This window comes from Nyctereutes procyonoides, unplaced genomic scaffold (assembly GCF_905146905.1).
Source record: "Nyctereutes procyonoides isolate TBG_1078 unplaced genomic scaffold, NYPRO_anot_genome, whole genome shotgun sequence".
Lineage (NCBI taxonomy): Eukaryota > Metazoa > Chordata > Mammalia > Carnivora > Canidae > Nyctereutes > Nyctereutes procyonoides.
The window spans coordinates 43,403,860-43,548,038 of NW_026575020.1; the positions used below are offsets into that span (position 1 = coordinate 43,403,860).

A 144,179-nucleotide genomic window follows, 5' to 3' on the forward strand; every position below is an offset into this window, starting at 1 on the left:
AGGACCCATCTATTTGCTGTCTACAAGAGACTCATTTTAGACAGAAGGACACCTACAACCTGAAAATAAAAGGTTGGAGAACCATTTACCATTCAAATGGTTCTCAAAATATACCCTAAAAACTACAGAACACTTCTGAAAGAAATTGAGGAAGACACAAAGAGATGGAAAAATATTCCATGCTCATGGATTGGCAGAATTAATATTGTGAAAATGTCAATGTTACCCAGGGCAATTTACACGTATAATGCAATCCCTATCAAAATACCATGGACTTTCTTCAGAGACTTAGAACAAATTATTTTAAGATTTGTGTGGAATCAGAAAAGACCCCAAACAGCCAGGGGAATTTTAAAAAAAGAAAACCATATCTGGGGGCATCACAATGCCAGATTTCAGGTTGTACTACAAAGCTGTGTTCATCAAGACAGTGTGGTACTGGCACAAAAACAGACATATAGATCAATGGAACAGAACAGAGAACCCAGAATGGACCCTGAACTTTATGCTCAACTAATATACGATAAAGGAGGAAAGACGATCCACTAGAAGAAAGACAGTCTCTTCAATAAATGGTGCTGGGAAAATTGGACATCCACATGCAGAAGAATGAAACTGGACCACTCTCATGCACCATACACAAAGATAAACTCAAAATGGATGAAAGATCTAAATGTGAGACAAGATTCCATCAAAATCCCAGAGAAGAACTCAGGCAACACCCTTTTTGAACTTGGCCACAGTAACCGGAGAAGGACAAACAGTGTATGTTCTCATTCATTTGGGGAATATGAATAATAGCGAAAGGGAATATAAGGGAAGGGAGAAGAAATGTGTGAGAAATATCAGAAAGGGAGACAGAACATAAAGACTTCTAACTCTGGGAAATGAACTAGGGGTGGTGGAGGGGGAGGAGGGTGGGGGTGGGGGTGAATGGGTGACGGGCACTGAGGGGTACACTTGACGGGATGAGCACTGGGTGTTATTCTGTATGTTGGTAAATTGAACACCAATAAAAATTAATTTATAAAAAAAAATCAATTGAATGACATGCAATCCAAACTAGAAGTCCTAACGACGAGGGTTAACGAGGTGGAAGAATGAGTGAGTGACACAGAAGACATGTTGATGGCAAAGAGGGAAACTGAGGAAAAAAGAGACAGACAATTAAAAGACCATGAAGACAGATTAAGGGAAATAAATGACAGCCTAAGGAAGAAAAACCTATGTTTAATTGGGGTTCCCGAGGGCGCCGAAAGGGACAGAGATCCAGAATATGTATTTGAACAAATCCTAGCTGAAAACTTTCCCAATCTGGGAAGGGAAACAGGCATTCAGATCCAGGAAATAGAGAGATCGCCCCCTAAAATCAATAAAAACTGTTCAACACCTCGACATTTAATAGTGAAGCTTGCATATTCCAAAGATAAAGAGAAGATCCTTAAAGCAGCAAGAGACAAGAAGTCCCTGACTTTCATGGGGAGGAGTATTAGGGTAACAGCAGACCTCTCCACAGAGACCTGGCAGACCAGAAAGGGCTGGCAGGATATATTCAGGGTCCTAAATGAGAAGAACATGCAACCAAGAATACTCTATCCAGCAAGGCTCTCATTCAAAATGGAAGGAGAGATGAAGAGCTTCCAAGACAGGCAGGAACTGAAAGAGTATGTGACCTCCAAACCAGCTCTGCAAGAAATTTTAAGGGGGACTCTTAAAATTCCCCTTTAAGAAGAAGTTCAGTGGAACAATCCACAAAAACAAACACTGAATAGATATCATGAACACAAAACTCGTATCTGTCAATAGTAACTCTGAACGTGAACGGGCTTAATGACCCCATCAAAAGGCGCAGGGTGGGATCCCTGGGTGGCGCAGCGGTTTGGCGCCTGCCTTTGGCTCAGGGCGCGATCCTGGAGACCTGGGATCGAATCCCATATCGGGCTCCTGGTGCATGGAGCCTGCTTCTCCCTCTGCCTGTGTCTCTCTCTCTCTCTCTCTCTCTCTCTGTGACTATCATAAATAAATAAATTTTTTTAAAAAAGGAAAAAAAAAGGTGCAGGGTTTGAGACTGGATAAAAAAGCAGGACCCATCTATTTGTGGTCTACAAGAGACTCATTTTAGACAAAAGGACAACTACAAACTGAAAATAAAAGGTTGGAGAACCATTTACCATTCAAATGGTTCTCAAAAGAAAGCAGGGGTAGCCATCCTTATATCAGATAAACTAAAATTTACCCCGAAGACTCTCATTGTAGTGAGAGATGAAGAGGGACACTATCTCATACTTAAAGGATCTATCCAGCAAGAGGACTTAACAATCCTCAATATATATGCCCCGAATGTGGGAGCTGCCAAATACTTAAACCAATTATTAAGCAAAGTAAAGAAATACTTAGATAATAATACACTTATATTTGGTGACTTCAATCTAGCTCTTTCTACCCTCAATAGGTCTTCTAAGCACAACATCTCCAAAGAAACGAGAGCTTTAAATGATACACTGGACCAGATGGATTTCACAGATATCTACAGAACTTTACATCCAAAGTCAACTGAATACACATTCTTCTCAAGTGCACATAGAACTTTCTCCAGAATAGACCACATACTGGGTCACAAATCGGGTCTGAACCGATACCAAAAGATTGGGATCGTCCCCTGCATATTCTCAGACCATAACGCCTTGAAATTAGAACTCAATCACAAGAAGAAGTTTGGAAGGACCTCAAACACGTGGAGGTTAAGGACCATCCTGCTAAAAGATAAAAGGGTCAACCAGGAAATTAAGGAAGAATTAAAAAGATTCATGGAAACTAATGAGAATGAAGATACAACCGTTCAAGATCTTTGGGATGCAGCAAAAGCAGTCCTGAGGGGGAAATACATCGCAATACAAGCATCCATTCAAAAACTGGAAAGAACTCAAATACAAAAGCTAACCTTAAAAGAGCTAGAGAAAATACAGGAAATGGAACCGACACCCAGCAGAAGAAGAGAGTTAATTAAAATTCGAGCAGAAGTCAACAAAATTGACACCAGATAACTGTGGAAGAGATCAATAGAACCGGGAGTTGGTTCTTTGAAAGAATTAATAAGACAGATAAACCATTAGCCAACCTTATTAAAAAGAAGAGAGAGAAGACTCAAATTAATAAAATCATGAATGAGAAAGGAGAGATCACTACCAACACCAAGGAAATACAAACGATTTTAAAAACATATTATGAACAGCTCTATGCCAATAAATTAGGCAATCTAGAAGAAATGGACGCATTCCTGGAAAGCCACAAACTACCAAAACTGGAACAGGAAGAAATAGAAAACCTGAACAGGCCAATAACCAGGGAAGAATTTGAAGCAGTCATAAAAAACCTCCCAAGTCACAAGTGTCCAGGGCCAGATGGCTTCCCAGGGGAATTCTATCAAACGTTTAAAGAAGAAATCATACCTATTCTACTAAAGCTGTTTGGAAAGATAGAAAGACATGGAGTACTTCCAAATTCATTCTGTGAGGCCAGCATCACCTTAATTCCAAAACCAGACAAAGACCCCACCAAAAAGGAGAATTACAGACCAATATCCGTGATGAACATGGATGCAAAAATTCTCAACAAGATACTAGCCAATAGGATTCAACAACACATTAAGAAAATTATTCACCATGACCAAGTAAGATTTATCCCCGGGACACAAGGCTGGTTCAACACTCGTAAAACAATCAATGTGATTCATCATATCAGCAAGAGAAAAACCAAGAACCACATGATCCTCTCATTAGATGCAGAGAAAGCATTTGACAAAATACAGCATCCATTCCTGATCAAAACTCTTCAGAGTGTAGGGATAGAGGGAACTTTCCTCGACATCTTAAAAGCCATCTACGGAAAGCCCACAGCAAATATCATTCTCAATGGGGAAGCACTGGGAGCCTTTCCCCTAAGATCAGGAACAAGACAGGGATGTCCACTCTCACCACTGCTATTCAACATAGTATTGGAAGTCCTAGCCTCAGCAATCAGACAACAAAAAGACATTAAAGGCATTCAAATTGGCAAAAAAGAAGTCAAACTCTCCCTCTTCGCCGATGACATGATACTCTACATAGAAAACCCAAAAACCTCCACCCCAAGATTGCTAGAACTCATACAACAATTTGATAGTATGGCAGGATACAAAATCAATGCACAGAAATCAGTGGCATTTCTATACACTCACAATGAGACTGAAGGAAGAGAAATTAAGGAGTCAATCCCATTTACAACTGCACCGAAAAGCATAAGATACCTAGGAATAAACCTAACCAAAGAGGTAAAGGATCTATACCCTAAAAACTATAGAACACTTCTGAAAGAAATTGACGAAGACACAAAGAGATGGAAAAATATTCCATGCTCATGGAGTAGCAGAATTAATATTGTGAGAATCTCAATATTACCCAGGGCAATGTACACGTTTAATGCAATCCCTATCAAAATACCATGGACTTCCTTCAGAGAGTTAGAGCAAATTATTTTAAGATTGGTGTGGAATCAGAAAATAGCCAGGGGAATTTTAATAAAGAAAATCATATCTGGGGGCATCACAATGCCAGATTTCAGGTTGTACTACAAAGTTGTGGTCATCAAGACAGTGTGGTACTGGCACAGAGATCAATGGAACAGAATAGAGAACCCAGAAGAAGACCCTGAACTTTATGGTCAACTAATATTCGATAAAGGAGGAAAGACTATCCACCTGAAGAAAGACAGTCCCTTCAATAAAAGGTGCTGGGAAAATTGGACATCCACATGCAGAAGAATGAATCTAGACCACTCTCTTGCAGCATACACAAAGATAAACTCAAAATGGATCAGAGATCTAAATGTGAGACATGATTCCATCAAAATCCTAGAGGAGAACACAGGCAACACCCTTTTTGAACTTGGCCACATTAACTTCTTGCAAGATACATCCACGAAAGCAAAAGAAACAAAAGCAAAAATGAACTATTGGGACTTCATCAAGATAAGAAGCTTTTGCACAGCAAAGGATACAGTCCACAAAACTCAAAGAAAACCTACAGAATGGGAGAAGATATTTGCAAATAACATATCAGATAAAGGGCTAGTTTCCATAATCTATAAAGAACTTATTAAACTCAACAGCAAAGAACAAACAATCTCCAATCATGAAATGGGCAAAAGACATGAAGAGAAATCTCACAGAGGAAGACATAGACATGGCCAACATGCACATGAGAAAATGCTCTGCATCACTTGCCATCAGGGAAATACAAATCAAAATCACAATGAGATACCACCTCACACCAGTGAGAAATGGGAAAATTAACAAGGCAGGAAACAACAAATGTTGGAGAGGATGTGGAGAAAAGGGAACCCTCTTACACTGTTGGTGGGAATGTGAACTGGTGCAGCCACTCTGGAAAACTGTGTGGAGGTTCCTCAAAGAGTTAAAAATAGACCTGCCCTACGACCCAGCAATTACACTCTTGGGGATTTACCCCAGAGATTCAGATGCAATGAAACGCCGGGACACCTGCACCCCAATGTTTATAGCAGCCATGTCCACAGTAGCCAAACTGTGGAAGGAGCCTCGGTGTCCATCGAAAGATGAATGGATAAAGAAGATGTGGTGTATGTATACAATGGAATATTTCTCAGCCATTAGAAACAACAAATACCCACCATTTGCTTCAACGTGGATGGAACTGGAGGGTATTATGCTGAGTGAAGTAAGTCAATCGGAGAAGGACAAACAGTGTATGTTCTCATTCATTTGGGGAATATGAATAATAGTGAAAGGGAATATAAGGGAAGGGAGAAGAAATGTGTGGGAAATATCAGAAAGGGAGACAGAACATAAATACTCCTAACTCTGGGAAATGAACTAGGGGTGGTGGAAGGGAAGGAGGGAAAATGGGTGACGGGCACTGAGGGGGACACTTGGCGGGATGAGCACTGGGTGTTATTCTGTATGTTGGTAAATTGAACACCAATAAAAATTAATTTATTAAAAAAAAAACTGACCCTCTCCCCAGTACCAGAAAGCTGCTAATCAAATGAGTTGACTTCTACCCTCTCACCTCCAATGGAAAGCTGATGTGAACCTCAGTGGTGCCCACACTATTGTTAAAATGCCATTTTATGCAATAAACTGTTTCTAGCGGTGGGCGCTGGCCCTGAACAGTGCTTTGCAATGTATGGAAGGAACTGCTACAGTGTGCATTTTGTATGATTTTGCAGTAAAGACCTGATCTTTTTCTCTTTTTCAGCTGTGATCTTGCTTCTGAATCCTGATGCTGCCACTGGCTGAGGGAGGCCACCAGCCATCCTGTGGCTGAATGGCCCCCCAGGCCCACCCCTGCTCTCATTAACTCCAGAGGCCTGGAGAGGGAGTGTTGGTAGTAAACATTTGCAAGCAGGGGGCGTGGGCACGCAGGGGAGAAGAGGTGCCACTAGGAGTCCTGGCCAGGGAGCCAGGGGGAGATTTCGGGGCCTTGCTGGAGGTCTCCTCACATACACTCATGCATAACAGCTGAAGCTGCTGCCTAAAATCCCACCACAGTGGCACCTTCGCTGTGCCTGTCAAAGCACAGAGCCCTGACACTGGAACATGAAGAATGTTGGGACTATTTCCCACTGGGTTTTCCAAAGCAAGAGGTGGGGCTTAGAAAAGGCTGAGCAGGGATCCCTGGGTGGCGCAGTGGTTTAGCGCCTGCCTTTGGCCCAGGGCGTGATCCTGGAGACACAGGATCGAGTCCCACATCGGGCTCCCGGTACATGGAGCTTGCTTCTCCCTCTGCCTGTGTCTCTGCCTCTCTCTCTCTCTCTCTCTCTGTGACTATCATAAATGAATAATTAAAAAGAAAAAAAGAAAAAAGAAAAGGCTGAGCAGCGCCGGAATCAGGGACCCCAGTGGCCTAGACTTGGCCACTACTTTCCTCTAAGTGCCAGGAGAAGCCCACCACTGCCCATGGTGAGGCCAGAAGAAGGAAACACACTAGTTCCAGGGAAGGCAGATTGTGGGAAAATGTGTTTGAGACAGTCTGCTCTGTCTGCAGTTCCTTGTCCTCGAAGATGCCTTTCGGCCCCTGGGGGAGTACCTTCTGCACATCCCCTGAGCCCCAGCTTCCCTCAGGGGCCTCAAGTCTCTCCAGGTCAGTAGGAAGTGGGCTCTGAGAAGACAAAAGGAACTGGGTTTGAGGCCTAGGGACAGGGAGGCCAGAGCCAGGCGACCCTGGTGCCTCATCCTCAGCAAGGTGCCTCTGAGGACATTCCTTTCTCCCTTCCCCCTCCTGCCTGAAGGAGAATGGGGGGGTTGGAGACGTCAACCCAACACCAGAGAGGACAGCTCATCTTCTCATAAAAATAATGTTCATAATAACAAATGTGTGCTCCTACAATAATGTGATACTATACTGTGCTTAGTGCATCTCATTCAATCTCGCCAACTATCCTGGGAAGTAGGTGTCACTGTCCCCAGTTTACAGGAGAGAAAATTGCAAGTGCTAGGTAGGAGTCCCTCTCCAGCAGGCTGCTCTGGGCTTACCCTACAGACTGGAGGGTGGCCCTCTTCCAGAGGAGGATCCAGGCAGCAGGGGGACAGAATCTAACAGTGGGAGGCAAATCTGGCCAGAAGTAGTCCAGGAGGCTACACCCCCACGCCCCCCCCCACGCCCCCACCTCACACTACCATCCTCGCCCTCCTGCTCACACCTCCCAGAGACAGCCAGGTGTGGCCCAGGAGGGGCGGGGGGGGGGGGGTGGCGTCTGCGCTCCCTGGGCGCTGGCCCGGCCCAGAGGGGACAGGAAGCGGGACGCCAGGGATTGTCTCTAGCCCCACAGCCCAGCCTGGGCCCCGGCCCCCGGAGGAAGTTCTGCCCAGCGCGCTCCGCTGGTGCCTCCCTCGCTGTATTGTTGAGCAGGAAACCGGGCTGCGCGGGAGCTGGGCGGTGGAGGAGGGAGCGCGGACGCCGAAACCACAGGCGCCTGCCGGGACGAGTGGAGGCGAAGCCAGTGAGCGGACACCCCGAGGGGCCGGGGCCGGGCCGGGCGGGGGGCGCTGAGCCGGGGGCCGGTGCGGGTGCGGTGCTGCAGGTGGCGGGTTCTCTCTCGCTGGCTCCCCTTCCCGGGCGCTGGGGCAGGAGCTGCGGGAGCTGCGGGACCCGCGAGCAGGGCCGCGGGGCTCGGATCCCCCCCCCCCCCGCGAGGAGCGGAGATGAAAAGGGCTGCCCTCCGTCCGGGGACAGGACGGGCCCAGGTGCAGGCCCCCCGCGCCGACCCAGGCTTGGCGCCGCTGTGGCTCTCGTCCCCAGGCCAGTGGACCCAAAGCAACTCCTGGGGACGGGTCAGTCCTGGAGTTTCAGGGATCCTCCCCGCTCCCCTGAGTTTGTTTGGGAAGGAGCCGAGTCCCGGGTCCCCTCCCCACCCAGCACGAGACCCCCGGCTCTGGTGGGCATCCCTGCCTTGGGACCTCCGCCCTGAGTCTTTCCAGGCCCGGCCAAGCTGTGCCGGGAAAGGGCCTGGGGAGGGCGGAGGTGGGCCCGAAGCGAGTAGTGCCAGCAATCGGGCTGGAGAGGGCTCTCGGTTGGCAGTTGGTGATTCAGGGTGCAAATGGCCTCACCCATAAGGGGACGCCTGGAGACGACGATCTGGGTGGAGCAGCCCCGGAACAGCCCATCCAGGCGACACAGAGGCTGGAGGCCAACAAATCCCGCAGCGGGGGCGTTGGTGGAGGGCGCAGGGTGGGAGTGTACCCACCTTGGGCTCTGATGCCAGCAGGCAGCACACCTTCAGTCGCAGCCCTGCCAGCTGCCGCCCCTCCCTCCTGCCTCCTCTTGCCCTGGGCCCGCTCCCAATGTCTCCACTGGCCCAGACACTCCTTCAGGCTCCTCCTCGCCCCTCCAGGATACACCTGCCTCGGGAATTGGGGGCAGCCTGCCGGAGCCTCCCTCTGCCTCTTTGCTCCCCTTGGCAGCCCCTGCTCCCCGAGGTTTCCCGACCCAGCCCTCAGAAGCCCCGCCCAACGAGATGGGGGCCTAACCTGCATCCCTTGCTGGCTGCGAAGGTCTATCTAGCCCATGGGCCCTCAGAGACCTGCCCTGCCAAGGTGAGCGAGTGCCAGGGGTCCAGGAGAAGGTGACGAGAAGGGGTATCCTCCCAGGGTTTGTTGGCTTTGCTCCAGGCAGTTTACTGACTGCGCCTCCAGGGCCCACTGTGCACCCCTTTCCCCATCGAGGAGAGCTTAAGAAAGTAGGGAAGGGGCACTAGGAGCCCCTAGCCCGACCCCTGCCGGCCACACCCTGTTCCTTGTGTTCCTCAGCCTCAGCAAGCCACAGGGGCTCCTACCTGCTGCCCCCGGGGAGACCCAATTGGGCAGGAGATGTGGTCAGTGTAAAGATCTGGAGGGAGCAGCCGCGGAAGAAGTCACTCATTCATCTTGTTGATGGTGAGACCTGGGCAGCTTTCCACTTAGGCTCTGACCAAGGCTGCCCCACCCAGAGCCAAGCTAAGCTGGCATGCAGAGGGGTGGGTTGCGGCCATCACTCCAGGACAGCTTTGGGGAGGACACTGCCTGGGTAGTGCATTCTCTAGCGGCCGCTCTCGTGGGGCAACGTGGAGATCACAGGGCAGGTGGGCAGGCCCTGCAGCCTCTCTCGGGAGGTTGGAGGTGGGATCTGGTTCGGGGGCGGTGCGGGCCGCTCTGGGCGGGCCAGGCTCCGGGTTCACGTTCGCCGCAGAGCAGAGCCGCTGGGGAAGAAAAGAGAAACCAAGAGAACCGGTTCCCCGGCCTTGGCAGTCCTGGTCCCTCATGCCAAGGCCCTTGGTCTACGCGAAGCAGGGACACTCCCGGGGTAGAGCGGCGCCGGGGCAGCTCCTAGAGCCCCGCGCCTCAACTCTGACCCCGAGGGCCCAGGGCCCGGGCCGGGGGCGCAGGATCCTGGAGGGAAGAGGCTCTGTGGACCCGGATATCCTGAGGGCTGGTGGCGTTAGGGCGGGGCGGGAGCGGGCTGGAGCGGGGCGGGAGCGGGGCGGGCGGGCGCGGAAGGAATGAGCTCTTTTTCCCACTTCACAGACAGGGAAACTGAGGTTCAGGCAACTTTTTGGCAAGTGTGGTGTCGACTCATCGCCGCCAGTCAACCCCATCTCTTTGAGTCACGGCTTCCTTGGCTGCAAAGTTGGACCAGTATTACCCACAAGCTGCAGTCACCGGGGAATTGAATGGAGGCTCAAATCTTATCAGCAATGCCACAGAATCAGGGTTGTCATAATCACATCAGCGACTGTGGGCATGGGAACCTTCGAGATTATTTTATCCGAGTGCCCCGTTTTGGAGATACCAAGGCCCTAAGGCACAGGAGGAATGCAGCTTCGGGACTCAACCAAGTCTTTTGTCCCCCTAGCGCGGCGCGCCTCCCGGCTGGGTGGCCCTGACCTCCGCGCCCCTCCTCCTCGTGCCCACAGGGAGACCCCGCGGCCGCGATGGCGGCGGACGTCGAGGGGGACATGTACGTGCTGGTGGAGCATCCCTTCGAGTACACCGGCAAGGACGGGCGGCGCGTCGCCATCCAGCCCAACGAGCGCTACCGCTACCGGCTGCTGCGCCGGAGCACGGAGCACTGGTGGCACGTCCGGCGCGAGCCCGGCGGCCGCCCCTTCCACCTGCCGGCGCAGTACGTGCGCGAGCTGCCGGCGCTCGGGGACCCCGCCCGGGCCCCGCAGCCCCCGAACCGCTCGCCTACGACTACCGCTTCGTGAGCGCGCCGGCGCCCGCGGGCCCCGACGGCACGCCCGCCAAGCCCCGGGGCCGCGTGAGCTCCCTGTGCGGCCCCGCGCCGCGCGGCGCCTCGACCCAGCACGGCAGCCCGGGGCCCCGCCTGCCCACCTGCCTGTGCACGCGGCCCGCGGCGCCCGTGCGGCCCGCGCAGTCCCTGGACGACCTGGCGCGCGCCGCCGCCGCGCCCCCTGCCGGCCTCCTGGGAAGCGCGGGCAGCTTCAAGGCCTGCAGCGTGGCGGGCTCCTGGGTGTGCCCGCGCCCCCTGGCGCGCCGCGACTCGGAGAACGTCTACGAGGCCGTCCTGGACGTGCGCGGCCCGGCGCGGGAGGAGCGCCCGCAGCAGGTATGGGGCGCCCGGGAGCGAGGAGGCGGGCGGGGGGCTGCGCCCGGGCTCCAGGAGCCCCGCCCCGCTCCGCTTAGCGTCCGCGGGCTCTGGACAAGCTGCCTCACGCGGAGCCTCACGTTCCTCAACCACGAAACGAGAGGGGTGCGGGCTCCCAATCACATCTGCGATTCCGAAATGCCAAAGCTCCCCGAAGCGCGAGTGTTTTCCGTAACTCAGTTGGTGGCAAAATTGGACTTGAGCCCGGGTGAAGCCGTTGGCGGTCTTTATTTCTTTATGACACGTAGTTTTCCTGCAGAAATGCAGAGGACCCGGAGTACGGTGTGCCGCCCACCCCGTGCTGGCAGGTGCGCGCCACCTCACCTGCCTAACAGCCGCACCATTCCGAGAGGCGTCGGGATCCTGGGCCTGCAGGATCTCTCCGCCTCGCCTGGCTCATAGACGCTTGGGGATCAGACGAGATAATGGATGTGAGAGTCAGGGATCTGCTTCCCTTTTTGGCTTCTTCCAACATTTCAGTCATTTCAGTTCCCCCTCTGAACACACACACGCACGCACGCACACGCTCGCACGCACACCAATTTTTTGTTTCAGGAAGAGGTCCAGTTACAGCGAGGGTTGGTACTTTTTGTTGTTTTTTGTCCTCGATGTACTTGATGTCAGCGTGGTTGCCTGGCACATGCCAGGACTGAGTCTGGGATGCCCCGCGGAAGGAGGCACCGTCCCGGTCTGGGACTTCCTGGGTCTTCCCACCACCAGGTCTGGTTACAGTGCAAAGAGCTCAGGATTTGAAGCTAGAGAGACTCGAATTTGACCCTGCTGGGTGACCTGCCAGCTGCTGAGGAATCCCTTAATTCCCCAGCCCCAGTGTCCTCCTGTGTAAAGGATTAGTGTTGTGAGCCTTCAAAGAGGTGAGGCATGGAAGCGCTTGGCACGTAGTAGGCGCTGCACGGAGGCCGACCGGGTCGCATTCAGCATCCCCTTCTGCGCCGCCTTCGCTTTGATTTCTGCAAGGAGCAGCCCGCCCCCCTGTGGCCATGGCGGGGAACAGCATTCTGCGGGAGAGGACGCGGACCCAGATTCCGCCCGGAGGGAATGGGGGTTGGGGACTGGGGGATGGATGCTGCGCCCGGCGTCCCTGGGGGCCAGGTGGCCAGCTTCTCCGGGGCAGATGGCTGGATGCCAGCGCTCCTTACCCCGGCGCCCCTCCGTTCCCAGGCAGGCCCTCGGAGGCGCATTCCGGGGCCTTTCCATATTCTCTTTCTCCTTCTTCAGGAGCAGTTACCGGGGAGTGAGGGGGTGGGGGACACGCGTGATGGCGGGGTGGTGCTCGCGCCGGGAGGAACTGGGGCGTCCGCGGAGAGACCTGGGTATTGGTAGAGACGCTCGGCCTGCTCCCCCTTCTGGCCCTAATTCCCCGTGCGATCTCAGCAAGAGGCTTGGTATCTCTGTTCCTGTTCCCCTGTGACCCTGCTTTATTCCAGTGTCGTGTGTGGGTCTCCCTGACCCCCTGTCCCCTACAAACTCCAGGGGTGCGGAGTTGGTTCTCTCCTGGGAAGGATCCCCAGTCTGCTCTTAGTGATTGAAGGCAGCCTTCTTTTTTTTTTCGTTAAGATTATTTATTTATTTATTCATGAGAGACACACAGGGGGAGAGAGAGAGAGAGAGAGAGACCCAGGCAGAGGGAGAAGCAGGCTCCGGGCAGGGAGCCCGATGCAGGACTGGATCCCGGAACTCCAGGAGCATGACCTGGGCGGAAGGCAGGTGCTCAACCGCTGAGCCACCCAGGCGTCCCGAAGGCAGAATTTAGAGAAGGGAATTTCCTGAAAGGTGAGCCTCCCTGTTTCCTTCTTAGAGGAGGCAGGAGAGGCAGCACCTACCCTTCCCCTTCATTCACTCATTGACTAAGCATGAACTGGCCTCCCACCTGCCTGCCAAGCATCTGATGAGGCACAGCGCCAGCCCTGGAGAGCTACCATCTGAGTCAGGAGCCTGGCAAGAGGGCAAATGCCTCAGACCAGCGCGGCACAGGCCATGTGGGATAGAAGGACACCCAGCGTGCCGTGGTGCCTAGGCATGGGTGCAGGTGTGAGATGTGGCACCCTTGAGGCCTTGCAGCTCCACTCCCATCCTGTGCTGCTGGGGCTCTTGTGGGGACTGGGCAGTGCCTGGCCTCATGTACTCTCACCAGCAATGTGGACTTAATCCTGCAGCTGCTGGAAGATTCTCAGCAGAGAAGAGAGTGGGGTTCAGAAATAACCCCCGTGGCTGGGACTATGAGAATAGCAGAGGACGGACCTCCATGGTCTCCCAGGCACACAGTGATGACAAGACATTTGGGAAGTCGATTCCCTGGAATCTAGTGGCCGACGGGCTGAGGAAGGTGGGAGAGAAGTCGGAATGAGTCGCAGTCTCCCAGTCGCACACCCAGCAGACAGTGGTCTGTTTATTCGGTGGCGCCAGGTCCAGACAGCAGCTGGAGAGCGGGCCTGCTGCCCAGGAGAAGGCCTGCAGCATGTGGCGGTGGAGCCGTGGGTGGGCAGGGTGCGTGGACGTGGGGCCGGGAACGCCTGAGACAGTCAGGGCCCACCACTTCCGGGTAACAGACAGAGGGAGGGAAGAGAAGCCCCAGAGGAAGGAATAGGCAACAAGGAGGAAGAACAGCAGAGTGCCTGTCCAGACACCGAGAAACGTCCAGAAGAAAGGAGAAGTGAGATAAAGGCCATTAAACATGTATCGGGAAACGGTGACTGCGAGGTCAGCAGCCACCTTATCAGGAGCTGGTCAAGGGGTTACTGAGGGCTCAAGGCAGGGGCCAGAGGGATGAGGTAAGGACCCCGGCTGAGTGTTTTCACTGTAAGGATGTATCAGAAATTCTTCACCAGTCCGCTGGTGATGGGCCCTTGAATCGTTTCCCATCTTTTGCTATTATGCGCAATCCTATAATAGATAATCTTTCACCCCACGTGCAGATAAATCAAGGATAAATCCCAGAAGTAGGATTGCTGGGTGGAAGGATAAACGATGGATATTTGTTAAATTTTGCCACATTGCTGTCCCTTTCCTGGGGGCTTATACCAATTTACATTCCCACCAACACAAATGTGAGTGTCTGATCCCCCACAGCCTTGCCAACCAAGTTTCAACAAGATGTCGTTTCCTGCTGATCCAATGGTAAAATATATGATCTTCAGATAGCTTGAATTTGCATTTCTCTTTTCAGTGAGAGTGAGCATCTTCTCATAGATTTAAGGACCGTTTGCTTTCCTTTTTCTGTTAACAACCTGGTCAGAGCCAGTGCTCATTTTTCCATTGACTTATTGGTCTTTTACTTATTGGTTATTAGAAGGTTTTGCCATACGAAGGAAAACAGCCCTCTATCTCTTACAGGAGTTGTAACGTAAGTTTCTCTTCTGACTTTGCTAATGTTATTTTCTGGCCACGCAAATTACTTAAGATGCATTTATGTGGTCAAATGCGTGGCTTTTAGAGTTTGAGTCTCTGCTTTTTTGTTTGTTTGGTTTGGTTTTGTTTTAATATTTTATTTATTTATTCATGAGAAACACACAGCGAGAGGCAAAGACAGGCAGAGGGAGAAGCAGGCTCCATGCAGGGAGAGCCCGATACAGGACTCAGTCCCAGGACCCCGGGATCACTGCCTGAGCCAAAGGCAGACGCCCAACCACTGAGCCACCCAGGTGCCCTTCAGCCTTTTTTATTTTTAATATAGAATTTTGCTTATGTTTTTCTCTTTAAGTATTTTTATGGTTTCGCTTTTTATGTCTGAATCTTTGATCTATTTGGGGGTATATCCGAGTGGACAGAGTAAGATGTCAACCACCTTTAATTATTTTTCTGGATGGCCATCCAGCTATCCTGCCACCTTTTACTGACAAACTCCTCTTCCCACCCGGGTTGGTGATTGGACTTTAGCACGTCCTGACCCTGCTGTATTAGGGTCTTGCAGCCCGGGTAGATTTGGTTGTTCTCTTTGCTCCACCTCTCTCCAGCCACTGTCCTGTCAGAGGAGTGGGGTTTATGTGTCTGCTCACTGGGGCTGGGATGAGCTTTTGAAGTATCCCCACTAGGCGGGGCCCTAGAGCAGAGGAATGGGGGTCTCTGCCAGTGGGCCAGCCAGGCTGGGCAGGCCTCTTCTAAGACACCATCAAGAATTCTCCCTGCCTGCTGCCTCCTCGGCATCCCCAGCCTGTTGGGCAGAGAGTGCCGAGCCCACCTGTTTGACTGCCTGTCAGCTCCTAGGGGTCACCCTGCTTTCCCCCTAGGATCCTATGGTGGCCTGGTCTGCCCCAGGGTCTCCTGGGTTCCAGGTTCTATCTCAGGCCCTCTACTCATCCCAACCAGCCCTGCCCAGCAGCTGGCACAGCCCCTTCCTAGAGGGTAGCGTCCAGGAGAAGAGGAGAAGCAGGACATGTTTAAGCTGCCATGTTTCCAGAATTCCTAGCACCAGAGCCGCATCATAAAGGAGAGAAATTACTACCAGGGGTAGGGGAGAGCTGGAAGGGCCTGTCTTTCTGGATAAGAAACAGTGAACACCTTGGGGTAGTAACACTGAGAATGCAGAAGAGTAAACAAGTTTAAAGGAGGTTTTTTCCCCTTTTTATTATGAAAATTTTTTTAAATATTTTATAATTTATTCATGAGAGACACACAGAGAGAGGCAGAGGGAGAAGCAAGCTCCCTATAGGGAGCCTGATGTGGGACTCGATCCCAGGACCCCAGATCATGACCTGAGCCACAAGCAGGTACTCAACCACTGAACCACCCAGGTGTCCCTATTATGAAGATTTTCAAAAATACAAAGAAGTGAATAGAATATTAAAATGAATATAATTATACCTATTACTTAGATTTAACAATTCTTGCTTGTCAAGTTCTGTCTTTTTTTTTTTGCTGATAAATAATAAATTCCAGTCTTTATCCTATCTCATCCCTAAGAAACTCAGCCTGTATGTCTTATTTTAACAAGATTTTATTTATTTATTTATTTATTTATTTATTTATTTATTTATTTATTTAAGAGAGGTTGAGTGAGTGAGAGAGAACATGAGCAAGGGGTAAGAGGCAGAAGGAGAAGTAAGCTCCCCACTGAGCAGGGAGCCCTATGCGCCCAGGGATCCCAGGATCATGACCTGGGCCAAAGGCAGACGCTTAACCAACTGAGCTTCCCAGGTGCCCCAGCCTGTATGTCTTAAAAATGTTTTTCTCGATAATCACAATACTATACCCATTATTATATCTAACAAAATTAACATTAGTTCCTTCATATCAGCTAAGATCCAGGCCATAGTCAAATGTCCCTCATTGTCCTAAAACAGATCTGGCATAGTCAGTTTGTTTGAACCAGAATCAGCTCAAGGACCATGCATCTCATTTGTCTCTTAAATCTCTCTTGCTGTTTCCCTCCCTCTTCTCCTGCCTGGACAGGGACCAGAGTGGTTGCCCCATAGGACATCTATTCTAGATTTGAATTTCTGCTTCCTTGTGGTGGCGTTCCCATGTTCCCCTAGCCCCTGTGTTACCTGGGGACTGATAAGTCTGAAAGGCTTCGGCTGGTCCCCAGGCTAGGGGACTCTAGGTCTCTACTTGAACAACCGAGATGGGGCACCTGGATGGTTCAGTGGTTGAGCGGCTGCGTTTTGCTCCGGTCATGATCCCAGAGTCCTGAGATCAAGTCCCACATTGGGCTCCCTGCAGGGAGCCTACTTCTCCCTCTGTCTCTGTCTCTGCCTCTCTCTGTGTCTCTCGTGAATAAATAAAATCTTAAATAAAAAAAAGAAAAAAACAAAAACAAGATGATGCCAAGATGGAAAGGAGGAGGGGAGGAAGGTGAACTTGGTTTTTGGGATATGCAGCTTGTAGGGTGTACCAAGGACCCCCAGGACTCCACTCAGGTTTTTGCTCCTGGAGATGGTCTTGCAGGTAGTTAAGCTAACAGATCCGGCTGGGCTTCCCCGGGACAGGACAGTGAGAAGCAAATGGGAGACCCAGTATCAAGGAGTTAAGCGGAGGAAGAGGAGCATGGCTCACAGCCCAGGAGGCACCAGAGGGTGAGGAGGGAGAGGCCTGTAAGGACTAAGTCCTGAGGAGAGTCAGACCCTCCAAGGACCACAGCTGTCATCAAAGGAGTTGTAGGACCCCCCCCCCCCGGGCAGTGAGCTGGACGTCAGACGCAGGACGGCAGACACACACACACACACACACCTTCAACAGGTGGGCTCCGGAAAGGAGGCAGGATGAGCTGGGTCCAGGAGCACACATTTTCCTTTTAAGATGGAGAGACCTGGAATTTGTTGCCATGCCAAAGGGCCAACAGCCATCAAGTGGGAGGGTTAGTTAGAGGTTTGTGGAGAGGCAGCTTCTGAGCAAGAGGCAGTGGGATCCTCAGGGGCCCATATTGGGGAGGCCCTCTTGGACGGGGGAACCTGGTCCCTGCACTGGGGAAGTGAGGAGGTGCGGTGGGTACAGGTGCAGACACATTTGGAGGGACAGGCCCCTGTCACATCTCTCTCCCTCGGTTGGCTCACGATGACAGCCTTTGCCAGCCAGCAGTTTCCTTGACAGACGGTTTCTGATTCCTCCTGGGCGTCAGCCAGCCTTATCCAGAGCACAGAGCATGTGAGTGGCAAAGGGGCTCCACCCCCCACCCCACCTACCCTGAGGAGCAGGCCAAGCACACAGTCCCATGAGGTCACCACGAGGCTGAGGGCAGAGTCCAGAGCCGAGGGCACTCAATCGAAACCCAGAACCAAAAAAACGGAAGTGTCACCCCGCTTTCTTTCCCACGTCCCTGAGTGTAGAGTGTAGGGTGTAGGAGCTCAGGGGCGGCTTGACGCCTCCACAGAAGCCAGCCCTGGGAGCGGGGAGAGAATGACAGCACCATTCTATGGATAAAGAAACAGAGGCGCAGAGATTCAAGGGGCTGCCCAGGGAGAAGCTAGGGCACCAGCTACACAAGAAGCCATTTTTCTGAATCCTGCTTCATTCTCCCCCCCCCTTTTAATCAAATGATGATGCCTCTGCTCTAAACCCCACAGAGGAACCTCACCTCGGGCTACTGTGTTCGTCTTCGCAGGCTACAGGCCGAGCAGCAAGGTGACACTGAGCCTCACCTGGGCTTCAGTACAAAACGAGGGGTCTGAGCCCCAGCCCAAACGTGTTACACCAGACTCTCTGGGGACAGCTCCAGCTCCGTTCTGAGGGGACCCCCAGTTCCCCCACTGCACATCAGTGGACTTGTGGCTCAGGGCTAGGGGTGGGTACAATGAGGCCTGGACTCCGTCCTGGAGATGGCGTGCTCAGGGAAGGGAAGGACGCCAGCTCTGCGCACCCTGCAAGGCTCCCTGAGGCAAAGATCACAACCCATCCTCCACTCTCCCTCCGCTCAGCCCTGGAGGCACTGAAGTCAGCAAAGGAGGTCCCGACCCCGTGGCAGCCCCCTGAGCCAGTCTCTGGGCTCCAGTCACTGGTTTGCAGGCATTTCTTTTGCCTCTGGCTTCAGAGAGCTGATAGGATTTTTCTGGTTGTCCCAAGCCTCCTGTGAGGGTTTTGGGGAGAAAGGGTGAGGACAGAGCAGCTGGCTTGTTCTGTCCCCTCCTCCACTTTGTGCCTCTAGAGGCCAGGCCAGGCGTGAAGATGCAGTTGAGGGAGGAGAACACCACTGGGGAGCTGCTGTGGTCACACCTCCTCTTGCTGAGGGGAAGCCTAGACTGGAAGCCTGAGGAACCAAGCTCCTTGACCAAGAAGAGCAGGCCAGAGCTGTGTGGGTTGGGCTCAGTCCCTGTGGTGGGGGGCCAGAGCCCCTGGGAGGACCCCTGGCCTGGGGGGCCCAGCTTCTTACAGGGGAGGAGCAGCACATGGGCTGCCTTTTCGGTGGTCCCAGTCTCCTGTACTGTCACTCTTGGTTCCTGCCACAGGAAGACCCTGCTCCCTAGTTCTCCAGCAGGGCAGTGCTGAGGGCTCAGGTCCCCACACCCATGTCCTCTCTCTCCTTCCCCAGCTCCTCCCTGCTGCCAGCTCAGAGTTCCCAGCTGTTCCCATCTCCTGGGCCTGGCTCCATCTCTCCTGGTGACCTATTTTGCGTGTGGCCCATGTCCCTCAGGGCGGGGGCAGTGGGATGTGTCATGTGTGTGACAAGTGGGAGGACCCCAGGCCTCTCTGCCCCCAGTGTTCCAGGCTTCTGAGTCCCACCTGGGATGGGAGGGGAGCAATAGAGAAGCTTGGAGGGCAGAGCAGGGCATGAATCCCTGGCTCGTTCTGGATGCGGTCTGCCCAAAGGTCCCACACTCCAAATCTATACCACGTCTGGCTCTCCTTGGGTGTCCCTGCGCTGGGCCCACAGTGGGTACAGGGAAGGAGTGGTCTGGGGGGCAAGGGCAGGGGAGGAAGTAAGACCAGGGCTGGGGACAGGAGGGTTACTGGAACGGAAGAGCAGGAGACAATGGGTCTGGGATCCCGGTGGAAGGTGGGGTCAGAGCCTGAAGCAGGAGCTGGGCAGGGAGAGAGAACAGGCCCAGGGGAAGCTCTTGGTTGTGGGGTTGTGGAGAGGCTAGTCCCTGTCCCCTTCACCGGGTCCTTAGAGTGTGGGCGCGCAGGCATACTTGTGCACGTATTAGACACGCAGGCGAGGGTGCATGCGTGCACCTTGGAGAGCGAAACCGGGAGGGGACAGGCTCAGGCAGTCAGGCGAGTGGACTGTGGTGTGGTCAGAATCCCTCCTGTCCTCTGTGAGGCTGCAGAACTCCAGACACTGACTCCGTCTGATGCCACAGCTGCCCAGACCCCTTCCTCTTTGAGACGTTGACCCCCACACCGGCACCCCGCACACAAGCTTCCTCTTCCCCATCGCCCTGGGCACTGAGGTTGTTGAGGGCCACTCCATGTCCTGTCTACGCCAGCCTGGGGCCCCAGCACCCAACTGCCCCCTCGGCCCTCTCCCAGCTGTCTGGCCTCCCCTCCCCCAACCTCGGTTTGGTGCCATCCTGCTCCCTGGCTGTATCTGGCCCTGGGATTCAGACCTTGCCGGTGATCAGAGTATGGAGTAGGAAGGCTGGCGCTTCCCTGGACACATAGAAACACCTAAGACCTAAGACCCCCCCCCACTTCACCCCACCCCACCCCACAGCAGGCAGCCTCTGTCTCAGGCAGCACTTCCGTAGCCCCAACAGGAAATGGGCTGGAGGCTCAGCCCCCCACCATCTCAAAGCCACTTCTTGTTTCCTTGTTGCCTTGTGCCAGCCCTGGGGTTGTGCCCCTTGGCTCCACCCCTAAAGCCTTCCCAGGGTTTCGTCCCAGCAGCTCTGAGGGGACAGGATGGTGGACAGGATTGCCAGGCTGACCAGGAGGCGGAGTCAGGCCCTGCGGGGACAGGTAGGGGGCCGTGGCATTTGGGGGCAAGCTCAGCCTCTGGTGGGGACGGCCAAGGGCCTCTGGATCAAGGTGCCACTAGTGGGCCTCTGTTCTCTGGCCCTCTCAGGAGCTGGCTGAGGGGAGCTTCGGAGCAGGACATCTCTCAGACTTCGGGGACTCCTCCCTGCTTTCCTCTTCCCTTTGCCAAGGCCTTCGCCTGCCTGGGAGGGGCTGCAGGGGGACTCTGAGAGATGATGATCAGCGCAGGGGGACAGGCAGGCCTGCCACCTGCTTGTGGGCAAGGGGAGGGCTGCGGGGCTGGGCAGCTGGATGTGGTGAGAGCCAAAGCCCCTCTTGCCGCTGAGGTAGGAGACCACTTCCCCTTTCCTACTGTTGTCCCCCGTGTCTCTGTTGTGATTGGGATCTGGGCCCCGAGAGCTGTTGGTGCCTAGTCAGGGCCCCACTGATGGGCTGTCACTGGGTGTTGCCTGGACCTCCAGGAGTCATGGGCAGGGTGGCAGGCCCTGCTCTAACCGGCACGAGCTTCCCCTTGAAGGCCAGAGGGCACAGAGGGACTGGCCCTGCCTGACTTCCAGTCTGATCCTGGCTTTCTCCTAGCACTGGAGGGGCTCTAACAGGGAGAAAGTTCTAGAGTTTGAAGGGGCCTCAGGGCCACTGCGTGTGGTCCAGCTCCCACCACAGGGCTGTAGCATCACTGACAGGGGGTTGGACTTTGCCTGCTCACGTCCAGTGAAAGCCCCTTCCTACCTCCTGAAGCAGCCTGTGTCTCTGGGGCAACCCCTCCCAGGGGCCCTGCCCTGCCCCCATTTGGCCTCTGGTCTGCAGCCTGGAGCCCCACAGTGCGATTCTGCATCTCCTCTTCCTCTGACAGCCCCCTCATGCTGAGAGCCTAAACATCCAGCTCCTAGCTCTCACCTCTACCCACTAGGGCTACTTTGTGTGAGATCCCCATCACCCTGGCCAGCCTGGGACTCCCCATGGACTCACAGGCAAGACCAGCAGCCTGCAGGTGGAAATCCGTGCTCCATAGAGCCTGGCTCCTTCCTCAGCTCATCTATGCCCCACATGACCTCCCAGCCCCTGTCCCAAGGAGGGGAGGGCACCTGCCTCAGCAGGTCCAGCTGGGGCAGGTGGGAAATGTGTCTGGTCACCCACCTTCCTCTGTCCACTGCCTCCATCCTGGTCTCCCAAAGAGACTCCTGTGTTGAACCCCCACTCCCAGGAAATCCTTGTCCAAAGCTAACTTGAGTCTCCTGTGGTGTCAGGTGTGTTTGTTTGTTTGCTGCTGAAATGTGGCTTGGAATTGGCTTTTGTCTTCAATCAGTAAGTACTTTTGGTGGATTGGCTGTGTGCTTCAGGGCATTGGGCCAGCAGCTAGAGGGCAACTGGGGTCAAGTACATCATCCTGGGTCCCCCTCTCAAAAAAAAAAAAAAAAAAAAACAGCCTTTGGGATCAGAGGAGGTAGGCAGATGAGTGGACAACTCAAGGCGGAATGCTGCCGGGCCCGAACAGAGGGATGAACTGCATGTCAGTGCGCCAGACGTCTCTCCTGAGGGAGAAGGCCTCTCCTGGAGGCTTGGAGCAGAGCACCAGCAGAGGAGCAGGATTTGGGTAGGCAGGTATGAGAGCAGAGAGTTCCAGGCTGAAGGACCCACTGGAGCAAAGGTGCAGAGATAGGAAGGTGGCTTTGTGTTTGGGGGAGGGTCCATGGGCCGGTGTGGGTGGAATATGGGATGGCTGCGGTGGACAGAGAGAAAGGAGAAGCGGGGTGGGGGGTTCCTGTCTCAGCCACACAAGTGCTTGCGGGGTGAGGGAGAGGAGTGAGGATCTGGTGTATCCAGCTCCTCCTGTTCCCTCCATGCCTGGGACCTGCCCCTGATGATCTAAAACTGTACCACTGCTTTTCTGACACTTTGTCTCCTGCTAGCAGTAACTACCACGGGCAACGTGCTGTGCTGTGCATTTCACTTCTCACCCTGCTCATCTCCCTCCCTGCTCCCTGACCATTTACCCAGGCTGCCCAGTAGGGATGTGGGTCCCTTTGTTCACTGCAGCGTTCCCCAGTGCCTAGAACAGTGCGTGCACCGGACAGGTGAATCTTTGTGGGACAAACGAGTGTGTTTTTAGGCGCCTTCCTAAGGCCCAGGGAGATGCCACCTTGACATGACCGGCTTCCCCTCTTGGGAAGTTTACAGCTTAGTGAAGGCATCACAGGCAGTTCTGTGATTAAAAAAGGCGGGGCAGGGAGGGGTGGTGATTGTACAAAATTTTGAGAAAAGTTTAAAGAAGAAAGAAAGAAAGAAAGAAAGAAAGAAAGAAAGAAAGAAAGAAAGAAAGAAAAGAAAGAAAGAAAGACCCCATCCATATAACTAAACTGCCCAGAGGAGATAACTATCTCTGTTAGCATTTTGGAGGGTTTCTAAAAACACAGATTTGAAACTATATACTGGCTCCCCATGTCGAAGTCTGCATTTCCCTTGTAGCACTAGATCTTCCTAGAAACAGTGTTAATCTTCTGGGGCTCTTCTGCTGCCTGGGGTTTAAGAGTGTCCTTATCTATCCCTCTGGCCAGCTAAGGGTGCTAGGCGGTGGTGGGCAGGCCAGAGGAATCTCAGGAAAGGTCTTGAACCTGACACCTGAGTCCTGAAGAAGGAATTGGAGTGGGCCAGGTGAAAAAAGGGGTGGGGATGGGCCTAGGCAGACTCTGAAGGAGCCAGGCCCATAAAAGATATACAGCAGGGAGGGTGGAGCCTCCAGCAGCCCCAGGCTCCTAGAGCATAAAGTTCAAGGCAGGGGGCCAGGAATGGCAGGACATAAAGAAGACAGAGAGGTGACAGGCCCCTCAGGTGCCCTGTTAAAGGTGAAGACTTTGCCCCGCAGGCCGCAGGGAGCAGTGGGGTGTTGAGCATGACCAGACGTATGTTGTGTGTGGCCGGACCCTCCAGCCCACCTGGCTTTCCTTTGGAGGGCACGAGGGGCTCATCTTTCCTAGCTCCTCCTTCCTTCCTCCCATCTGGCTTGCCTCTGTCCCTTCTCTGCAGTTGATCCTGAGGTCTGCAAAAACCACGTTCAGGAAGTTTCCGTCCCAGATCAGAGGTGGTACTGATTCCAGTCCCAGAGATTTCAGGGACAGGAAGGAAGGAGGGGTGCGGGCTGTAGAGTGCAGCAGGGCCCTGCCCCTCTGTGACCTGAATGGGGAGGAAAAGGAATGGGGCCCATTTCTCTATTCCTGCCCAACCTCTGATTGGCCCCCTGGAGTGCACAGTGAGTGCGCAGCTGGGAGAACTCCAGATATCGATGTTTTATTATTGCTAATAAATAATGTAAGTGCCCTACGCATCTGCGACATTTCATATTTGACAGTGCCCCTTCACGAATATGTCCTCGTTCTCTCTTCACTACAATTTCCAGAGCGGGCAGGGCAGACATTGTGCAGCGGCGGAACTGAAGCAGGGGCTACTCCAACTTGCCGAAGGTCGCCCAGGTGGGAAGTGGCTGGGTCGGGACTGCGTGACCCCGGAGCTGCCCCGACGGTCACGCCTCCTTCCTCCTCCCACAGGTGGTCGACCCCCCGGAGCCCGTGTACGGGAACGTAGAGAGGCAGCCCCTGCCCACTTCACCTGGCACCGCCTCGGTCCCCCGCCCCCCCGCATGGGAGAAGCACCTGGACGCGGGCAGCGGGCGCCCCTACGATTACAACCCAGACACGGGCGTGACCACCTGGGAGTCGCCCTTCGAGGCCTCTGAGGGCGCCGCCAGCCCACCACCTCTCCGGCCTCGGTGGGCAGCCGCGAGAGCCTCGAGACAGACTGGGGCCAGTACTGGGATGAGGAGAGCCGCAGGGTGTTCTTCTACAACCCGCTGACGGGCGAGGCCGTCTGGGAGGACGAGCCCGAGGACGAGCTGGAGGACATGCAGCCAGGCCTGAGCCCACTGGACCCCGGGACTGGAGGGTGAGGGGGCGGGGCCTGGCCGGGGGGCGGGGTGACTGAGGCCTCAGACCCCGCCTCCTGCCCCGCCCCCCGGGAATGAGGGTTAGGGGCGGGGCCTGGCCCGGGTGGGCGTGGTGACTCAGGCTTCAGGCCCCGCATCCTGCACCCCGCAGTCCCCAGGACTGCTACTGAGGGGCGTGGCCTGGTATGAAAGGGCGGGGCCCAGGGTCCCTACTGGCTCAGGGTCAGAGAGCCTCTGACTCCCTCTCCTGCTCCTTGCAGCCCCCTACCCCTGAAACGGACTACCCCGAGTCGCTGACCAGTTACCCCGAGGAGGACTATTCCCCCGTGGGCTCTTTGAGTGACCCTCGGCCCACCTCTCCGTTGGCCGCGCCCCCCGGCTGGTCTTGCCACGTGAGCCCCGAGGGCCAAACACTCTACACCAACCACTACACCCAAGAGCAGGTATGGGCAGCGGGCAGATGTGCCCGGACAGACCCCCGCCCCGTCCCCCCCTCCACTCTTCCACCTCGTCCTCACTAGTAGTTCCCCTTAACACCATAAGCCGCAGCTCCTGGGCCGGTAGCCTGCCCCTGACCCTCCAAACTCCTTGGGGCTGAATTGGGCTCTGGTACAGGGAAACTTTGCCTGCCTCCCATGAGGTGGGCTGAGAGTCCTTCCCACAGTGGGTGCGGTTGGAGGACCAACATGGGCACCCCTACTTCTACAACCCAGAAGACACCTCAGTTCAGTGGGAGCTGCCCCAGGTAACCAGCTGGGATAGGGAGAGCCTTGGGGAGAGAGGAGGGGATTATATATGACGTCGACTCTGTCCTCAGTTCCTGTCCCTGCCCCTCGAAGTTCCTGCAAATCCAACCAGGACAGTGAGACCCCAGCCCAGGCCAGCCCCCCTGAGGAGAAGGTAAGGGAAGGAGCTCATAGGCCCTGGCAGGACCCCTACAGAAGACACAGGGGCTTCCTGAAGGTTGTGCGGGACGGGACAGACTTGGGCATGTCTCCCCCACAGGCCCCAGCGACTAGCCTGGGCCTGGGTCTGGGTCATCCCCCACCCCCCAGGGATGCGTGACGTTGGGAACTGGGAGAAAATCTCTCCTCCGGGGCTGAGAACTGGCACCCCACCTGCACCAGCAGCAAGGAGGGTTCAGTGGTGACTCAGGCCCAGGCTGTAAGGAGTTGCTGGCTGCGGAGGAGACTAGCCTCTGCCCCCTTGTGGCCCAGCCCCTTAACTGCCTCCTCTTTCCCCTTGGCTTTCTGAGATCAAGACTCTGCACAAGGCCGGTGTGCTTCATCGCACCAAGACGGTGGACAAGGCGAAGCGGCTCCGGTAAGAGGCGGCTGCACCCAGACCACGGCAGAGTGGGCCTTAACGATGACATTTACCGAGCGCCTCCCGGCTCTTGTTAATCCTTATAGCAACTTGCTAAGAAGTCCCATGAGGACACCGAGGCACCTGGAGATAGTAACTTGCCCAGGGGCCCTTGGCTACCAAGTGTTAGAATTGAGAGTCCAGCCCTCACCCGTTGGATGGCCCAGGTTGAGCTGTGTTCTTAAGCTCTGTGCCCTGCTCCTGAGGGTGGAAGGGGGCCTCAGCTCAGGGCCAAATGCAAGCCTGGCCACCCCCACTTCCCCACCTCCACCTAGGAAGAAGCACTGGAGTGCCTCCTGGATGGTGCTGGAGGGTGGCGTCCTGACATTCTTCAAGGACTCGAAGGCCTCAGCTGCAGGCGCCCTGGTAAGGCCCAGGCTCCCAGGATAGGGACACTGCCTGCCCCCCACCCCCACCCCCATCTGCTCCTGACTGGTGCAGCTCTTTACTGGATCTGGCTTGTCAGAGGCTAGGTCTGCGATAGTGGATCATGAGTGCCAAGGGAGCCGGGCCTTGGCAGGGGGTGATGACAGTGGATTCAGCCCATGACAAGCATTTCCAGCCACCCTGGGCATGGGGAGTGGTCCTTGAGGGTGGCCACTCCAGCCTGGGAGGCAGGCAGACTGGGGACTGGGGCCCCTGCTCCCCGGGACGAGGGCTGTGCCTTTCCCTTTTCCTCTCCTGGATGGGCAGGCAGCAAAGGACCTGCGAGTCCAGGACCGCTGGGTTCCAGGAACCCTTGGATGCCCCTTCCCCATTCTGGCCCTTGAGCCAAGGGAGCCTGGTGGATTGGAGGCAGGGGCTGTGGCAGGCCTGTCTGAACTGAGGGCTCCCTGTAACTCTGCTTCCCCCAATGCTTCTCCCACAGAGGCAGCCTCCCAAGCTCTGTACCCCTGAGTACACAGTGGAGTTGAGGGGAGCCTCTCTCTCCTGGGCCCCCAACGAGAAATCTAGCAGGAAGAATGTGCTGGAGGTGAGTGGTGGGGGTTGGGAGGAGAGGGGGCTTACTGGTAGCTTGAGATCCTCACTAGGCGAGCCCCAAGAAGGGGAACCTGGGGAAAGCGGGACTGGAATTCTCAGGACTCAAAGCCAAAGTTGTGCCCACCTTGGGGATCTGTCCACAGTGTTTCTGGCATCATGGATTCTGCAGTTCCCTCTCCAGGAACCCAGCTACAATCACCAGAAGATGACCAACAATCCAGGGATGGAGGGGGCGAGACTACAAAAAATAGGAGGTGTTTTGAGTCTGTCACCATATATGCGAGTTCTTTCCTTGTGGCCTATGGGATGTGGGTCTTGTTAGCGAGGCATTTGTTGCCTTTATACTGTCTTCTTCTACTTATATTTGTTGTAATTTATATTTTTTAACCTGTATAGAATCTGTTTTGTTTTTAGGTATGGTTGAGGTAGGGGTTCTAACATTTCCCCCCTACAGAAAGATCCAGTTACTTTAAAATCTTTTATTGATGGTTCATTCTTTCTTAACAGATCTAAAATACTATTCTTTTTTTTTTGTAAGATTTTATTTATTCATGAGAACACACACAGAGAGAGACAGAGACATAGGCAGAGAGAAAGCAGGCTCATCTCAGGGAGCCCAATGTGGGACTTGATCCCCAGACCCCGGTTCACCCTGTGAGTCAAAGGCAGATGCTCTACCACTCAGCCACCCAGGCGTCTCTAAAATACTTTTCTTTTTTTTTTATCTATGATGAGTCACAGAGAGAGAGAGAGAGAGAGAGAGAGAGAGAGAGAGGCAGAGACACAGGCAGAGGGAGAAGCAGGCCCCATGCACCGGGAGCCTGACGTGGGATTCGATCCCGGGTCTCCAGGATCTCCCTGGCCAAAGGCAGGCGCCAAACCGCTGCGCCACCCAGGGATCCCTAAAATACTTTCTTATCTGGACTCTTATCAGTCCAGTTTCCTTTCCCATATCACACTATATACTTAATTCCAATTGCTTTAAAATAACCTATATTGATGTCTGGCAGAGTTAAGCTCCTGCTCTTTGACCTCCTTTTTCATACATTTCATAGCTAGACTTGCATATCCCTTTACCATATGTCAGCTGGCCAGTTTTTATTAAAAAGAAAAAGAAAAACTATCTTGGGATTTGAATAGGATTGCATTGAGTTTGAGGAGAATTGACATCTTTGCAATATTCTAGGAAAATGGTGTCATCATATATTCATTTCTTAATGTCCTTCAGAAGAGTTTTAATGTTTTCATCTGAAAGGTCTTCCCCATTCTTTGATGTAAGTTTATTCCTAGGTACTTTTGCCTTTTATTGATATTTTTAATTTTTTTAAGGGTTTTATTTATTTATTCATGAGACACACAGAGAGAGAGGCAGAGACACAGGCAGAGGGAGAAGCAGGCTCCATGCAGGGAGCCCGATGTTGGAGTCGATCCCGGATCCAGGAACACACCCTGGGCTGAAGGCAGGTGCTAAACCATTGAGCCACCGAGGTGTCCTTCCTTTTATTGATATTATAAATGGGACCATTCTTCCATTTGTTAATTAGTTATTTGTGGAACATAAGAAATGTACTGCATCATTTAGTATGTTGAGCTCTTGATTTTGTATCTAGCCATCTTACTGAATTCTCATATCACTTCCAGTAAAATTTATTTATTAATTTTTTAAATATTTTATTTATTTATTCATGAGACACAGAGAGAAGAAGAGACACAGGCAGAGGGAGCATTAGGGTGCATTCAGGGACCCTGATGTGGGACTTGATCCCAGGACCCTGGGATCATGCCCAGAGCCAGAGGCAGGTGCTCAACTGCTGAGCAACCCAGGCATCCCACTTCCAGTAAATTTAAGTTGATTCTCTTGGGCCTTTTAGGTTGTCCATAATTTCATATGCAAACATGTTTTGTTTCTTCCTTTCCAATACTCAATTTTTTCCTATTGCATTGAGATGCCTGGAATCTTTAAGAGAATTTTTTTCCTATTGCATTGATTAGGACCTCTTCAGTGAACATGATGAATAGTAACAGGAATAATAGGCATTCTACTCTTGTCCTAGACTTTAAAACAATGTTGCTATTTTTAGGTTTCTGGTAGCTACTTTTCTTTTCTTACTTCTAAGAATTTTTTTAGTATTTTATTTATTTATGATAGTCACACACAGAGAGAGAGAGAGGCAGAGGAGGAAGCAAGCTCCATGCACGGGGAGCACGACGTGGGATTTGATCCCGGGTCTCCAGGATCGCGCCCTGGGCCAAAAGCAGGCACTAAACTGCTGTGCCACCCAGGGATCCCACTTCTAAGAATTTTTAATAGGAATTACCTGTTGGATGTCATCTAAAACAGTCAATAAAATGTATTGCCACCTGCACACAAGTTCCCAAGTTGGGACTATGGAAGAGTCAAAGGACTACTAAACAAACAGAATTCCTGCCCTCAAAAACGGCTGAATAAGACTTAAAATACAAAGGAATGACTACGGATTTGGAGGCATGGTCATTGAGATGGGTACCTGTGATATGATTTCTTCCAAAACAGATTTATTCTCATAGAGCAACACCAGTGGAAGATGAAGAAGGAGGCTCAAGGTAACTTGGCAATTATTAAAGCAGAATTTCAGAACTAGATTTTAGAACTCCTATTTCACTCCCCTTGTTTTACACCCAGGAAACTACCAAAGACAGAAAGAATATTGATTTGGTCTAATGCTTTGCCTGGATCCAGCCAAATTAGCTTCCCAGACAAATCTGAGTTAGAATGGAACTGACACAGAGCATCTACTGTCACTACTCCTTTAAAGAAAAAGGGTGGAGAGGGGTGGGGTGCACCTGTTCCTGCTGGTAGTGACCATCAGGCCTGGCTACAGAGTCTTGGGCTAAGACGGCTACTCTTCAAGGCTGATGGAAGGCAGAAAAATACGACTCCTTCCTGTAAAGTGGCAGGAAAACTTCCCTCCTCCTCCTAGTTTTTGATCCACCACTCTCCATTCCCTTTGTCCAGACTCCACAGACTGTTAACTGGGAGAGGCCTTAGGTAATAGTTTGTCTCTTCCTTTTTATAATAAGGAAATGGAGAAGAAAGGGAAGGTAAATTGCCCCATGGGCATACTCCTACTGAGTGTCAGAAGATGGTCCCTTTCCAGAGGGGCACTTCTCCTCTGATTATACTGTTCTTGGGCTGCGAGCTAGATTTTATGTCACAACTCAGTACATATATACTGTCAAGACATAAGCAGGTTTTTAAAAATATTTTTTAATTTATTCATGAGAGACGCAGAGAGAGAAGCAGAGAGATAGAGGATAAGCAGGCTCCTCTCATGGAGCCTAATGTGGAGTCGATCCCACACAGGCTCTGAGCCAAAGGCATTACTCAACTGCTGAGCCACCTGGGCGTCCCAACATAAGCAATTTCTAAGACAAACTTACTATACACTCTGACTTTTTTATATTGTTTGTATTCAAAAATAATATTTTGTGTTTTACTGCTGGCTGTGACCTTTAAGCTGATTTCATGACTCATTCACTAATTAGCCACAGCCTGCAGTGAGAAAGTGAGTTAGGTAACTTTGTTGGTTGGACTCATGCATTTATTTGGTGTGAATAACTTGTAGGATAAAGCAGCTAGGAAAATAGAAACACCTCTCTCTCCTCCTCCCCAGCAAATGATGCCTATGAAACAAAGTCCAAAGGGGACCAAAGTAAACTGCTTCTGGAGAGAGTAAGGTGCTTCTGTGTTATACTTGCACAGTTTGTTCACTGCACGAGGGCACTCGGCCAAGGGCCCAGGTGAGCAGGATGAAAATCTTGCTTATACTCAATGCCAAGCCACATACAAAGGCCTCCCGAGAGAAATTGTGGGGCCATTATGGACAGACATGGGAAAATTCTGGAAGTCTAGCATGCATGGGATTATTTTCAGGATCCCGGGTCTGTAGTGATTTTGCTTCCTGTGATTATGGACTGAGATGTCCTAATAGGACCAGAGATACACATTGTGAGAGGCATGGGAAATGGCGTGCATCACTAACTGTCTCATATGTGTTTCCTCCAAGGCTCTTGTTTCATTCTCTGCTGCATAAGAGATGCTCTATCGAACATGAGAGTCAGGGTAAATGTGAGGAAGTTAAAGTCCCATGGCTGGAGAGAGCAGGGGAAATGCAGAATTAACAATGTCCTTTCTGTTTTCTAGGAGGGCTTTTTCTGGAGAAGGCGGCCACTTTGGCATCGGGACATGTACAGACCTCTCAATGCCACACGGAAGAAAAACATGGCACAGAAGCTACAGGAAAGGGATTCTTCTGATGAGGATGAGGTTTTCAACAAGGGACCAGGGTACCTGATTGGGGACAATTTATACTTCTTTTCTAAAATGAGTTAATTATGAAAAGTTTAATTGTTCCTTTACAGAGTTAAAGGCATTCTTCTTCTTTTTTTTGCAGAGAGAAAGGTGATGCCCCAGCAGAGAAGCCTCAGGCTGCAGATTCAGCTGCTGAACACCTGGGTGAGGAGAGCAACAGTGAACTCCACACTGTCATCGTCCTCAAGTGACCTTGTCCTGCCTCAGGCTGTCTATAAAGCTTATTTTCATTTTCTTTTTATTAATAAATTATTTTTTATTGGTGTTTGCCAACATATAGAATAACACCCAGTGCTCATCCCATCAAGTGCCCCCCTCAGTGCCCATCACCCAGTCACCCCCACCCCCCCGCCCACCTCCCCTTCCACCACCCCTAGTTCGTTTCCCAGAGTTAGGAGTCTCTCATGTTCTGTCTCCCTTTCTGATATTTCCCACTCATTTTTCTCCTTTCCCCTTTATTCCCTTTCACTATTTTTTATATTCCCCAAATGAATGAGACCATATAATGTTTGTCCTTCTCCGATTGACTTATTTCACTCAGCATAATACCCTCCAGTTCCATCCACGTCGAAGCAAATGGTGGGTATTTGTCGTTTCTAATGGCTGAGTAATATTCCATTGTATACATAGACCACATCTTCTTTATCCATTCATCTTTCGATGGACACCGAGGCTCCTTCCACAGTTTGGCTATTGTGGACATTGCTGCTAGAAACATCGGGGTGCAGGTGTCCTGGCGTTTCATTGCATCTGTATCTTTGGGGTAAATCCCAGCAGTGCAATTGCTGGGTCGTAGGGCAGGTCTATTTTTAACTCTTTGAGGAACCTCCACACAGTTTTCCAGAGTGGCTGCACCAGTTCACATTCCCACCAACAGTGCAAGAGGGTTCCCTTTTCTCCACATCCTCTCCAACATTTGTTGTTTCCTGCCTTATTTTTCTTTCCCCATTCTTGGACTGGTGTGAGGTGGGATCTGGTATTTCATTGGTTTTGAAATGCAGAAACATGTATTACAGGTAACTGATGGCAGAGGAACATGCCAGGAAGCTAGAATCCTCATGTGAGACTGTTGGCCACAAGATGCAGTCCACGCAAGATTTCTGAATATGTCTTTTCCCCATTTCCCCAATATTGGATTGTCTGAAGACTGGAAAAGTTATCTCCAGTTGTTTATAGACTATTAAATCAATTGGCAGTTTATTCTGTGCTCTTGCAAATATCTTCACCAAATACAAGTTATTCACAGTTTTGTTTGTACCTGCTGTGCAAAAGCTTCTTATCTTGAAGATCATCAGTTTCTGGCCCCTCTTGTAAGATTTTTAGCGTTACCAGAATATTTGGATCACTGTAGCCTAGCTCCACAGTAGGGCTGTGGCCTCTTTTGTCATTCCAAGCAGCTCAAACTCATGCACATCTTATGTGCAAAGTCTTGGCATAGGGGTTTTCATTTTATTACAAGCTATATGGTGCACATTTTGGTATTTTGTTTCTTTTTTAAAAATGTCAAATGTCCAAGCCTTGGATAGCTAGCAACAGGGGCTGGAGAACTAGTCTTTCTTCTAATATGATAGGGTGTTAATTACCCAAGACTGCCCTCCTTGAGTCCTTTATTTCAGAAAATATATTGGTGGTGCCAATATACCCATTCTCATGGACCACCCCACTGGCCTCTCCTGACTCCACTGAGGGTCAGATGTGTGCTACCAGGCTCTCTCCCAACGCCAAACCTCCACCAAACCTACTACTGCCTTCCTCAACCAACAGAGATAATGAAGCACAGGGATAATGAAGCGCAATCAAGTGGAAGAAGAAGCACAACTCCCTCCACTTCTGGGATGCCAGGGTGGCTCAGATGGTTAAGCATCCATCCCTTGGTATCAGCTTTGGTCATGATGTCTTAAAGGAATGGATGCTCACCACTGTGGGGCTAGCAGTGGTGAAATTGTCAGGTTACTTTACCACAGCTGCTTTTCATACATGCAGCTTGCTGCTGCTGCCACTCAAAAGTCAGTACACTTTTGGGAACCCACTGCTGAACTCACTGCAGCCCTCCATGGTCCCAAGCCTGTGACTGGCAACAAGGAGCCCCAACATGTAGGTTCACATCTGCTACTGCAGAGGAGGAAAGAATGGTTTCCATTCCTCTTCACCTCCTAGATTTCACACAGGTACATTTTATTGGCAGAACTCTGCTGTCAAGGGAATCTGTGAAATGTTAAATAGTGTGGTGGGGGTTTCTAGCACCTGCATTCTAAGGGATAGAATGGGTAGCAAGAGCATAACCAATACTATCTAACAAATGGGTGGGTGTTAAAGTCTTTTCTAAAAGGAGGGTGTTGTCTACATGGAGTAGTAACATGGTGGAGAGTTAGCTAAGTCAGAAACACAAAAGGTGTCATTCTAGCTGGGCAGCAGGTTAAGGTACCAGATACTGGATAAAATCACATGCAGTCATCCCAGAGTTGACTGGAGAAGCACTTGGAGTTGATTCTTCTTTGTTGGTGATTCAGAATGTTCTCACTGGAATGAAAGCTGGATGGACTAATGGCAGTGAGGTATCTGAGAAAACATAGTCCCCATTCAAAAGGGCTGCCAGAGGAAACATCCTTCCCATAGGGAAACAGAGGTTCCAAAAATGTGGCCTTGTGGGGATCCCTTGGTGGCTCAGTGGTTGAGCCAACCTGCCTTGGTCCCAAGGCATGATCCTGGAGTCCTGGGATCGAGTCTCCACATCAGGCTCCCTGCATGAAGCCTGCTTCTCCCTCTGCCTGTGTCTCTACCTGTCTCTGTGTGTGTCTCATGAATAAATAAATAAATCTTTTTAAAAAAAAAATTTTTGGACCTCTAAACTCAAACATCCTTGGGATGCTTATTTAAAAGGCTGATCCTGAAAAATAAGCAAATTAATTTTAAAAGCTGATCCTGCACATCTCCCCTGTCGAAAACAAACCAAACCAGGCACTACTTAAAGTGGTCCAGACAGATTTCCATAGTAATAGAATATTGCAGTGGCACAGGGAAAAGGGTTCATCGTGAACGGAACTCAACTGGGGTAAGTACAGAGGTGACTGAGTATTGCACAGGGACATTGAGGGACTAGGGAAGGGAATGAGTAGGTGCTCAATAGTCAGAAGTGAGAGATTACAACAGGCAGGAAGGGGTTAGCCCATTGGAACCATCTGGATTTGCTAACTGGCCCTTACCAAGGCTAGACTCCTACTCTCTCACAGAAGCTGGGAAACAGGGGCCCTATCTTCAGGTGGTGGCTGGAATAAGCAGCAAATTCTTTATTTTAATTACAGCCTTGAGTTCACGGCAGGCACTTTAAGGGAGACTGGGGTCTTACTAGGGCAGTGGTCAGGAGCTGCTGAAAACTCCATTGGCCTCTGTTCAAGCCTTCACAGGCCTCAGGACCGTTGGCCCCGCCCCGCGGCTCCTCCCGCCCCGCCATTGGCTGCGCGGGCCGGGGGCGGGGCCGAGCGCCCAAGCGCGGGGATGGCGTCAGGCGCCGCCAGCGCAGTTTCCGGGTGTCGGTGGCGGAGAGGCCGGAGCGTCGGGTCAGAGGCGCAGAGGCTGCAGCGGCCAGGAGCGACCCCCGCCCCTCCCCGCTCGCTCTGGTGAGTCCGGGGTCAGGGGAGGGGGGAGAGGGGCGGCGGGGTCGAGATGCGAGCGGGCGGCGGGCGCCTTCCGTGGTCCCACGCCCCTGGTTGCCTTTGCGCTGTCCCGCTTCAGAACCCTTTGCCTTCCCGGTTCTAAGCCCCGCACCCTACCCCCTCGGAGCCGAGCCTTCAGCCCGCACAGCCCCTGCTGACCGCCCCCTCCATCTTCTCCCGACGGGGACCCGGGGACCCGAGCCCAGCACGTACCCCCACCCCTCACCTCTGTGTTGTGTAAATGCAGCCACACTCTTGACCCCCTGCTAAGTCCAGTTCCAACCCTGAGCGCAGACACATCCCTCCTCCGCCCTCTGAAGCGTCACACCCTCACCCCTCAACCCCTGTGGCAATCCCGGTGCTCCACGCCAACCTCCTCTGAGCCCCACCAGCCATGGCTTTCCCTTTTCCGACTCAGCTTTCTTATCCCAGTCCCCGAAGGTCTGCTCAGCCCTACCACCCCACCTCCACCCACCCTTATTCAATGCCTGCCATCCAAGCGGATGCCCTGCTGAGCTCACCCCCTCATCTTGATAGCTCTGATCTCAGCCCTATCCCAAGTCTTCTATGTATCTTCTTGTCCACACCGACTCAACCCCTCACTTCCCAGCCATCCTGAGAACACTTCATCTTTGCTAAACTGCACCAATTTATACTCTGGCTCTGCCGCCCCAGTTCCTACCACCCCAACCCAATCTTCTTAAAATGAGGCCTCCATGCCCCCATCTCTTCCTCTCAGCTCTGTGCCCATTCTTCCCTTAATGCTGTCCCGCCATCTGATCTGAAGACTTAGTGCAGTCTCTTGCCAGCCCCACCTGCTGCCCCCCAACAGCCAATCCAGGTGCTTTTTCAGAGCCGGGTAGTTACTGAGCAGCTCGATTGGTACAGGGCCTCAGATGGTAAGTAAGTGTGGAGGAGTAGAGATCTATGTCCTGTGGTTCAAGAGGTTTTCCTGAATGTCTCCTCTCCTGTACCTGTCCTCAAGGATTGTGTTTCTAGCATTCATATTATGTTACTTGTGTTGGCTGCTGCAGTGGTACCTTGTCATCCAAATACCTGGAAGGTGAGGGATGGCTACTCATTCAGCCTGGGACAGTGGAAGCTTATCACTTCCTTTTGGACGATAATCTGTAGAAACTCAGGGGTTGCACTATGTGGGGTTGGCTGTGGTCACAGACCCATGCCCATGAAGGTTTTCCTGGCATTTAGAGACGACCCTCACCCTGGGGCTCCTCCCAGCCAGAGCTGATTGCAAGTTAGTCCCAGTACTGAACACAGGGAACACAGTACTAGACGTGATGTTACATGTTGTGAAGAGTGTAGGTGAGTGGATCCTGGGGAAGCTGATGGCTAGGTGGCTTTGGAGGTTTTTGAATTGCTTCCTCTTTTTGTAGGTGCTGGATCGTTGAGTTTTGACCATTTTGATTGCCCTTGAACTGAGAGAGCCAAGTTCCTCTAGAGTAGCTAGACATTCTTGAGGCACCCAGGCCCATTTGTTAACATTTATAATTTATAATTTCCTTGGGGTTTTGGATACACATCCCCTGTAAGTTCTGGTGACCAGGCCCCAAGGGATTGGCTGTTTGACATTTGCTGAAATGTAAAGGGCCCCAAAGAGGACCCATTGTCTTTGCTTGCCATTTATAGTCTCACTTTCTTTGAAAATTGAATGCCTGTCTACCTTCACTATCCCTCCGTAAAGGTAAGTCTATCTTCTTCCCTTTCTTCTGCTTCCTGATCTCCCTCTCTGCTCCATCTCCCTCCTCCTTAAGCTCAACCCCCCCAAAAAAAAACCCTTTCTAAAAAAACCTAAAAACCCTAAAACCCTCTTCTTCCTGTTTGAAGGGCTATGTCTGGCTTTTGAAGAAAGCAGATTCAACATATCGAAGGAAAATAAAAATGGAATCGGCAGCTTCGACTACGGCATCTTCCAGATCTACAGGCATTTCTGCTGCAAGGATTACTGGAGTCACTCAGAAAACATTTGCCACGAGGACTGTCAAGGTCTGGCCAGGGCCTCAGGGTGGGAAAGCTCTACTCACAGGACTTCTCTTCCTATTCAAAGTCTGGGAGTGTCCCCAGACGGACTGCCCATGGAGTCCAGAAATGTTTTTGCTGAGCAGAGGACTTGACAAGTGGCTGTAGTGCCCATCCACTTAGCAGATTCTTTGGTGTAAAGGATCTAGAAAAGCTCTGCATAGTTAATAGCAGAGCAGGAGCAACAGCAGCAGCCAACATTTCTTGAGAGTGTGTCCTATACTAAGCACTTTACCTGCAGAGCCCATTCACCCAGCGTTTCATGTGATGGAAACTATTATGATGCCCACTTTACAGATGAGCAAACTGAGGCTCATAGAACCAGTGCCGAATACCAGGCTGGTGGCCCTGAAGGCTCCACTCTAACCATCAAGTAATAATATTTGGCCAATGTCTGATTAAAGGCCAAGTGCAAACTGCCCAATAGTCAGAGAGCCGCTCCAGGAGGCTCCATAGTCCATGACTTGGACCTTCTCTCCTCTTTCATACTCTGATTCACATCCCTAGACTCTTCATCTGAAGAGCTTCCTGATCAGGCAAGATTTACCTTGATCTCTATACTGCCTGTTTTGACATCTCCTTTCCCTAGAAACCCTCAAACGTGGCATGAACTACCATCTACCCTGACTAGGAAGTATGGGGGTAAACAGTTGTCCTGTCCCTCCTGCCCCCACCCCCGGCCACTCCCTGTCACCATTGTGGGGATGTCTAAATAGGCCTCTGGGAGGGAGGCTTTTGCCTAATCTGGAAATACTCAGCCCCTGGGGGGTACATGCCAGCGCAGGGGCAAGCCCAGCGAGCTGGAGCAAGCCTTGTCTGCCTCAGTCTTAGTCCTCTGTTGTCACAGGTTCTCTCTCTCTCTCTCTCTCTCTCTCTCTCTCTCTCTCTCTCTCCTTCCAGACATACTGAGCCCCAATCTTCTCTCAGCCATCAGCTGTGCAAAAAAAATTGTGTCTGGAGCAGGGGGTATGAAGAACTGGTGGGGAGGACACTGTGGGACTAGGGTAGCAGCCAGAGCCCTGGGAAGGTTGTAGTGACAGAGAAAGGCACAGTAGGCAAGGACTAGACCCTTTTATAGCCTAGAAAAATGTGGGAGAGTGGCAGGGCTTGGAACTCTGACTTACAATACCCAGGATCTGGGTCTTTTTCTGATGTACTAAAATGATTTTAGAAGGGGGCGTTTGGGTGGCTCAGTCAGTTGAGGGTCCAACTCTTGATTTCCAGGATCAGGTCATGATCTCACAGTCATGGATCAAGCCCCTGAGTCAGGCTCCACACTCAGCACAGTTGTGCTTGGGATTTCCCCTCTCCCTCTGATCCTCACCCCTTAGGGCTGTGTCATTCTCTCTCTCTCTCTCTCTCTCTCTCTCTCTCTCTCAAAATAAATAAATAAACAAATAAATATTTGGGCGCCTCGGTGGCTCAGTGGTTGATCATCTGCCTTCAGCTCAGGTGGTGATCCCCAGGGCCTGGGATCGAATCCCACATCAGGCAGCCTGCTTGTCCCTCTGCCCATGTCCCTGTCTCTCTCTGTGTGTCTCACATGAATAAATAAAATTTAAAAAAAATAGATCTTTAAAAAAATAAATAAATAAAACTCTTTTGATGCAGTAACAAAGTAACTCGAGTGAGTAGAGGGAGCTGTATCCTGAGGGCACAAGGTGTCTCCCTGAGCTTACACACAGGTGTGGCTAGACCTCAGGAAGGTAGTGGAAGCAGAGCTGGAAAGTGTCAGCCAGCTTTTCCTGGCAAGTTTCTGCCTCCTGGTCCATTTGAGCTTCACTACTTTCTTGGTAGAGAGCAGCATTCTCTCCTCCACATTTCACAGCACAGACTCTGGCTGCCCCAAGTGGATGGGCTAATGTCCTGAGCAGCAACAGAGACTGTCTAGGCTTAGTCCCTGTCCAAGTACCTGGGATAAAGAACCTGATTGGTTCAGTTTGGATGCTGATCCCTGCTTGGTTCCATCAGCTGGAGGCCTGGGAGCAATTGAGCTATACCATCAGGGTTGCCACAGGGTCCCCTCTCGCTAATTGGCAGCAACATTTTCTGTAAATGTAAATGCTCCTGTCAGCATTTGTCCACGATGGTGGACATTAGGATGTTTACTTTACTTTTCTGAGCTTCAAACTGGATATATACAGAATGCAACTGGCTGTATATACAACTGGCCAGTTGACTACAACTGGCCTCCAGGCGTCTGTGAGGATGGAGGGAGTTAAGTGCCTTGCCTACTCTAGAAACACCACGCAGAAGGGACACTGATGGCTATTAGGGCTGACCTGTTCTGAGGGAGAGTCAATGGTTGCACCTGAGATTGATTATTTTTTATTTACCTTTTAATTTATTTAGAAACTCTCAGCCTTCTACAATGGTGCTCTCATACTTCAGAGGAAGAGGAGGTTTTGAAAATGTGGAAGCATATCGGTTGGGGGAAGTAGAGGACAAAGACCACAGATAGGGGAAATTTAAGGGACGAATCAGAGGGCCAGGGGGAACAAAGCAGAGAGCTAGGAATGAAGGGGATTCTGAGCACTGCTCTAAGATCTGGGTCATGTAGGTGCAGAAGGAGCTTACTGAGTAGTAAAAACAAGAGCCAATCTGTTTTCTTTCCACAGGGTAGCATGGAGGTTGCACTGTGCAGGCCGGCCACTCTCCTACTGGATGACAGGATGTTTCTTGGGATGAGACAGGACACAGGGCTGCCGTAGAGTCATTCCAGAGCTCCTCTTCTCACTCAGGAATTCATTTCTCCTTCCTCTTGCCTCCGCTTCACGTTATTTTCTTTCCTTCCCATTTACGAATAAACCTGACCGGATCCCCCAGGAATAAATGGTTGTCTCGGGCTTCCTCCTTGTACCTGTCTGGGCCCAGGCCTCTGGTTCTGACTCTCATTTGCAAACCAAGAGGACCACAATGAAGAAGTTGTTATATTTGGATAATTATTAAAGCATTCCTTGTGCAAAGGATGTGTTGATTTATTCATTTTTAATTCTAGATATATTCCAGTACCTAACCTAAGAGTGTGGCAGGCACTAGAAGAAGGAAAATAAACCACAACTATTGTTCTTGAGGTGTTTATAAGCTACCCAGAGAAGCGGAGACATACTCAACTAATGGGTATAATAATTGAGTTGATACGTACAATGAATACAATGGATAATGAGATGGGTAATAAAATCTACAATTTTTGGTTTAAAACAGTATCAGGATCCCGGTCAAGTCTCTCCAAAGCCAACTATTTTCAAAGTAAAAGAAGATGGGATCCCTGGGTGGCGCAGCGGTTTGGCGCCTGCCTTTGGCCCAGGCGCGATCCTGGAGACCTGGGATCGAATCCCATGTCGGGCTCCCGGTGCATGGAGCCTGCGTCTCCCTCTGCCTGTGTCTCTGCATGCTAGCTGCCTCTCTCTCTCTCTCTTACTGTGTGCCTATCATGAATAATAAAAAAAAAGTAAAAGAAGATTCCGAAGAAGATAATGGGTGGGGCTAAGGGTCTTGTATATTGAGGTGGAGAAAGAAAGTAGTGCTGGCTGGGGTCAAGAGATGGTGCCAGGTGCCAATGATTTGGGGGTGCTTTCAGAGAATGGGCTAAAATCTAGATGTTTAAGAAAATAAACGCATCTTTATTTGGGATCTGAAGGTGCTAATGTGGAGTAAAACATGCATAAGGACAATGCAAAGACAGAAAAGGGGCCCTTGGAGGAATGTCCTGCACATAGCTAACAACAGTGTTTGACTAAACTGTCCCACTTGGGCCACTGATATCCCTACTTCTGGGCCTTCACTTGTTTTCACAGACCAATAAAACATCAACAAAGTTAAGGCGGGGTTAAGATTTCCAACTTTTTATTTTAAAGCTCAAGTAAAAGCACTCATTAAAACTATCCTCTAGGGATCCCTGGTTGGCTCAGTGGTTTGGCGCCTGCCTTTGGCCTGGGGCGTGATCCTGGAGTCCGGGGATCCAGTCCCCTGTTGGGCTCCCTGCATGGGGCCTGCTTCTCGCTTCTCCCTCCTCCTGTGTCTCTGCCTCTCTCTCTCTCTCTCTCTCTCTCTCTCTCTATCATAAATAAATAAATAAATCTTTAAAAATAAATAAATAAATAAATAAATAAAAAACTATCCTCTATCAGCAACGCCTCATAAAACAATTTTTTAGCATGAAAAATGAAGGTCATATTTTTAGGATAATGGGATAGAGTTTGTTTTATATATATATATATAAATTTAGTTTATAAATAAAAATGAATTTTATATATATATATATATATATATAAACCCTGATTATATGGTCCTTTTCTTGTTTTGCCAAGGACTGGTGAAAACTTCATCAATGACCAGCTCCGGTCTGAAAACCACTGTTTAGAAACCCCAGGACATTTTTTTTAAAAAGATTTTAAGAATTTATTTATTCATGAGAGACACACAGAGAGAGGCAGAGAGGTAGGCAGAGGGAGAAGCAGGCTCCCCCAGGGGAGCCCGAGGTGGGACGGATCCTGGCATCCCGGGATCACGCCCCCTAGCCCCCCAACCACTGAGCCAGGACCAGGGAAATCTAAATGTTTAAAGGTCAGTAGGGAACTACTAACTGCTTAGTACTCTAAATCTTCTCTGGCGGTGCCGCTGAAGCCAGTTGCTCTAAAGATGACCGCACCCTGGGATCCTGGAAGCTCACCCTTTGGACTCTACCCTAAAAATACACTGGAAGAGAGGAAGGAAACTCTAGGACTCTGGCGCGGTGGCGCTGCGGGAGGGGAAGTCGAGTTAGAGACCCGCCCAGAGTGGGGGCCAGGGCGGGCGGGGGGGGGCGGTCTCCCCCACTCCCGCCGAGCCGGCCCCGCCCCCCGGGACCGGCCTCTCTCGAAGAAGCGCGGGGGCACCTTGCGAGCAGTGACGCGAGGGTGGCGGAGTCGGTCTCTCGCGGTTCCCACCGAGAGTGATAAAACCTTGCTGGTGTGGGAGCTAAGTTCCGGACCCTCGGCCGAGGCCTTGCCCGCGAGCCGAGCCAGGATGGAGGGGGAGGGAGAAGGCCGCCCCCTCGGTGCCCGGGAGCCCTGGAGACTGGCCCTAGCCCCTCAGGCGCTTTGTAGTCTCCGCTGAGAGGCACCCTGGTTCCAGAGGGGACCTCGGCGGTCTCTCAGCCCCAAGAGATTTTTGAGGGGCAGCGCTCCACAGCCAGCGCCTGTTGCCTTCTATGCTTTTCGAATCTTAGGGTTCCAGAGGAAAACCTGTTCGTGAAGTGAGAAGTGCTCGGGCTGCCTGTGCAGAGGGTTTAGGGAATATGAGGGAACGGGCAGTTTTGGTTTCTGGGCGTGAGATTTCATGTACGTATTTGGTGTGGGACCACCCGCAGCGCTCTCTGTTCACAGCATTCTCCCAGTTCGGCCTTCTGTATTCGTAGGAGTCTTCCCAAACGCGGCAGTGGCCCGCCCTGGCTGCTGTGCCACCGTCAAGTTTTATTCAGCAAGGGATGCTCACAGAGCACAAAAGGCATGTCACGAGAAGCATCTGTTTCAGAATTCTCCAGTGAAGGTGGGTCCAAGTAGGAAATTCCTAACTCCGCTGGTACAAAGTGCTGAATTCTGTGATAACAGACTGGCATTCACGGAGCACTCCTGATTTACAGGATGCTTCCAGGTGCATTGCTACAGCGATCCTCTGGTTTCCTTGGGTGGCTGTGTTGGTTTTCTGTTTTTGTTTCACTTGTTTTCCTTTTTCTTATACGAAGAAACTCGAACTCAGGATAGTTTTTTTTTTTTTAATTTATGATCGTCTCACACACACACACACACACACACACACAGAGAGAGAGAGAGAGAGAGAGAGAGAGAGAGAGAGGCAGAGGGAGAAGCAGGCTGCATGCACTGGGAGCCCGACGTGGGATTTGATCCGGGTCTCCAGGATCGCGCCCTGGGCCAAAGGCAGGCGCTAAACCGCTGAGCCACCCAGGGATCCCGAACTCAGTATAGTTAAGTGCTTTACTTAGGGTTCATGACAACAACTGGAAGCGAGAGATCAAACCCCAATTGATGTTAAATCCCCTGTCGGGGATCCTTGGGTGGCTCAGCGGTTTAGCGCCTGCCTTGGCCCAGGGCATGATCCTGGAGGCCCACATCGGGCTCACTGCATGGAGCCTGCTTCTCCCTCTGCTTGTGTCTGTTTTTCTCTCTTTGTCTCTCTCACGAATAAATAAATAAAATCCCTTTTCTAAAAAAGTAATGAATCCCGTGTCATTTTATGCTACCTCTTAATTTGGGAAATCTTCACAAGAAGAGTGTTGCTTATATTTACTATTATGTGAATTTATTTTTTTTAATTTTATTTATTCATTTGAAAGAGAAGGAGACCACGAGAGGGAGAAGCTGACTCTCTGCTGAGGAGGGAGCCTGATGCAGGCAGGACTTGATCCCAAGACCCTGGGATCACAACCTGAGCCTAAGGCAGGTGCCCAACCATCTGAGCCATCCAGGCGCCCTCTTTATCTCTTTATTTATTTAACACAGAGCCTTGGGTTATTACTCCTGCTTTCCAAAATTGTTATCCAGTTTACTTATGTGTTCTTTAATACTTTGGCAACTACACATAGTTCCTGGTTGGGCTTTTTGTTGTAGTTTTTTGCCTTTTATAAATACAGAAAAAAGAATAATGTCTTAAATCAAATAAATCAAGGAAAGGTCTAAGGCACCTGAGAACGTTTTTCAGTAGCATGAAGAAAATTGGTTGGCAAGCTTATCCAAGGTGACAGCTATCTCTCCAACTGGAGGCTCAGGGCCCTTCTGAAGCTTCCTTGTTGTCCAGAACAGCTCCTCTATGCCTCACTATTAGCCTCCCCTGCAGCTCTCAACATTTAAAAGTTTCTCTTCATTTCTCCTTCCCAGCAGGCAGCTTCAGCTAGAGAAAGTAGTTTCATTTTCTTATCATTCATTCTTTCATTCATTCGCTCAATCAACAGCAGAATGTATTTGGTTCTAGGAATGAGAAAAGAATAAGAAATGGTTCCTTCAAGTACTAAAGGAGCTTATAAACTAGTGATAGAGAAGGATGCAGGAACAAAAAATGAAGAATTAATAGGGCAGCCCCGGTGGCTTAGTGGTTTAGCACCGCCCACGTGAAGCTCCCTGCATGGAGCCTGCTTCTCCTCTCTGTGTCTCTGTCTCTCTCTGTGTCTCTAATAAATAAATAAATAATCTTAAAAAAAAAGAATTAATAGTGCTGGGACACCTAGGTGGCTCAGTGGTTGAGCTCAGGGCATGATCCTTGGGTTGTGGGATCCAGTACTGCATTGGGCTCCCCAAGGGAACCTGCTTCTCCCTCTGCTTATGTCTCTACCTCTCTCTGTGTGTCTCTCATGAATAAATAAAACTTAAAAAAATTAAAAAACAATAGTGCTATGACTTTATTTGCATTATTTAAATATTTATGAATATGTTAATATACTACATCCTGCCTAAAGTTGACATAGGCATTTAAGATGAAACTAGTGGATGTAAGAAATCCACCGCAGAATGTGAGTTATTTAGAGAGTTAACACTGGAGGCGTTTGCCTTCTCAAAGGAGCTATTTAATGCAAATAACCTCTAATTGTTTCGTTGCTTATTAAATTTATAGAAGTATGTATATTCCTTGTTCTAACAGGTTAGTAACTTGGGGAGAGGAGTGTTGCAGATTAAGGTCCTTTGTCCATGTTAGGTCCATCTTGTCTGCTCTTCAGGTTGTGTTCTCAGACAGGAGCTACAGGATGGGACAACAGAAACAATTTACTTCCTTTGCTCACCTACAACCCTATCATTTGCTTCTGGAGGGCTTCCTTGCTTTCATCGTCACTCTCACCACTAGAGGTGAAGGAAATCATCCAATTAATCAGAGGCCCTAGAAATGATGCAGAAAAGTACTGTAGCTTAAAAATGATAAATAACATTCATTTAGGGCTTACTATGAGCTCATTGCTTACAATGTTGTTCCCTATTTAATCTTCACAATCAGTTCATGAAATAGGTATTGATAACTGTCGGGTGTATACAAAACTAGCCTATGTGGCAGGTTGTGATCTTTTTCGGTCTCTCTCTCCTGTCTTTAGGTTCATCTTGGCACCAAACATAAAGCGGTTCAACATCAGGCCCTTGCCCTAAAGAGCTCCCAATGCCAAGAATTGGCAAATTATTATTTGGTTTCAATGGATGATCAAAAAGGATCATCAAGGCAAACTTTATAGATTTTCTTTGACTAATCAGACTCACTTCAACATCGAAGTCTTGGACATTAGAGAAGAGAGAACTGGAAGTGGGGAGATGTGAGAGTCCTCTAAGTGGAAGGACCTGAACATTGGCCTGCCACCTAAAATTAATAATACTCTCAATGATTTGGGTGGCGGTGCCCATAATTTTCACCAATATTTGTAGGGTGTAGAATAAAAAACAATTGTCTATATCTAATAGTTCATTTGCAAGTCTTACTTGATTTTGAAGCTATAGGATACTTCAACTGTTAGCTAGGTTTGCTGGAGTTTAGTTTTTATTTCTAATAACAAGACATCTTGAGATCCTAGGAAGGACCTTTAATTGAAAATCCCAACAGCTTCAGGATCTTTCTGACCTTGAAGAAAGGGAAAATGAAGATACCACGGAACCCCTTCAGAAGCAGAGCCTGAAATTCTTCTGTGCATTAGAGGTGGTGTTGCCATCCTATGAGTGTAAGAGTCTTGGAGTTGGCATGGTCGAGGAGCCTTTGGATAAGCTGGAGGAAGGTCTGTTTACAGTGGAGGTAGAGTGGAGTGGAGGTGGAATCTTTCTAAAACTCATCTTTTCAGATCTTTTCAGATGATGACTTATCATCAAGTCCTTTCCCTTGCTGGGAAAGCCCTGGGTGGAGTTTTTCTGCCCTAAAATACAGGGTTTTTTTTTTTGTTTTGTTTTGTTTTTTTTGTTTTTTATCATAGGCAATGCCTGAAAGAACCTTTAGCTTTAAAATTCAAAAGCTGACTTTCTGCCAAGAAGTTTAGGAAGAGGGAAGTAATATTTTTCCTATTTTTGTTTTTTTTTATTTATGATATCACACACACACAGAGAGGGAGAGAGAGAGAGAGAGAGAGAGAGAGAGAGAGAGAGAGGCAGAAACACAGGCAGAGGGGAAGCAGGCTCCATGCACCGGGAGCCCGACGTGGGATTCGATCCCGGGTCTCCAGGATCGCGCCCTGGGCCAAAGGCGGGCGCCAAACCGCTGCGCCACCCAGGGATCCCTATTTTTCCTATTTTTGGTTAAGAATTTGCCTTGTGCTAAAATAGTCCCAGTCCTTCAAATTCAGATCTCTTGTAGCCTTCAATTATGCCAGCAAAATTATCAACTAAAGATTTAAATAAACTCTTGTGTAAATGTTCAGTCCTTTGCCTCCTATAAAAGGGCTGCTGTGCAAAGAAACAAATATAGATTCCTAGGAAAGGTATTCCGATTGATACTGTTTTTTTCCCGGAGTTCATAGCACTTAAGCTCTGGGTTGTTTGTTTGTTTGTTTTTGAAGATTTTATTTATTTATTCATGAGACACACACACACACAGAGGGCAGAGACATAGGCAGAGGGAGATGCAGTCTTCATGCAAGGAGCCCAATGTGGGAGTAGATCCCGGGGACCCCAGGATCACGCCCTGGGCTGAAGGCAGACACTCAACCCCTTGCCACCCAGGTGTCCCTAGGCTTAGGGCTTTAAGGCAGGGACAGGGCTGTTAGCAAATAGGCTCCTGTGGGTGATGCTTAGGAAGAGACCAGGTCATGTGCACTAACACCAAACGTTTCTTACTGTGTGATTCCAGCCCTTGATGCACAGGAGAGTAGATTGGGTCTGTAGAGGTAGAGTTTCAACTTGTCCATTTGAAATCTGTGATGTGAGATTTGTGCCACCTTTTTGGCTTGCATCTCCCTTCTGGTACTTCAGGAACTTCTGGGAGAGATCAGGGCAGTAAGAATGTGCCCTTCCAGGATACACCTACAGCAGAGCCATTCCACCAAACTCTTGTGTTATGCCTGCCCTTAGTTGCTAAGATAATGATCTAAGAATCATGGATGCACTTTCCTTTTAAACATACAACAATAAAAATCAGTTATCATTCAGCTAGAAATTTTAAGTTCATTTGTTTTGTTTGGATTTAGGGCCATTATCATTTCTGATGAAAAGGAAAACAACCCAGAAGCTTCCTATAAAAAAGGCTATGTCTGATGCATTCCAGAAACTGTTGGTTGCGGTTTTAGGTAAGACTTGCTTGATTGTTCTTTTTTTTTTTTTTGTCCTTAAAGTACTTCATGTTCCTTGAGCAAATAAACTCATTTTGAAAAGTTGGTTGGATGAAAACACTTCATATTCTTTTATTCACCAAATGCTTCCAAAGCGGCAATCTCAAATTTGTTCTTTGTTGTATGTGTGAGACAAATGACAGCAAATATTTTTGTCCCCAGTGTATAGATATACAGTGACTTGCCTCCTCATAGGAAGTGTTTGACCCAATCTTCTTTCTTGATTGCTTGCCCATAACACAAAGTAGTGATATAGTGATTAGAAGCTTTGGGTATCTGTTGTCCATCTCTGTCTCTAGATTTCTTATGCAATTTTAGGTTTTATAGTCAAATTTGTAGGTATTTATTCTCTCTAGGCTGCTATTTCTTTATCTGCAAAGTAAGGTAATTCAATTTACATCATGAGGGATATTGTAAGAGTAAACGAGATGACGAATATAAAAAGGTTAGAACGATCCCTGGAACATGGTAAGCAGACAAAACATGTCAACTTCTTATCATTATTGTTTTCCTCTTGGAGAATTTATTAGGTTATGTTTCTTGAATCAGTTTGGTTTCAGTTTTTGTTTCTGGCACTGACATATTGAGTAAATATGATTCTGATGTAATGATCAACCATGTTTTTGTGAATCTTGAAAGTGGTCATCCTATTGAATAGTGTTGATTGTATTCCCTATTGAGTTCTACAGTGCTGTGAATGTTACAGGCTGTGCTCAAAGGAAATTTTATTTTTTTAAATATTATTTTATTTATTTATTTATTTTCTTAGGGAGGCAGGGGAGGAGTAGAGGGAGAGGAAGAGAGAGCTAATCTTTAGCAGGCTCCAAGTCCAGCATGGACTCCAATGTGGGGCTTAGTCTCACAACCCTGAGATCATGACCTGAGCCAAAATCAAGAATCAGAGACTCAACAGACTAAGCTACTCAGGAGCCCCCTTTTTTTGTTTTTTTTTTTTTGTTTTTTTTGCCAATTTTATAATTAGTAGAGAGTCCCCAAATAGTTGCTCCCCTGCTTCAGAGCCTTGAGTGTTAAAGACTTAGAAATCCGGGCAGCCCTGGTGGCTCAGCGGTTTGGCGCCACCTTCTGCCCAGAGCCTGATCCTGGAGACCTGAGATCCAGTCCCAGGTCGGGCTCCCTGAATGGCGCCTGCTTCTCCCTCTACCTGTGTCGCTGCCTCTCTCTCTCTCTCTCTCTCTCTCTCTCTCTCTCTCTCTCAATCTCTCATGAGTGAATAAATAAAATCTAAAAAAAAACCTAAGAAATCTTAGCTAAGTATTAGAAGCTTTGTTTGCTTGTAAGAGTTGACCCTGACCCTGGATTGGTCACAGGTTTCCAGCTTGGGCAGCTCTTCCAGTGTAGATTGACTTCTGTGGTCATCAGATGGAATCTCCATTAGCTGTCAACTCTGACAACCTTTAAGAACCAAACTAAACGTCTGGGTTGTTGGCCTTGCCCTAATATGCCAACCCTCGCCCTAATATGCTGTGGTATCCATATACACATTCAAAACTCCTTAGGCTAAAAAGTCTTGTAGCTCTAGTTTGCCTTAAGGGAAATTTTATTGCCTATAAGGTACATAGGCCCGTTTCTGCCAATAAAGTGTTCAGATGCATGCCCGCCCCCTCTCCAAAGTATTGTATATTGTATCTGCAAGGAGAGGAAAACTGGACTCCAGCTGGATTGAAAGCAGCAGGGAAGTGATCATCTCAAAAGGCTTCCAGAATAGAAGAATGGTGGTTGCCAGGGGCTGGGCTGTGGGTGGGATGGGGAGTTATTGTCGAATGGATACAGAATCTCAGTTTGGGCACATGAAAAGAAAAATGTTCTGGAAATGGTTGCACAACAATGTGAATGTACTTAATGCCACTGAACTATACCGTTAAAAATAGTTATTAGGAGAGACAGGGTCACGGATTTAGAAAGATACTTAATCCAGCCTCAAGATTGGTGTTGAATTAGGTAACATGTAGAAATCTCTTGAAGATACGTACATTTATGTCTGTATCTGCATATCTATCTGTATCTTTGTAGGTAGATACATTATAGGTAAATAGAGACATGTTTTGGTGGGGGGGGAAGATATGCTTTGGGGAGGAGATCTGGACAAACTGCTTTTAAATGTATTCTGGAAAAAAATCTAAGGATATACAGGAATCTTTAGTATAAAAAAAAGGAAGGGTAATGAGAGAGAATAGAGCTATCAGATATTCAAGCATACGGTGCAGCATAATGATTTTTAAAGTGTGATTGGTTTATCAGTAAATGGGATGGAGGGACTTGTGGGTGGCTAGATGGGTCCAACATTGGACCTCTGATTTTGGCTTAGGTCATGATCTCAGGGTCCTAGGTCAAGCCCTGAATTGGGGGTTCCACACTTAGCAGGGAATCTGCTTGGGATTCTCTCCCTCTCCTTCTGCCCCTCCCCCTACCAGTGCCCTCACATACATTCTCTCTCTCTCTCTCTTCTCTCTCTCTCTCTCTCTCTCTCTCTCACACACACACACACACACACACACACACACATCTTTTTAAAAACTGAGATGGAGGAGTGCCTTGGTGGCTCAGTGAGTTAAGTGTCTGCCTTTGGTTCAGGTCATGATCCCAGGGTCCTGGAATCAAGCCCCAAAATCAGACTCCCTTGTTCAGTGGGGAGTCTGCTTTTATCTCTCCCTCTGCCCCTCCCCCCTGCTTATGTGCTGTCTCTCTCTCTCTCTCTCAAATAAAGTCTTTAAAAAATAGTTATTATAAAAACAGAAGTGTGAGATGAGAAAACTTCTAGGAAAATGCTTTTATTTTCTGCTTTTAAATTTCAAAAGAATGTCTAATGATGGGTTCTATACAGCAAATTTTATTTTTATTTTTTTATATAGCATAACACCCAGTACAGCACATTTTAGAACAAGAAAAACTCTGAATTGATCCTCTTTAACTTTATTACAGAAAGTGATAAAATAGCTGTGGAATACAGACCCTGTGAAGAGATTACAGATGCCAGAACCCAAGAGGAGCTACATGATTTAATTCAAGCACCAGGTTATTAAAGCTCAAGGGTTCCACAGCCACTATAACCATAATTTAAAGCAACTGACAGGATTTGGAAGACTATAGTTAGCTCTGTCATCTTTTGGGAAATGTGAAACTCTGAAACTGCTTTTGAGTGCAGGGAATTTCTGGGGCTTTTCTTGAAGCCTTGGCCCTTGGCTCTGACCCCTTATTTGAAATTTGGATAGCCAATTGCATCAGAGTGCTCCTAGAGTTGTGGACATAGAAGAGGACACAGCCTTTTAGAGCTCCCCTCAAACAGAATCTCAGGGACTTGGGAACAGAGTAACTATGGTCTTAAGTGAGATAATGCTACAGCATTTGAAAACCTTTATGTGCATTGGGACACCTGAGTGACTCAGTGGTTGAGCATCTGCCTTGGGTTTGGGGCCTGATCCCAGGGTCCTGAGATGGAGTCCCACATCAGGCTCCTCTCAGGGCTCTGTGTGGCTCTCATGAATAAATAAAATATATTTTTTTTAAAATTGTCTTTCAAATAAGGTATATTACCCAGATATCAGTATCACATAGACATCTTGTATGAAATATTTGTTGAAGAACTTTTCTGTAACCCTGACCCTAAATTAGGGATTAAGTTGACAAAGTAATTTCTAAAATAAGATGACAATGTTCTATATATTGAATGTTAAAAAAAAATAAATAAAAGGAGCAAAGAATGTGTTTCAAGTCATTAAGAACTTAATTTGGGGCTAGAATTCTGATTATTTAACTAACTCCGAAGTTGCAACATTTGTTTTGAAGGGAAGAGAGTAGAGAAAGAAAAGATGGTTACTTTCTGAAAAAGTATTTGACGTTTTGTTTGTGCAAAAATTCTTCTAATTCAATTTAAATCAAGCCAGTCAAGGAAATTTCAGACTTATCCAAGTTTACACTTTAAGATATCTAGCTTCCTGTGAAATGTGAGAGAAAGAGATTCAGTATTGATGCTATAGATTTCAGAAACCTGACTCTAACAACAGATCCATTCCTAAATAAGACCAGTTTTGGAATTAGTTCCATTTAAAACCATTACTATGTGCTAGACACTGGGAATAGGATAAAATCCGTTCTCTCCCAACAGCCCTGGTGGAGCAGCGGGTTAGTGCAGCCTGCAGCCCAGGGTGTGATCCTGGAGACCCTGGATGGAGTCCTGTGTAGGGCTCCCTGCATGGAGCCTGCTTCTCCCTCAGCCTGTGTCTCTGCCTGTCTCTCTGAATAAATAAATCCTTAAAAACAAAACAAAACAAAACAAAAACCTACGTTCTCCAGAGCTTGTGCCAGACCATAAACACGTACTAAACAGAAAGAGATTATAGAAAGGACAGTGAAGGAAGTAAACGGGGTGGTAGTTACAGTATTTCCAGAAAGTTTAACATGCTGACCTCAACATTTTAAGTGCCTTCTCCATGCGTGCACACGGGGTAGACCTCTGAGAAATGGTGGTTACTTGTTCTAGATTGACAGGTGTGTTGAGTGTAGGTGGGACGGGGAAGTTTTCCATACTAATGTAAACGGAGGGCTAGTCCCTTGGTTTCAGACTCTCATACCCAGAATGAATTGCTCACCTCTCCCCTACCCCCATGCCCCCAAGCCCCTCCCACAGGAATTTGGAGCCATCACTGATTCAGTGGTAGGTAGCCTCCTCCTAACACAGTAGTGAATTAAAAATCAGACATGCGTATTGAGAACTTAGAGGAAATGGCAGCATTTCAGAGTAACTGTAAAGTGTGCTCCCCTCCCCACTGTCCCCGTGCTTATTCTTCACGTCAGCCTCTTTTCTTAGAAGCAGTATAGCCGGGGTGGGGGGTGGGGGGGGTGGAGGAGGAACGTGTCTCGGATTTAAGCTTTGAAGAGGACAAGTTCGGTCCGCCAGAATTGGACTAGCATTTTGAATCCCCCGGGACGCCAGGTCTTCTGCTTCCTTGGGAAACTGCTCCACACCCCGACCCTTACACCTCAGAGCGGCTGGAGTCTGGGTCCATGCAGACTCCAGCAGCCCAAATCCTTCCCTGTAGCTCGGCGGGAGGTAGTGGTGGCCTTTGCAGGGGAAGGGAGGCTTGGCCTGGGGATTCTGGGGAAAAGGCTTGAACGAGGGGCTTCAGGCCCCAGCCGCACCCCAGCTGTGCCAAGCTAATAAAGGTGGCGTAAATAAAGGGTGGGACGTAGGCGGGGCAGGGGCGCGCAGTTGCTAACAATGGGGGCGTCACCGGGCTCCCTGAACATTTCGGTTTCTCTGGTGAGACCAAGCGCCCCACTGGCTTGGGTCTCTGCTCCCCAGAGTCTCCGAGTATGATGCCCCGGCTTTGCTTCTTCATTTTAATACTTCTCTTTACCTGGCAACCATTGTGGTTGTTGGGCCAGGCAGCTCCCCTTCCGGAGTGGGCCCGTCGGACCTCCGGCCTTCGGAGATCCCCGGAACCCAGGTCTTCCCACTCCTCTGACCTCCTGCATGAATCGCTCCAGGCACTTACCCCCCCCGCAGGGCCGGGGGGCTTTAATAACTTGAGGTCCTCTGCTCCAGCCCAGATATCGGCCCCGCCTAAGCAGTTGACTGAGACTTTGGTTCCATTCCTGGGCACGGATTCAATTGGTGAGCTGCCCCCAGAGACAGATCAGTATCTGAATAACAAGCCAACCCTGCACAAAAGGCTCTTACAAGTGGTTCCAAGGTTAGGTGATGAGAATCAGGCCATAGTTCTGCCTCCTCCACTCAAAAATAAGATGAAAACTGGAGATGAGCCAGAAGATCACCAGTCATTGGAAATACTTATTCCACCTCTGGACAGTCAGAGTTTAAACCAAAGAAAGTTTCTTGTTTCATCCCCAAACCTGGACAAAGATCTAGTTCAGCATCGAAGGCTTGCCAAAGTTCTTCTTAGAACTCCAAACCAATTTGCAAATAAAGAGCTCCTAGAACAACTGCAGGACGATTATTCAGATTCTGGTATGGATATCATATATCCTGAGGAAAACCGACCAATGGATTTCCCAGGGGGACCAGATCAACCCCCAAAGCTCCCTGAGGAGCTTGAAATTTCTTCACTCCTGCAGGAGACCCCTGCAGGACCTCTCCAGTCAACTTTAGAAGAACCTGAACCTTTTCTGCTTGGGGTGGAGGCCCAGGCCAAGCATCCAGAGTCCCCTGAAGAGACAGAAACACCTCCACTTCTTCAGGATGCTCAATCTCAGCCTCCAGAGATCCTTAAGGAAGCTGGAAATTCTGTAGGCCCACAAGAGGCCCCAGCTGAACCTTCAAGTACCCCTGAAGTCCAACAGGAAGCCTCAGCTCAACCTACAGAGGCATCTGAGGAAGTAGAACCTTCGACCCCTCAGGAGACCCCAGCTCAGCCACCAGAGGAGGAGGTACCACCTCAGGAGGTAAATGTGCCGTCCCTGAGTCAGAATGAAGCTCAGCGGCCAAAATTACACAATGTCACTGTTAAACCTGTAGATTTGGCACTTACTGTAACTGTAACTCAGCCTCCACAGCACCCCGATAAGGCTGAGCCTTCTCCAGTCCCACAGGAGTTCCCAGCTCAGCCTGTAGAGCTCCCCGAGGGGGCTGGGCCTACTCTAGTCACACAGGAGGCCCCAGAACAGGCTGTAGAGCTCCCTGAGGAGGCTGGGCCTACTCTAGTCACACAGGAGGCCCCAGATGAACCTGCACAGCTCCCTAATGAGGCAGAATCTTCAACCCAGCAAGAGAACCCAGGTCAATCTCCAGGGGAGATAGAATCTTCTGCAACCCTGCAAGAACAAGGATCTCAGCCTCCAGAGCTGTCTCTGGGGGAGGTGGAACCTATTCCAACCCAGCAGGAACACCCAGCTCAACATCTAGAGCATCATGAGGTGAGAGTTGCACCTCCAGGTCACCATCAGGTTCAACATTTAAACCTGCCCAATATCACTGTTAAACCTGCAGACGTGCAGGTTACTGTAACACCAGAACCCACTACAGAGGTGGGACCTTTGCCAGTTCAGCATGAGTCTGTCGCTCAGCCCTCTGTGCCCCTTAATGTGGAACCTTTGGCAACCCAGCATGAAGCCCCAACTCTGCCTCCACAGTCCCCTGAGGAGATTGAACTTTTGCCATTTCAACAGGAGATTCCAACTGAGTCCCCAGAGTCTCCCACACAGGAGAAACCTCCAACACAGCAGGAGACCCCTGTATTGAGTTCTGTCACTTATTAGCTTTTGATTCAATTTCCTTATCTATAAAATGGGATAATAGTTACTGCCTTATGGGATTATTGTGAGATTTGGTGAGTTAATACATATAAAACACGTTTTCAGTGCCTCGCATATATGTGAGTGTTAGCTATTATTTGATTCCTCAGCTATGTTTAGAACTCATCTTTGTCCCTTGGTTTTCTATATACAGCACCTATTTTGTGCCCAGCCCAGGACTCAGTACTGTGGCAGCCATGCAAGTATGGCATTGTCTTTAGAATATGAAATAAGGGGTGGGAAGAAAGGAAATAGGCATAGAAACACAGGTGACCTATAATTAAGTACAGACTATAGGTGCTGTAAGTCACCAGAATCTGTAATCAATGGAGTGTAGGGGTCAGAGAAAGCTGCATGGATAAGCTAAAATTTCGGCTGAGATTTAGAGTGGCTATGATTTGTTAAATACAGCAAGAATAGGGAGTATAGTCTAAGCAAAGGCACAGCTGCAAGAATGATCAGGAATTAAGAATTAGCTTAGAAAAAAAAAAAAGAATTAGCTTAGGAGGGCAGCCCCAGTAGCTCAGCGATTTAACGCCACGTTCAGCCCAAGGCGTGATCCTGGAGACCCGGGATTGAGTCCCACATCAGCTTCCTCCATGGAGCCTGCTTCTCCCTCTGCCTGTGTCTCTGCTGCTCTCTCTCTCTCTCTCTCTCTCTCTCTCTCTCTGTCTGTCTCTGTCTCTCTCTGTCTCTCATGAATAAATAACACCTTAAAAAATGAATAGGTAAGTTGTTGCTGAGGGAAGAAGATAAGTTAAAGGTAAGATTCAGTCATATACGGAATTAGTGATTAAAACTGAACTCAGGCATTTCATAGCTTCTTTGAAATACTTGCAATTCATGGATACATTCTCATTTTTTTTTAATGTCACAAGCATATAGGATAAAATGTGAAAATTCCACCCAAACCCCCCTACCACCCATAAGATAACTCCTGTTAACATTTTGGTGTCTGTCCTTCCCATCACTTTCCTTTGCAATTTTTCCCCTAACCATTAGGTAATACTTTTTATTGCTTGCTCAGTGATTTGTTGCTTTTCCCTATGTAACATGTCTAAGAAATCTCTCCATATTAGTTCCTCTCATTTCTAACTTCTCCTAACAGCTGGAGAGATTTCAAAAGAAGTTACTGGGCCAAAGCTTTGGTGTTCCTGCATAGGATTTCTTTACCTTTGTTTCCTGGCATAGGATTTCTTTACCTTTGTTTTTTTTTTTTTTTTTTACCTTTGTTTGATACTTTTTTTTGCCATTTTTCTGTTGAATTATTTTCTCATTGATTTACAGAAAGAACCATTTTAGACACATAGAGGTGATTTGGAGAAAAATACCCATATTCATAAAGTAATTAACTGGCATTATCTATCCAAGAAATTAGACAAATAGAAAGTTCCAGTTCTAAGGAGATGGCTTGTTGACACCAATGGCCCCACATTTCCTTATTAATTGTGCAAACTGGGATGCTGATAGCTATGGATATTAAGAAGCTGGTATTTTCTGCATTTGCATATTCCCCCAAGGTTGCCAATGATTCTTTTACTTATTCTGTTCATTCTTTTCCTAACTAGTCAAGGATCTGAACTGTGTTTCTCTTCACAGAAATTTCCAAGGAAACTATTTCTTACATTGAGGAAAATGCATGGAAGGCATACCGTTGGACTGAGAAATTGTGAGTATATTTTCTCCAAATACGAATACAAAAAACTGCATCCTAAGATCCTTCTTAGTCAAGAATTTTGAAGTCAGTATCTTGGAGGAAAGGTATTTCCCCCTCCATATCCCAAATCAACCTCTATTGATGCCAATTCTATGTTTATCTTGAAAATTGAATTTGACATGCTCTCTTTAAAATTTAGCGTCAATATAAACTTATTTTCCATTATATAGGAATACATGATTATATCCTCAATATATAAAAATGAAAGAATAGATAAAGTGAACATCTTCTTTGTGTTCTGATCCCCTACCACTGAGATAGCCACTACTCCTCTGGATTTAGTATATATCCTTGCAGATCTTTTTCCATGCATTTGTCTACATACATATTTATAGACAACAAAATAGGTTTGTTGTGGGATTTTCTTACCTTGTTTTTGTTTTTACATAAATGATAACTTCCTACAACTTGATTCTTTTGCTTATGCTTATGCTTATAAATTAAGCTTTTGATTCTTTTATCTTATGTCTTAGATTTCTTTTCTTTTAGTACATAGATAGGGGGTTACCCCATTCATGTATATGCCTGTGTAATATATTCCAAAGTATGAATGTATATAGTAATTCTCCTATTGATGAATGTTTAGACTGTGTCCCATATTCTTGTCACATGCGCTGCTGTAGTGAACTGCCTCAACCATGCATCTTTGTGTATGTGCGCAGATATTTCTGTAGAATAGATATCTAGAAATGGAATTGTTTGAATAAAGACTATGTAGATGTAAAATTTTAATTGCCCTCAAAAAAGTTGTGCCAACTTAAACTCCAACCCATAGATCATGACAGCATTCACATCCTCATACCACCCACTACTGGATATTCTCCATTTCTTGACTGATCTGATGGGTGAATAAAAGGGGTCCCATGTGAATTTGAGGTTTTCTGATTACTTGTAAATTTAAATACCTATGTTTACTGAACATTTGTATTTCTTGAGTGAATTTTCTGTCCTTTGCCAATTTTCTGTTATCTTTTTAAAAAAAATGATCTGTAGAAAAAGTCAATGTAGACACAAGTGTTTTTAGAAAAAAAATATTACAATCAAAGCAATTAACTGGTGTTTTATGAGAGTTTTGTGTCATATCATTAGTGAAACTTGAGCAGAGAAGTCATAAATGACTCCTGAATTAACAATAATGACATAGTAATCATAGCAATCTAAAAATAGGGATTATGATCCCTCTAAAGTAGATTTCACCCCTCAGTCTGATATCTTATTGGTAAGGGAGAAATGCTAGAACTAGGCATTTGTTTTTTATTTTGTGAATTTCTTAAATACTATGTGTAGTTTATATTTCTCCATGATAGTGTCTGACTGGGAGATTTTATTTCCCAAACTTATAAGAAAACTGAAAATAATTGTCACAAGAAATAAATAACGTTAGTTTTCTTTAGGGAATGGAGGGGGATAGGTGGGCTGAGGACAAGGGTAGGAGAAAAACTTGGCGTTGTGTACTATATACCTTTGGAATTTGGGCCATGTGAATATATATTACATATTTTTTAAAAGTGCATTGAAATTAAAAAATTAATTTTTAAAAAGCATGTGTTTGGGAATTTATACACTAGAACATGAATGCGGTAAGTCCTGCAGATGTCTGGTTCAGCTTGAGGGTTATACCTTGTAAGCAGAGGTTCCTAACTATGGACCACTGCTCTCCTGGGGCAGGATTTTAACCTGTTTTTCTATATATATCTATTGGATGACATCTGCCAACAGTAGAATGAATAAAGTGTGGTATAGTCATAAAATGGAACACTATTTGTTTGAACCATAAAGCCACATAAGTAATCTCAAATTTTCTGATAGCCGCTTAAAAATTAAAAGTAAAAAGAGAATTTGCAAGCTTCACTATTAGATGTCGAGGTGTTGAACCGTTTTTATTGATTTTAGGGGGGGATCTCTCTATTTCCTGGATCTGAATGCCTGTTTCCCTTCCCAGATTGGGAAAGTTTTCAGCTAGGATTTGTTCAAATACATATTCTGGCCCTCTGTCCCTTTCGGCGCCCTCGGGAACCCCAATTAAACATCCACATGCAGAAGAATGAAACTGGACCACTCTCTTGCACCATACACAAAGATAAACTCAAAATAGATGAAAGATCTAAATGTGAGACAAGATTCCATCAAAATCCCAGAGGAGAACTCAGGCAACACCCTTTTTGAACTTGGCCACAGTAACCGGAGAAGGACAAACAGTGTATGTTCTCATTCATTTGGGGAATATGAATAATAGCGAAAGGGAATATAAGGGAAGGGAGAAGAAATGTGTGAGAAATATCAGAAAGGGAGACAGAACATAAAGACTTCTAACTCTGGGAAATGAACTAGGGGTGGTGGAGGGGGAGGAGGGTGGGGGTGGGGGTGAATGGGTGACGGGCACTGAGGGGTACACTTGACGGGATGAGCACTGGGTGTTATTCTGTATGTTGGTAAATTGAACACAAATAAAAATTAATTTATAAAATAAAAAAAAATAAAAAATAAATAAAATAAAATAAAATAAAATAAAAAAATAAAAAATAAAATGTGTGTCACTGAAAAAAAAAAAGTAAAAAGAGAGAGATGACATAAATGTTAATATATTTTGTTTAGCTCTTATAGCCAAAATATTATTTTGACATATAATTATTATACCCATTATTAGTAAGATAGTCTATGTTGTATACTGTCTTCAAAATGCCTGTGCCTGTGTCGATATCATTTCTACATGTAATCAGTATAAAAATTATTGAGAGTTTATGTTCTTTTTTCCATAGTAACTCTGAAATCACAATTTGATTGCTAGTCTTTTATCAAGAATACTTGATCTGTATTTAGATTTCATAAAAATTACAGTTAAAAAAGTAATATCACATACCTACATTGTTGCAAACATATTTACACATTTTCTAATAACTGTTGAGTATCAGTTTTTTCATTTGTATTTTAAAGTAAATAAAATTAATTAAATTAAAAATTCAGCTCCTCAGTCACACTAGCCACTCCCAAGTATTCAGTAGCCACATGCAGCTAGACATGCAATACTAGGTATTGAAATGAACCAACCTCAGCTACATGCAACAATATAATGAATTTATAAGAAATATTGAGTGAAAGAAGCAACATAGAAAATAATACCTGTGATTCCATTTATATAAAGTTCAAGAAGCGACAAAACTAAATTATGTTGTTTATGGCTGACATATGATAGGCAAAACTACATTTAAAAAAGCAAGGAAAAAATAAAAAAGCAAGGAAATTAGAGGTCCCTGGGTGGTTCAGTCAGTTAAGTGTCCAACTCTTGACTGGGCTCAGGTCATGATCTCAGGGTCATGGGATAGGGCTCCACACTCAGCCAGGAGTCTGCTGGAGATTCTTTCTCTCCCTCTGCCCCTCTCCCATCAATTAATCTTTTTTAAAAATTAAAAAAGGCAAAGAAATTATTAAAGTCAGGATAATGGTTACTTCTGGGGAATCAGAGAGGGTTGTGATTGGAAGGGGCACACTGAAGCCTTCTGGGATGCTGGCAGGGGTTTTTCTTGATACAAGTGGTATTTCATGGGTATTTGCTTTATAATTATTAAACTGAATATGTTATGTACACTTGATATGCATTTTTTTAGTTCTCAAAAACTTTTTTTTTTTGGTTGGGGAAAAAAAAATCAAATGACTTTACCTATAGTGCTGTATGGGGCTTCCAACATAGAATTTAGAAAAAGAGAGGAGGAAATGTCAGTTCTGCCAGTATTGTTGTCATCTAAACCAGGGTTCTAGCAGAGACTTTGTGATCCAGAGAGTAGGCATTAAATATGCATTTTGGTTCAAATAGTGGATGGATGCATGTGTGTGTGTGTGTGTGTGAGAGAGAGAGAGAGAGAGAGAGAGAGATAGAACAAAAAAGGATTTGAGTGGAAACAGCACAGAGCTCAGTACTCCTAAATTAAAGAAGAATTAGTATATTTAGGTGGAACCATTACACAGGTTTCCCTCCCAGATGGGAGTTAGTCCTGTGTAGTAAATAATTGTAGTTGTTTTGCATTTTGATGCAGAAATAACCTTTTCATTTTTCAGAATTCTCAGTGAAAATTACTTGAGTGAATTACATAAGGACTCATTTGAAGGCCTGCTATCCCTACAGTATTTGTAAGTTAATTAATCACTTATTATGTGTTTTTAGTTATATTATCTGTAAAATAAATATGGGGTTCAAATTAGATAATCACTACAATTTCTTCTAACAATAAAATTCCATCTCTAGCATTAAATATCTCATATGCATTTTCAGTTTTTTAATTCTATAGACAAGATAAAGATAGAAAAAGACCCTTCAGTTATAGAGCAAAAGGAGTAATTAGGTCTGAGCAATTATGGATGCACATATGAACCTGTTTTGTAAGTGTTCATGTACCGTGTGCTTACATTTATACTTAGTTTATGGCTCATGGATCAAATCATGCTCAGGTTTGTCTTTACACAGCCTATGAGTTAAGAATGATTTTTACATTCTTAAAGGGCTTTAAAAGAGAAAAGAAGAGAAAGAGAAGAATATATGACAGAGACCATATATGGCCTGCAAAGCCCAAAATGTTTACTATCTGGCCTTTACAGAAAAGGTTTGAAAAAGTTGGTTTAGTAAAATGAGAGGAATTAAAATTAACCTCAAATTGTCACCTACAGGACAACATAATATAGAACACTTACATTATTTTGAATGCCATTAACCCAGAATGTTTTTAATAATTTAATCTAAATTAAACATTTAAATATTAAATATTTAAGCAGGTGAATTATGTAAGCAGTATTATCAAGTACCTATTAAGTTACCAAGAGAGCTGATTAAGGATTTCAGTGGGAATTCTAGCACCAGTATTAAAAATAGATGTTTAAAATGATGGTTAAGGGGTACCTGGCTGGCTCAGTTGATAGAGCAAGTGACTTTGGATCTTGAGGTTGTGGGTTTGAAACCCACATTGGGTATAGAGATTACTTAAGGAAATAAAATCTTTAAAGTAAAATAAAATGATGGTTAAGTGGTATGGTTAGAAATGTTTACATTAAGCAAACATATCAGAAATGCCCCTAATTTCAATAATTATAAAATAAAATCTCCCCAGCCTTATTGTCAAGGAGGAAATGCTTCTTTAGTATTTCTAGGTATACATACAGAGATACCATGTTCTTTGCTATAAAGGTTCAATTTTTATCTTTGTCTGTGGCATCCAGAGCTGTGTAAGTCATTAATCCCTATTAATGATGCTCTTGAGCAAATAGAGTCTTCTTGCAAATGTAGAAGGTTTAAGGATAGTGGGTAAAAAAGAGCATGATATGACACTAAGAATAGTCCTTTAAGTTGTCAAACCTTCCAAGTCTTAGGGGACAGCCACTCTTGTATTGGTTTTCTTGGCTGCTTCTGCCATCTGGACTCTATAAACTTTACAAACACTGTTTGGAGAATATCAAATGAGATAAACTGCTCAAAGGATTAGGCACTTCGTTACTACTACCATGAAATACTTTGTAAGCCAATTATTTTATGTTAGCTGAAGTGTTCTCATTCATTTAAAAAAAAAAGGTCAATCCAAAGCTAATATGACAGGCACTATGCCCAGTATCATAGGCACTCAGATGATTAAGACAGGCTTCCTACCCCTGTAGGAACTCATGATCTCACAAGGAAAATACAAGCTCAAACCACAATGCATAAAGCACTAAGTGGATGACAAAGTGCTGAAGAGGTGCAGAAGAGGGAGCCATAAAGTCATAAAACCACATTTCTTTTTACACATTTTGTTTCTGCTATTCACTAGCCAGCTCTTTATATTTATTTTATAAATATTTGAGTTTGTTTCATGTCTATGTGTCAATTTTATTTTTTTAATAATAAATTAATTTTTTATTGGTGTTCAATTTACCAACATGCAGAATAACACCCAGTGCTCATCCCGTCAAGTGTCCCCCTCAGTGCCCGTCACCCACTCATCCCCACCCCCGCCCTCCTCCCCTTCCACCACCCCTAGTTCGTTTCCCAGAGTCAGGAGTCTTTATGTTCTGTCTCCCTTTCTGATATTTCCCACACATTTCTTCTCCCTTCCCTTATATTCCCTTTCACTATTATTCATATTCCCCAAAAGAATGAGAACATACACTGTTTGTCCTTCTCCAATTGACTTACTTCACTCAGCATAATACCCTCCAGTTCCATCCACGTTGAAGCAAATGGTGGGTATTTGTCATTTCTAATGGCTGAGAAATATTCCATTGTATACATACACCACATCTTCTTGATCCATTCATCTTTCGATGGACACCGAGGCTCCTTCCATAGTTTGGCTATTGTGGACATGGCTGCTATAAACATCGGGGTGCAGGTGTCCCAGCGTTTCATTGCATCTGAATCTCTGGGGTAAATCCCTAACAGTGCAATTGCTGGGTCCTAGGGCAGGTCTATTTTTAACTCTTTGAGGAACCTCCACACAGTCTTCCAGAGTGGCTGCACCAGTTCACATTCCCACCAACAGTGCAAGAGGGTTCCCTTTTCTCCACATCCTCTCCAACATTTGTTGCTTCCTGCCTTGTTAATTTCCCCCATTCTCACTGGTGTGAGGTGGTATCTCATTGTGGTTTTGATTTGTATTTCCCTGATGGCCAGTGATGCAGAGCATTTTCTCATGTGAGTGTTGGCCATGTCTATGTCTTCCTCTGTGAGATTTCTTTTTTTTTAATTTATTTATTTATGATAGTCACAGAGAGAGAGAGAGAGAGAGAGAGAGAGAGAGAGGCAGAGACATAGGCAGAGGGAGAAGCAGGCTCCATGCACCGGGAACCCGATATGGGATTCGATCCCGGGTCTCCAGGATCGCGCCCTGAGCCAAAGGCAGGCACCAAACCGCTGCGCCACCCAGGGATCCCCCTCTGTGAGATTTCTGTTCATGTCTTTTGCCCATTTCATGATTGGATAGTTTGTTTCTTTGATGCAAATGACGTATCAGATAAAGGGCTAGTTTCCAAGATCTATAAAGAACTTATTAAACTCAACACCAAAGAAACATGTGTCAGTTTTAAACATGGTAGACAATGCAGATGAACACAACTAGTCCATACTTTCAAGTATTTTATGCTCAGAGGGAAAAGGATGCAAAAATAACTATATTAAAAATAAATTGGAATGCCTGGCTGGCTGAGTTGGTAGAGCATGTGGCTCTTGATCTCAGGGTCATGAGTTCAAGCCCTAGTTTGGGTGTGAAGCCTACTTTAAATTTTTTTTCAAAAGAAGAAGAAGAAATGGATATGGGCAATGAGAGATATAAATTGGTTTTGGAATACAGATGAGGGAGAAAAGACTTCACATTGGATCAGGGAAGCTATTAGAGCAATGCTGTTTCAACAGGACCTTGAAGAGCTATTGGGTATCATCAGAAAGACATTGTAGGGAGAATAAGCTTACAAAGGAGACTGGGAGAAAGGCAAAATACAGGAAAAATATCTTGAGTACCTGTAGAGTAGGAGATTAGAGCTAGTCTTCTAGGATTTTGAAGGCCGTGGATTAACATGCCACACTACTGGATTATCACAGCAGTGCTCCGGGACAAGCTTTAAACTGCAATAGAAAAATAAATAAATAAATAAACTGCAACAGAGTCACTTGGAGGGCTTGTCAGAAAATAAGCTCCACCTCCACAGTTACTGATTCCATTAGTCTATAGAGTAAGGCTGAGAATTTGCATCTTGAGTAAGTGCCCAAGTGATTCTGGCATTTGAGAACCACTTGTGGAGAATTAGTCTGGTGACTGTGTGCAGGATGGATTAGAAAGGGAAAGACTAGAGATGGCAATGCCAGTCTGAAGAGTAGGTGGAAAATGAGGGACTAAGCTGGGATCAATGGAAGTATGAGGGTCAAGTATTATCAAGAATGTGTGTTTTCAAATAAAGTTCCAGTACTATGTGGTGTTTTTTGTTGTCTCACCACTTGCAACTGAAGCAATTAATAAATTCATGGAATATTAAGGCAAATGTACAACCAAAAATGAATTTCTATTAACATGATGGTATGATTCTGAGTTAGTTTAAATTTATGTATTGATTAGAGGGGTAACTTCCTTTCAATTTAAATGAAAGGATATCTTTTATTTTTTCTGGTATTGAATTGGCCTAGAAAAATAGAACTAAACCAAGAAGGTGTTCCAAAATGAGAATATCCCTTTTAATATTAGAAATTATAATTATAGGGGTGCCCGATTGGTGCAGTTGGCTGAGCATCTGACTCTTGGTTTTGGCTCAGGTCACAATCTCTGGATCCTGAAATGGAGCCCCCAGTTGGGCTCTGCACTCAGTGAGGAGACTGCTTGGGATTCTCTCTCCCTCTCCCTCTGCTCCTCCCACTTGCGCATGTGCACGCACACACACTCTCTAATAAATAAATATTTTTAAAAAAGAAATTATAGGGGCAGCCCGAGTGGCTCACCAGTTTAGTGCCACCTTCAGCCCGGGGTGTGATCCTGGAGACCCTGGATCCAGTCCCATGTCAGGCTCCCTGCATGGAGCTGCTTCTCCCTCTGCCTGTGTCTCTGCCTTTCATTCTCTCTGTGTGTCTATATGAATAAACAAATAAAATCTTTTAAAAAATAAAGAAAGAAATTCTATGTGGAGGTCAAAACTTTGAGCTCATAATCTAGAAATTGATGAGGCCTCAAATGTCCTCTAATCAATTCTTCTGCTCTCAGGAAAGATTACTTCCAGAATCTATCAAGAGCTGTAGTTACTTGTTTCATTTATGAAAATGAGACTCTTTTAAGAGAGATGAGGAGAGCTGGGGGCTCTGGAAGGTTCAAATAACAAATCCTTAAGTTCAGAGTTTAGGCAAAGGCTACTTATTCAATACTATCAGCCTACTAATTAGGTATCTAATAGCTAATTGAGGCAATGTTTTCCTTTTACTTTTCCTAGAGATTTATCCTGCAATAAGATACAATCTATTGAAAGACGTACATTTGAACCACTACCTTTTTTGAAGTTTATGTAAGTTACAAATATAATTTCATTATATTTGGAATTTTTGTTAAACTTAATTGTAAACCTCTTTGTTACAATCATTTTGAAATATGATTGTAATTTTATTAGTAGAAAGCTACTAAAATTATGTAGCGAATCTTTTTTGTCTGTAGCAAAGATTAGTGTAAGAATTATTATACAGATCAGACTGAATCATTCTAGAGCAGTGGTTCTCAACTAGGGTGATTTTGCACCCAGGTGACATTTGGAAGTGTCTGGAGACATTTTTGGTTGTCAGACTGTAGATGTGCTACTGGCATCTAGTGGGCAGAGGCCAGAGATGCTGCTAAACACCCTATAATGCACAGGACAGCCCCTCCTAACAAAGAGGATCCAACCACAAATGTCAATAGTGCTGATGTGAAATATTTTTCTAGAGAAATAAAGATTACCTAACGCAAGTATTTACTGAGCACTTACTGATTTGTATCTAATGCAACACATGTAGAAACATGAAAATATAAATCTTTCATGCAAATTTTTTTAATTTAAATTTTTAAAAAATTTTTAAAAAGCATATCTTCCATAGTGAGATAGTTTCAGGATATGGAGAGGGTATTGAGATTATGTTTCATCCTATATAAATTGGAATCACTGCCAAAGGATAAATGTTCTGAAAGAAAATCTTTTTTTCTTCTTCTTTTGCTTGTGTCTTTTTTTGTAGAAATCTTGGTTGCAATTTACTCACAGAAGTGAGCTTTGGAACATTTCAGGCCTGGCATGGAATGCAGTTTTTGCATAAGCTGTAAGTGAAATAGAAAATGAATACATGTAAAAAATAAGCAGACAAACAATATGTAAAAACATCAAACATTTATTGGTTCAGTGGATGTAACAAGCCCAGTATGAACTCTGAAAAGTATGTCTTAAAATCCATTCTTTTTTTTTCAAATGAGGAAACTAAGGTACAAAGAGGCCAAGAGGCTTGTCTATCTCATAAATGGCACTCTCAGCTTTCCCTGTACTCAGCTTTGGTATGAGCAATAAAAGGCCCCAAGCAAATAACACCCAAATCAACATTATCCTGGGAATCCATGACAATGATGCTTCACCAATAGGGGCATGGTCCTTGAAATTCCACCTTTGAATTTAACTTTGATTCCTGCTAATGTGCAAAGTACCTAACTGCTTCAATGCGTGCAAAATAAAGCTTCAAAGAACTAAGTGTAGGGGAATTCTCCAGGGAGCAAAAGTGTGGGTGCTTCCTCAGCCATCAGCTTCTTTTAAATGGTAAAGCAGAAAGAACTGCTGAGAACCTGCCACAGGGCACTTCTCTCACCAGTTACCCAGAACATTATTTTTCAAAAAATGTATACCTCTGAGTAAATCATCTGGGGGCCATAAGAACCTTTGAGGTATGGTAAAAGATATTGTTTGTGTTAAGTTGTGTGAAAAATGTTCATGAAATACATTGCTGTAGCATAATTCCATGTGGCTATTTCCTGACTCTTCTTCAATAAGAAGTGTGTCATTCCCTTTCGGCTGGAAAATTCTGTGATTTCCTGGTGATATAAACAAATCATAGTGGGGGATGTTCAATGGCCTGAGGGGGATTTTAGACTCAAGGTGAAGATCTTCCTCTAAACCTGACTTTGGAAAAGATTATCTTACCTGTCTTGTAGTTCAGAAATATTATTTCACACAGTTTATTTTAGGATAGATGAAGGTGTTGAGGGCATGTCTGGAGCTAGAGGGACAGTTCCTGCAGATGCCTATCTGTTGAAGGCTCCTCTCTCCTCCCATTAATTTGCTGATGCCTAACTTGGAAAAAGAATACAGAGGGTCAGTTTTTTGCTTGCCAACACCCTGGAGAAAAGGCTCATTGGGTTTCTGCACCAAGAGGTTTTGGTGCATCAATATAGTGCCTTAAACTCACCATCTTTATTTCTAAGCATGCTCTCACACCAAGAGTCTATTAGAAGAATCTGAATTTCCAAAAAGAAAGAAAGAAAGAAAGAAAGAAAGAAAGAAAGAAAGAAAGGAAAGAAAAGAAAAGAAAGAAAAGAAAGAAAGAATCTGACTTTCATTATAGTTATATGGGCAACACAGGAAAGAATATGGAGGAATCAGTTGATAAAAATCAATGAATTCATTGAAAAACATTCAGTGAGTGCCATGTCCAATACATGTCAACACTGTACTAAGTACTGGGGGTACAAAGAATAGGACAGGGACTGTCCCCAAGAAACTTTCATACTGGAAGGAGAAAGATGTTGACGGGAAAACACATGGGAGCCGTACTGGCATCCATGCAGCAGGGTAACAAGGTAGGGGGTTGACAAAGTGGGGAACAGGTTGTGAGATAGAAAAGATTCTTAATGGATGAGGCAACAGCTTGTTTGTGTTGAGTTTCTGTGTGCATCTTAAATAACAGATAAAGGTAATTAAAGAACCAGAGCTATCCAGTATTGATAATATATTAATACTCATGTCATGGGACTTGAATAGAGCTTCGAAAACTAATTCACAGTTCCTTCTGAAAGATTATCACAATACAGTAAGTGTGTACTGGGGGTTAGGCTCCTTTTTTGTTTGGGGCCAAATTTTTCTAATAGACAAAGCTAGTCTGCTTTAGGAAATCTCTGCCATAGTGAAATATAAACGTCATTGCATTTCTTTCCAAAGGCAAGTTGCCAAGGGAAGATGCCACCCTTTGAATTAGTCATGTTACCTGTGTGACATGTTACCAAGGTGTTTGCAAGTTGAAACAATATTTTCTCTGGCATTAAAGAAGTCTGTAAAATGTATAGGCCCTTGCTGAGGTGGATTTATTTTGAACTGACCAAAGCTTGAACTTCAGGGCACCTCACTTCCATAGGCTCCTTCCAAGGTCTTGAGAGGAGTCCTAGCAATTTTTATACTCATAATGTTGCATGTTTTTATTAGACAGGATTTCCCAAAGTAGATGAGGTTCAGGCCCCACAAGACCTTGATTCACCCTGGGTTTCAGGTAATTATAACTCAGTAAGCTTCTTGAATGAACCCTCTAAGTTATTGATAAATACCGAGTGAACAAGTTAGCAGTGTGGTAAAGTCTATTTTGAATCTGAAATCCACCTCAAAGACATGCCAAGAGCTTATTAATAAGGTACCACCTTTGGGGGTTTTTGTTTTATTTGGCTTTAATAAGGTACCACTTTTTGAATGGTAGTAATAATCATATCTCTTTCAGATAAAATCAGGAATGAAATAGATTATGGAAAACCAGCAGTGGTTGATAATCCAAAATGTTAAGTATACTTTTTTCTTTTCTGACTTTAAAGTGCTTCTTCTTCATTCACCTACACAGGTCCAGACTGATGGATTGTTTTTAAAAATTCTTTTAGTCACTTCATTGGTTCTAACAATACAAGTTCCATGATTTTAGAAACTGAAGGACTCTACAATGTAGAAGGGCTATATCTTATGCAAGTAGAGTACATTGACATTGCTGTGGTACATCAGTGTTGTGCTAAGAACATAAGCACTAAGAGACAATAAGGTGATTCTAAGCTTTGTCCCTATTGAATTATTTACCCCATTGGTATGAGAATACCAATGAGGCAGGTGTGGCCATACTATGAAGGCAAATTGAGCTGCAGTCACAGAGACACCCCAATGCTTCCCCAGTCATCCAGCATTGGTTTCCTTTAGATAGCTGTGTGCACACACAAGTTTATACACTTCAGGGTATTGTCATCACTTTTTGGTATGTACTGAAAATCCTGGCAGCTTCTTCTTCAGATTCAGAAAGGCATAAACATTAAGGGTGAAAATAATGACTTGGTCTGTCCTTTGGGAGGACTCAGGGTGGCTGTTTTATTATTTTCTATTTGTAATAGTTCAAAAGGTTTGAGACAGTCATACCCAGCAACCACTATACTTTCCTTCTCCCAACTGCATCTTATTCTTCCCATGCATGTTATTAACGTATCTTCTTTCTCTCGGAACCATAGCAGTTCCTCTTCTGCCCCATAATATTTCTTTAATACCTACCTCTATTAGGTGCTTACTGTGTTCCAGGCACTATACTAAGGACTTTTATGTATTGTACAAGCAAGATAGTGTGACTAAAACTCTTGGATAGTGCCTGGCACATGGAAAATACTCAATACATGCTCCCTGACACTGTATCTCATTTTCGTTTTTCCAACAGCTCTTGTGATGTAGATATTGTTATCCCCACTTTGGGGACAAGGAAATTGAAACACAGAGACATTGGGTAACTTGCCTAGGTTCACATTGTTGATAAGTGGCAAAACCACTTACAAGATTTGCAAGTAATAGAGCTCTGCTTTCCCTTGTACTAGGAGCTGAATGATGACTATTTGGCTTTTGGTGCATTGTCCCTTGGAGTTGGTTTCTAACTGGAATAAGAGCTTTAGAGCAGAGAACTCCTTTTCCCTATGACAATCCCATGCTTCTGGAGCACCTGGCCATGCCACCTATGGGTATCCCCAGGCTTTCTGCTCACTGCCCCAGGGCAAATGTAACACCATTACTACTAGGCACCTACTCTATGCTCAGCCTAATGCAAGATGCTTTGCATATGGTCTTTCATTTAATCTTCAAATCGCCTTATGAGGTAAATGGTACTAAGTAAGACTCAGAGATGTTTGTTATTCAAGTCACTTCACCAGGAAGTGACAGCCAGAATTCAAGCCTAGGTCTGCCTGGTTCCAAGGTCCTTGCTACTTCTGCTGTTCCTCACTGCCAGGAACTCTTCTTTAAAACTATTCTCAGAACTTTGATTAAGATATAGGCTTACCATTTCAGATTCTTTAGATTTGGCCCCTCCCCTACCCCTGAGAAAGGATTTATGTGATAAAGTTAGTTAGAAGTCTTGTATTGAGGAGCTTCACGTGGGGAGTCACATTCTCGTGGCTCATGGACATATGTAGATGAATAAAAGAAAGGGGTTACTCCATCCCCAAGTACTTCAAACATACTGGAACAGGGTCTAGGTCACTCTACTTATTTCTTTGACTGTCTTCTTTCCAGGAGCCAGTTTTCCCTGCCTTTCTTGGGATTCTAGGATAGATAGTTTGGGGTTTGTCCTATTTTAAATTTATTTTCACTGCCTACTTTGGATAGTTTTTCAGCTAAAGCTGTTAGGATTTCAGTACATTCAGGACAGTGAAGACCTGCTTCAGTCCTCAATTCTTCTGTCTCCTTAGTTAATAGAAAGTAAACATAGTCCATCTGTCTGGACCCATATAGAAGAATTTGGAGAAAAAAAATAAAAACGGAGGTAAGACGTGTTCCCTTATTTTGTGAGCTACATTTAATCTGTCTCATTGTTCTACAGCAAAAAGCTTTTGCAAAAATGCTTGAGTTTTCCTCTTCAAATAAGGTATAGTTTTCAAAAAAAATCATTTAGAATAATATCTCTTCAACTTTGATGACAAGACAGCTTTTAAAGCTAATAAAAACTATTGTTTTATTTTACTTCCATAAAGATAACCCTGTGAATGTCAAAAAGCCAGTGGACTAGGGGTCAGCACATTTTTATCTGCAAAATGAAGGAATTGAACTGAAAGGAAAATGGTCTCTAGTGTGATGTCCTCAGTGAATCTAAACCACTCATATTGTGGTTTGTAGAAAAGCAGTTGCTATGGAGTACTCCATCTGTAAACTTTTGGGTCAGTTCTCATTCTGTCCTTCCTCCAGGCACAGCCTTCATGAGGAAAAGATAGCACTAAAGACAGGAGGAGGAACAAGGATAATTTAGAATGGCCCCATATTTTGTTTTCACTAGTGATAAATGCAGGATGTTAACCTCAGTAGGACAAGGGCTGTCTGGTTAAGAGGAAACACTGAGCTGGTGGGTACAAGACCATGGGTGAACACCCAGGAAAGAGTGGACGGTTAGAGAACTGAGATAATTTGGGGGAAGGATAACAAACTGTTAAAACAAATTGTTTTGGCTACATAATGGTTTATAGTCATTGTTTTAAAACGCGCGGAGGGAAGGATGCAGAGGTGGAGGAGCTCACTTGCACATAGCCCATCAGTGAGCTTATAGATTTTAATGCCAATTGTTTTTTAAAAGCAAAGGATAGGGCAGCCCTGGTGGCTCAGGGGTTTAGCACTGCCTTCAGCCCAGGGCGTGATCCTGGAGACCCGGGATTGAGTCCCACATCGGGCTCCCTGCATGAAGCCTGCTTCTCCCTCTGCCTCTGTCTCTGCCTCTCTCTCTCTCTCTATGTGTGTGTGTCTCTCACGAATAAATAAATAAAATATTTTTAAAAATAAAATAAAAATAAAAGCAAAGGACATTCAACGTCTCAAAGTTGAGGAACTGTGCTTAACCAGACATGTGACACTCCTATCCTTCCTCTTCATTATCTTGCTGAATAATAACTAGCATTACAAATCCAATACATTAATGGTACTGAAAAAAATCTAGAAGAATGGGAATAGGAAGAATAGGGGAGTTTCCAAGGCAAGAACAAAAATGTATGGCTCCCCCCACCGAAAAGTATGTCTCCCAACCTCACTAACACTGGCTCCCTCTGACCTCAGTTGTAGAAGAGTCCCAGTCTTTACTCTTCTTTTCTCCACCTACCAACATATTTGGTGTTCTACCACCCAGTGCTCTATTTATCACATCACAGTTCTTTATTTTTTTTAATTTTTATTTATTTATGATAGTCCACACAGAGAGAGAGAGAGAGAGAGAGAGAGAGAGAGAGGCAGAGACACCGGCAGAGGGAGAAGCAGGCTCCATGCACTGGGAGCCCGACGTGGGATTCGATCCCGGATCTCCAGGATCGCACCCTAGGCCAAAGGCAGGCACTAAACCGCTGCGCCACCCAGGGATCCCCAGTTCTTTATTTTTAATTGAGATATAATCCACATAATAGACTATGCAACATTGTAAAGTATACAGTCCAGTGGTATACTTTGATAGACAACAGTCACCCTAATTCCAGGACAGTTTCATCACCCCCCAAAATAAATACCGTACCCATCAGCTGTGACCACCCCCTTCTTCCCTCCTCCAGGCAACAACTAATTCCCCTTCTGTATCCTAGATTTGCCTCTTCTGGACATTTCATACAAATGTGTGTCTAGCTTCTTTCACATAACATGTTAGCTTCAAAGTTTTTCCATATCGTAGCATACATACCAGCACTTCATTCTTTTTGAAGGCTGTATAATATTCCCTTACATAGACACATCACCTTTGTTCATCTGTTCCTCAGTTATTGGACATTGCAGTGGTTTCCACTTTTGACTATTATTAATAATGCTATGAGTATTCACATACATGGTTTTGTGTGGACATATGTTTTTAATTCTCTTGGATACATACCTAGGAGTGGAATTGCTGAGTCACCTAGTAACTCTATGTCTAACCCTTTTGAGGAACTGCCAAACTGTGCTCCACACATAACTATGCCATTTTATGTTCTCACCAATGTATGAAGATTCCAGTTTCCCCATAATCTTGCTACCACTTATCATTCTCCATCTGATTACAGCCATCTTAGGGAGTATAAAGTAGTATCTTATTATAGCTTTGGTTCGTATTTCCCTAATGACTTAAGACACTGAACATCTTTTCATGTGCTTATTGGCCATTTGTGTATTTTCTTTGGAGAAATGTCTCTTTAAATGCTTTGCCCATTTAAAAGTTCAATTATTAGTCTTTTTATTGAGTTGTAAGAGTTCTTTATGTGTTCTGGATATTCTGGATACTAGACTTTTATCAGACATATGATTTGCAAATATTTCTCCCATTCTGTGAGTTGTCTTTTACTTTCTTGATAATGTCCTTTGAAGCACAAAAATCTGTTTAATTTTTTATAAAGTCCAATTTGTCTATTTTAATCCTTTTATTATTTGTGCTTTTGGTGTCATGTCTAAGAAACTCTTGCCTAATCCAAGGTCATAAAGATTTCTAAGAGTTTTTATAGCTTGGGCACTTCCATTTAGGTTAATCCATTTTGAGTTAATTTTTTATATATAGAATGAAGTGTAGGAATCCTTATTTTGTATATGAATATATAGTTGTCCCAGCTCCATTCGAAAAGACTAGCCTTCCCACATTGAATTGCTTTGGCACTCTTGTTGAAAATCAGTAAACTATAAATGTGAGGATTTATTCCTGGACTGTCAGTTCTGTTCCATTGGTTTATATGTCTATCCTTTTTGTTTTTGATCTTCACACTCAGTTTATTCACTTTTAATTTACAGAACATCAGAGATTTACATTTCTTTCCAGTGTTAGCATTTTTATTTTTATTTTTTTAAATAATAAATTTATTTTTATTGGTGTTCAATTTGCCAGCATACAGAATAACACCCAGTGCTCATCCCGTCAAGTGCCCCACTCAGTGCCCATCACCCATTCACCTCCACCCCCCGCCCTCTTCGCCTTCCACCAACCCTAGTTTGTTTCCCAGAGTTAGGAGTCTTCATGTTCTGTCTCCCTTTCTGATATTTCCTACCCATTCTTCTCCCTTCCCTTCTATTCCCTTTCACTATTATTTATATTCCCCAAATGAATGAGACCATATAATGTTTGTCCTTCTCCGATTGTATATGTCTATCCTTATGCCAGTGCCACACTACGATTACTGTAGCTTTGAATTGGGTTTTGAAAGCAGAGCATGTGAATCTTCCCTCTTTTTTGTTCTTTATCTAGATTTTTTTTTTTTTGGCTATTCTGGGTCCCTTGAATTGATATAAGAATTTTAGAATTAGCCTGGAAAGAAGTCAGCTGTGATCTTGATAAGGGTTGTGCTGAAGCCATAGTTCAATCTGGGGCATACTGCCATTTTAACAATATTTTCTTCTGGTCCATGACCATGGCATTTTTTCCATTTATTTCAATCTTCTTTAATTTCAACAATGTTTTGTAGTTTTCAGTGTATGGGTCTTATACTTTTTGGTTAAATTTTTTCCTAAGTATTTTATTCTTTTTAATTTTGTTATACATGGAATTTTTTTTCTTAAAATCATTTTGGATTCCTCATTGCTAATACATAGAAATACAGCTAACTTTTATATATTGATCTTGTATCCTGCAACCTTGCTTAACCCATTTCTTAGTGCTAAGGTTTTTTTCTACATTCCTAGGAATATGTCTTGTGGTCTTCTAGTTTCCCAGGAATATGTTGGAGCATTTCAAACTCTCTGTGGATATCTCATTTCTCAGCCTTTTCTTTTAAACTTTTAGATTAGGGTTTTTGTTTTTCTTGTCCCAACTGTTATCCATTGCCTTACACAGCTGCCAGTTTAAAACATTTACCTGTAATTGTTTTTAAAAATGCTCCTTGGGATATCTGGGTGACTCAGCGGTTGGGTGTCTGCCTTCCTCTCTAAGCGTGATCCTGGAGTTCTGGGATCCAGTCTCACATCCAGCTCCGCATATGGAGCCCACTTCTCCCTCTGCCTATGTCTCTGTCTCTCTGTCTCCCTTTGCCTGTGTCTCTGCCTCTGTGTGTGTGTGTCATATATATATATATATATATATTTTAAATGCCCGTTGAGAAGAAGAGGCTTCTAGCATTGTGCAGTTTTCAATGAGGTCAAGGACAAGGTTCTCAATTGAAGTTTTCCAGGAAACTCAGTAGACAGGTAAAACATGACAGTTCTTTGGGAAGGAGGCTTTAAGGAACTCCAGCTCCATTTTGCTCCCCTGGGATGTGGGCTATTTTTCAAGGCTACCATCAGGATACAGAGCAGAGGTCTAGAACAAGTTAAAACAACAGATCTCACTGTTCTTATAGAATTAATACATTTTCCCTTAATTAATGCTCTCTGGGTTGCTGTAGGCCCATTGGTTAAATTTTCCAAAATGATGAAAACATTGATTCTATGTTTGCCAGTTTTTGTCATTGTCGTTGCTTTTATGGAGGGATGAATTTTCAAATGTCCTCACTTTCCCATTTTCACTGATTCACCTATAACATGGTTTAAAATACCTAAAGTCTCAATGACCATCAGCTAATTAAATACTTCATCATGGGAGTCGATTAGAGAAAAGGAATAAAAATAGAAAATGTAATTCTCAGAGGAGCTCTCCCAGATGGAGAGATGAAGTTCAACATGAATACAGTTTCTATATTTAGTGCTCTCAAAGTTTATGGTAACCGCTGTTTTATAAATCCCCTTTTCTTCATGTGAGTTAAACACAGGCTTTGGAGTCAGAACTCAGTTCAAATTCCAGCTCTGCTTCTGACTGGCTTGACAACCTCGGACAAATTATGTAACCTCTCTGTACCTCGTTTTCCTCATTTGTAAAATGAGGTGATGATAGTATCTATCACATAAGGTTATTATAAGGATTAAATGTGAAATGCTGATCACAGATGCCTTACAGCCCAATAATAGTATTGGTTATGAAGATTATCTTTCTAAAACTTGGTAAAAGTATAGTTAATGATTCTTGAGTAGAGTCAACCTCAAGGCAGATTGTCTTTTCTTTTCTTCCTATTTCTTTTACCTTTTTTGTTTTAAAGAGTTGGGAAGAAGGTCTGTTAAGCATTTTGGAATAAAAGCTTGTGTCAAAAAATGACAAGATGTCCTTTATTCAACAAACAAATAGTCAATAACAAGCACTATACTATGTCAGGCACAGGGACAACATGACAATCAAGTATGGTCCCTGCCCTCCAGGAGCCGAGAATCCAGGAGACTGATAAGGAAACGGGTGATACATGCCATGACAAAGGCTGTAATGCAAGAATACACACAGGCTATGTGGTGGGAATATAGCTTTCATCGGCTGCTCATAGATTTAGCCCTTCTTGTTTGGCTCCAAAACTGAAGAATTGGTTATCCTTTTTGTCTTTAACTGGGTGGTTTAAACTGTAGGATTTTTAAACTTTCTAGAGATAAAAGAAAAGCACTTTGAATTATGGAGGACACTAGAAATAGTATTTCCTACAGAAATTACTTCCTACTGGTATAGTCACTTCTGAGGTTTTCAACCTGAAATGTTCTTTGGCATATTTTTTCTTTGCCATCCACTTAAAAAATTTTTTTTCTCTCTTTCTCTTCCCACTTTATCATTCAGAGACCTGGGTAGTGTCCAAAGGAAGAATGTTTTACAGATTCTAAGGGTGATTTATAGGCAAAGGCAGAAAATGATTGCTTTTAAACTTCAAGTTCCATACCAAAAAAAATGAACATAAATTTTCATGGTAGTTACTTAAAATGCAGATAATTTTAATTCCATTGCATTTTTCAGAATTCTCAGTCGTAACCCTCTGACAACTGTTGAAGATTCATATCTTTTTAAATTGCCAGCATTAAAATATTTGTAAGTATTACAACAATCTCATGGCTCATGAGATGATTTCTGCTCTTTTTTTTACTTTTGTCAAAGATTAAATCTTTTGCATTTTGAATAAAAAGTCATAATTTAAATTTTAGCTGGGTTATTGCAGTAAGAATTATTGGCAAAGAAAGAATGTATATGGAGAAGACAGCCTGTAGTAGAAGAGAGCAGTATTGAAGAACACATAGAGATATGGAACATGCAGGTGTATATGGAAATATTTACCACATATGTAGAAATATCATTTATCTCAAAAAGCAAACTGGAATAAGGTATACCTTATTTAAAACAAAAGACTAATGAAGAAAGGTGGATGCAACTGAGAATGAGTAGAAAAAGGGTAAAAAGAGATTGTACTGTTTAGCACCAAGGTGATTATGTTCGTGATGCACATAAATTTTAATTTCTTCAATAAGAATGCTCTGAAATTATCTTCCATAGCAAGTAAACTCTTGAGCTAGCTTGACAGAGAAGCCAGAATTTAAATAATCACATACTATTAAGTACCTTTTTGTACTTGGTGTGGAATTTTAGTCTTCGGTATCATGCATGTTTGGGCGTTCTCTTTCAGAGACATGGGAACAACACAGGTGTCACTTTCAACAATTGAGAGCATTCTCATGATGTCCCTAGAATTGGAAAAACTGTAAGTTGATTTTTCTTATGTTTATTATCACTTCGTTGTGTATTTAGGTTTGTTTTATTTTTAAGTCAGATTTATTGAGGCATAATTTTCAGTTAATATGTACTGTTTTTAAGTATGCAGTTTTTAATCAGCTTTGGCAAATATATAGTTGTGTAACCACCACCACGTTTGAGATACAGAACATTTCTGTTTGTAGTTAATCCCCTGTTCCCACTATCAGCCCCTGACAGGCATCAACCTGATTTTTGTCCCTATAGTATTTTTTCCACCATGTCTTTTTTTTTTAAGATTTTATTTATTTATTCATGAGAGACAAAGAGAGAGAGAGTGAGAGGTCAGAGGGAGAAACAGGCTCCATACAAGGATTCTGAGGTGGGACTTGATCGCGGGACTCCGGGATCACTCCCTGAGTCAAAGGCAGACGCTCAACTGCTGAGCCACCCAGGCGCCCCATCCACCGTGTCTTATGAATGAAATCATACAGTATGCAGGTCTTGTGTGACTGGCTCCTTTGACTCAGCATAATCCTTTTGAGATTCATCCATGTGATTGCATCAACCCGTAATTCACTCCTTTTTATTACTGAGTAGTGTTACAGTTGTGTGGATATATCAGTTTGTTTATGCATTCATCACTTAATGGACATTTGAGTTGTTCTGATTTTCCTCTTGGCTATGATGAATAAAGCTGCTAAAAGCAGTCATGTGCAGGCCTTTGTGTGAGCATATGCTTTCATTCTGGGGGAGGTGAAATACTTAATGGTAGGATTACTACATCATGTGCTAAGTGTATATTTAACTTTTTAAGAAACTGCTTCCTACGGGTGCATGGGGGGGGGTGTTAGTCAGTTAAGTGTCCAATTGTTGATTGCTGATTTTGGCTTAGGTCATAATCTCAGGGTTGTGAGATCAAGCCCCCAGTGGGGCTCCATGCTGAACGTGGAGCATGCTTAAGATTCTTTCTCTCCCTTTCTCTCTGCCCCTCCTCCCCACCCCACTCATACACATGTGCTTGCTCTCTCTCTCTCTCTCTCAAAAAAAAACAAAACAAAAACAAAAACAAAAACAAAACACCTGCTTACCTCTTTTCTAAAGTGGATATAGGGCAGCCCAGGTGGCTCAGCAGTTTAGCGCCACCTTTGGCCCAGGGTGTGATCCTGGAGACCCAGGATCCAGTCCCATGTCGGACTCCCTGCATGGAGCCTGCTTCTCCCTCTACCTGTGTCTCTGCCTCTCTCTCCCTCTCTCAGTGTCTCTCATAATAAATGAATAAAATCTTTAAAAAAATAAAGTGGACATACCATTTTGCATTCCAACCAGCAGTGTATGACATCTTTACTTTATATTTCAGTTAAAAAAATTTTAGACTTTGTACCTTTAATTTGCATTTCTCTAATAGCTCATGATGTTGAGTGTCTATTCGTGTACCAATATCTTTTTAAATAATGTGTCTATTCAAATCTCTTTTCCTTTTATTTTTTTCTTAAAGATTTATTTATCTCAGACACACACACACACAGAGAGAGAGAGAGACCAAATGTGGTGGGGGGTGGGGGGTAAAGGCAGTCAGAGAGGGAGAGAGGGAATCTCGGATTCCTCACCAAGCTTGGAGCCTGATTTGGGGCTCAATCCCACAACCCTGAGACCATAACCTGAGCCAAAATCAAGAGTCAGACATGCAGCCAACTGAGCCACCCTGGTGCCTCCAAATCCATCGTTCAGTTGGATACATACTATTGAGTTTTAAGAGTATATTACATATTCTGGAAAAAGTCTTTTCTCTCAGGTGTTTAGCAAATTTCTCCCAGGCTGTGGCTTGTCTTCATTCTGTTCTATCTCTGAAGACCAGAATTTTTAATTTTTAATTTTTAAATTTTGATGAACTCACCTATTTCACCCATCACTCCACCCCTTGTCCCCTCTGGGGACAACTATAGTTTGTTCCCTATAATAAATGTCTGTTTCTTGACTCTCTCTCTCTCTCCTTTGCTCATTTTTTTTGTTTGTTTCTTAAATTCCACATATAAGTGAAATCACCTGGTATTTGTCTTTCACTGGCTGACTTTCTTTGCTTAGCATTATACTCTAATGTTGTTGCAGGTGGCAGGATTTCATTCTTTCTTATGGCTGAATAATATCCCATTGTTTATATATACCACATATTTTTTATCCATCCATCTATCAATAGACTGGTAGGTTGTTTTCCATAACTTGGCTATTGTAAGTAATGCTACATAGAGGTGCATGTATCCCTTTGAATTAGTGTTTTTGTATTTTTTGGTTAAATACCCAGAAGTGCAATTACTGGATCATAGGGTAGTTTTATTTTTAATTTTTTGAGGAACCTCCATACCATTTTCCTCAGTGGCTGTACCAGTTTGCATTCCCGCCAGCAGTGCATAACTTCTTATGTCTCCATATCCTCACTAAAATTTGTTGTTTCTTGTGTTTTTTATTTAAGCCATTCTGACAGGTGTGAAGTGATATCTCATTATGGTTTTTATTTGCATTTCCCTGATGATACTGAGCATTTTTTCATGTGTCTGTTGGCCATATGCATGTTTTCTTTTTTTTTAAGATTTTATTTATTTATTTGAGAGAGAGAGAAAGAACATGAGCAGGAGGAGGGGCAGAGGAAGAGGGAGAGAGAGAGAATCCCAAGCAGATTCCCCTCTGAGTACCTAGCCTTACCCAGGGCTCGATCCCAGGACCCTGAGATCATGACCTAAGCTGAAGGCAGACATTTAACCAACTGAGCCACTCAGGCACCCCTGTGCATCTTCTTTGGAGAAATGTCTGTCTTCCAATCAGTTTTTAAGTGGATTATTTGGGGGGTTTTGGTGTTGATCTGTAGACATTCTTTATATATTTTGGATACTAAACGTATATTGAATATGTCACTTGCAAATATCTTCTCCTATTTGATAGGTAGTCTTTATTTTTTTGTTGTTGTTTCCTTTACTATACAGAAACTTCATATATTGTTTGATATGGTGAAACATTGTTTAGAATTTTGCATCTGTGTTCATGAGAGATATTGGTCTATTGTTTTCTTTTCTTGAACTGTCTTTGCCTACTTATGATAAGGGAAAAGCTGGCCTTAAAAATGAGTTGGGGGATCCCTGGGTGGCACAGTGGTTTGGCGCCTGTCTTTGGCCCGGGGCGCGATCCTGGAGACCCGGGATCGAATCCCACGTCAGGCTCCTGGTGCATGGAGCCTGCTTCTCCCCCTGACTGTGTCTCTGCCTCTCTCTCTCTCTCTCTCTCTGTGACTGACATAAAAAAAAAATGAGTTGGGAAATATTCTTTTCTCTTCAACTTTCTGATAGAGTTTGTGTAGAATTGGCATTATTTCTTCCTTAAACGTTTGGTAGAATCACTCATGAAGCCCTGTGGATTTGAAGCTTTCTTTGTGAGAAAGTTGTATATTACACACTCTATTTCTTTAATAGTGATATTTAAGTTACATATTTATTTTTGAGTAGTTTACATCTTTTATGATCTGTTCATTTCACCTTGAATTGATTGACAAATTATTTTATAATATTCCCTTCTTATCCTTTTAATATCTGTAGGGATGCCTGGGTGGCTCAGTGGTTGAGCATCTCCCTTTGGCTCAGCTCATGACCCCGGGATTCTGGGATTGAATCCCACATGAGGCTCCCTGCAGGGAGCCTGCTTCTCCCTCTGCCTCTGCCTCTGTCTCTCTCTGTGTCTCTCATGAATAAATAAAAATAAATTCTTTAAAAAAAAAAAGAAAAGAAACAAGGGACATGTCACCCCCTGTTTCTTTCTTTTTTTAAAGATTTTATTTATTCATGAGAGACACAAACAGAGAGAGAGAGGGGGGAGACAGAGGCAGAGACACAGGCAGAGGCAGAAGCAGTCTCCATGCTGGGAGCCTGATGTGGGACTTGATCCCGGGACTCCAGGATCAGGCTTTGGGCCGATGGCAGGCACTAAACCACTGAGCCACCCAGGGATCCCTGACCCCTCTCATTTCTGATACTGATAATTTATGTCTTCTCTTGTCTTGTCTTGTCTTGTCTTGTCTTGTCTTGTCTTGTCTTGTCTTGTCTTAATCAGTCTGCCTAGAGGTTTATCAGTTTTACTTATCTTCTCCAAAAACCGTCTTTTGCGGCACCTGTGTGGCTCAGTGGTTGAGCATCTGCCTTTGGCTCAGGTCATGATCCTGGGGTCCTAGAATCGAGTCCCTCATCAAGCTCCCCACAGGGAGCCTGCCTCTCCCTCTTCCCATGTCTCTGCCCCTTTCTCTGTGTCTCTCATGAATAAATAAATACAGTCTTTAAAAATAAATAAATAAAAACTGTCTTTTCATTTCACTGGCCTCTCTATTTTTGTTTTCCGTTTTCTTTATTTGTGCCTTGATCTCTATTATGCTATTTCTTCTCCTTATTCAATGATTAATTTTCTTTTCTTTTTTTAGTTTCTTAAAAGTGGATACTGGGGAAGCTGAACACCGCATTAGCAACATCCCATATGTTGGCATGGTTTCAGTTTTAGTACGAAATAGTTCTTAATTTCCCTTTTGATTTCTTTGACTGGCAGGGTTACTTAGAAGTATGTTGTTTAGTTTCTAAATAATTTGGAGATTTTTCAAATCTGTTAATTTCTAATTTAATTCCATTGTAGTCACAGAACATATGTTGAGTGACTGAAATCCTTTTAAATTTATTGAGGCTTGTTTTATACCCATGAATTCTGGTATTAGATGAGCCTATGATCTATTTTGGTAACTATTATGTATCTACTTGAAAAAAATGAGTACTCTGATTTTGGGTGGAGCATTCTATAATGTCAGTTAGGTCAAGTATGTAGATAGTGTTATTCAAGTCTGCTATATCTTTACTGATTTTCTATATATTTTTCTGTCAATTATTTAGAAAGCGATATTGAAATCTCCCACTATAATTGTGTATTTATTTGTCTCTCTTTGCCATTCTCCTTCATATATTTTGAAGTTCTGTTATCAGATGCATAAATTTTTAGGTTATGTCTTTTTTATTAGTTGATATTCCTATAATGATGGAATAACCTCCTTTATCCTTGGTAATATTTTTTTTACTTTGAAATGGACTTTATCTTACAGTAATGTAGCCACCCAAGGTTTCTTTTGATTACTGTTAGCATAGCACAATTTTTTCTATACTTTTAACCTACTTGTATCTTTCTATTGAAGATGATTCTTATAGACAGCATATAGTTGGCTTTTGCTTTTTTATATTTTAATTAGGGTGATTATACCATTGCACCTAATGTAATTATTAACATGACTACATTTAAAGCTACTCAACTCTCTATGTGTCCCATCTGTTCTTTGTTTTGCTCTTTTTTTCTTTTTCTTCCTACTTTTGGATGACTGAGTACACTTTTAAATTAAATAATTAAATTTTATTTGTTAGCTAGTTAATTACAACTCAGGTTTTGTTAGTTTAGTAGTAGTTTAATGGTTTGTAGTGTTCATCTTTAACTTTTCACAGTCTATCTTCAAATAATATATGATTTCATGATTGGTATAAGAACCTTACAATATATAGTGTACTTCATTTCTCCCTTACTGGCCTTTGTGCTAATGTCTTCATACATTTTCCTTTTACTTCTAAACAGCACACTATATTATTTTTTTGTTTAAACAATAAGTTAACTCCTTTAGGAAGTATAGTTGATGTAATATTAAATTAGTTTCAGATGTACAACATAGTGATTGAACAATTAATACCACAATAAGTGTATTATGGTATTATTAACTATATTCCCTACATTGTACTTTTCATCTGGAGACTTACTTTATAACTAGAAGTTTGTACTTCTTATGTCTTTTCACTCATTTTGACCATATTCACTCATTTTGACCATACCCCCGCCCTCTACTTTAACAGCCACCAGTTTGTTCTCCATATTCATGAATCTGTTTCTCTCTTCTTTTTGTTGTCATTTTTCATTTGTTTAAGATTCTACATATAAGTGAAATCATATTGTATTTGGATATTTAAATAGTAAGAAAAACCTTATGTATTTACCTTTGGAGTTACCAGTTCTAATGTTCTTCTTTCTTTTGTGTGGATCCACATTTCTATCTGCTATCATTTTCCTTCTGCTTGAAAATACTTTCTTTAGCTTTTCTACAGTGTAAATCTACTAATGATGAGTTCTTTCAGCTTTTGTATGTCTCAGTCTTTTGTTTTGCTTTTATTTTTGAAAGATCTGGATATAGTATTCTAGTTTGATAGTTGTTGGTCCCCTCTCCTCTTCACTGCTTTAAAGATGTTGCTTTACTGAGTTACATTAATTCCAACAAGAAATATGTTATCATTGTTATCTCTATTTCCCTATATGTTGTGTGGAGGTTTTTCCTTTGGCTTATTTTTAACATTTTCTCTTTACTGATGGCTTGAGAAGTTCGATTATGATGTGCTTTGGCATAGTTTTGTCCATATTTCTTGTGCTTAGAGTTCATTGATCTTCTTGGATTTGTGGGTTTATTAGGGTTACCTGTTTGGACAATTTGGGGGCTATTATTTTTCAAATTATATTTCTTCTCCCTTGTAGACTCTACATATGCATATGTTAGGCCACTTGAAGTTGTTGTATAACTCACTAAGTAGAGACATGGGTTTCTTAGTCTGGGATTGTTTTGTTTGTTTGTTTTTAGATTTTATTTATTAGAGAGAGAGAGAGCACAAGCAGGGGGAGCAGAGGAGAGGGAGAAGTAGGCTCTCTGCTGAGGAGGGAAACTGATGTGGAGCTCGATCTTGGGACCCTGGGATCGTGACCTGAGCCGAAGGCAGACATTTAACTGATTGAGCCACCCTGGTGCCTCATCAGTCTGGTTTTCTTTAACATATGAAATATTGTTATAACTTTTTTTATAAAGATTTTGTAATTTATTTAAGAGAGAGAAAGAAGAGAGCACACGTGGGTGGGGCAGAGGGAGAGAGAATCTCAAGCAGACTTACAGTGATCTAGGAGCCCAGTGAGGGGCTTGATCTTGTGAGCCTGAGATCATAACCTGAGTTGAAACCAAGAGTCAGATGCTTAACCAACAGTGGCACCCAGGCAGCCCAGTTATAGTAACTTTTTAAACATCCTTGTCTGCTAGTTGTAACACCTGTGTAGATTATGGGTTAGTTTTGATTGATTGCTTTCTATCCTTGATATGGGCCATATTTTAGACTTACTCAGACTCTTCTCAGAAGTCTACCCTCTTCCTGTATGCTCTTAACCCAAAGTGAGACTTTTGGGTCAGAAGGAGATACTTCTGAACTAAACTACTGATCAATGTCACCCAGTTTTTATCTCTGTCTGATTCTAGGCATATCATAACCCCTACCATCCTTACCTATTGGTTGAGCACCTCTGTCCTTCTCTTTATTTACAATATTCATGAGCAACAATTGGCCAACTGGTCCCTACCCAACCCTACCCAACCATCATATGCCTCAAGAATTCCTTTTTGCATAGCCCTGTGAAGACCTTGGCCTGAATCTTCTACTCAAGTAACCCCTTTACCACTAATATAATTCTCTGTGTTTCCATTTATAGGATATTACCTAGCCGTATGTCCTGTTGTCTCTGCCAATTCAAAAATAATATTGAGGTTGTTTGCAAGACAGTCAAGCTGCATTGTGACGGTGAATGTTTGACAAATGCCACACGTTGTGGTGAGTTTGAATTGCCTCATGATATATATATATATATATATATATATATATATATATATATATAATTTATATTTAAAGATTTTATTTATGAGAGAGAGAGAGAGAGAGAGAGAGAGAGGCAGAGGGAGAAGCAGGTTCCATACAGGGAGCCTGATGTGGGACTTGATCCCAGGACTCCAGGATCACGCCCTAGCCTGAAGGCAGGTGCTAAACCGCTGAGCCAACCAGGAATCACCTCATGATATATTTTAAATTTTTAAATTTTATTTATGTTTTAATTTTTATTTTTAATCAACAATGATAAATTTTTAACTAATGATGTCACTGCATTATTTTTATTCACTCAGAATTAACACCCCTAAATTTCTTTTTTTTCCCAAAGATTTGAGAAGAGAGATGTGAGTCGAAGGAGGGGCAGAGGGAGAGAATGTCAAACAGATTCCCCACTGACTGTGTAGCCCAATGCAGGGCTCTATCCCATGACCTTGAAATCATGACCTGAGCTGAAACCAAGAGTTGTATGCTTAACCCACTGAGCCACTCAGGCACCCTTCAAATCCCTAAATTTATAAGAACTATTGCTTTGTTATAAGTCAGATTCTCAGTTACATTATTAAATTAATTACTCCCAAATGAAAACATATGCATCATAATTTGTAAACTGATTTCATATGTATCAGATCTCAGGTCCCCATTGTCTTATATGACAGGTGGAGATATATTTTTGTTTATTCTGTTTGTTTTTACAAGTTATTAAGAGTAAAAGTGATGCTGATTTATAGATAAAGTTTATTCAGAGCATGAGAGGTTCTGTTCCCTAACCAGAAGCTGCTGCCTTCTTATGGATAGAGAGCACTCTTCTATTCTTGGACTGTCCAACTCGGAACTTGTTCTGAATCCTCAGCTTTTCTACCCAAAAACACTCAGACACTTTTAAGTATTTTTCTGTATACTATGTTTTATTGGCACTAACTTCATGACTTCCAAAATGTGCTTCTGCACCCAGATAGCTTGAATACGGTTCCCTATCAATGACCTAGGGTACATTATAAATAACACTTTGCTACCTCTGTAAATACAATGTTGCTTATTTTTCAAAACAATTTTTTACTAATTACTCCCTTATCTCTTAGAGGTGGGCAGAATAGGCATGTTTAACCTCCTTTCACAGGTGAGGAAAAATGAGATCACAGGTGAGGAAAAAAAAAAACAGAGTTAAGTACTGTTGCCTAGCACTCAAGTGTCCCGTTTAGGCCTCTCTACAAGCCCGTTGCTCTTCCTTTCTTGTGACCTTTATTACCTCTTCCTCTGACTCTCATCAACACCGCTGAAAATACTTCTAATTCTTCTGGAAATGAAACTCGGTTGGATAATACTGTGCATGTACACAAGGCATTGCTGACTTTCATGTAGTGGGAAGCTCTGGACGGTACCCTAATAAATAAAGCTAGAAATATTAGAAATGAAAGTGAAGTATATTTCTTCACATTCTGACAAAAAATTTCTTTATCCCTTCTGCATTTTAAAACCTCAAGTATTATTCCATTGATTTATCAAACATTCCACATTGGCATATCTCTCATACCTGGAAAATCTCTTAGCCTACACTCGTTCCCTGCCCAATTTAAGCAAAGAGCCAGGGTGGACTTAGTGCTTTTTTTCTGTCTGGAGCTTATGTTTTGTGTGAGCTGCAATATATGGGAGCAGGGGCCAAGCATAGTAATTGATGGGTAGATGGAGAGGGCATGTCCAGATGAGGCCCTACTAGCAGTGGGTGTTTTCATGGGCATCTGTGATAGTAGCAAGAAAACAAGCACACTGAAGAGACAGAAGGAGGAAACCCCCTGCTCCCACTGCATCTGAAGCAGTACAGGACAGGGTATATGAATACCAGGAGTCACAGTAGATTTGCAGACAGTTTAGCTCAGTGTCTTCCAGACTTGGCTTTTCTTAAGTACTAGATAATTGGCCCTTGGAGACCAAGGATTATGGAATAATCCTAAATGTAGTTATTCACGTTGTGGAAGGTTCTGAAGAAAGAGCCATTTAAAAAACTACCCTTTTCTCCTTTTGTTGTTGCCAATATAGGTTCAAGTTTGAGTTTGTGTCCTTGATAATGGTACTCAGATATTTGGTGGTTCTTAATTTTTATGACTGGGATGTATGACTGCAGACTGACAAAAAGCTGTGCTATCAGCCTTTCATTATCAAAACTAGTTTCTTCTTTTTCTGACAGATGAAAAAGTATCTATAATGAATGTAGAAGGATCATTCATGAAGGTATTAAAAGCCCGGAAGAAGAGTACCAGTACTGAGTTGACAATTGAGCCAGAGAAGGCATCCTCAGACAAAAATGGCATCGGTCTGTCAGCTTTTATGAATGAGCAGCTAGACTTTAATGATGAAAGTGATGTTATTAGTGCGCTGAATTACATATTACCTTATTTCTCAGAGGGAAATGTAGAAGATGTAGAATCAACATTACTACCATTCATTAAAACTCTGTTTTCAAATGTTCAAGATGGAGACAAGCCTGTGGGTTACTTGGCAAACAACACAAAGAGCCCTTCTCTTGAACCTGAACCCAACAATTCAACTTACAAAAATAAACTGAGGAAACTCTCTTTCCTGGAAAATTTGTTAGATGCAGAAATTCAAGAAAAAATTGATGAGGTAAAAAAGAAAGAAAAAACTGCCATGCTTATACCTCCCGGGCTTTTAGGTCCCAAATTTAAACGCCAAATCTTTCCAAAGAAATTGGAAACTGCCCAAGGACAGGAAAAGAGCCTTCCCAAGGCTAAGAATGTACGGAAGAGGCGGTTTAGAAAAAACAGGGTTCTCAAGGGCCCCAAGGACCTACAGAAAAGGCACTACAAGGAAGTGGATGTTCAGAGCACCCAAGAGAAACAGAGTGCCCAGTCATTTGTGAAGAACATGGCCAAAGAAAGAAGGCTCAGTAGACCATCCCCAAGGGAGCTGGAGGAGCTTCGCATGGCCCAGAGGCCCAGGAAATTAGTGGGAAACTCCGTCCACACAGAGCCTTCATTCATAAAGGAGCACGAGGCAGCAGCCTCTTCTTTCCCGAAGCAATACATAATGGGCAGGCCTTCTGCCTCCACTGCTCCAAAATCCATACCTAAGGTGAGAAACAAATCAAAAGACTTAACCTACCCCATTGTTGTTTTAGAAGATGCGAATGCTAGAGTCAGGGAAATGGAGGCTTCCAGACCAGTCTCACATTCTGGGAAAAAGTATATTTTCCATAAAATTCGCTCACGTATAGTCCAAAGAACACCCAAGACCAAACAAAGTAAAAAGTTCAGAAAGAAAAACTCACTCTCGAATATACTGATGCCTGCACAGAGGCCTCCATTGCCTGCAGTCAGGAGCCTCATAGATTCCCCTTCACGGGAGGCTATTTCATCTTCAGAAAAACGGACTCAGGAAAATCCTTTTCCGGAATTATTTACTCTTTCAGAACCTTCTAAAGAAAACACTACTGTAGAAAACACTACTGCACAGAATGTTTCTGAAGAGATTATTTCTCCAGGAAGCACTACTGTATCAGAACAAACTCCCCCTGAATTCACAAACCGTAGGAATCTTTCCACTACATATTCTACTACCACCAGAGACAACTTTGTTCAGACTGTTAAACAAACCAATGAAACACAATGGGAATACCACAACTTGGTCCCTGACTTGCCCCCAAAGCCCACAGGCTTCAGTGTTGCAAAGCTCTCATCCGCAGGTGATCTATTTGAAATTCAGCTAAACCAGCAGCTACGGTCCCTCATCCCGAATAATGACGTGAGAAGGCTCATTTCTCATGTTATCCGGACTTTGAAAATGGACTGCTCTGAGACCAATGTGCAACTGGCCTGTGCCAAGCTTATCTCCAGAACAGGCCTCCTGATGAAGCTTCTCAGCGAGCAGCAGGAAGTAAAGGTGTCCAAGGCAGAGTGGGATACAGACCAATGGAAGACAGAGAACTATATCAATGAGAGCACAGAAGCCCAGAGTGAACAGAAAGGGCAGGAGTCAAGTGAGGTGAGGATAACTCCTGAACCATGGGGTCTGAACTTTTAGTCAGTTTAGGACATGCAATTAAAGCACCCACGCACAAGGACCAGGGCCTCCCAGTCTGGGTCTTGTCTTAGCCATTAATGTTGGCTGAGACAGTGATCTGCCACTTTGCTCCTTTAGAGAATGGTGCCACTATTCCCAGGTAGATGAGAAGAGGACTTAACATACAAGATAAATATATTATCGAAGAAAGGGCTAATGATAAAATTATATAACACATTAGATTTGGTATATTTCTTTTTTTAAGATTTCTTTTTTTAAATTTTTATTTATTTACGATAGTCACACACAGAGAGAGAGGCAGAGACACAGGCAGAGGGAGAAGCAGGCTCCATGCACCTGGAGCCCGATGTGGGATTCGATCCCGGGTCTCCAGGATCACGCCCTGGGCCAAAGGCAGGCGCCAAACCACTGCGCCACCCAGGGATCCCAGATTTGGTATATTTCTTAAGAACCTATAAGCCACTTCTCTGAAAGAATGAAGTTTTAGAGTAGCTTAAGAATAGTTAGCTTTCATCCTGTTTCTTTGATTTCGAAAAAATTGTTGTTTTTTGTTTTTGTTTTTTTGGTTTTTTTTAGCTCACAAAAGAAGTTCCAGGTTATGGCTATAACAACAAACTCATCTTGGCAATATCTGTGACTGTAGTAGTAATGATTTTGATTATAGTTTTCTGTCTCATTGAGGTAAGAACAACCATTAATTCAGATTTCCAGAAAATCTTTTGTCTTTATAATAGATTCAGAATTTACAAACTTAAAATCAAAGCCACTTTCACACTTACTACTACTTGGTATTCCTCTTTTGTCTGACAGACTGACATGTACCTCGTTCTTTTATTGCAAAGTATATTCTGGGGATTTTTATTTTATTTTATTTTTTTAAAGAGAAGCAATTCTTTTTTTTAAGATTTTATTTATTCATGAGAGACACAGAGGCACAGGCAGAGGGAGAAGCAGGCTCCATGCAAGGAGCCTGATGTGGGACTTGATCCTGGGTTCCCAGGATCACACCCTGGGCTACAGGCAGTGCTAAACCGCTACGCCACTGGGGCTGCCCTATTCTGGGGATTTTTAAAGGAACTTTCCATTGCCAGGAGATTTATGGATACGGCAACAAGCCATTAGACTGTTTTGGGACATTAGGTTTAAGAAGGCCAAGTTAACATGAGAGTAACATTTCTTCAACTCAAAATTCTATTGGTTAGATGTACTCACCAGTCACTTTCAGACTACCACTGATTTCTTTCCTTGGTTGAAATGATGAGAGATAGTATCCACCCTCATGGAGCTATATCAGGCATCCAGGAAAAAAGGACATGGCTTAAAGATAAAAAAATATCCTCTTGTTGATTAATTAGATTTACTCAGCAGCTTTTTCCACACACTGAATTATGTGAATAGTTTTGGTTAAAATACTGTAGCTAAAATCCTGCATCAGGCTACTCCAAAGCATGTCATGTTTATAGTCACCTGTTCCTGGAGGTTGCCTGTTTACCTTTTCTTCAATTCCATAATGACTTCACACTGGTTTATGCCAAGCATAGGAAGAAGAATATTCCATATCCAATTTCATGCCCACAACCCTGGGAGGACAATATTACCATCCCTCTTTCATACATAAAAGGGGATCAGCTTAAGGCTCCAGTGGCAAAACCCAAAGCAGAACCCAGTTTTACTTAACTGCAAATCCTGTGCTCTTATTCCACTGTTCTGTCTCCTTAAAGATGAAAACACTGGCCAGCATTTGAAACACTGAAATTCAGTGAAAGCCACTGAAAGGATTAATATATTTAATATGAAAAGAGTTTTATCAGTCACCAGAAGATGACCAACAATCCAAGGGTGAAAGGGGTGAGACTACAAGAAATGGGAGATGTTTTGAGTCTGTCACCGTATATGCAAGTTCTTTCCTTGTGGCCTATGGGATGTGGGTCTTGTTAGCGAGGCCTTTGTTGCCTTTATACTGTCTTCTTCTATACTTATAGTTGTTATAATTTATATTTTTCAACCTGTATAGAATCTGTTTTGTTTTTAGGCATGGTTGAGGTAGGGGATCTAACATTTTCCCCCTACAGAAAGATCCAGTTACTTTAAAATCTTTTATTGAATGGTTCATTCTTTCTTAACAGATCTAAAATACTATTCTTTTTTTTTTGTAAGATTTTATTTATTCATGAGACACACACGCACAGAGACAGAGACACAGGCAGAGAGAAAAGCAGGCTCGTCTCAGGGAGCCCAGTGTGGGACTTGATCCCCAGACCCGGCTTCACCCTGTGAGTCAAAGGCAGATGCTCTACCACTCAGTCACCCAGGCGTCTCTAAAATACTTTTCTTATCTGGACTCTTATCAGTCCAGTTTCCTTTCCCATATCACACTATATACTTAATTCCAAATGCTTTATAATAACCTATTTTGATGTCTGTTAGAGTTAAGCTCATGCTCTTTGATCTCCTTTTTCATACATTTCATAGCTAGACTTGCATATCCCTTTACCAAATGTCAGCTGGCCAGTTTTTATTTTAAAAAAAAGAAAAACTATCTTGGGATTTGAATAGGATTGCTTTGAGTTTGAGGAATAATTGACATCTTTGCAATATTCTAGGAACATGGTATCATCATGTATTCATTTCTTAAAGTCCTTCAGAAGAGTTTTAATGTTTTCATCTCAAAGGTCTTCCCCATTCTTTGCTGTAAGTTTATTCCTAGGTACTTTATGTCTTTTATTGATATTTTTAAATCTTTTTAAGATTTTATTTATTTATTCATGAGACACACACACAGAGGGGCAGAGACACAGGCAGAGGGAGAAGCAGGCTCCATGCAGGGAGCCCGATGTTGGAGTCGATCCCGGGATCCAGGAACACACCCTGGGCTGAAGGCAGGTGCTAAACCATTGAGCCACCGAGGTGTCCTTCCTTTTATTGATATTATAAATCGAACCATTCTTCCATTTGTTAATTAGTTATTTGTGGAACGGAAGAAAGCTATTGCATTTTGCATGTTGAGCTCTTGATTTTTTATTTAGCCACCTTACTGAATTCTCATAGCACTTACAGTAAAATGTATTTTTCTATTTTTTAAAGATTTTATTTATTCATGAGAGACACAGAGAGAGAAGCAGAGACACAGGCAGAGGAAGAAGCAGGGCCCATTCAGGGACCCTGATGTGGGATTTGATCCCAGGACCCTGGGATCATGACCTGAGCCAGAGGCAGGCGCTCAACTGCTGAGATACCCAGGCATCCCACTACAGTAAAATTTAAGTTGACTCTCTTGGGCCTTTTAGGTTGTCCATAATTTCATATGCAAATATGTTTTGTTGCTTCCTTTCCAATACTTAATTTTTCCTATTGCATTGAGATGCCTGGAATCTTTAAAAGAAGTTTTTTCCTATTTCATTGATTAGGACCTCTTCAACGTGATGAATAGTAACAGGAATAATAGGCATTCTACTCTTGTCCTTGACTTTAAAACAATGTTGCTATTTACATTTCTGGTAGATACTTTTCTTTTCTTACTTCTAAGAAGTTTTATTAGGAATTACCTGTTAGATGTCATCTAAGACAGTTAATAAAATGTATTGCCAGCTGCACACAAGATCCCAAGTTGGGACTATGGAAGAGTCAAAGGACTACTAAACAAATAGAATTCCTGCCCTCAAAAAAGGTTGAATAAGACTTAAAACGGAATGACTACAGATTTGGAGGCATGGTCATTGAGATGGGTACCTGTGATATGTTTTCTTCCAAAACAGATTTATTCTCATAGAGCAGCACCAGTGGAAGACGAAGAAGGAGGCTCAAGGTAAACTGGCAAATATTAAAGCAGAATTTCAGAACTAGATTTTAGAACTCCTATTTCACTCCCCTTGTTTTACACCCAGGAAACTACCAAAGGCAGAAAGAATATTGATTTGGTCTAATGCTTTGCCTGGATCCAGCCAAATTAGCTTCCCAGACAAATCTGAGTTAGAATGGAAGTAACGCAGAGCATCTACTGTCACTACTCCTTTAAAGAAAAAGGGTGGAGAGGGGTTGGATGCACCTGTTCCTGCTGGTAGTGACCATCAGGCCTGGCTACAGAGTCTTGGGCTAAGAGGGCTAGTCTTCAAGGCTGATGGAAGGCAGAAAAATAGGACTCCTCCCTGTAAAGTGGCAGGAAAACTTCCCTCCTCCTCCTAGTTTTTGATCCACCACTCTCCATTCCCTTTGTCCAGACTCCACAGACTGTTAACTGGGAGAGGCCTTAGGTAATAGTTTGTCTCTTCCCTTTATAATAAGGAAATGGAGAAGAAAGGGAAGGTAAATTGCCCCATGGGCATACTGCTACTGAGTGTCAGAAGATGGTTCCTTTCCAGAGGGGCACTTCTCCTCTGATTATACTGTTCTTGGGCTGCGAGCTACATTTTATGTCACAACTCAGTACATACATACTGCCAAGACATAAGCAGGTTTTTAAAAATATTTTTAATTTATTCATGAGAGACGCAGAGAGAGAAGCAGAGAGATAGAGGGATAAGCAGGCTCCTCTCATGGAGCCTAATGTGGAGTTGATCCCCAGACCAGGACCACACACGCCCTGAGCCAAAGGCATTAATTACTCAACTGCTGAGCCACCTGGGCGTGCCAACATGAGCAGTTTCTAAGACAAACTTACTATACACTCTGATTTTTCTATATTGTTTGTATTCAAAAATAATAATTTCTGTTTTAGTGCTGGCTGTGATCTTTTCACCCACTCATTAGCCACAGCCTGCAGTGAGAAAGTCAGTGAGTTAGGTAACTTTGTTGGTTGGACTCGTGCAATTATTTGGTGTGAATGAACTGTAGGATAAAGCAGCTAGGAAAATAGAAACACCCCTCTCTCTTCCTCCCCAGCAAATGATGCCTATGAGACAAAGCCCAAAGGGGACCAAAGTAAACTGCTTCTGGAGAGAGTAAGGTGCTTCTGTGTTATACTTGCACAGTTTGTTCACTGCACGAGGGCACTCGGCCAAGGGCCCAGGTGAGCAGGATGAAAATCTTGCTTATACTCAATGCCAAGCCACATACAAAGGCCTCCCCAGAGAAATTGTGGGGCCATTATGGACAGACATGGGAAAATTCTGGAAGTCTAGCATGCATGGGATTATTTTCAGGATCCCGGGTCTGTAGTGATTTTGCTTCCTGTGATTATGGACTGAGATGTCCTAATAGGACCAGAGATACACATTGTGAGAGGCATGGGAAATGGCGTGAATCACTAATTGTCTGCATATGTGTTTCCTCCAAGGCTCTTCTTTCATTCTCTGCTGCATAAGAGATGTTCAATCCAACGTGTGAGTCAGGTAAATCTGAGGAAGATAAAGTCCCATGGCTGGAGAGAGCAGGGGAAATGCAGAATTAACAATGTCCTTTCTGTTTTCTAGGAGGGCTTTTTCTGGAGAAGGCGGCCACTTTGGCTTCGGGACATGTACAGACCTCTCAATGCCACACGGAAGAAAAACATGGCACAGAAGCTACACGACAGGGATTCTTCTGATGAGGATGAGATTTTCAACAAGGAACCAGGGTACCTGATTGGGGACAATTTATACTTCTTTTCTAAAATGAGTTAATTATGAAAAGTTTAATTGTTCCTTTACAGAGTTAAAGGCATTCTTCTTCTTATCTGCAGAGAGAAAGGTGATGCCCCAGCAGAGAAGCCTCAGGCTGCACATTCAGCTGCTGAAGACCTGGGTGAGGAGAGCGACAGTGAACTCCGCACTGTCATCGTCCTCAAGTGACCTTGTCCTGCCTCAGGCTGTCTATAAAGTTTATTTTCTTTTTATTTTTATTAAAAATTTATTTTTTATTGGTGTTCAATTTGCCAACATATAGAATAACACCCAGTGTTCATCCCATCAAGTGCCCCCGTCAGTGCATGTCACCCAGTCACCCCCACACCCAGCCCACCTCGCATTCTACCACCCCTAGTTTGTTTCCCAGAGTTAGGAGTCTCTTATATTCTGTCTCCCTTTCTGATATTTCCCACTCATCTTTTTCTCCTTTCCCGTTTATTCCCTTTCATTATTTTTTTGTATTCCCCAAATGAATGAGACCATATAATGTTTGTCCTTCTCCGACTGACTTATTTCATTCAGCATAATACCCTCCAGTTCCATCCACGTCGAAGCAAATGGTGGGTATTTGTCGTTTCTAATGGCTGAGTAATATTCCATTGTATACATAAACCACATCTTCTTTATCCATTCATCTTTCAATGGACACCGAGGCTCCTTCCACACTTTGGCTATTGTGGACATTGATGCTAGAAACATCGGGGTGCAGGTGTCCTGGAGTTTCATTGCATATGTATCTTTGGGGTAAATCCCCAGCAGTGCAATTGCTGGGTCGTAGGGCAGATCTATTTTTAACTCTTTGAGGATCCTCCACACAGTTTTGCAGAGTGGCTGCACTAGTTCACACTCCCACCATAAAGTTTATTTTCTGATATTGGCTTCTCAGCATTGCTTGTAAAATACTTACTTTTCTCATATTAAAAATGTGTAAATTAATAACCAATTCTAGCCATGTGGTAAGGAATTAAAATGGAAATAAACATGTATATACAGGTAACAGGGGACATTGGTGAGAGGAACAGGCCTGAAGCTAGAATCCCTCGTGGGAGACTGTACTTCCACAAGAGGCAGTGCCCGCAAGGAAGGATGAATAGGGGTATCTTCCCCTCATTTCCCCAATAAAATCAGTGTCTGAAAACTGGAAAACATATCTCCCGGTGTACAGACTATTAAATCAATTGGCAGTTTATTCTGGTGCTCTCTCCCCTGGTTCACCAAATACAAGTTATTCACAACATGCTTGACCTGCCCATAGAAGATCATCTGTTTCTGGCCCCTCTTGTAAGATTTTTAGCATTACCAGAATATTTGGATCACTGAACCTAGCTCCACAGTAGGGCTAAGGCCTCTTTTTCTTCCCAAGCGCTCAAGCTCATGCACAAAATATATGCCCTGTCTTGGCATAGGGGGTTCTTCATTCTTACAAGCTATAGATAATTCACATTGGGGTATTTTGTTCCTTTTCTTTTAAAAAAATAATAATCCCAACCCTTGGATAGCTAGCAGGGAGGAGCTGGAGGGCTAGGGTAAGGAAAAATGTGTGAGGGTGGTAATTACCCAAGACTGCCCTCATCAGTCCTTTATTTCAGAAAACATATTGGTGGTGCCACTTACCCATTCTCATGGACCACCCCACTAGCCTCTCCTGACTCCACTGAGGGTCAGATGTGTGCTACCAGGCTCTCTCCCAATGCCACCCACTACCAAACCTACTACTGCCTTCCTCAACCAACACAGATAATGAAGCACAGGGATAATGAAGCACAATCTGTGGAAGAAGCAAAACTCCCTCCACTTCTGGGATGCCAGGGTGTCTCAGATGGTTAAGCATCCATCCCTTGGTATCAGCTCCAGTCATGATGTCTTACAAGGAATGGATGCTCACCACTGTGGGGCTAGCAGTGGTGAATGTCAGGTTACTTTACCACAGGGGCTTTCCATACATTCAAAGCTGCTGCTGCCACTCAAAAGTCAGTACACTTCGGGAACCCACTGCTGAACTCACTGCAGCCCTCCATGGTCCCAAGCCTGTGACTGGCAACATGGAGTCCCAATATGTAGCCTGCACATCTGCTACTGCAGAGGAGGAAATAATGGTTTCCACCTCCTTTTCACCCCCTAGATTTCACACAGGTACATTTTATTGGCAGAACTCTGCTGTCAAGGGAATCTGTGAAATGTGGTTTGTGGGCTTCTAGCACCTGCAGAGAAAGGGATAGAAGTGGGTAGCAAGAGCCAACCAATACTATCTAACAAATGGGTGGGTGTTAAAGTCTTTCTAAAAGGAAGGTGTTGTCTACATGGAGTAGTAACATGGTGGAGAGTTAGCTAAGTCAGAAACATAAACATAAAAGGTGTCATTCTAGCTGGGCAGTAGGTTAGGGACCAGATACTGGATACCAATCACATGCAGCATCCCCAGAGGTGACTGGAGAAGCACTTGGAGTTGATTCTTAGGTTGGCCTCCAGAATGTTCTTACCAGAATGAAAGCTGGATGGACTAATGGCAGTGAGGTATCTGAGAAAACATAGCCCCCATTCAAAAGGGCTGCCAGAGGAAACGGTGCCCATAGGGAAACAGAGTTTCTAAAAATGTGGCCTTGTGGGGATCCCTGGGTGGCTCAGTGGTTGAGCGCCTGCCTTTGGCCCAGGGCGTGATCCTGGAGTCCTGGGATCGAGTCCCACATCGGGCTTCCTGCATGAAGCCTGCTTCTCCCTCTGCCTGTGCTCTGCCTCTCTCTCTCACACACATGAATAAATAAAATCTTTTTTTAAAAAAATGTGGCCTTTGGACCTCTAAACTCAAACATCCTTGGGATGCTTATTTAAAAGGCTGATCTTCGGATCCCTGGGTGGTGCTGCAGTTTAGCACCTGCCTTTGGCCCAGGGCACGATCCTGGAGACCCGGGATCGAATCCCACGTCGGGCTCCCGATGCATGGAGCCTGCTTCTCTCTCTGCCTATGTCTCTGCCTCTCTCTCTCTCTCTCTCTCTCTCTCTCTGTGTGTGTGTGTGTGTGTGACTATCATAAATAAATAAAAATTTAAAAAATAATAAAAGGCTGATCCTGAAAAATAAGCAAATTAATTTTAAAAGCTGATCCTGAACATCTCCCCTGTCAAAAACAAACCAAACCAGGCACTACATAAAGTGGTCCAGACAGATTTCCATAGTAATAGAATATTGCAGTGGCACAGGGAAAAGGGTTCATCGTCAACGGAACTCAACTGGATAAGTACAGAGGTGACTGAGTATTGCACAGGGAGATTGAGGGACTAGGGAAGGGAATGAGTAGGGGCTCCATAGTCAGAAGCGAAAGATTACAAAAGGCAGGAAGGGGTTAGCCCATATGAAACTATCTGGATTTGCTAACTGGCCCTTACCAAAGCTAGACTCCTACTCTCTCACAGAAGCTGGGAAACAGGGGCCCTATCTTCAGGTGGTGGCTGGAATAAGCAGCAAATTCTTTAGACAGCCTGGAGTTTCACGGGCAGGCACTTTAAGGGAGACTGGGGTCTTACTAGGGCAGTGGTCATGAGCTGCTGAAAACTACGTTAGTGTTTGTTCAAGTCTTCACAGGCCAAATAAGGTTGAATCAAGAAGAGGGCTCAGAGGAGCCTGGCTAGAGTTTAGAGAAAGAATCTGTTACCATCCAGATGCCCACCCCTCCTGAGCTGATCTCCAAAACAGAGGGACCATTCTAACAAGACTCACCAAACTCACCAAACTACTGACGTAGTTAGTGCAAAGAGAACCAGGAAGTGGAGCAGAGGTTCCCTGGCTTCTTCAGGACCAGAGGTCAGCAGGGATTTGAGGGTGTGAGAGGCAGGGCAAGACAGACTGAAGATGACCAAAAGGCACGACTGAGATTCTCACCCTTGGCGTCTCAAAGGGTCACAGTAGTGGCTGGCTACTGCCACTATGGAAATCAGGGCCTCGCAGTCCTGGGAAGCGCCAGGCATGACCAGCTCTGGCTCCTGAGGTCCTAGTCAGGGTGAGATGCTGTTCAGACCTGGGCAACAGTGGTGGGGCACCCCCTGGGGGTGTGGGAGGAGGCACACCCATTCAAGAAGAGGAAAGGTCCTGAGGTCTGAAGCAGAAGCAGGAATGGTGCTTCAAGGTGAGCCTTAATGTGGTCCAGTGTAGCACTGGAGAGGGGTGTTTGAAACACTGTGGAGTGTTTCAGCTTACAGGGCCAAGGGAAATGAAGACTTCAACCTGTGAACAATACAAAGGCTTCATGTAGAGAGGGCTACACCCTACAATGGTGGAGCAGTAAAATAGGAGGAGCCTGGCTCCCTGACACATGAACCACCAAACTAGCCCTGGATTACAGTACTTAACCAGATCATTATATGAGAGATCAGTAAGCTTCTTTTTTATTTAACCCACTGCTGTGTTGGGTCTCTACTACAGTGGCTGAACCTATAGCCTAATAAAGGAGTACGTGTATTGGTTATCTTTCGCCACAACAATGCTAACTAATAAACCATCCCCAAACTCAGTGAACTGGAATACTGGTTCTCACAGGATGGCTGGTCCAGCTGTACTTGAATGCTCTGCTGGCTGGGTCAGCACTGCTTCTCCGTGCTAGTCTGCAGATCAGCAGGGCTAGCTAGCTTTTTTCCACCTGGGTGGGCTCTGGGGCCCAGGCTGAAGAGGCAGTGGCAACCCGAGGAAAGCATATGATGCCAACCAGAAACTTCATTGGGCCTCTCCAAGCCTAGACACAGAACTGTCATACTTTCATTTCTGCCTAGTCCATGGGTCCAAGTAAGTCACATGGCCAATCCCCGAGCCAGGGGACAGGAAAGTACACTCTGCCCACAGAGAGACACAGCAAGAGTGTGGGTGCAGGGAGGGCCAATAATCCTGTCTATCTCAGGATGTGACCAAGTCCTGGTTTAGAGACTACACACCAAGGCCCCGCTCTTCTAGGTGTCCCCTGTAAATGCAACAGAGTGAAAGATAGCACCATCACCTTCACCATCAATGTGAAGGCCCCACCGCAGTTATCTGTTAGGTCAGGAACCCTGACGAGGCAAGAATCCCATCTTCCTCTCCCCAATGCCTAGTACTGGACCCTGCCCACTTGATGCCTCAGGGATCTTACTGGATGAATTTTAGACCATTTCTTCATTCTCCACATATGATTTCCTTATGAAATACAGACTGACCTCCTAAAGGTCAACACATAGTACTATGAGTTTGCCCCATAGTCTGCATAGGGACTGTGCCATTAGGAGCAGGAATTTGTACCTAGATCCTGTCTACACCAAAAACTGTATCCACTGCCTCCTATAGGGACCTCCAGAAGTAAGGGCTTCTACAAGTTAAACATCAAAACAGGGTAGTGAGGGGAGCCTGGGTGGCTCAGTTGGTTGAGCGATCTTACCTTAGGTCATGATCTCAGGGCCTGGGATCAGCCTGTGTGGAGCTCTGCACTGAGTGGGGAGTTTCCTTGAGGATTTTCTCTGTTCCTCTGCCCCTCCCCTGACATTCCCTCTCAAAATACATAAATAAATAAATGAATGAATGAATCTTAAACAACAGGGTAGTGAAATTTCTTTCTCTAGAGGCCTTTTGAAACTGGAAAGATTCTGATTGCCTGAAATATCTTCAGAGGGAGGCTATCAAAAGGCACGGCTCTAGTGGGGGATCTGCATGGACTTGGGACAATTTGAAGAACAGTGAAATTGACCATCAGAGCTTCCACGGCTCCCCAAGGTCTCTGGCCCCTCTCATCAACTGTTTTGCTAGATCTCAGGGCAAAAGCAGAACTGGCCCAAGATGCTCTACCTTAATTGCTGTCTTTCCCTGCAGACTTCTCACTGCAAAGAACCACTTGAAGAGAGCCAGGATAAATCCTAAAGAATGCCACCATCACCACTGAATTCCAGACACGGGTATGTGGGTGGAAAATATTTTAGGGCAGTGACTCATGGTAAGTTGCTTCCTCCAGTCCCTAAATGGTACTATTCGATGTCAAGCTACCTCAGGCTCTGGCTGATAAAAGCAGAGGGAGAGAGAACCTAGTGTCGTGAGCTGTGCTGGTCAGGATACATATACATATACATATACATATACATATACATATACATATACATATACCTACATATACTGCTTGTATAACTTGCCAAAATTTATGAAGACCATATGTATCAGTTGCTGCTCTGTATGCTCCAAGTGAAAGAAATCCAACTAAAATATGTTTGAACCAAAAATGTCATACAGTGAATCAGCTTATATAACCAGGAAGCCTAAGTACTTAAAGCTGCCTGCATCTAGGGTTCAAACAAGTCATCTTCTTCCCATCAATCCCTCAACTGTGCTTTCCTTTGGCTTCAGGCTCTGAAGGATGCAGGCTCCAAGACTGCAAACATGGTCATTCATCATTCTAACTCTACACCAAGGTAGAGAAAGCCCATCCTCAAAAGTCATCTTTTTGGGTTGCTTGGAGCTGTATCTAGGAGGTGAACAATAGTTACATAATCACAATTCTGTAAACACTATCAATTATCAGGAAAGAGTGGCATAACTAAACCTCAAGAACGGACTGGGGTGTTAAAGAACTAACTCCTTGCCTGTGATAATAGGAAGTCCACAGACAGTGTCTAAAATGGATAAATCCAAAGCTAGAATTTCCAAGATAGGTGGGGAGATAAGCATCAGAAGATTCAGCTAGAAGTAAGCAGGCCCAGTGAGCTGGCTCAGGAGGGAAGGTGGGGATGGTCAAGGGGAAGAAACTGCCGTGGGTCATTATGTTTCCTCACCATTTGATGTCATACTATTTGAACTGTAAACTATATATAATAATAATAACTATTGGGGAGTTTTAAAAATTCATTATTTTTGTCCAGCTTTATTGAGGTATAATTGACAAATTAATAATTAAAAACCCTTTAACCCCATATTTTAAAAGAGTGGGAAGAACTGACTTCCTACAACAGAATCCAGGGGAACATTAGCTATTCCAGTTTTGAGAGAAATGGTTGCATTAGTCCTTGTTTGATGACTTTAGTCAGCTGCCAAGAAAGGATATATCTGGGGTTCAAATAAGAAAGGCTCTCAAAAAATGAAAAATAAATAAATAAATAAATAAATAAAGCTCCCACTCCAGTGTTCAGAAAGCAGTTAAAAACAGATCTGACTGGATTGGGAAGGTGAGAATTAGCCCAAACTATACTAATAATATAGCTAGTCTTTTTTTTTTTTTTAAAGATTTTATTCATCCAGGACTGCCCAGTTGGCTCAGCGGTTTAGCGCCGCCTTCAGCCCAGGGCGTGATCCTGGAGTCCCGGGATCAAGTCCCAAATCAGGCTCCCTGCATGGAGACTGCTTCTCCCTCTACCTGTGTCTCTGCCTCTGTGTGTGTGTGTGTGTGTCTCTCATGAACAAACAAAATCTTTTTTAAAAATAGATTTATCCATTTGAGAGAGCAAGTGAGGGCATGAGCGAGGGTGGGGGCACGGGGGAGGGGCCAGACTCCCCACTCAGTAGGGAGCCTGTTGTGGGCTGGACCCCAGAACCCTGGGATCATGACATGAGCCCAAGGCAGAGGCTTAACCAACTGAGCCACCCAGGTGCCCTATAGCTAGTCATGTTCAAGTACTTCCAGCAGGCCAGAAACTCTCCTAAGGATATTATCTTAATCCTCAGGTCAACTGATATTTTCCCCAATTTACAGATGAGGAACTGAGGCTCAGATAGTTTTGGGAATTTACCTGAAGTCACACCCTCTGGCCCCTCTGCCTGAGGCTAAGAGGCTAAGAGTGTGTTGTGCCTTTACTTCTGTTTTCCAATTGCCAATCTTCAGTGCTATATCTCAAGGGGCCTGTGAAAACCATAGCCTCACATTGCTTGGTTGTCCTGAACGCCCACAGTAGTGTAGGGAAGGCCCAGTAAACAGTATGGGGTAGAGCTGGTGTTCAAACCTAAGCATTACCGCCTCCCAAGCCCACTTGCTCTGCCACTGAACTATGCTAACTCTCTAATTAGAATTAGAGTTGGGTGAGAGTCCTCCCTCTACCATTTATTTATTAGTTCTGAGGCCCTGGGACCCCAAGTTACTTAGCCTCTCTCTGAAGCCTGTTTTCTTATCTGTGCTATTGAAGGTAACAATGGCAACCTACCTTCCCAGTGGTTGACAAGGACCAATCACAATTCCTATCTGGCAAATAATAGAAGCTTCTCTTTTGCCCAAATGTCCCAAACAACAATAGAAGCTTCTCTTTTGCCAAATAATCCCTTACCCCTCAGCTCCTAAAATAAGACAAAGGTTCTTACATTTTCTTATGCTTTGGATCCGCTGGTGCTGAGGGCAGAGGACAGCAGAGATGGTCAGGCCTAAATTCTTGGACCCCATCCCAGAGTGACTCTCCAGGGAAGGGATGGGGTTCAGGAATCTACACCTTGGACCTGTCTGCAGGGAATTCAGACACCTGCAGTTCTCCTACCTGGCTTTTTAAATAAGTCTGTGGAGTTCTTGAAATCTAAGCTGACAGACCAGTGGCCTGTGAGCTGAGTTTGCTAGTGTTTGAGCCCTTCCTGCACAGGCCTCCAGCTGTATCTGCATCCTTCCTTTCCCCCCTCATCCAATCTGTCTTTATCTCCCCTCCCATCCCAGCCCCAGCCCCTTACTCTGTTCTTATGTCCAACTTCCTCTCCACTCTTGGGGACCTCCCCTGAGCTCAGCCTGCACTCCTACCTACCAGCCACTTCTCTGCCAGTTTCTTCACCTGCAATGCCCCTTCCTCTATCCACCTGCAAGACTCAGATAAAAGCTGCCTCTTCCAGGATAACCTTCAAGCTCTCTTCTCTTTGCATGTGACTTTATTACTGTTCAAATGATATACCAGTGTGAATTTTCTTTTCTGGCTGGAAACTACCTTGTGGACTCATGGCCCATGAATGGTGAAAATGTGCACCAGAGCAAGATGAAGAGAGGAAGACAAGCAGAGGGACTGAGAGGCCTGAGAAGAGAAGACCAAGAGCCAAGGGCTAGGCTCCTGAAAAACCAGACAAAAGATTACTATGTGGGGTTCCCACGTTTTTGCAGACAGTGGCTGTGCAAAAATTCATTGGAAGAACTGAGAAATAGTGCTCACTTTGGCAGCACACATACTAAAACTGGAAGAACTGAGGAATATTGCTTGCTTGCTCCATTTGGGGGAGGGCATGCTTGAGTCAAGACACTGATGGTATTGGTGTGCTAATTATCACCAGAAACACTATCCTTTTGCCTAGGAAATGCGATTTCCCTAGTAAATCCCTTACTTTCCACTTTGTTCAACACCCAGAAAATACTTTGCCTCTCTCTCTTTATTTCTAACTTCCTCCTCAACTATTTTTTAAAGTATTTTATTTATTTATTCATGAGAGACACGGGAGGTGGGGGGCAGAGACACAGGCAGAGGGAGAAACAAGCTCCATGCAGGGAGCCTGATGGGGACTCATTCCCGGGGAATCCAGGATCTGGCCCTGGGCTGAAGGCGGCGATAAACCGCTGAGCCAACCGGGCTACCCACACCTCAACTATTTTTTATTTTATTTTATTTTATTTTTTATTTTTATTTTTATTTTTTTTATTGGAGTTCAATTTGCCAACATATAGAATAACACCCAGTGCTCCTCCCATCAAGTGCCCCCCTCAGTGCCCATCACCCAGTCACCCCCACCCCCCGCCCACCTCCCTTTCTTTCTCTGATTGACTTACTTCACTCAGCATAATACCCTCCAGTTCCATCCACGTCGAAGCAAATGGTGGGTATTTGTCGTTTCTAATGGCTGAGGAATATTCCATTGTATACATAGACCACCTCTTCTTTATCCGGCTCCCCCTCCTCAACTATTAACCATACTGAATGCTCTCAGCCTCATCTAGTCTAAAACCGAGAAGTGGTTCTCACTCCCGGAGAGATTATTACCAGAGAAGCAGCCCCCACACACTCAGGGCCACATCTCCACCAGCCATTTTTTACGGGTCACAGAACCCCTGGCCCAGGTCAGTGGAGCTTGCTTCCAAGAGCTGCCCTGTTCCCAGGCCAGCCCTATAAATACTCCCAAAGTCCCCCTGGACCTGCAGTTAGTAGTACCTCTGCCGCCGGGCACTGTCCCCACACTCAGGCCCTACGCTCCCCGCTGGACCAAAGCCTGCAGGTGAGAAGTGACCAAAGCAGACATCCCCCCTCCCACACACTTTGGACCTTTTGTTCGGAGTCCACCTGCAAAAGAAATGTCAACTCTACCGAGGAAAGCAAACACACAAGTACCTGGCTAGATGAGAAGAACCAGATCCTGGAGCTTCGTGCCTCAGGGGCTGATGGGCAGGTACAGGAGAAAGTCCCGAGGAGGAGGGAGCGGGGAGCTAAAGACGCCCTGTTGGCATAAGATATGGTCAAAACACGTACACTTTTTTTCCTCAGAGCACCCGGGCTGGAAGCACCACCAGCGCCCATGCCCTCAGGGAGGCAAAAATAGCGTAGACGTCACTGGTCTGCTTTTACGAGTGGGAACCTACCCCTCAGGAGGCCAACGTTCCACGGATGGCGCTGAGCCAGGCGAGATGAGGAACCCAGAAGCCGGGATCTAGTCTGAGCAGACACTGCTAGAGGCGGGCGTTAGGCCAAGCTCCTCGTACGTCGGTGACCTCGCTTAGTGGCCTCACCTCTTCAGGCGGATCTCCCTCGCCCGTTAGCGGAGTCGCGAGCCTCCCATCGTGACCTTAGGTGAAAGCAGAGCCGGCTGCTTAGTTCCCTGAGCCACCCAGGTGCCCCCATCTATACACTTCTGATGTTCCATCACCTTTGCTTTCGCGGGACAAACTGAACTTAGCCCTGGTCTACTGTCTTCTTCTATGTACTGTTGGATTTGCTGTGAGAATTCCTGGTTCAGCATTATCGCCCCTCTGTTCATGAGGATGACGGGCACGTTAGTTTTCTCGTACTTTTGTTGTTGGTCCTATTTCAACGGAAAGTTTAAACTAACCACAGAATGAGTTGGGGGATATTCCCTCTCTGGGCTATGGGTGAATTTGTATGATTTGAGACAACTTGTCTTGAAAGTTCTGTGGAACTCACTAATAAAGCTTCCTAGCTGGGAAAAAAAAAGGAAAGAAGAAAGAAAAGAGAAAGAAAGAAAGAAAAGAAAAAGAAAGAAAGAAAGAAAGAAAGAAAGAAAGAAAGAAAGAAAGAAAGAAAGAAAGAAAGAAAGAAAGAAAGAAAGAAAGAAAGAAAGAAAGAAAGAAAGAAAGAAAGAAAAAAAAAGAGCCTCACCTCTTCAGGCGGATCTCCCTCGCCCATTAGTGGAGTCCCGAGCCTCCCAGATCGCTCACCCGCTGGCTTCAGGACCGTTGGCCCCGCCCCGTGGCTCCTCCCGCCCCGCCATTGGCTGCGCGGGCCGGGGGCGGGGCCGAGCGCCCAAGCGCGGGGATGGCGTCAGGAGCCGCCAGCGCAGTTTCCGGGTGTCGGTGGCGGAGAGGCCAGAGCGTCGGGTCAGAGGCGCAGAGGCTGCAGCGGCCAGGAGCGACCCCCGCCCCCTCCCCGCTCGCCCTGGTGAGTCCGGGGTCAGGGGGGAGGGGGGGAGGGGCGGCGGGGTCGAGATGCGAGCGGGCGGCGGGCGCCTTCCGTGGTCCCACGCCCCTGGTTGCCTTTGCGCTGTCCCGCTTCAGAACCCTTTGCCTTCCCGGTTCTAAGCCCCGCACCCTACCCCCCTCGGAGCCGAGCCTTCAGCCCGCACAGCCCCTGCTGACCGCCCCCTCCATCTTCTCCCGACGGGGACCCGGGGACCCGAGCCCAGCACGTACCCCCACCCCTCACCTCTGTGTTGCGTAAATGCAGCCACACTCTTGACCCCCTGCTAGTCCAGTTCCAACCCCGAGCGCAGACACATCCCTCCTCCGCCCTCTGAAGCGTCACACCCTCACCCCTCAACCCCTGTGGCAATCCCGGTGCTCCACGCCAACCTCCTCTGAGCCCCACCGCCATGGCTTTCCCCTTTTCCGACTCAGCTTTCTTATCCCAGTCCCCGAAGGTCTGCTCAGCCCTACCACCCCACCTCCACCCACCCTTATTCAATGCCTGCCATCCAAGCGGATGCCCTGCTGAGCTCACCCCCTTCTTGATAGCTCTGATCTCAGCCCTATCCCAAGTCTTCTATGTATCTTCTTGTCCACACCGACTCAACCCCTCACTTCCCAGCCATCCTGAGAACACTTCATCTTTGCTAAACTGCGCCCGACTCTTGCCGCCCCAGTTCCTACCACCCCAACCCAATCTTCTTAAAATGAGGCCTCCATGCCCCCATCTCTTCCTCTCAGCCCTGTGCCCATTCTTCCCTTAATGCGGTCCCCATCTGATCTGAAGACTTAGTGCAGTCTCTTGCCAGCCCCACCTGCTGCCCCCCAACAGCCAATCCAGGTGCTTTTTCAGAGCCGGGTAGTTACTGAGCAGCTCGATTGGTACAGGGCCTCAGATGGTAAGTAAGTGTGGAGGAGTAGAGATCTATGTCCTGTGGTTCAAGAGGTTTTCCTGAATGTCTCCTCTCCTGTACCTGTCCTCAAGGATTGTGTTTCTAGCATTCATATTATGTTACTTGTGTTGGCTGCTGCAGTGGTACCTTCTCATTGTCCGGAAAATGAGGCCTCAGGTTGAGAGAAAATTATAGCAGGAGCAGGCTCTGAGGAGATCCTGCCCTTTCTAGAACATCTTTTTGGTGATAAAATGGGAATTTACAAAAAAATGATGGTGATTTAACATAGGCTACCTAAAGAGCAAGGATTTCTCCAAAGCAGAGATAGGTACGACCCATAAGTACGTGAAAAGATGCCTGACATCACTAGACATTAGACAAATGCATTCAAAATCACAAGAGACATCTCCACACTCTCTGGGACGCCTCAAATCAAAATGACATAATAGTAAGTGGTGACGTTGCAGAGAAATTAGAACCTTGGCACACTGCTGGCAGGAATGTCAAATGGTACAGCCATTATGGGAAGGTATGGCAGTTGCTCAAAAAGTTAAACCTGGAGTCAACACACAACCCAGCAGTTCCACCCCTAGGTATGTACCCAGGAGAACTGAAAATGTCTGTCCACACAAAAACTTGTGTTTGAATGTTCATAGCATTAGAGCCAAAAAGTGGAAACAAAAACCCAAATGTCTATTAAATCAATGAATGGGTAAATAAAATGTGGGGTGTCCACACAATGGAATATTATTTGGCAGTAAAGAAGAATGAAGTCCTGTTATGTGCCACAGCATAGACAGGCCTTGGAAACATGCCAAGTGAAAGAAGCCAGATCCAGGAGGGTACACACTGTATGACTTCACTTAGGCAAACTGTCCAGAATTGGCAAATCCACAAAGATAGAAAGTAGATGAGTGGTTGCTTGGGGTGGGGGGAGAGAGGTACAGGGATTAACTGCTGATGGGCATAGTGTTTCTTTCTGAGGCAATGAAAATGTTCTAAAATTAGGTAGTGGCTATAGTTTCACAATTCTGTGAATATACCAAAAAACATTGAATTGTGTACTCTAAATGAGTGAATTTTATGCTATGTAAATTATGCCTCATTCAAGTTGTTGTAAAAAAAGAACATTGGACTTTTCAGAGAACATGAACTGTTTGGGCTAAAATAAAAATAAAACACTAAAATATTTATCCATAACTCTATCAGCTAATAATTCCAACCAGTTTTTCTGCATTCCCTTCTAGTCCTTTTCCAAACACTCAGGACATTTTGACATGCTCAGATTATGACTGAACTGCCTTTAAATTTCCAAAGGATTTTATGTATATGTATTTTATAATTTACTTACTCAACAAAAATTCACTGACTACTTATATGTGCCAGGAACCGTGCCAAGTGTCGAGAACACAAAGATGATTAAAAGACAAGTCCTGCCCTCAGGGTAATGCCCTGCAGTGCTGAAGTTCAGGAGGTATTTTTTTCCATTTAACGGATGAGGACATTAAGCTCAGCGAGGTTAAGTGAAATGTCTGAGGTGACCCAGCTTGTGACAGACAAAGCTGACACTAACCTGGGCCTGTGCCAGGTGTTGGATCTTTCTCAGTGTAGACCATGTTCTTGTTTTCTTTCTTTCTTTTCTTTTAAGATTTTATTTATTTATTCATGAGAGACAGAGAGAGAGCCAGAGACATAGGCAGAGAGAGAAGCAGGCTCCATGCAGGGAGCCCGACGTGGGACTCCATCGCAGGACTCCAGGATCACGCCCTGGGCTGAAGACAGGTGCTCAACCACTGAGCCACCCAGGCGTCGTCCCTATGCTCTTATTTTCATGTTTGAAAACAGCACTTGGTGCCTCTTGATGGAGTCATAGTCATAAAAAGCCTCACCGCTGCCCTAGGTGGATTGCCTGAGCTCCAATAGCTGTAATGGTGATGGAACCAGTACTTAAACACAGGATGTATGGCTATCAATTCACCCAAGTTCAGTTCCTTTCTTTGTTGTTGTTTTTTTTTTTTAAAGTTCAGATTAATAATATAAAATATTTTTGCAAAAAAAAAAAAACGCTATCTCTGGATGATTTAAGTATGTGATTTTTCCTTTTTTTCTCCATGCCTTGTCTTTGTTTTCTATAATTAGCCATGCAAGTTTTGCTCCATGTCTATGTACTGCATAGATGCATACACATTTGTGGGTGTTTGTGTATTTGGCAATAAGCAGTTACATGGCAGGATCTTCTAAAGCCTGTGTTATGTCTGACACTGATTAGGTCATCAAGAAGAAGCTAGTGGGATCTGTGAAGGCGTTACAGAAGCAATAAGTGTCCTCGGACACAGTGGTCACTAGAGAGGATGGAGATGCCAACACCATGCGCAGTGCCCTTGAGGCCGTATTTATCCACGGCCTGCTGGCCAAGCACATCCGAGCTGAGACTGGAGGGAAAAGGAAGAAAAGCGCCCACCAGAAGCCTCTTCCTCAGCCTGTCTTCTGGCCCCTCCTGAAAGCTGTCACCCACAAGTGAGATCAGCTGGGGACCTGTGGGTGGGGGAGGAACTTCAGAGTGTGGGACTTGGGGCTCCCCTTGTCCAGCTGCATGGGAAAGCAACAGAGACACTCTGTGTTCTAGAACGGAGATGGGGGAGGTAGGGGTTTTGTTAGACTAAGCCTCATGAGCCCCTCAGCCCTCAGCAATAGCTAGGGGGTGCTTCAAGCCCATGGCTGGTCACCTTTAGCAAGAGCCACCTCTATACCACACTTTAGCAAACTTCAGTCATTGCAACAGAGAATGTGTGGTCCACTAAGCCTAGAACCTTTACCATGTGGCCCTTTTACAAAAGAAGTTTGCTGACCCTGCCTTAGAATGTTTCAACAGCTATATTATACTCAGGACAAGGTATGGCATTTTTTATAAAAAGTGGAATCCAGAGTATCTGAATATTGACCCTAGGACGCTTGCCTCTGTGGCCCTGCTGCTAAGTGCCTGGGCTGTGGAGCAAGTAGCTGGCACTGTTCCTCCCGGGGCTACTAAACTGCTAACTCTACAAAGTTGTTTCTTCATCTTTAAAATGGAGACTCCCTCATAGGACTGTCTGAGAATCCAATCAGATGCCTGGGAGTGCACTGCACACATAACAGTGTCTGGTAGACCCCTGAAGCGGCTTCTGAGCACTGAGCACATGAGATAGAACTTTTGAACATCAAACGGGAGAATTTGTTTTTTTATTTTATTTATTTTTAAAATATTTTATGTATTTATTTATGGGAGAGACAGAGAGAGGCAGAGACATAGGGAGAAGCAGGCACCCTGCAGGGAGCCTGATGTGGGACTCAATCTCAAGACCCTGGGATCATGCCCTAAGCTGAAGGCAGACGCTCAACCACTGAGCCACCCAGGCACCCCTAAATGGGAGAATTTAGATAGAACATACTGGAAAGGAGCAATCTCTACCTATCCACTGGGCTGGTGGCGTGATTTGGGTTCATTCACCTGTTGGAGCCCTTCGTTCTCCCTCCTTCCTCCCATAGGCCAGCCATGTGTCTTTGTCATGTGTCTGGCTTTTATCTTTCATGAGTCTTGTGATTGGAAAATTCCAGGTGCAGGTCATTGAATCAGTGACTGTCCACCCTGGGTGGGAAGTGTTGTCCTGGGCGTGATGGGAAAACTCGAGGGAAGAGGGTCAGGATGTACAGACCAGTGCTGGGCAGTGGTGTGAGGAAGCAGCAATCACTGAACACATGCAAATGAACAAATACTCACCCAGCACCATCCCTCTGAGAGCTGGGCTCGAAGTTGGTCTTTGCGTATCCCCAGACACCAGCTCTTCTTAGAGGGTATGTCTTAAGGGTAAAGATTGTCATCAACATTTAAGAGTTCACTTAATTTTATTATACTTGTGACTTAAAATTAGGCATATATACCATGTGCTTATACCTCTTACAACCTTAAAATCACGACATCTAGAAATTAAACATAAAGTATAAAACACATAACATTCCAAATGAGATGTATTAATTTAATGTTTTCTGGAAATCAAATTGCAGTTTGCTTTGTGAATAGAGGATTGACGCCCTGAATGGCTTCTTTTGTGTTGTTTGGGTCTGAATTACAGCCACCACTGAGTAGCATGACTCCAGTCCAAAGGTTAGGAATGTGGAATCAGAAGATGGCAGAAGAGTAGGGTCCCCAAGTCACCTGTCCCCACCAAATTACCTAGATAACCTTCAAATCATCCTGAAAATCTACGAATTTGGTCTGAGATTTAAAGAGAGAACAGCTGGAATGCTACAGTGAGAAGAGTGCAGGCTTCTATCAAGGTAGGAAGACGGGTGGGGGTGGGGATGGGGGTAAGAAATAAAGAAACAAAAGGCATCCAAGGGGGAGGGGCCCTGCGAGGAGCCGGGCTAAGGCCGGGGCGAGTGTCCCCAGGGCAGGAGAGCCCCGCCTGGAGAAGCAGGAGCTTCACCAATGTTCCCGGAGGGGAAGGCGCTTGCAGGGAGTTAGAGCAGGACCCCAGGAGGGGCGGGGATGCCCTCAGGCTCCCCGGGACACTAACAGCACCTGTGCCCCGGGGAGAGTGCCATACCCCGCAGCCAAGCTCCCTAAAGGGCTGCAGCACACGCACGGGCAGGGCCTGGGAGCAGCTTGGAGGGGTTCAGGCGGCGGCTCTGCACGGAGGGGGCTGTGCGGCCCCGGGAGCAGCTCGGGGGTGCTCTGGAGGAGGCTCCGTGCAGAGGGGGCTGCGTGGTCCCGGGAGCAGCTCGGAGGGGCTCAGGTGGCGGCTCTGCGGAGCGGGGGCTGCGCGGCCGAGAGCGGAATCCAACAGCGCAGGCCCGGGAGCACAGGGCGCCGGGGACAGAGCCCAGGATCCGACCTCCCCCGGGACAGGCAGAGGCCAGGAGGGCACAGGACAGAAAGGACGCTCCTGCCCCAAGCTGAGCAGATCAGCGGCCCCGCCCCCGGAGCATCCAGGCCCTGCAGACTGAGAGCTCTGTAGTGACTGCGGGAGCTGAATCCAGGCTTCCAGAGCTGGCCGCAGCCACTCCGGTTGTTCCTCCTGCGGCCTCATGGGGTAAACAACCCCCACTGAGCCTCACAGTGGCCTCACGGGATAAGCAGCTTAAACATCTTTCACTGAGCCCTGCACCAGGCAGGGGGCTGAGCAACTCCCCCAAGTGCTAACACCTGAAAATCACAGCAGGCCCCTCCCCCAGAAGACCAGCTAGACAGACAGGTAAAAAACAAATTATTGACCAAGCAGCCCTGGAAAGTTCCAGGGGAAGTCGAGGGACTTACAGTATACAGAATCAGAGGATACTCCCCCTTGTTTTTTTGTTTGTTTGTTTGTTTGTTTTATTTTTGTTTTGATTTGTTTGCTTTCCCAGCCCCCCTCTTTTTTTATATTTACTTTTTTCTTCTCTTTTTTTCTTTTTTTTCTTCCTTTTTTCTTATCTCTTTTTTCTTTTTTTTCTTCCTTTCTCTTCTCTCTTTTTCTCCTTTCCCCAATACAACTTGTTTTTGGCCACTCTGCACTGAGCAAAATGACTAGAAGGAAAACCTCACCTCAAAAGAAAGAACCAGAAACAGTCCTCTCTCCCACAGAGTTACAAAATTTGGATTACAATTCAATGTCAGAAAGCCAATTCAGAAACACTATTATAAAGCTACTGGTGGCTCTTGAAAAAAGCATAAAGGATTCAAGAGACTTCATGAAGGCAGAATTTAGATCTAATCAGGCAGGAATTAAAAACCAATTGAATGAGATGCAATCCAAACTAGAGGTCCTAACGACAAGGGTTAAAGAGGTGGAAGACTGAGTGACAGAGAGGACAAGTTGATGGCAAAGAGGGAAACTGAGGGAAAAAGAGACAAACAATTAGAAGATCATGAGGATAGATGAAGGGAAATAAGTGACAGCCTGAGGAAGAAAAACCTACGTTTAATTGGGGTTCTTGAGGGCGCCGAAAGGGACAGAGGTCCAGAATATGTATTTGAACAAATCATAGCTGAAAACTCTCCTAATCTGGAGGACGGGCAAGATGGTGGAAGAGTAGGGTCCCCAAATCACCTGTCCCCACCAAATTACCTAGATAACCTTCAAATCATCCTGAAAATCTACGAATTCGGCCTGAGATTTAAAGAGAGAACAGCTGGAATGCTACAGTGAGAAGAGTTCGCGCTTCTATCAAGGTAGGAAGACGGGGAAAAAGAAATAAAGAAACAAACGGCTTCCGAGGGGGAGGGGCCCCGCGAGGAGCCGGGCTGAGGCCGGGGCGAGTGTCCCCAGGACAGGAGAGCCCCGTCCCGGAGAAGCAGGAGCTGCACCAACCTTCCCGGGCGGAAAGGGGCTCGCAGGGAGTTGGAGCAGGACCCAGGAGGGCGGGGATGCCCTCGGGCTCCCGGGGACACTAACAGACACCTGCGCGCGCAGGAGAGTGCGCCGAGCTCCCTAAGGGCTGCAGCGCGCACGGCGGGACCCGGAGCAGCTCGGAGGGGCTCAGGCGCGGCTCTGCGCGGAGGGGGCTGTGCGGCCGGGAGCAGCTCAGGGGGGCTGAAGCCGCTCCGCAGAGAGGCGGCTGCGCGACTGGGAGCGCGGATCCAACAGCGCAGGCCCCGGAGCACAGGGCGCCAGGACACAGCCCAGGATCCGGCCTCCCCCGGGACAGGCAGAGGCCAGGAGGGCCCAGGACAGCAAGGACGCTCCTGCCCTGAGCTGAGCACATCAGCGGCCCCGCCCCGGAGCCTCCAGGCCGTGCAGACGGAGAGCCCGGTAGTTTCTGCGGAGGCTGAATCCAGGCTTCCAGAGCTGCCATAGCAACTGCGGCTGTTCCTCCTGGGGCCTCACGGGGTAAACAACCCCCGCTGAGCCCTGCAGCAGGCAGGGGCAGAGCAGCTCCCCCAAGTGCTAACACCTGAAAATCAGCACGGCAGGCCCCTCCCCCAGAAGACCAGCTGGACGGACCAGTTCCAGGGGAAGTCAAGGGACTTAAAGTCTACAGATTAAGAAGATACTCCCCCGTGTTTTTTTTTTTTCTTTTTTCGTTTCTTTTTGATTTCTGATTGCTTCCCCCACCCCCCCTTTTTTTCACCTTTCTTTCTTTTTCTTTCTCTTTTTCTTCTCTTTTTTTCCTTTTTTTTCTTCTTTTTCTTTTTTCTTTTTCTCTTTTCTTTCCTTCTCTCTTTCTCTCCTTTTCCCAATACAACTTGTTTTTGTGCTCATCTTTAGTAGCAAAAAATATCAAATTTATACAAAAAGCCCATTTTTATTATATTTATGGTAAATCTTGTAATTTTTTGAAAATTATGAGAAGAGTTCAATGAGTTTATGTTGTCATTTGCTAAATTTTATCAATAGCTAACTCACCGTGGACTAAAAATATTGTTCAATGGCTCTAATGGAATCCAATTTTTTAAAAGATTTATTTATTTATTTATTTATTTATTTATTTATGAGAGAGAGAGAGAGAGAGAGAGAGAGGCAGAGACACAGGAGGAGGGAGAAGCAGGCTCCATGCCAGGAGCTCCACGTGGGACTCGATCCCGGGACTCCAGGATTGCGCCCTGGGCCAAAGGCAGGCACTAAACCGCTGAGCCACGCAGGGATCCCCCTGGAATCCAATTTTTAAATAATTGTATATTTTGTAATTCTATTTTTATTTGGATGGTTTCATGAAATTATTACACTTAAAAATTCAATTTCCTAGAACATCTGCATCCACATTCTATATTGCCACTGGAGTCCCTCTTATTATTTCTACTAACAAGATTATTAAGAAAGATCAATGTTTTGTGTTCCTGTTTCTATCAAGGTTTTATGCTTCAATAAACAATCACTGGAGCTATTGATCCATTTTTGTCAAGAGGGAGTATGGCAAATCAATTTAATTTAAAAAATGTATATATGATATGTATTAAAATACAAATAGTATACATAATATATGTAAGTTGAATATATACTATATATATATATATATATATATGGTGTGATATATTATACCATCTTAAAAATGTGCACCTTTTAATAAGATGAAAAATATTAAGTAAAGCTGTATCACAATTAATTTCACATTTCTAATTCTTGAAATATATATTAAAATTATTTTTCCATAACCTACCTACCTCATATAGGTGAGTCAGTTATTACATGTGAGTCACTTATTACACAGTATGGCTCTGAGAATATTATTGGGGTGAACAAGTAGACTATCAGTGTTTCTAATCTATGTATATTTAACTTTTTTTTCATTTTTATTTCTCAGGAAATTGTATCTAAGTCACCAAGTGTGGGGAGTCAATGATACTGAAGATACCTGCATATGGTAGTGGCAGGAATCTAGAATGAAAGCTACAACATCTATTTTTAGGATTGAAGAGGTGTCTCAGAAGTGAGCTTATCACTTCCTTTTGGACGATAATCTGTAGAAACTCAGGGGGTTGCACTATGTGGGGTTGGCTGTGGTCACAGACCCATGCCCATGAAGGTTTTCCTGGCATTTAGAGACGACCCTCACCCGGGGCTCCTCCCAGCCAGAGCTGATTGCAAGTTAGTCCCAGTACTGAACACAGGGAACACAGTACTAGACATGATGTTACATGTTGTGAAGAGTGTAGGTGAGTGGATCCTGGGGAAGCTGATGGCTAGGTGGCTTTGGAGGCTTTTGAATTGCTTCCTCTTTTTGTAGGTGCTGGATCGTTGAGTTTTGACCATTTTGATTGCCCTTGAACTGAGAGAGCCAAGTTCCTCTAGAGTAGCTAGACATTCTTGAGGCACTCCAGGCCCATTTGTTAACATTTATAATTTATAATTTCCTGGGCTTTTTGGATACACATCCCCTGTAAGTTCTGGTGACCAGGCCCCAAGGGATTGGCTGTTTGACAGTAATTGTAAAGGGCCCCAAAGAGGACCCATTGTCTTTGCTTGCCATTTATAGTCTCACTTCTTTGAAAATTGAATGCCTGTCTACCTTCAGTATCCCGCCGTAAAGGTGTCTTTCCTCTTCCCTTTCTTCTGCTTCCTGATCTCCCTCTCTCCTCCATCTCCCTCCTCCTTCAGCTCAAACACCCTCAAAAAAAAAAAAAAAAACCCTCTTCTAAAAACCTAAAAACTAAAACCCTCTTCTTCCTGTTTGAAGGGCTATGTCTGGCTTTTGTGGAAAGCAGATTCAACATATCGAAGGGAAATGAAAACGCAGATCGGCAGCTTCGACTACGGCATCTTCCAGATCTACAGGCATTTCTGCTGCAACGATTACCGGAGTCACTCAGAAAACATTTGCCACGAGGACTGTCAAGGTCTGGCCAGGCCCCAGGGTGGAAAAGCTCTACTCACAGGACTTCTCTTCCTATTCAAAGCCTGGAAGTGTCCCCAGACGGAGTGCCCATGGAGTCCAAGAATGTTTTTGCTGAGCAGAGGACTTGACAAGTGGCTGTAGTGCCCATCCACTTAGCAGATTCTTTGGTGTTCAGGATCTAGAAAAGCTCTGCATAGTTAATAGCAGAGCAGGAGCAACAGCAGCAGCCAACATTTCTTGAGAGTGTGTCCTATACTAAGCACTTTACCTGCAGAGCCCATTTCACCCAGCGTTTCATGTGATGGAAACTATTATGATGCCCACTTTACAGATGAGCAAACTGAGGCTCATAGAACCAGTTCCGAATACCAGGCTGGTGGCCCTGAAGGCTCCACTCTAACCATCAAGTAATAACTTTGGCCAATGTCTGATTAAAGGCCAAGTGCAAACTGCCCACCTCAGAGCCACTCCAGGAGGCTCCATAGTCCATGACTTGAACCTTCTCTCCTCTTTCATACTCTGATTCATATCCCGAGACTCTTCAGAGCCTAGCAGCACACATCTGACCCTCACTGGAGTCAGGAGAGGCTAGTAGGGTGGTCCATGAGAATGGGTAAGTGGCACCACCAATATATTTTTTGAAATAAAGGGCTGAGGAGGGCAGTCTTGGGTAATTAACACCCTCACACACAGACACACAGAGGGCCCTCCAGCCCCTCCCTGCTAGCTATTGAAGGGTTGGGATTTTTTTTGGGGGGGGACTTTTTTTAAAGAAAGGTAACAGAATACCCCAATGTGAATTATCTATAGCTTGTAAGGTTGAAGAACCCCTATGCCAAGACAGGGCACATATTTTGTGCATGAGTTTGAGCGCTTGGGAAGAAAAAGAGGCCTTAGCCCTACTGTGGAGCTAGGCTCAGTGATCCCAATATTCTGGTAACGCTAAAAATCTTACAAGAGGGGCCAGAAACAGATGATCTTCTATGGGCACGTCAAGCATGTTGTGAATAACTGGTATTTGATGAACCAGGAGCACCAGAATAAACTGCCAATTGATTTAATAGTCTGTACACCTAGAGATACATTTTCCAGTCTTCAGACACTGATTTTATTGGGGAAATGAGGGGAAGATACCCCTATTCATCCTTCCCTGCGTGCACTCCCTCTTGTGGAAGTACAGTCTCCCACGAGGGATTCTAGCTTCAGGCCTGTTCCTCTCTCCCATGGCCCGTTACCTGTATATACATGTTTATTTCCATTTTAATTCCTTACGACATGGCTAGAATTGGTTATTAATTTATACATTTTTAATATGAGAAAAATAAATACCTTACAAGCAATGCTGAGTAGCCAGTATCAGAAAATAATCTTTGTAGACAGCCTGAGGCAGGACAAGGTCACTTGGTGACAATGAAGGCATGGAGTTCACTGTTGCTCTCCTCACTCAGGTCTTCAGCAGCTGAATGTGCAGCCTGAGGCTTCTCTGCTGGGGCATCACCTTTCTCTCTGCAAAAAAGAAGAATGCCTTTAACTCTGTAAAGGAACAATTAAAGTTTACATAATTAACTCATGTTAGAAAAGAAGTATAAATTGTCCCCAATCAGGTACTCTGGTCCCTTGTTGAAAACCTCATCCTCATCAGAAGAATCCCTGTCGTGTAGCTTCTGTGCCATGTTTTTCTTCCGTGTGGCATTGAGAGGTCTGTACATGTCCCGAAACCAAAGTGGCCGCCTTCTCCAGAAAAAGCCCTCCTAGAAAACAGAAAGGACATTGTTAATTCTGCATTTCCCCTGCTCTCTCCAGCCACGGGACTACTTTATCTTCCTCACATTTACCTGACTCTCACGTTCGATTGAGCATCTCTTATGCAGCAGAGGATGAAAGAAGAGCCTTGGAGGAAACACATATGCAGACAATTAGTGATTCATGCCATTTCCCATGCCTCTCACAATGTGTATCTCTGGTCCTATTAGGACATCTCAGTCCATAATCACAGGAAGCAAAATCACTACAGACCTGGGATCCTGAAAATAATCCCATGCATGCTAGACTTCCATTATTTTCCCATGTCTGTCCATAATGGCCCCACAATTTCTCTGGGGAGGCCTTTGTATGTGGCTTGGCATTGAGTATAAGCAAGATTTTCATCCTGCTCACCTGGGCCCTTGGCCAGTGCCCTCGTGCAGTGAACAAACTGTGCAACTATAACACAGAAGCACCTTACTCTCTCCAGAAGCAGTTTACTTTGGTTCCCTTTGGACTTTGTCTCATAGGCATCATTTGCTGGGGAGGAGGAGAGAGAGGTGTTTCTATTTTCCTAGCTGCTTTATCCTACAAGTTGATTCACACCAAATAAATGCATGAGTCCAACCAACAAAGTTACCTAACTCACTGACTTTCTCACTGCAGGCTGTGAGTGATGAGTCGTGAAATCAGCTTAAAGGTCACAGCCAGCAGTAAAACACAAAATATTATTTTTGAATACAAACAACATAGAAAAAAATCAGAGTGTATAGTAAGTTTGTCTTAGAAACTGCTTATGTTGGGACGCCCAGGTGGCTCAGCAGTTGAGTAATGCCTTTGGCTCAGGGTGTGCTGACCGGTCTGGGATCAACTCCCACATTAGGCTCCATGAGAGGAGCCTGCTTATCCCTCTATCTCTGCTTCTCTCTCTGCATAAACAAACTGATATATCCACACAACTGTAACACTACTCAGTAATAAAAATGAGTGAATTACAGGTTGATGCAATCACATGGATGAATCTCAAAAGGATTATGCTGAGTCAAAGGAGCCAATCACACAAGACTGCATACTGTATGATTTCATTTATAAGACATGGTGGAGGGGCGCCCTGGGTGGCTCAGTGGTTGAGCGTCTGCCTTTGGCTCAGGGAGTGATCCCAGAGTCCCGCGATCAAGTCCCACATCAGAATCCTTGTATGGAGCCTGTTTCTCCCTCTGCCTGTGTCTCCACCTCTCACTCTCTCTCTCTCTTTGTCTCTCATGAATAAATAAATGTTAAAAAGAAAAAAAGACATGGTGTAAAAAAAAACTATAGGGACAAAAATGAGGTTGATCTCTCAGGGGCTGATAGTGGGAACAGGGTATTAACTACAAACAGAAATGTTCTGTATCTCAAACGTGGTGGTGGTTACACAACTATATATTTGCCAAAGCTCATTAAACTGCATACTTAAAAACAGTACATATTAACTGAAAATTATGCCTCAATAAATCTGACTTATAAATAAAACAAACCTAAATACACAATTAAGGGGAAATACACATAAGAAAAATCAACTTACACTTTTTCCAATTCAAGGGTCATCATGAGAATGCTCTCAATTGTTGAAAATGACACCTGTGTTGTTCCCATGTCTCTGAAAGCCCAAACATGCATGATACCAAAGACTAAAATTCCACACCAAGTACAAAAAGGTACTTAATAGCATGTGATTATTTAAATTCTGGCTTCTCTGTCAAGCTAGCTCAAGAGTTTACTTGCTATGGAAGATAATTTCAGAGCATTCTTATTGAAGAAATTTATGTGCATCGTGAACATAATCACCTTGGTGCTAAACAGTACAATCTATTTTTACCATTTTTCTACTCATTCTCAGTTGCATCCACCTTTATTGATTTATCTTTTGTTTTAAATAAGGTATACCTTATTCCACTTTGCTTTTTGAGATAAATGATATTTCTACATATGTGATAAATATATCCATATACACCTGCATGTTCCATATCTGTATGTGTTCTTCAATAGATTTTATTTATTTATTCATGAGAGACACACACACACAGAGAGAGAGAGAGAGAGAGAGAGGCAGAGACACAGACAGAGGGAGAAGCAGGCTCCATGCAGGAAGCCCGATGTGGGACTCAATCCCGAGTATCCAGAATCACACCCCAGGCTGCAGGTGGCGCTAAACCGCTATGCCACTGGGGCTTGGGCAAAGGATTTAAAGAGACATTTCTCCAAAGAAAATACACAAATGGCCAATAAACACATGAAAAGATGTTCAATGTCTTAAGTCATTAGGGAAATACAAATCAAAGCTATAATAAGATGCTACTCTATACTCACTAAGATGGCTATAACCATATAGACAATGATAAGTGGTAGCAAGATCATGGAGAAACTGGAATCTTCATACATTGATGAGAACATAAAATGGCATAGTTACGTGTGGAAAACAGTTTGGCAGTTCCTCAAAAGGGTTAGACATAGAGTTACTACACAACCCAGCAATTCCACTCCTAGGTATGTATCCAAGAGAATTAAAAACATATGTCCACACAAAACCATGTATGTGAATACTCATAGCAGCATTATTAATAATAGTCAAAAAGTGGAAACAACTCAAATGTCTAATAGCTGAGGAACAGATGAACAAAAGGTGATGGTCTATGTAAGGGTTTATTATACAGCCTTAAAAAAGAATGAAGTACTGGTATCTATGCTTAGACATGGAAAAACTTTGAAGCTAACATGTTATGTGAAAGAAGCTAGACACACATTTGTATGAAATGTCCAGAAGAGGCAAATCTAGGATACAGAAGGGGAATTAGTTGTTGCCTGGGAGGAGGGAAGAAGGGGGTGGTCACAGCTGATGGGTACGGTATTTATTTTGGGGGGTGATGAAACTGTCCTGGAATTAGGGTGACTGCTCTCTATCGAAGTATACCACTGGACTGTATACTTTACAATGTTGCATAGTCTATTATGTGGATTATATCTCAATTAAAAATAAAGAACCGTGATGTGATAAATAGAACACTGGGTGGTAGAAGACCACATATGTTGGTAGGTGGAGAAAAGAAGAGTAAAAACTTGGACTCTTCCACAGCTGAGGTCAGAGGGAGCCAGTGGTAGTGAGGTTGGGAGACATACTTTTTGGTGGGGGGAGCCATACATTTTTGTTGTTGCCTTGGAAACTCCCCTATTCTTCCTATTCTCATTCTTCTAGGTTTTTTTCAGTACCATTAATGTATTGGATTTGTAATGCTAGTTATTATTCAGCAAGATAATGAAGAGGAAGAATGTGAGTCTCACATGTCTGTTAAGCACAGTTCCTCAACTTAGAGACGTTGAATGTCCTTTGCTTTTATTTTTATTTTATTTTTTTAAGATTTTATTTATTTATTCATGAGAGACACACACACACACACAGAGGCAGAGACAGAGGCAGAGGGAGAAGCAGGTTCCATGCAGGGAGCCCGATTTGGGACTCAATCCTGGGACTCCAGAATCACACCCTGGGCTGAAGGCGGTGCTAAACGCCTGAGCCACTGGGTCTGCCCTATCCTTTGCTTTTAAAAAACAATTGGCATTAAAATCTGTAAGTTCATTGATGGGCTGTGTGCAAGTGAGCTCCTCCACCTCTGGATCCTCCCATCCCCCTTGTTTTAAAACAATGACTATAAACCATTATGTAGCCAAAACAATTTAACAGTTTGTTATCCTTCCCCCAAATTATCTCAGTTCTCTAACTGTCCACTCTTTCCTGGGTATTCACCCATGGTCTTGTACCCATCAGCTCAATGTTTCCTCTTAACCAGACAGCCCTTGTCCTACTGCGATTAACATCCTGCATTTATCACTAGTGAAACCAAAATATGGGGCCACTCTAAATTATCCTTGTTCCTCCTCCTGTCTTTAGTGCTGTCTTTTCCTCATGAAGGCTGTGCCTGGAGGAAGGACAGAATGAGAACTGACCCAAAAGTTTACAGATGGAGTACTCCATAGCAACTGCTTTTCAACAAACCACAATACGAGTGGTTTGCATTCACTGAGGACATCACACTAGAGACCATTTCCCTTTCGGTTCAATTCCTTCATTTTGCAGATAAAAGATGTGCTGACCCCTAGTCCATTGGCTTTTTGACATTCACAGGGTTATCTTTATGGAAGTAAAATAAAACAACAGTTTTTATTAGCTTTAAAGGCTGTCTTGTCATCAAAGTTGAAGAGATATTATGCTAAATGATTTTTTTTAAACTATACCTTACTTGAAGAGGAAAACTCAAGCATTTTGGCAAAAGCCTTTTGCTGTAGAACAATGTGACAGATTAAAGGTAGCTCACAAAATAAGGGAACACGTCTTACCGTTTATTTTTTTTTTCTCCAAGATCTTCTGTACGGGTCCAGACAGATGGACTATGTTTACTTTCTATTAACTAAGGAGACAGAAGAATTGAGGACTGAAAAATGTCTTCACTGTCCTGAATATACTGAAATCCTAAAAGCTTTAGCTGAAAAAATGTCCAAAGCAGGCAGTGAAAATACATTTAAAATAGGACAAACTCCAAACTATCTATCCTAGAATCTGAAGACAGGCAGGGAAACTGGCTCCTGGAAGGCAACCAGTCGAAGAAATAAATAGAGTGACCTAGACCCTGTTCCAGTATGTTTGATGTACTTGGGCATGGAGTAACCCCTTTCCTTTATTCATCTGCATATGTCCATGAGCCACGAGAATGTGACTCCCCACGTGAAGCTCCTCAGTACAAGACTTCTAACTAACTTTATCACATAAATCCTTTCTCAGGGGTAGGGGAGGGGCCAAGTCTAAAGAATCTGAAATGGTAAGCCTATATCTTAATCAAAGTTCTGAGAATAGTTTTAAAGAAGAGTTCCTGGCAGTGAGGAACAGCAGAAGAAGCAAGGGCCCTTGGAACCAGGCAGACCTAGGCTTGAATTCTGGCTGTCACTTCCTGGTGAAGTGACTTGAATAACAAACATCTCTGAGTCTTACTTAGTACCATTTACCTCATAAGGCGATTTGAGGATTAAATGAAAGATCATATGCAAAGCATCTTGCATAAGGCTGAGCATAGAGTAGGTGCCTAGTAGGATTGGTGTTACATTTGCCCTGGGGCAGTGAGCAGAAAGTCTGGGGATACCCATAGGTGGCATGGCCAGGAGCTCCAGAAGCATGGGATTGTCATAGGGAAAAGGAGTTCTCTGCTCTAAAGTTCTTCCAGTTAGAAACCAACTCCAAGAGACAATGCACCAAAAGCCAAATAGTCATCATTCAGCTCCTAGTACAAGGGAAAGCGGAGTTGTATTACTTGCAAATCTTGTAAGTGGTTTTGCCACTTATTAACAATGTGAACCTAGGCAAGTTACCCAATGTCTCTGTGTTTCAATTTCCTTGTCCCCAAAGTGGGGATAACAATATCTACATCACAAGAGCTGTTGGAAAAACGAAAATGAGATATAGTGTGAGGGAGCATGTATTGAGTATTTTCCATGTGTCAGGCACTAAGAGTTTTAGTCACACTATCTTGCTTGTACAATACATAAAAGTCCTTAGTATAGTGCCTGGAGCACAGTAAGCACCTAATAGAGGTAGGTATTAAAGAAATATTGTGGGGCAGAGGAGGAACTGCTATGGTTCCGAGAGAAAGAAGATACGTTAATAACATGCATGGGAAGAATAAGATGCAGTTGGGAGAAGGAAAGTATAGTGGTTGCTGGGTATGACTGTCTCAAACCTTTTGAACTATTACAGGGATCCCTGGGTGGCGCGGCGGTTTGGCGCCTGCCTTTGGCCCAGGGCGCGATCCTGGAGACCCGGGATCGAATCCCACGTCGGGCTTCCGGTGCATGGAGCCTGCTTCTCCCTCTGCCTGTGTCTCTGACTCTCTCTCTCTCTCTGTGACTATCATAAATAAATAAAAATTAAAAAAAAGCCAAATAAAACAAAACCCCCCAAAGGTGGTACCTTATTAATAAGCTCTTGGCATGTCTTTGAGGTGGATTTCAGATTCAAAATAGACTTTACCACACTGCTAACTTGTTCACTCGGTATTTATCAATAACTTAGAGGCTTCATTCAAGAAGCTTACTGGTTTATAATTACCTGAAACCCAGGGTGAATCAAGGTCTTGCGGGGCCTGAACCTCATCTACTTTGGGAAATCCTGTCTAAAAAAATGCAAAATTATGAATATAAAAAATTGCTAGGACTCCTCTCAAGACCTTGGAAGGGGCCTAAGGAAGTGAGGAGCCCTGAAGTTAAAGCTTTGGTCAGTTCAAGATAAATCCACCTCAGCAAGGGCCTATACATTTTACAGACTTCTTTAATGCCAGAGAAAATACTGTTTCAACTTATAAACACCTTGGTAACATGTCACAGGGGTAATAACATGACTAATTCAAGGGGTGGCATCTTCCCTTGGCAATTTGCCTTTGGAAAGAAATGCAATGAAGTTTATATTTCACTATGGCAGAGATTTCCTAAAGCAGACTAGCTTTGTCTATTAGAAAAATTTGACCCCAAACAAAAAAGGAGCCTAACCCCCAGTACACACTTACTGTATCATGATAATCTTTCAGAAAGAACTGTGAATTAGTTTTTGAAGCTGTATTCAAGTCACATGACATGAGTATTAATTTATTATCAATACTGGCTAGCTCTGGTTCTTTAAGTACCTTTTTCTGTTATTTAAGATGCACACAGAAACTCAACACAAACAAGCTGTTGCCTCATCCATTAAGAGTCTTTTCTATCCCACAACCTGTTCCCTACTTTGTCAACCCCCTACCTTGTTACCCTGCTGCATGGATGCCCGCACGGCTCCCGTGTGTTTTCCTGTCAACATCTTTCTCCTTCCAGTATGAAAGTTTCTTGGGGACAGTCCCTGTCCTATTCTTTGTACCCCCAGTACTTAGTACAGTGTTGACATGTACTGGACATGGCACTCAGTGAATGTTTTTCAATGAATTCATTGATTTTTATCAACTGATTCCCCCATATTTTTTCCTGTGTTGCCTATATAACGATAATGAAAGTCAGATTGTTTTTCTTTTTGAAATTAAGATTCTTCTAAGAGACTCCTGATGTGATAGCATGCTTAGTAAATAAAGATGGTGATTTTAAGACGCTATATTAATGCACCAAAACCTCTTGGTGCAGAAACCCAATGAGCCTTTTCTCCAGAGTGTTGGCAAACAAAAACCTGACACTCTGTATTCTTTCTCCAAGTTAGGCATCAGCAAATTACTGGGAGGAGAGAGGAGCCTTCAACAGATAGGCATCTGCAGGAACTGTCCCTCTAGCTCCAGACATGCCCTCAACACCTTCATCTATCCTAAAATAAACTGTGTGAAATAATATTTCTGAAGACAGGTAAGATAATCTTTTCCAAAGTCAGGTTTAGAGGAAGATCTTCACCTTGAATCTAAAATCCCCCTCAGGCCATTGAACATCCCCCACTATGATTTGTTTATATCACCAAGAAATCACAAAATTTTCCAGCCCAAAGGGATTAACACACTTCTTACGGAAGAAGAGTCAGGAAATAGCCACATGGAATTATGCTACAGCTATGTATTTCATGAACATTTTTCACACAACTTAACGCAAACAACATCTTTTACCATACCTCAAAGGTTCTTATGGCTCCCAGATAATTTACTCAGAGGTATACATTTTTTGAAAAACAATGTTCTGGGTTACTGGTGAGAGAAGTGCCCTGTGGCAGGTTCTCAGCAGTTCTTTCTGCTTTACCAATTAAGAGAAGCTGAAGGCTGAGGAAGCACCCACACTTTTGCTCCCTGGAGCATTCCCCTACACTTAGTTCTTTGAAGCTTTATTTTGCATGCATTGAAGCAGTTAGGAACTTTGCACATTAGCAGGAATCAAAGTTAAATTCAAAAGTGGAATTTCAAGGACGTTGCCCCTATTGGAGAAGCATCATTGTCATGGATTCCCAGGATAGTATTGATTTGGATGTTATTTGCTTGGGGCCTTTTATTGCCCATACCAAATCTGAGAACAGGGAAAGCTGAGAGTGCCATTTATGAGATAGACAAGCCTCTTGGCCTCTTTGTACCTTAGTTTCCTCATTTGAAAAAAAAAGAAAAAAAAGGATTTTAAGACATACTTTTCAGAGTTCATACTGGGCTTATTACATCCACTGAACCAATAAATGTATGATGTTTTTACATATTGTTTGTTTATTTTTTACATGTATTCCTTTTCTATTTCACTTACAGCTTATGTAAAAACTGCATTCCATGCCAGGCCTGAAATGTTCCAAAGCTCAGTTCTGTGAGTAAATTGCAACCAAGATTTCTACAAAAAGAGACATGAGCAAAATAAAAAAACGATATTCTTTCAGAACATTTATCCTTTGGCAGTGATTCCAATTTATATAGGATGAATTATAATTTCAATACCCTCTCCGTATCCTGAAAAAAATCTCACTATGGAAGATATGCTTTTTAAAAAATTTTAAAAAATTTAAATTAAAAAAAATTGCATGAAAGATTTATATTTTCATGTTTATACATGTGTTGCATTAGATACAAATCAGTAAGTGCTCAGTAAATACTTGCGTTAGGTAATCTTTATTTCTCTAGAAAAATATTTCACATCAGCACTATTGATATTTATGGTTGGATCCTCTTTGTTAGGAGGGGGCTGTCCTGTGCATTATAGGGTGTTTAGCAGCATATCTGGCCTCTGCCCACTAGATGCCAGTAGCACATCTACAGTCTGACAACCAAAAATGTCTCCAGACACTTCCAAATGTTACCTGGGTGCAAAATCACTTTGGTTGAGACCACTGCTCTAGAATGATTCAGTCTGATCTGCATAATAATTCTTACACTAATCTTTGCCACAGACAAAAAAGATTCACTACATAATTTTAGTAGCTTTCTACTAATAAAATTACAATCATTTTTCAAAATGATTGTAACAAAGAGGTTTACAATTAAGGTTAACAAATATTCCTAATATAATGAAATTATATTTGTAACTTTCATAAACTGAAAAAAAGGTAGTGGTTCAAATGTACATCTTTCAATAGATTGTATCTTATTGCAGGATAAATCTCTAGGAAAAGTAAAAGGAAAATATTGCCTCAATTAGCTATTAGATACCTAATTAGTAGGCTGACAGTACTGAATAAGTAGCTTTTGCCTAAACTCTGAACCTTAGGAATTGTTATTTGAACCTTCCAGAGGCCCTAACTCTCCTTATCGCTCTTAAAAGAGTCTCACCTTCATAAATGAAACATGTAACTACAGCTCTTGATAGATTCTGGAAGTAATCTTTCCTGAGAGCAGAAAAATTGATTAGAGGGCATTTGAGGACTTATCAATTTCGAGATTATGAACTCAAAGTTTTTATCTCCACATAGAATTTCTTTATTTTTTTAAAGATTTTATTTATTTATTCATATAGACACACACACACACACACACAGAGAAAGAGAGAAAGAGGCAGAGACACAGGCAGAGGGAGAAGCAGGCTCCATGCAGGGAGCCCGACGTGGGAGTGGATCCGGGGTCTCCAGGGTCACACCCTGGGTGAAGGTGGTGCTAAACCGGTGAGCTACCCGGGCTGCCCCTATAATTTCTTTTTTAAAAATATTTATTTATTAGAGAGAGAGTGTGTGTGTGCGCATGCACAAGTGGGAGGAGCAGAGGGAGAGGGAGAGAGAATCCCAAGCAGACTCCTCACTGAGTGCAGAGCCCAACAGAGGGCTCCATTTCAGGATCCAGAGATCATGACCTGAGCCAAAACCAAGAGTCAGATGCTCAGCCAACTGTACCAACCGGGCACCCCTATAATTATAATTTCTAATATTAAAAGAGATATTCTCGTATTGGAACACCTTCTTGGTTTAGTTCTATTTTTCTAGGCCAATTCAATACCAGAAGCAATAAAAGATATCCTTTCATTTAAATTGAAAGGAAGTTACTCCTCTAATCAATACATAAATTTGAACTAACTCAGAATCATTTCATCATGTTAATAGAAATTCATTTTTGGTTGTATATTTGCCTTAATATTCCATGAATTTATTAATTGCTTCAGTTGCAAGTGGTGAGACAACAAAAAAACCCACATAGTACTGGATTTTTATTTGAAAACACCCATTCTTCATTATAGTTGACCCTCATACTTCCATTGATTCCAGCTTAGTTCCTCATTTTCCACCTACTCTTCAGACTGGCATTGCCATCTCTAGTCTCTCCCTTTCTAATCCATCCTGCATACAGTCACCAGACTAATTCTCCAGAAGTGGTTCTCGAATGCCAGCATCACTTGGGCACTTACTCCAGATGCAAATTCTCAGCCTTACTCTATAGACTGAAGGAATCAGTAACTGTGGAGGTGGAGCTTGTTTCCTGACCAGTCCTCCAAGTGACTCTGTTGCAGTTTATTTATTTATTTATTTATTTATTTATTTATTTATTTATTTATTTATTTTTCTATTGCAGTTTAAAGCTTGTCCTGGAGCACTGCTGTGATAATCCAGTAGTGTGGCATGTTAATCCACGGCCTTCAAAATCCTAGAAGACTAGCTCTAATCTCCTAGTCTACAGGTACTCAAGATATTTTTCCTGTATTTTGCCTTTCTTCCATTCTCCTTTATAAGCTTATTCATCCTAAAATGTCTGTCTGATGATACCCAATAGCTCTTCAAGGTCCTGTTGAACCAGCATTGCTCTAATAACTTCTCTGATCCAATGTGAAGTCTTTTCTCCCTCATCTGTGTTCCAAAACCAATTTATATCTCTCATTGCCCATATCCATTTCTTCTTCTTCTTTGAAAAAAAATTTAAAGTAGGCTTCACGCCCAACCTGGGGCTTCAACTCATGAACCTGAGATCAAGAGGCACGTGCTCTACCAACTCAGCCAGCCAGGCATTCCAATTTATTTTTAATATAGTTATTTTTGCATCCTTTTTCCTCTGAGCATAAACTGCTTGAAAGTATGGACTAGTTGTGTTCATTGTCTACCACGTTTAAAATTGACACATGGACATAAACTCAAATATTTATAAAATAAATATAAAGAGCTGGCTAGTGAATAGCAGAAACAAAATGACTGTGTAAAAAGAAATGTGGTTTTATGACTTTATGGCTCCCTCTTCTGCACCTCTTCAGCACTTTGTCATCCACTTAGTGCTTTATGCATTGTGGTTTGAGCTTCTATTTTCCTTGTGAGATCATGAGTTCCTACAGGGGTAGGAAGCCTGTCTTAATCATCTGAGTGCCTATGATACTGGGCATAGTGCCTGTCATATTAGCTTTGGATTGACCTTTTTTTTTAATGAATGAGAACACTTCAGCTAACATAAAATAATTGGCTTACAAAGTATTTCATGGTAGTAGTAATGAAGTGCCTAATCCTTTGAGCAGTTTATCTCATTTGATTTTCTCCAAACAGTGTTTGTAAAGTTTATAGAGTCCAGATGGCAGAAGCAGCCAAGAAAACCAATACAAGAGTGGCTGTCCCCTAAGACTTGGAAGGTTTGACAACTTAAAGGACTATTCTTAGTGTCATATCATGCTCTTTTTTACCCACTATCCTTAAACCTTCTACATTTGCAAGAAGACTCTATTTGCTCAAGAGCATCATTAATAGGGATTAATGACTTACACAGCTCTGGATGCCACAGACAAAGACAAAAATTGAACCTTTATAGCAAAGAACATGGTATCTCTGTATGTATACCTAGAAATACTAAAGAAGCATTTCCTCCTTGACAATAAGGCTGGGGAGATTTTATTTTATAATTAGTGAAATTAGGGGCATTTCTGATATGTTTGCTTAATGTAAACATTTCTAACCATACCACTTAACCCTCATTTTATTTTACTTTAAAGATTTTATTTCCTTAAGTAATCTCTATACCCAATGTGGGTTTCAAACCCACAACCTCAAGATCCAAAGTCACTTGCTCTATCAACTGAGCCAGCCAGGTACCCCTTAACCATCATTTTAAACATCTATTTTTAATACTGGTGCTAGAATTCCCACTGAAATCCTTAATCAGCTCTCTTGGTAACTTAATAGGTACTTGATAATACTGCTTACATAATTCACCTGCTTAAATATTTAATATTTAAATGTTTAATTTAGATTAAATTATTAAAAACATTCTGGGTTAATGGCATTCAAATATGTAAGTGTTCTATATTTTCTTGTCCTGTAGGTGACAATTTGAGGTTAATTTTAATTCGTCTCATTTTACTAAACCAACTTTTTCAAACCTTTTCTGTAAAGGCCAGATAGTAAACATTTTGGGCTTTGCAGGCCATATATGGTCTCTGTCATATATTCTTCTCTTTCTCTTCTTTTCTCTTTTACAGCTCTTTAAGAATGTAAAAATCATTCTTAACTCATAGGCTGTGTAAAGACAAACCTGAGCATGATTTGATCCATGAGCCATAAACTAAGTATAAATGTAAGCACACGGTATATGAACACTTACAAAACAGGTTCATATGTGCATCCATAATTGCTCAGACCTAATTACTCCTTTTGCTCTATAACTGAAGGGTCTTTTTCTATCTTTATCTTGTCTATAGAATTAAAAAACTGAAATTGCATATGAGATATTTAATGCTAGAGATGGAATTTTATTGTTAGAAGAAATTGTAGTGATTATCTAATTTGAACCCCATATTTATTTTACAGATAATATAACTAAAAACACATAATAAGTGATTAATTAACTTACAAATACTGTAGGGATAGCAGGCCTTCAAATGAGTCCTTATGTAATTCAGTCAAATAATTTTCACTGAGAATTCTGAAAAATGAAAAGGTTATTTCTGCATCAAAATGCAAAACAACTACAACTATTTACTACACAGGACTAACTCCCATCTGGGAGGAAACCTGTGTAATGGTGCCACCTAAATATACTAATTCTTCTTTAATTTAGGAGTACTGAGCTCTGTGCTGTTTCCACTCAAATCCTTTTTTCCTTCTCTTCTCTCTCTCTCTCTCTCTCTCTCTCTCTCTCTCACACACACACACACACACACACACACACACACACAGCATCCATCCACTATTTGAACCAAAATGCATATTTAATGCCTACTCTCTGGATCACAAAGTCTCTGCTAGAACCCTGGTTTAGATGACAACAATACTGGCAGAACTGACATTTCCTCCTCTCTTTTTCTAAATTCTATGTTGGAAGCCCCATACAGCGCGCACTATAGGTAAAGTCATTTGATTTTTTTTTCCCCAACCAAAAAAAAAAAGTTTTTGAGAACTAAAAAAATGCACATCAAGTGTACATAACATATTCAGTTTAATAATTATAAAGCAAATACCCATGAAACACCACTTGTATCAAGAAAAACCCCTGCCAGCATCCCAGAAGGCTTCAGTGTGCCCCTTCCAATCACAACCCTCTCTCTGACTCCCCAGAAGTAACCATTATCCTGACTTTAATAATTTCTTTGCCTTTTTAATTTTTAAAAAGATTAATTGATGGGAGAGGGGCAGAGGGAGAGAAAGAATCTCCAGCAGACTCCTGGCTGAGTGTGGAGTCCTATCCCATGACCCTGAGATCATGACTGAGCCCAGTCAAGAGTTGGACACTTAACTGACTGAACCACCCAGGGACCTCTAATTTCCTTGCTTTTTTAAATGTAGTTTTACCTATGTCAGCCGTAAACAACATAATTTAGTTTTGCCTGTTCCCTATGCCTATGTCTCTGCCTCTCTCTGTGGGTTTCTCATGAATAAATAAATAAAATCTCTTTTAAAAATTTTAGATTTCTCAACTCCGTGTGGGCAATGATCACTAAAGATAGAATACTTTGGCTTAATGCTTTCATGAGGGACGCCTGGGTGGCTCAATGGTTGAGCATCTGTCTTCGGCTGATGGTGTGATCCTGGGGTGAAGGATTGAGTCACATTATCAGGCTCCTTCTAGGGAACCTGTTTCTCCCTCCTCCTGTCTCTCTGCCTCTCTCTATGTGTCTCTCATGAATAAATAAATATTTAAAATCTTAAAAAAAAAAAGTCCTGAGGTTTCTAAACAGTGGTTTTCAGACTGGAGCTGATCTTTGATGAAGTTTTCACCAGTCCTTGGCAAAACAAGAAAAGGACTATATAATCAGGGTTTACTTTTGTTTTCTTTTTCATAAAACAAAATCTATCCCATTTTATTATCCTAAAAATGTGACCTTAGGTTTTCATGCTAAAAAATTGTTTTATGAGGAGTTGCTGATAGAGGATAGTTTTAATGAGTGCTTTTACTTGAGCTTTAAAATAAAAAGTTGGAAATCTTAATGCAGCCTTAACTTTGTTGATGTTTTACTGGTCTGTGAAATCCAAGTGAAGGCCCAGAAGTAGGGATATCAGTGGCCCAAGTGGGACAGTTTAGTCAAACAGTGTTGTTAGCTATGTGCAGGACATTCCTCCAACGGCCCCTTTTCTGTCTTTGCATTGTCCTTATGCACGTTTTACTCTGCATTAGCACCTTCAGATCCCAAATAAAGATGCGTTTATTTTCTTAAACATCTAGATTTTAGCCCATTCTCTGAAAGCACCCCCAAATCATTGGCACCTGGCACCATCTCTTGACCCCAGCCAGCACTATTTTCTCCACCTCAATATACAAGACCCTTAGCCCCACCCATTATCTACTTAGGAATCTTCTTTTACTTTGAAAATAGTTGGCTTTGGAGGAATAACCAGGATCCTGATACTGTTTTAAACCAAAAATTGTAGATTTTATTACCCATCTCATTATCCATTGTATTCATTGTACGTATCCACTCAATTATTATACCCATTAGTTGAGTATGTCTCCACTTCTCTGGGTAGCTTATAAACACCTCAAGAACAATAGTTGTGGTTTATTTTCCTTCTTCTAGTGCCTGCCACACTCCAACTAGATTAGGTACTGGAATATATCTAGAATTAAAAATGAACAAATCAACACATCCTTTGCACAAGGAATGCTTTAATAATTATCCAAAATAACAACTTCTTCATTGTGGTCCTCTTGGTTTGCAAATGAGAGTCAGAACCAGAGGTCTGGGCCCAGATAGGTACAAGGAGGAAGCCCGAGAAAACCATTTATTCCTGGGGGCTCTGGTCAGGTTTATTTGTAAATGGGAAGGAAAGAAAATAACGTGAAGCAGAGGCAAGAGGAAGGAGAAATGAATTCCTGAGTGAGAAGAGGAGCTCTGGAATGACTCTACCATAGCCCTGTGTCCTGTCTCATCCCAAGAAACATCCTGTCATCCAGTAGGAGAGTGGCCGGCCTGCACAGTGCAACCTCCATGCTACCCTGTGGAAAGAAAACAGATTGGTTCTTGTTTTTACCACTCAGTAAGCTCCTTCTGCACCTACATGACCCAGATCTTAGAGCAGTGCTCAGAATCCCCTTCATTCCTAGCTCTCTGCTTTGTCCCCCTCTGGCCCTCTGATTCTTCCCTTAAATTCCCCTATCTGTGGTCTTTGTCCTCTACTTCCCCCACCCGATATGCTTCCACATTTTCAAATCCTTCTCTTCCTCTGAAGTAGGAGAGCACCATTGTAGAAGGCTGAGAGTTACTAAATAAATTAAAAGGTAAATAAATAAATAATCAATCTCAGGTGCAACCATTCACTCTTCCTCCAGAACAGGTCAGCCCTAATAGCCATCAGTGTCCCTTGTGCGTGGTGTTTCTAGAGTAGGCAAGGCACTTAACTCCCTCCATCCTCACAGACGCCTGGAGGCCAGTTGTAGTCAACTGGCCAGTTGTATATACAGCCAGTTGCATTCTGTATATATCCAGTTTGAAGCTCAGAAAAGTAAAGTAAACATCCTAATGTCCACCATCGTGGACAAATGCCGACAGGAGCATTTATATTTACAGAAAATGTTGCTGCCAATTAGCGAGAGGGGACCCTGTGGCAACCGTGACAGTATAGCTCAATTGCTCCCAGGCCTCCAGCTGATGGAACCAAGCAGGGATCTGCTCTGCATCCAAACTGAACCAATCAGGTTCTTTATCCCAGGCACTTGGACACGGACTAAGCCTAGGCAGTCTCTGGTGCTGCTTAGGACATTAGCCCATCCACTTGGGGCAGCCAGAGTCTGTGCTGTGGAATGTGGAGCAGAGAATGCTGCTCTCTACCAAGGAAGTAGTGAAGCAAATGCACCAGGAGGCAGAAACTTGCCAGGAAAAGCTGGCTGACACTTTCCAGCTCTGCTTCCATTACCTTCTGAGGTCTAGCTACACCTGTGTAAGCTCAGTGAGACACTCACTTGAGTTACTTTGTTACTGCATCCAAAAGAGTTTTATTTATTTTTTATTTTTTAAAGATCTATTTTTTAAAAGATTTTATTTATTCATGTGAGACACACAGAGACAGACAGACATGGGCAGAGGGAGAAGCAGGCTCTCTGCGGGGAGTTGATGTGGGATTCGATCCCAGGCCCTGGGGATCACCACCTGACCTGAAAGCAGATGATCAACCACTGAGCCACCCGGGTGCCCAAATATTTATTTATTTATTTTTTATTTATTTATTTATTTATTTATTTATTTATTTATTTATTTATTTTGAGAGAGAGAGACAGCCCTAACGGTGTGAGGGTCAGAGGGAGAGGGGGGAAATCCCAAGCACACTCTGTGCTGAGTGTGGAGCCTGACTTGGTGCTTGAATCACGAGTGTGAGATCATGACCTGAGTGGAAATCAAGAGTTGGACGCTCAACTGACTGAGCCACCCAGACGCCCCCTTCTAAAATAATTTTAGTACATCAGAAAAAGACCCAGATCCTGGGTATTATAAGTCAGAGTTCGAATCCCTGACACTCTCCCACATTTTTCTAGGCTATAAAAGGGTCTAGTCCTTGCCTACTGTGCCTTTCTCTGTCCCTACAACCTTCCCAGGGCTCTGGCTGCTACCCTAGTCCCACAGTGTCCTCCTCACCAGTTCTTCATCCCCCCTGCTCCAGACACAATCCTTTTTGCACAGCTGATGGCTGAGAGAAGATTGGGGCTCAGTATGTCTGGAAGGGAGAGAGAGAGAGAGAGAGAGAGAACCTGTGAGAACAGAGGACTAAGACTGAGGCAGACTCACTCGCTCCTGCTTGGCTTGTCCCTGCGCTGGCAAGCACCCCCCACCCCAGGGGCTGAGTATTTCCAGATTAGGCAAAGCCTCCTTCCCAGAGGCCTGTTTAGACATCCCCACAATGGTGATAGGTAGTGGCCAGGGGTGGGGCCAGGACAACTGTTTACCCCATACTTCCTAGTCAGGGTAGATGATAGTTCATACCATGTTTGAGGGTTTCTAGGGAAAGGAGATGTCAAAACGGGCAGCATAGAGACCAAGGTAAATCTTGCCTACTCAGGAAGGCTCTTCAGATGAAGAGTCTAGGGATATGAATCAGAGTATGAAAGAGGAGAGAAGGTTCAAGTCATGGACCTATGGAGCCTCCTGGAGTGGCTCTGAGGTGGGCAGTTTGCACTTGGCCTTTAATCAGACATTGGCCAAAGTTATTACTTGATGGTTAGAGTGGAGCCTTCAGGGCCACCAGCCTGGTATTCGGAACTGGTTCTATGAGCCTCAGTTTGCTCATCTGTAAAGTGGGCATCATAATAGTTTCCATCACATGAAACGCTGGGTGAAATGGGCTCTGCAGGTAAAGTGCTTAGTATAGGACACACTCTCAAGAAACGTTGGCTGCTGCTGTTGCTCCTGCTCTGCTATTAACTATGCAGAGCTTTTCTAGATCCTGAACACCAAAGAATCTGCTAAGTGGATGGGCACTACAGCCACTTGTCAAGTCCTCTGCTCAGCAAAAACATTCTTGGACTCCATGGGCACTCCCTCTGGGGACATTCCCAGGCCTTGCATAGGAAGAGAAGTCCTGTGAGTAGAGCTTTCCCACCCTGGGGCCTGGCCAGACCTTGACAGTCCTCATGGCAAATGTTTTCTGAGTGACTCCGGTAATCGTTGCACCAGTAATGGCTGTTGATCTGGAAGATGCCATAGTCGAAGCTGCCGTCTGCGTTTTCATTTACCTTCGATATGTTGAATCTGCTTTCCACAAAAGCCAGACATAGCCCTTTGAACAGGGAGAAGAGGGTTTTTAGAAGAGGGTTTTTAGGTTTTTAGAAGAGGGTTTCCTTTAGGGTTTTTGAGCTGAAGGAGGAGGGAGATGGAGGAAAGAGGGAGGTCAGGAAGCAGATGAAAGAAACAAGGCCTAAGAGGCTGGATGGGGCAAGTGGGCTAGAAACATCCATTAGCTTCTCCTCTCACCGTTCGTGCCACCCACCAGCCCCTCAGTACAACCAGTCATCACCCATCTGTCCATCGATGCTTCCTGCACTTAATGATCACCTACTGCATCCCAGGAACTGTACAAAGCCCAGTTTAGGGACATGTAGCTAGGTCAAATGTAGATGCTGCCTTCAAGGGGCCTATAGTACAAGAATGAAGATACATACCTTAAAAAGCCCGAAAACAAGATAAAAGGAGAAAGACAGCACAAGACCAGTGTGTACAAAGTCTGGGCAAAAGGCTGCTAACCCTATCATGGAGTAGGATGAAGCCTTAGAACCCTCTGTTCCCTCTGCCTGGAATGCTATTAACCTAGAAATTTGGGTGGCCAGGTCCTTTGCTTATTGAGTGCTGCTTGATGTTGCTTTCTCGGAGAGGCATTCCTCGACTTCCCCTTCTAGGACAATGTTACCAATCACTCCCCCTGCTTTATTCTTCTGCATGACATTTATCACCACCAGAAGTACTTCATCTATATGTGTATGTTTATTTGTTGCTTGCCTTTCCCTCTAGAATGTGAACGCTGTAAAGGAAGGGGCTTTGCTCTTGTCTATATCCCCAGCACTGAAAATGGTTCCTGGCACATAAGTGCTCATTTAATAATTGTGGAATGAATATGGAATGTTGGGGAGGGCTGCCTTTTGAACTTGGCTTTGAAAGACGAATGACAGAAAGATGGCCACCTAGGGCATGACCAGGAGAGGAGGAGAAATGAGGGGGGTGTGAGAAGCAGCACTCACAGTCATTCAAGGAGTAGCCCTCAAACCCATCCAAGTCCTCCTTGCGCAGCACCCTGGCCAAGTCGCAGCGATTGATGAGGCTGGCCTGATTTATGGCAATGAGGAAGCTGACCAAAGACATGAACAGCACCCTTGTCATCTTTGGAGGAGAGGAGGTACAGTCAAGGGCCTGTGTTTCTGAGGATCTCACAGACGTGCCTCTGGTCTTCTCCCAACACCTGAGGAATCTGGAGAGAGCAGCCACATGTCCCAGCTCACTCACAGCTCCCCACATGGCTATTTCTCTTCCCTCTCATTTATCATTATATAGTTGTTTATTATAGAAACTTTTAAATATTTACAAAATAAGTATAGTATCATGAATCTCCATGTACCCATTGCCCAATGTCAACAGTGGAAAACTGAGACTGATCTCCTTTCATCTATAGGTCTTCAGCCCTTTTAGCTATCCTCACTCTTGTAATGGGCACCCTGCTATGAGCTGTATTTGGGCATAGGGTGGGGAGTGAGGGTGGCAAAGGAGATTAATGAGAACTGTACTTCATTGGTATTTGTGTGTGTGTATTTGAACATGTGCTGTGGAAGGTCTAGGACACTAGACACTGAACTCTCCACACCCCACACCCTCAGATACAAGACACATGACTTTTCCCAAGGGCATACACTGCCTTGTGTAATTCCTAGGAAGCTGTTTATGGGTCTAACACTTTCATTTCCACTCAAAGGTACAAATCATAAAGCAAATAAAAGTGACCTCGATGTAGAAATAACCTTCACCTTCACACTCTCTGTGTTTAGGGGAAGGAGGGAAGAGCAAGAGCTCTAGATTCACACTGCCTACTTTCAAAGACAGGGCTGCTCTGTGACCTTGGGCAATACACTTTACCTCTCTAGGCCTCATTTGTAAAATGAAGATACACTAATACCTACTAAAAAGGGTTGTCATGATAATTAAAGGAAATTTGATCTTGTTTTTGCATTCCCCCAAAAGGAAGCAGGACTTTTAGGGAAAAAGTTGATTCCTAGGCTGGAGTAGGAAAGGATATGAGCTAAGTCTGGATTATCTTGTGCTGGGAAGTAAAGAAGGGCTAAAAATATGGATTGGAGCATGTCAAATGGACATGAGAGCTCCAAAGGTTACCCACAGGCTAAATCTGGAACACTATTTTTGGTAACAGCTTTATTGAGATAAAATTCACAGTATATATTTCACCAAGCCATACAATCACTTCATTTAAAGTATATAATTCAGGGCAGCCCTGGTGGTGCCTTGGTTTAGCGCTGCCCGCAGCCCAGGGTGTGGTCCTGTCGACCCTGGATCGAGTCCCATGTCAGGCTCTCTGCATGGTGCCTGCTTCTCTCTGCCTGTGTCTCTGCCTCTCTCTCTGTGGGTGTCTCTATGAATAAATAAAGTCTTTTAAAAAAAAGTATACAATTCAATAGTTCTTTACTGTGTTTGCAGAGCTGTACAACTATCATCACATCAATTTTAAAACATTTTTTCATCAACCCAAGAAGAAACCCTATGCCATTAGCAGTCACTCCCTGTTCCATCTCCCTCCTGCCTCTGGCAATCACAAATCTACTTTCTATCTCTACAGATTTGCCTCTTCAGGACAACTCACATAAATAGAGTCATACACTATGTAGCCTTTGTCCTTGGTTTCTTTCACTTAACAATGCTTTCAAGATTTATTCATGGCATAGCATGTATCAGGATCTCACTATGGCTGAATAATATTCCATTGTATGGATAGAACTCAATTTGTTCTCTATCATTTTAGAGACATTTGGGTTGTTTCTACTTTGGGGCTGTTATGAATGATGGTGCTACGAACAAATTTTCGTGTGGACAAATGTTTTCATTTCTTTAGTCATAAACTGAGGAGCGGGATTGGTGAATCATACGGTAACTTAAAGTTTAAACTTTGGAAGAACTGGGGCGCCTGGATGGCTCAGTCAGTTGAGCATCCGACTCTTGATTTTGGCTTGGGTCATGATCTCAGGGTCATGGAATTGAGCCCAGGGTTGGGCTCCATGCTCACCAGGGAATCTGCTTGAGATTCTCTCTTTCCCCCCTCTCCCTCTGTCCACTTCCCTCATTCTTTCTCTTTCTCTCTCTCAAATAAATCAATAAATCTTAAACTTTGGAGGAACTGACAGACTTCAAAGTGACTGTACCATTTTCCACTGATATCAGTGGTGTTAGTGTATGAAGTTTCAAAATTTTCCACATTTTCACCGACACTTTCCCATCACAGCTATCCTAATTGGTGTGAAGTGGTATCACCTGGTGGTTTTGATTTGTATTTCCCTGGTGGCTAATGAACTTTTCGTGTGCTCCTTAACCATTTGTGGATCTTTGGGAAAATATCTAGTATTCAGATCCTTTTCCCATTTTTTTAGTTATTTGTCTTCTTATGGAGTTGTAAAAGTTTTTTACTAGATACATGATTTGCAAATATTTTCTCATAGTCTCTGGGTTACCTTTCACTTTCTTGATTTTTTTCTAAGATTTTATTTATTTATTCACAAGACACACACACACAGAGAGAAAGAGAGAGAGAGAGGCAGAGACACAGGCAGAGGGAGAAGCAGGCTCCATGCAGGAAGCCCAATGCAGGACTCAACCCCAGGACTCCGGGATCACGCCCTGAGTCAAAGGCAGACGCTCAACTCCCGGGCCACTCAGGTGCCCTTTGATGGTATTCTTTGAAACGAAGGAATTACATTTTGATGAAGACCAGTTTGTCTATTTTTTCTTGTGTTGCTGTGCCTTTAGTGTCATATCTGCAGAACTAATGCACAGTGGTTTCTAAGGGAATCTAGGACAATTTGACCATCAAAATAAACAACGATAGTGATGAATTATTATCTACTGAATGAGATAGGAATCCATGAGTCCTTAATAGTAACAGACACATAATGGGGATGGGGTAGAACTCTTACTGACAATAATATATGATAAATGTGGAGGTAGTCATGAAGTTGGAAAGCCACCATTCTGCAACCATCAAAGATTGGTCTGAGCAAGAATCATCAATGGGGGCTAAATCTGAGGTGGTGGGAAGCTTGATGAAGAATTGGACATACACATGCTCTTAGAGTATCTCCCCACAGATCATGTATTAGTTGCATGGGAAAAACAGAAACTATGTAGCAAAGAAACCAGACAGTATGTGGACCTTGCAATCAAAATGAACACCTCCAGTGAAAGACAGAGAAAGATTCTGTGCCTCCAGAAGTGATACCCCAAGAAGGACACATATATCTTATATGGTATTCTGGCCAGGGATACATAACTTGTATCTGATCCTAAGGAAAAATTGGACAAAGTCAAACTGAGGGAAAATCTATAAAATAACTGGCCTATACTCTTCAAAACTGTCAATGTGGTGAAAGCAAAGGATGGGGCTATTTCTGTCACCGTGTGTGTGTGTGTGTGTGTGTGTTTCCCCTTAAACTAAGTATATGTTCCCAAGGGCAAAGGCCTGTGTTCCTCCATCCCCAGGCTTCAGAGTCAGGCAACTTCTGCTTGGCCAAGATGACTCCCCGGATGGCCCTGTTTCCTCACAGATGTCTTCTAGGACTCACTCCATACCAGCCTGAGCTTGCGAACATTCTCTTGCTTCTCTCTCTCTCACTCCAGAGTTGCTAGATTTAGCAAATAAAATTAGAGGATGCCCAATTACATTAGCATTTCAGACAAACCACAAATAAGTTTTTAGTATGTCTCATGCAACCCTACTCTAATCTGACTTAGTAGATTCCTTGAGAGACAGGTGTCACTGAGCCTTGGCAAGCAGGGAGCTCTGTCTCTGCCCATGAAGTCCCCTCCCTCCCCTCTTAGGGTTTCCTTAGGGGAGTACAGTACTTGTGGCAGGTGCATTCCCACACTCCCTTCCAAAGCTTACCTCTCTCCTGGCCTTCTCTGACCCCAGGTCCCAGACAGCCCAGTATTTTCCTCGAGAGTCATTAGAACAAAGCCTCATCCACAGGACCTAAACTCTAGCCCCATCCAGTTCACAGCTCCCCATGTTCTAGGGAAGGTGGGAGTGCTGGGCCAGCCTGCCTTCTGGAACCCCAGTTCTGTGACATCATCATTCTCCTGGAAATACTTTGGTCTTAACCATGCAAATTGAGGCCCACTCAAGCTTCCAGCAGAAATTACACATGGGTCTAGGACTGGTGATAACTGTGATGAAGACCGCTGGGTGGGGCAGGGCAGAGTGCTCTGGTTGTTCTATCTGCCCACTACCCTTCCCTTTGGTGAAGGTGAACCTTTGGGGGTAGCTCCTTCCCCCATGGGGTAAAGTAGTGGAAGCTGCCAATCACAGAGCCCTGAGCTCCAGGTGACAGGGGGTACCTCTGGCCCCACTGCTATATTTTAATTGAAACTAAATTGAGCAACTCAGCTTCTCACGGGAAGCCTTCAGGTAGGAGGCCAGAAGCTGACAGTTTGGAATCATATGGCTATAGCCCATTTGAGAGGATAAACCTTCTTGGAGAGAGAGCAGAGTCCACACAGGATGCCAATCCTAGAGTTCACCCTTCCTGAGACCTAAACACACACTTAACCTTATCACAATCCTGTGATTCATGAAATATCCTTTCCTGCAGAAAGGAGTTTAAATTGGGTTTCTGTCACTTGCAGCCAAGGGAGACCTGCCTAGTAGAGAGAATAGGGTTAACTATCCGGGGACTGGGGACCCAACGACCTGTCACCTCCCCATGAAGGTTGCACATCTGAGTGTCATGAGTCACCAAAGAAATCAGAGATACTTCCAACTGCAGCAGAAAGGAGGCAAAGGAAAGTTTTGTGACTGATGGGTACTCTGCCCTCTGAAGCAGGGTGGCAGGGGCCGACAGAAAGTAGGAAGAGCTTGTGGGTGGGCGGTGCTGCCCTGTTCCTTCCACCTTGAGACTTCCCTTCCCTGCAGGGCAGCAGGACATTGCAGCTTGGGCTAACAATGTTGGGGTGAATAACAAACATACACCTAGTATACCTACTAGAATTAGTAGCATTATGTTTAAAGTCTAGATACAGGAGCCTGGGGAGGCGTGCCTGCGCTGCGCAGGCGCATGGGCTCTGCGAGCGCCCACTGCGCATCCCTGCGCTGCTCCTCCCGAGGCGCTGGGCTCCTCCCAGGGCGGGGCGGCTCCTCCCGGGGCGCGGGGCTCCTCCCGGCTGGCGGGGCGCGCTGCGGGCCGGGGTTAGGCGCGTGAGAAGCAAAGGCAGTCCTCGCCGCAAAGGCGGAAAGCATTACTTCTCAAAAGCGTATTTGCAAAGATTTTATTTTCAAAGTCAAAATATGCAAGAGTGGGCAGTATGACGAACCCTCTATACCCATGTGTTAGTACACTATTCGGATTTTCTTTGTTTTGAATCAATGTTGGGCCTTTTAATCGTCTAAAAATGCCCCTGTAGGGTGCACCTGGGTGGCTCAGCGGTGGGGCATCTGCCTTGGGCTTAAGTCATGACCCCGGGGTCCTGGGATCCAGTCCCGCATTGGGCTCCCTGCGGGGAGCCTGCTTCTCCCTCGGCCTGTCTCTGGGTATTTCACCAATAAATAAAATCTTTTTTTAAAAAATGAAAAAAAAAGTCTAGATACAGATACAAATTTGAATAATGTGTAATGTGGTTTATGTGATATCGCAAACATTTCCTCAGCTTCCATTTACAACCGAGGCAGATACTAATACAAATTCACGTGTAGCACAGAATCAGAAATAGGAACATGAAATATGAAGAAATTGTACACTCAGAGCCTACTAGAAAATGACACTTCTTTGTGCTCAAATCTATTGCATTCAGGCTGAGAGGAAAGACCTGACAAGTTAATTAATTTGTCTTTTCTCTTACCTAAGTTCTCTGCTCAAGGTCTCTGCTCTCTGAGATAGCACCTGGCAAGGGTCCTGTTAAGCTTTTGTTAAACCTTTCTATGCAGGTGCATGTTTTCTCCCATCCACATAGAGTAAGATGTGAAACATCCACCAGGGGCCTGAATGTTGTTAGTCACGAGCATAGAGCTTTAGGGTTAGATCTTGCTGTGCCAATGCTGATGATCTAAAAGGAAACATGCAGGTCCCCTGGGTGGCTCAGTGGGTGAACATCTTCCTTTGGCTCAGGTCGTGATCCTGGGGTCCTGGGATTGAGTCCCCCATCAGGATCCCCGAAGGAAGCCTGCTTCTCCCTTTTCCTATGTCTCTGCCTCTCTCTCTGTGTCTCTCATGATTAAATAAATAAAATCTTAAAAAATAAATAAAGGAAATGTGCCTCCCTGATAGTCATCCCTGTGGAAAGAAATCTCAGTGAGCTGAAATCTAGCTGTGCCCACCTTCTCTGCTCTCTCTCAGTCCCCAAGCATTAGGCCACACAGCACTGTAACCCTTGGAGTGGCGGACTGCTGGGCTTTGGAGCCAAACTGAAGCTTCTGACCAAGTGGGTTTACGTAACTGTAAGTATAGATGAAGTGTCTGATTACATCATCGTATGTTCTATTGTGATCATGCCTGAGCACTTACATGGAATTTACCTGCTATTTTATTACTTTCCTTCAGCTTCTCTTATATTTAGGGCATTATGTTGATTTTTAAAAATTACCATCATTCTGAATGGATAAACAAAGGGTAGTACACTCATATAATGGAATGCTACTCCGCAATAAAAAGGAATGAACCATCAGTACACCCACCAACATGGATACATTTGCAAAATAATGCTGAAAGAAGCCAGAGCAAAAAGAAAGAAGTATATACTGCACGGTTCCATTTATAAGAAACTCCAGAAAATGTAAACTAATGTAGAATGACAGAAAGCAGATTACTAGTTGCTTGGGATTGGGGGAAGCAGGATGGGACAGAGGAATGAGTTACTGAGTGGCACAAGGAAACTTTGGGTAGTGAGGAGATGTTCACTATCTTGATCAGGATGGTGGATTCATGGGTACATACATATGTCAATAATTAACAAATCGTACACTATAAACATGCCATTCACCTGGATACCAATTACATGCCAATACCTGGATAAGGTATATTATAGTTACACGCAATATAATTTTATGAAAAGGGAGTTTGAGTCTGCCATGGTTGAGAACCCCAGCGACAGGCCGATGGGGGGGGCGGGGAGGGGGGGCTCCCATCGTTGTCCTCAGGCCAACTCCCGGTGCAATCTATCCAGTGGC

General features: G+C 44.6%; 3 protein-coding genes, 1 long non-coding RNA gene and 1 pseudogene across 4 annotated transcripts; 4 read left to right on the top strand and 1 right to left on the bottom strand.

Moving 5' to 3' along the window:
* The first annotated feature begins 7,876 nt into the window (after window positions 1-7,876).
* Window positions 7,877-31,395, top strand: LOC129516811 (rho GTPase-activating protein 27-like). The gene is given in 14 exon segments (XM_055336274.1): window positions 7,877-8,016; window positions 8,978-9,109; window positions 10,465-10,720; window positions 10,723-11,120; window positions 24,068-24,260; window positions 24,263-24,451; window positions 24,712-24,905; window positions 25,127-25,214; window positions 25,280-25,362; window positions 25,718-25,785; window positions 26,103-26,193; window positions 26,696-26,800; window positions 30,992-31,134; window positions 31,242-31,395. Coding segments are annotated over 12 exon segments (1,899 nt in total). The 5' UTR covers window positions 7,877-8,016; window positions 8,978-9,109; window positions 10,465-10,482; the 3' UTR covers window positions 31,351-31,395.
* A 5,267-nt stretch (window positions 31,396-36,662) lies between these two features.
* LOC129516829 (uncharacterized) lies at window positions 36,663-39,815 on the top strand. The gene is made up of 2 exons (XR_008665878.1): window positions 36,663-36,816; window positions 39,468-39,815. It is a non-coding gene; the product is annotated as an uncharacterized LOC129516829 (long non-coding RNA).
* A 1,675-nt stretch (window positions 39,816-41,490) lies between these two features.
* LOC129500505 (RAD52 motif-containing protein 1-like) lies at window positions 41,491-50,685 on the top strand (annotated as a pseudogene).
* Window positions 50,686-51,844: 1,159 nt separating this feature from the next.
* Window positions 51,845-94,597, top strand: LOC129500569 (leucine-rich repeat-containing protein 37A3-like). The gene is made up of 12 exons (XM_055311183.1): window positions 51,845-51,884; window positions 55,997-56,066; window positions 60,168-60,239; window positions 65,040-65,111; window positions 65,809-65,889; window positions 76,327-76,398; window positions 76,988-77,062; window positions 84,625-84,743; window positions 86,980-88,793; window positions 89,409-89,513; window positions 92,588-92,637; window positions 94,489-94,597. Exons 1-12 carry the CDS (start codon window positions 51,845-51,847, stop codon window positions 94,595-94,597), a joined length of 2,679 nt encoding a protein of 892 aa, XP_055167158.1.
* A 38,599-nt stretch (window positions 94,598-133,196) lies between these two features.
* On the bottom strand, window positions 133,197-137,131 carry LYZL6 (lysozyme like 6). The gene is made up of 4 exons (XM_055333545.1): window positions 136,993-137,131; window positions 135,879-136,037; window positions 134,900-134,978; window positions 133,197-133,266 (listed from the first exon to the last, which is right to left on the bottom strand). The coding sequence occupies exons 1-4, from the start codon at window positions 137,129-137,131 to the stop codon at window positions 133,197-133,199; spliced, it is 447 nt and encodes a 148-aa protein (XP_055189520.1).
* Between the last annotated feature and the right edge of the window lie 7,048 nt (window positions 137,132-144,179).

What these genes read in the sequence shown, in the direction of transcription:
- LOC129500569 (XM_055311183.1), top strand. Translation starts at nt 51,845, where the DNA reads ATGCGTATTGAGAACTTAGAGGAAATGGCAGCATTTCAGA. An exon ending in CTACCTTTTTTGAAGTTTAT is followed by an intron (nt 65,112 to 65,808) that starts GTAAGTTACAAA and finishes CTTTTTTTGTAG; the next exon opens with AAATCTTGGTTGCAATTTAC. An exon ending in TCCCTAGAATTGGAAAAACT is followed by an intron (nt 77,063 to 84,624) that starts GTAAGTTGATTT and finishes TTCCATTTATAG; the next exon opens with GATATTACCTAGCCGTATGT.
- LYZL6 (XM_055333545.1), bottom strand. Translation starts at nt 137,131, where the DNA reads ATGACAAGGGTGCTGTTCATGTCTTTGGTCAGCTTCCTCATTGCCATA. An exon ending in TTGCCATGAGGACTGTCAAG is followed by an intron (nt 134,979 to 135,878) that starts GTCTGGCCAGGC and finishes TCTCCCTTCCAG; the next exon opens with ACATACTGAGCCCCAATCTT. An exon ending in GCAGGGGGGATGAAGAACTG is followed by an intron (nt 133,267 to 134,899) that starts GTGAGGAGGACA and finishes TTCTTTCCACAG; the next exon opens with GGTAGCATGGAGGTTGCACT.